The following is a 142,626-nucleotide window of genomic DNA, read 5'->3' on the forward strand; positions in this document are numbered from 1 at the left end:
GTCACGTTAAGTTATCAGAGTCAGACCCAGGCAGCAATAGGAAGCAGAATGGAGGGAATTATGATGAGGTCATTTAGTTAATATCAGACACCCACCGCCTCCCGTGAAGCCGCAGTGTGTGTGTTTGTTTTGCAGTCAGAAGGGTTGCTCACACAGAACGAAAGGCAGGCTGCTGTGAGCGATTCCGGAGCAGAGGCGCGTACCAGGGGACGCATTTGCAGGCAAGGCACAAGGCCCATCAGCGCCGTGTCCGCTGGCCGGGAACGTGTAAGGATGCTCATCCTTCTGGCCAGTCCTGCTCAGCCACACAGGTCTTTCGGAGAGGATATAAACCTCAGCAGACACCGATGGGCATCTGCTCCATGCCATCTGCTCTGCTACAGCCCTCTGGTTGTTAGCTCCGTTTCCCTGGACACCGCTTCGTGCTCTTTGCTTTGTTTTGCTCTGACTGTACGGCTGATGCTTACGAACGCATTCACACTTTTCAGCCCCCAAAAGGACACCACGATCCAAATGCTCTGGCAATGGATGTTTTGCATGGAACAGGGAAAATGCAAAGGCAGGTCTTGTTCTGTGCCACTACGATGTGATCACACGTGATCATCAATTACCCCATTTGGCCAGGCTCAAAACTCTCCCCTTCTCTCAACGTTTTGTGTAGTTAGGCCGTATGAGTTCAGAACAGGGACAGCTCCTCCTGGTCCAGCACCTGCAGAGATTGTCACAGTGCAAATGATCGAATGCATCAATGGAGTTCTGTGCATTAGCATCTCTCCTCCTCTCCTCCACCCCTTGAGCAATGGGTCATCTATTCAGTGTCGGGCTAGATTTGCAATTAATACAAGGCTTTTACTGCAACTTTGTACTATATTTTATTTTTTTGGTGTGACATAAACATAGTCTCAGAAAGGACTGTAAGTTGGATGAGCCCTGGGCTTGATCAAATTTGATAATTCCTATGTGCCTACCGTTAATATTTCACTACTGGAGAACAAGATCTCAGCTGAGAAAGACATCCAGTGTTTAAAGGAGCTCTGTGGGGGCACAGCTCGACAGAATGAGATGCAAGCACATTACAAGTACCAGGAGGTCTCCAGAGAAGGGGCAGGCAGTGAAGAGGGAAGCTCAGATTTCATCCTTGTCTGGGAGTTTGCATGCTATGCGATTTGCTGTGCGTCTGGTGGAGAAAGCTAAGCCTGACTGCCTCTTCCTACGGTGTAAATGTAAATCTAGAGTCATTCCCTAGAAGCTAAATGAGCAGGAGCAAACAGAGTTAGACCCGGTGTATTCAGTACCAAAGTCTCTGAGATGGAGGGGCTGGAGGGGCTGGAGGGGAGGCAGCGTCTCAGGCTGTGTAGTGATCAGGTCAATCCGCAGCTCCATCCCCTGGCAGAGGGGAAGGTGGTTGTGTGGTAGGACAGGCTGAGCTGTGGGCTGTCGAGGAGGAATCTGTCTGAATCTGCCCCTTTCCGTGCCCGTCCTGATATCGACAGGGCTTCAGGCTCTGGTGTTAGTCCACCAGACAATGCTCCGAGGGAAGAAATGAAGGTGACTAGGACTTTTCTCAGGTCCAGGGGTCTATGTATGTCACTGTACTGGGCTGAGCAGTTGCTCAAGATGAGCCCTGAGTGGGGGAGTTCAGAGTAACAAGCAAATAATACAAGAGAAGTCCCACATAGATGCATCCCCTGCCACTGAGACAACAGGCGGTCAAACTTTCACCTTTCATGACTAAGACAGCACATTAAAATTGATTGAATGAGCCCCAGCTCACATGAAAAGGATGCTTTATGGCTGTTTATCTGAATCCTTCCTTTCCTTTAAGATGCCTCAGTGTCATTAATCCAAACTTGCGCTGTATATACTCTTTCTTGTAAGGCACAATGAGACACACAAGACCCAGGATCTGCCACCGTTGGTTATTAAGTTTGCAATATGCAATTGTGGGAATGATTATAATATCATCAGCTGGATTTCATCTGTCCCCGCACATTCAAACATGCAAGCTGAAATGAACAGTGACAGGAAAGTGTTCTTGTTTGCACACAAATACTTTAATAACTAGCAATTTCAGAAAGAGAAAGGTAGGAGGGAAAAAAAGTTGAAGGACAAAGAACTCGCATATTAAATTCTACAGTGAAGTTAACTCTTAAAAACAATATCATTAAGGCTTTCAATGTGCCTTGAATAGTAGTATAAGCAACAAAAGGGGTTAAATCTCCCCATAAATCTCTCATCCAGCGACCACTACTCTGCATGCCTTTTAAGGCATTCAGAAAATTATATTAATTTCTCTAATGTGTGCAACGCCATAAGTTCTTCTTTTTAATTATGATGATCAAAATATTGCTTAAAATTAAAGGCAGCTGCATTTGTTTCTGACGGATATCATAATTGCAATTGTAAATTAGGAAATGTAGTGTTTCCTGGTGCTGCTGTGAGTAATGGTTCTGAAATCATTATAGATAGGTAGATATAAATATACCAAGAGATATGCAAAAATAGAGCAAAAGCAAGCTAAAAGGGTAATGAGCGGAGTGAGCGGGAACAGTGGAGTGCTGTGACCGTACTTGTCGTTTGGGCGAGGGGGTGTGCAAGTCTCCAAAAACCAAAAGAAGCCCCAAACAGAAAAATAATTAATTTGAACTCTGGGTTTACCGTGAGGTTTCTTTGCTGTCGGGAATGCCACAGATTAGATAGAGTCCTCTTCCTTTCAGTTAGTCCTACCCTTGGGCTTGACTCTGAGCAATGCTTACATGTTATGCTGACTGTCCGGATTTGCCCTGGGTATCTGCAGGTGAAAACTGAGCAGACTTGGGGTTAGCGATGAAAAGACAAGTCCAGTCTTCCAAACCGGCACAGAAGAGGATCAGGTGCCTCTTTGCACCTACTGCTCCTGAGGAGGGAATGGAAGCTGGGTTTGGGCTCCTTGCCCTGGGGTTACAGTTAGTCTGGGAGCAGAGGAATGTACCGTACATCGGCTTGAGCCGCAGGGTAGATAACAAACAGAACAGAAATGGTTGTAAAAATTGTAGCTGTATTTGCCCAAGCCAACACCCGTCTATTCAGACTGCAGAGGAAAGAGAGGAAAAGGTCAAACTAATCTTATTTCTAAAGTCTTTGGCTTCCTCCCATCCCCACTCCCCGCTATTTTAAGGAAAAGCAAAATCAAAGTTTTCTAGTACTGAGGCCTTGACAACTGTATAACGGCCAGTTTAACAGCAACATTTATCAGTAGACCCTGAGCTATAACAAGTAATCAAATTTCAGCTGGTTTATCATCAATAAGCAGGGATGGAATATTAGTAACAATTCTGTAGGTTTTAGAAGATGAACACTGAAAAAAGGAGCAATTGCAAATTGGAGACCTCCACCTGGATTTCCTGGTCAGGTAAACTCACTTGTTCGACAGCTCCGGGTGGTGTTGCCATGTAACTACATCACAAGAGCCATACTCAAAATAGCGGACCGAACTGGCGACTCATTGAGTAGATAAAGAGATGGGGATAGGAAAGCAGTCAACAACTGCACAAGGAACATCTGGAACATCACCAGATGGAAAGAAGCTGTCACTGGACCAGCTGACCGCAGAGATACAGAGATTAAACACTGTTTTGAAGATACTTGATAGAATTAAAATCAGAGGCACAGGAAACTGTAAAGAACTGTGGAGCTTTGATGTCCCGGGACAGACCAAACTTGGCTCTTACTGTTATGCCCCCAAAATTTGCAAGCACAAGTAGAGCTGAAATAATTTAACATCTGCAGAAGAAATACATGTTCTTGCATGTTTAAGAAGAGATTTCAACCTTAACTGGAGCAAAACCAAGCCCCAGAATTTGACTAGCCAGGCAAAGTTCCAACAAATGCCAGTCCATCCCATAAAGCTGATTACCAAGGAAAAATTTCCCTCTACTGAGGGCAGAGGGAGAAGCCCAGAGACTTCTCATGGTTCATTAGAGAAATGGGGATAGTTATTTTCTTTCTTCAGCTCATAGAATCCCCATCTGAAAGGATCTTTTGGCAGCCAGAAAGAAGCTTAACAAGGACACTGACCGATTGAAGAGCCTTTGTGGATTCTATAAACAGTATTGATTTTCACATTCACAAAGAAATGAATTAGATGCCAATTGTGTATGGACTCAGCTGTTGTGTTTTTCACACGGTGTGTCCCGCTATCTGTGTGAACAGAAACAGGTCTGCAAAATACGGGGTGCCCTCAAGGGAAAAAAAGGGTGAGGGGGGACACAGTGCAGCTGTGGGATTGAAAAGGGGTTTTCAGTCTAATCCTCTGCTATTGTCCGCAATCACCTTAGGGAAAGCCACTGCTCAACTAACCGGGCATAGGGAAACGTTTAAACTCAATGATCACCATGGTGCTGACATACAGGGTTACAGACCAGCCTCAGGCCTTCCAGCTAAACGAGACCAGAAGAGAAAGTGATGGATACCAGATGAATAATGTGAAACTGAACTCCCGTCTGCTCCACAGGACTTTTCACTTGCACAAACCCAACTGCATATGTCTCGTGCTTGACAAATGATTAAATAGACGTGTAGGTGTCGAGCGTCACTGCCATCTCTGTGCCGGTCACAATGACCTTTCCCTTCCAGAACTTCAGAACTACCATTCAGGGCAGTCATCCACCTCTGGGAGATGGAGGGGTGCAGAGGTCCCTGGGAATGGACAGGGGACCAGTGCTGTGTCCCTTCTAGTGCTGGCCACATCTGACAAGAGCAGACGTGAAAGCCATGACAAATGACATGACCTCCTGTCACAAAAGTCTATCTCCTACTTTAATCTCCATCATCACCATCACCAAGAAAAGCTCAGACACTGAATCCAGGGCTGGTTTAATCTTCTGCAGGGCTGTAATGACTCTGAGCCCTCTGTCTAACATCACTCAGCGTGACTGCTTAATTACAGTAATTAGGGAGCGTGGTAGCAACCCTCGCAGTGCGAAGGAGGCACCACGCTTGGGAAATGGATTCTCTGTCAGTTGGGTCCATTAGGAGGTCAGCCTGCCTGTCACGTCCATCTCCAGCCTGTGCTCCAGTCTGGGAGCCTGGGAATCCTGTCTGAAAGATGTTGGGTTGGACCCTGTGTCCTGGGCAGGACACACACAGCTGCTACTCTTCCTTCCTTCCCTGCCATTCCCAAGACTGCTTTGACACTCCAGCATCAGCCCCAGTCAAAGACCACTCCTGGCTGCTCTTCAGAAGACAAGGACAGTGTTTATTAGTTAGAGAGGTGCTCCTGGGAGAGACGGGGACAGCGAGGGCTCCTCTCTTACCCACCATGAAGTGCATCTAGGTGGGACTCTAGACCTGGTTTAGCCCTCCGCTCAGAGAAAAGGCGTATGGGGAACTGACACAGTGGGGATGCCACTGGGATAATGTTACTCTGATCCCAAATGCATCAGCCAGGGTGGCCTTTCCAGCTCACGGCACGTTGAGTGATTAAACGTTGCCCTCAAAGTAGGTGTGATGTTCTTCTAGAAGAGGATCTCACTCCCAACTATGTCCAGCCACCTAACCATGCTACCTTAGGTCAAGCAGTGTAAATCCTCTTTGTCCTGTGCAATAAGTGGCTTCTGCAGGCTCACAGCAACTCTGTACCAGACTTGAAGCCAGATCTCCTGAGCACTAGCACAAATCTTTCCCCACCAGAGATGTTCTTTTCAGTCCCGACCCACCCAGGCGTGCAGCCTGCCTGCGAATATTCCCACGGCTGCTCTCGCTCTACCTGATCTTCCCTGAACTGTAACAAAACGCATTTCACACTGGGCTTTGCACCAGGGCTGTTGATGTTCCCAGTCCTCCTGTGGTTCAGAAACACCTGCCCTGCCTGGTGCGATGCTCCTGTACAAGCACACGCGACTCTGTTCACACTTCGGTAGGCGATGCTGAGCGTAGCCAAGGGACATGGATTAGAATCTGCCCCCAGCCAGGACAGAAATAATCCTGGCCCCACACCACTTCACTGAGGAAGAACTCTGGCTCTGAGTTTAATGAACCATAAATTCCAGCTTAATGAGTTTTATACTGAGGAGAATAATTAATGTAATTAGTACTGATATGAAAATGATGGTACTCGAGCCTGGATTACAAGGGGGAGGGGAGGATCTGGGGGTGAGAGCAAGCTGGAGAAAGCTCATTCCATCTATGGTGCTGCTCACCCAGAGGAACAGGGCTGGATGTGCTCTTGGCAGCCTTTACAACCTCACCTCCCATCCACCATTAAGAGGAAGAAAACAGAGCACGATAGTATAGCAGAAAAGGGATTATCCATCCCTGTTTGCAGCAGAGACATGGACTCTTTCACGCAGCTCTTTCCTGTGCTGTCCTTTAATTTGCAGCTCCCCCACTCCTCTCCGTACTTGTGGGATGTTCTCTGCCCTCCATGGAGCCTATTTTTCGCTTCTGTATGAAAAGCTCTTTAGAAAGGTGACTAGCTCCAGGATAAAGCAACAGCTCTTTAGCTACATAAGTATTTTAATATGTTTTACATATTTAGTGCAGCCCAAGAGGCAGTAATACAGATGCTTTAGTTTTATATGTATAGATTGTTATGTAAAGTTCTTTATACAGAGCAGGAGGTATTCTGTTCTGAGTGAGGAACTGGAGGAAGAGACTTCAAAAGTCATCTTAAGCCCTGACCCTGATTGCACGTCTGGTAGCAGTAAGGGAATAAAAAGGTAATAATAATTAAAAATAACACAAAACACACACAAAAAACCAAACAAAACCAAAACAAACCAACCAAACAAAACAAAACAAAACCTGGGAATGTCCGTATTTCACAGCACCTCTATTTGAGCAGACATCTTTTCCACTTTATCTGTGCGAAGCGTCTCTGATATTAGCCTGAGTGTTTGTGTGACTTTTCAGCTCTAGCTGGGCATTGGTGAGATCCTCTGTGCAAATGGCACCCGTGCTATAAACCGGCATGCAGGAGGTGAATTTGGATTCTTCTTCTCTGTTCAGAAAGTACATACAGTCCTGGGGGAAGATGCCAGGTTCCAGAAATACAGGATAAACTCGTCTTTGTGGATAGCATTGCCAGCAGTCTGCTTCCACCATCCTGCGCTAGCGCTTGGATCTGCACACTATCCTGTGCCACGCTGTCCCTGAGGATAAGTTTTATCTCTCCTTGAATCACTGTGAGAAACAACCAAGAGCAGCTCTGGAGTTCTCAGCAACGTGTGCTGTGCTCGTGACCGCTTATCTCGTGCAATGCAACAAACACCTACCTGGCAGCTTTGGCTGCTGCTAATGCAGGCTTTATTCAACCCACCAACTGCAACACAGAGACCCTTTTGCCTTCCCTTCATGACCCCCCACCCGCCCCTCTGCCATTTGTGAGCCCAGATCTGTGGGTAAATTGTTCCAAAAGGTCTTTATCCAGATACAGAGGCTCTATCGTTGTGCAGTGGAGCATTTTTATTAAAAAATATCCTGGGGAGTTTTCATTCTCAGAGTTAGTGGCTTGAGCTAGAAATTCTCTAATGGTGTATTGATCAAATCTGACTGATAGGGCACCTCCCAAGTAAGCATGAGGTTCATGTTCAGCTGGACCGGATTGGTGCCCCGTTTCCCCATGATTCCATGTGTCTGTCTGTCTGTCCTCTATCCCCCACAGGATCCATTGCTTCTCTCTTTTTTAAGCAGAGGTTTCTCTTTAAAGATGGGGGTTTATTCTGCTGCCTGTTTGCTGTGTGTATCCAGCTATTGCTAATCCCAGATCAAGCAGGAAGCCCTTCCTGCCAGCTGCTGCAGGGCTCTGTGCCCCTTGACCAAAGTGCACCTGATTGCCATGTGTGAGGCAACATCTGGGACAGCAGCGCTCGCCCCCTCACTGCACCGTGATCCATGGGTGCTAACAGCGTGTAATCAAACAGGAGCAGAGATGGAGTAGTCTCCTTCCCTTGTGTCATGGATGGGGTAGAGGAGGGGTCTCTGAGCTCCCCATCCCTCTCTGACAGATCCCATGCAGCACACAGGAGTGCAGCAGGGGTTGTTGAGCTGTATTTTGCAGCAAAGGCAGGCACAATGCGTTTGTTGTCTTAAAACAACGTTCAGTGCTTACCTACATATGGAACTGGAAGAGTTGCTTGCCTGCAGAAGTAAATCAGGGCACTTGAAATAGTAGTGAGCTAGAGAGGGGACAGCTTCAGGGATTACTTCACCTATACCTTCCCCATATAGCTGCTGGCCCACAGGACCAGCTGTTTGTGGCTTTGAAACTATTCCACCCACTTGCACGGGGAAACTGGGAGGAGACTTCTCAAAAAGATAACAGTTAAAATTAATGAACGGAAGAGATATCTCTCACAGAGAACTTGGGCATTGTAATTATGTCTATATTGCTCTGGCAGCAGAACTATAGCAGTAATGGGCAACAGGAATTGTTGTGCAGGTCCCCTGGATGCTGCTCCTTTATGTCCCATGTCCCCACCAGTGCTGTAGATGGTGAAGGATGCCTGTGCAGGCAGAACTCAGCCAGTAACTTCTGGGGCCCAGTGTAAAGGTAGGAGTGCATGTACATATGTGTACATTTGGGGGTGTGAATGTGCAAGGGGTGATGGACGTAGTGAACAACACAGGAAGAAGCCACAACTGGCAAAAGGGAGAAGATCAAGCACCTCACACAAGTTCCACAGCTACGAGAGAAGTTGCCATAACTTTTCAATTCACTTTTATTTAAGCTTATTATCAGTCTTTTCCATCTCCGAGAACTCTTGTGTCATTGCCACCGACATATGGGACAGAAACGATGACATTTCACTCCAGTAACAGGAAGAACGGCTTCATTTCTCAAACCAGTAACACACAGAAATAAAACCAGTTCCTCTCATAGCCTGCTAGCACACTGTATCGTACTCCACCAGGTTCCTGTTCAACTCGGTCAGCAATCTACCCCAAGCAGTGTTGCTGGATGGCTCTCCTCCTGGAGAAGGGGTCTCTTAAAATCAATTTGCAGCTCTCCTCAGCGTTGCTGCAGCAGGAGCAGGCAGTGTTAAGCCCACACTAACAGCTGCAGCAAAGTTTGGACACGGCAATTAGGCAAACACTGTGCAACTCTATGGAAAGAGAGGGGGGAAGAAGAGCCCTGAATCAGAACCATTTCTAAATGCAGCTTTTCGAATCTGAAACAAGGGACTTGAACATCAGTATCTCTTTCTTCAGGGGTTTCCCGCTTTTTCATAGGGTACAAAGGAATTTGGTGGTATGGAGAGACTCTCATTTGCCGTTTTTGTGAGACTAACCCAGTTTTTAAGGAGAAGAGGGGTTGTTAAGAGGCAAAGAAAACCAAGACATTCCTAAGCTTAATATATGTGCTGGCGTAAGTCAAACTACTGCTTTGAATTTAGGTTTTTCTTGCTTTTTCCCTTTCTCAGGAGGATTGAAATCCTCTTGCTTTGCTGAAAAGCACAGTAAAACCCTTTGTGGAAGGCTTCTGTGGGCAGCTCGGATTCAAAGCTGCACAAGGCAGCTGAGGTTTCTCTGTAATGCTGCAGCCTGTGTCTCTGCTTTCCCCTTCCTCTTCAAAGCATCGTTCCTCCAGCCACCTGGACCCTTTTCTCTGCCTCCTCTGGCAGACAAGCACTTTGTGCAGCTTGTTTCCTCATGTATCTGAAGACCTGACTGTATTCCACTTCTTCTTCAAATCCTTAGATCTGTCTGAAACCGCAGCAGGTGAAGGCTCCTAATCAAATCTTCTCCAATTGCCACTGGGCGGGCAGCATCCTGCTATTACAGGCATGCAAATAGGGAAGTGTATAATGGACTTCTGCTTACTTTTCCTCCATGGTCAGTGGTGCTGGGTTGATCCCAGGATGGTTGATTCCCCTGGGTTTCCCAGCACCTCGTCACCTTTCCGAACAGTGACCAAAGGCAGATTTCTCAGGCTCCAAAACACGGTTCTCTTGCTGGGGTGAATGTGTTGGCTATGGCTTCAGTTCAGAGAATACCAAATTTTCAGCTCTGTGGTAACCAGAAAGTACCCCAAGGTATGTTGAGGAGAGAACCAGAGAGAAAAACACGTTATCTGAGTCCGTTGATGTCAGGAAATGACTGGCTGAATTCTCTGGAAGCTGGCAGAGAAATGTGAATCCAAACGACTCCACAAAGCGTTCCGTCAGTCAAGACCCAAAAGATGGTGTTGGAAAAGCTGTGTTTAATGATCCCCCAGGAATAAGAGCGCTCCATGTAGTAGCACATATGAAAGCCGCTATGCCTGTTAGAGGTACCGCCTCTTTCAGCTTGGCCAAGAAATCAGTGCTGTTTCACCCACACCTCACCCAGCCAAGCACAGCTATGTCACCCTGCACGCGGCGTCATCCTCACGCGATGCTATATTGCCCAACCTTCTGAAGTGTAAACTTCTCTCTTACATACACATCTATTTATTAGCCTGCAGGGAATCCATGAGGTAGTGTGAACACAGATGTGCTTCTCTGTGGAGGAAGATGGGTGAGCAGGGTGAGTGTTGAGGCTACTCCAGGTGATGGGAACACAGGAAGCGCATAGAACAACCATAGCTGTTTAGGTTCAGATACGTGAAAATAAAACGATGCCTCAGCCCGTGTGGCATGGCAGGAGCTGGGCTGGTGTCATCCAATGTGCTCTTCATACCTCCTCTTATGGGGAGGCTTTCATCTTGATGGTAGTTTCACTTGTTATTTGTACAAGTAGCACTGAAACATCGTTCGGTATCCGGGCAGCAGGATAATGGTGTGGTTGGTCCCCCCTCTCCCTCCCACGTGCACTTTGCTCAAACATCCTCATGGTTTCCAGAGTAATGTCAAGTGTGCAATGTCTGCAGAATGCCAGATATGCAACCCAAGACAAAGGAAAGCAAATGCCCAAGGCATATCCCCTTGTTCAGAACTGTCCCGGTCATCATCTCTCGTATGCCATACCTGGGTGAAACACATGAAAGTTATCCTTGAAACCAGGCTCTCACACAGGATTCCTTCTCCTCCTCTTCCTCTTCTTGGCTTTTATATACATTGAAGTATAAATCTATATTTATTTTTCCTCTAATACAAGTGAACACAAATGTGATGTGGAGATAAATTCCCGTCTCTAGAACACTTTGTGGTCACGAGAATGTACATGTTTGGATTCACACACCCACACACATTCCAATATCAAAAAATTTGTGGTCCCAAAACTAAGATGCTTTTTAAAAAGTTAAAAGACCAGATTCCTCTGTTGGCTTTTATCCTTCATTTAGAGCAAAAAGATTACCTGAAATCACGATCTATTCTTTATATTCCGCCTGAGTTAATTTTAAAATTCCAATCAACAGATGCAAGGAAGAGAGGGGGAGAAACTCGTGGGGGGCCACGTTAGGCTTTGAAAAGGAAAATTAGAGAGAACGTTTTCCTTTCTAATTTTTCCCCTTTGAGTTTCAGGTTATAAGGTGGTTATTTAAAGGATGCTTTCTCCAGATGTGTTGGCTTTAAAATACGTCTCCATGCTGTCTGTTTTTAAAAGAGTTGATCTAAGGGACCAGGTGTGGGAGCAGCAGGGAAAAAGAACCGAAACAAACCCCCTAAACCAAGCCCTTTGCTTCTATTCTTGGGCTGGTTTTGAGCATCTTTTATTATAAGCATTTTATTTGTTTCAACAGTCTTGGCTGTTTAGCTCTTCACAACTGGGATTTCCTATTCCCATTGCCAAGGGGGAAACAAATTTCTCCAAAGGAGGAAAAAATATGCGACGGTTTCAGATTTAAGCATTGGCTGTGCTGTAAAGCTTCCCACAAGCTGGAACAAGAGCTGTGAAGAATCCACACCCAGCTACTTTGGTGCAAAGTGCAGAGATCGACAGAAGGAAACCTACAAACATTTAATGGGGTTGGGCACATCCTATCCAACACGGGGCAGCTGCCACTCGCACACACATGCACACACATAGTCAGCTTGGTACAGCATGGCCAGGATGAGAGAAGAACGTTACCCTTCAAAGTTACCCTTGCAAGTACTGAATGTGATGTGGGCAAAGGCAGAGTGTTCCCTTGAGCATTAGCAAGCCAGGCAGATGCTTAAGCTAATCATGTCGATTACAATTGCACCATAATTTAAAAGTCAATAAATAAAACAAGCGCTGGCAAAGGGAGGGTCTAAAAGGCCTTGGCTGTTGAGCAACGGGGTTAAGAGTCGTGAAAAACATGAGCTTCTTCATTTTGTTGTGTTGACGCTTTAAACGTACTGTTCCTTAGGACAGATGTAAGGAGCCCGAGAGCCGGGAGGTGGGCAGCAGAAGGAGATGTCAGAATGGCGAGGATAAAGATCTTGCGGGAGATCTGACAGGGGGGTATAGACATGAGGGATCTTCTCCATATATCGATCTTCATGCGAGTAACAGCGGCTCAGGTAATCACTCGCATTCGATATCTCTGAGTGACACTTTCCAAAGTTCTGCAAGTAGAGACAAAAGCGAACGGGTGAAAACTCTGGGATTGTTGGCTGTAAAACATACAACTCTTCAGTTCCTTGACAGACACACATATAACAAGTAGGGTGGAAAATTAAACAGCTCTCCTTACTGTTTCAGAAAAATGGAAACCAAGGTGATAAATCCTTACATTTCAAAATGTTTGGCTCATTTCCAGAAATATCCATATTGTTGATGAGTATGTATGGATTTTGCATGGTTTGCCCCTCTCTGGATAAAACAGGCAGTCAGCCAAGAAAGGACAGTTTATTTTCAATCTTCCTAACTCTTCTACACCTGAGTTCTTAAAAAGCAGTGCTTGTATGCATTGTTAATCTAATCCAGGCTCATGCTCTTTTATTTAGAGGACACATGTGTCTGACCAGGGACTTTGGAGACAGAATGGTTTATTGTATCTAACGTTTACCTAGGAGATAGGAGTGCGTGTGCTAAGCTTTACCTGTGCGAGCAGTGCCACTGAAAGCCTTGGGGACAGTTTTGTAAGTCAAATCAACTACAGAGAATATAAAGCACTTGCAACATGGAGACTGCTCTATGGTGCATCTTCCTCTGCTGAAGTGCATTCTGATGGATGCTTTGCAAAATCCGATTCCTCCTCTTTAAGTGCCAAATGAAATCAAAGCCCCTCAGAGTCCAAAGTGCTTTAACTTAACAAAGCCCTCCCACAGCCCAGGACCGTGGCTCCCCAGAGGGTGGCAGCACATGGGAAGGATTTCTCCTTGCTCCCTTTGCTCTGGTTTAAAGCCCTGCAAGATGACCCAAGCAGGATGGACATCTAGCGAGGACAGTGCTTTTGGTCTTTAAAATCCACCCACATTCATCGGCTCTTTTCTCTGAGAGAGAGTAAGTGCACTGGCAATCAACTTTTATGCCTGTGATTTGAACTAGGGCTGGTTGAAGCAAGTAGCTTGCCCCTGAGTCCTTCCTTGTTCTCTTTCAAATCACCAGAAACAGTCAGTTTAGTGGAAAGGACGAGGATTTGACCCTAAGGAGAAAACGCCTGAAGGAACAGAACAATCTGCTCATCTACTGCCTGTTCCTAGATAAATATTTCACCAGGATGCTTAAAAAAATCACATGGAAAACAAAGTGTTAACAATAATTTATTGATGGTTCAGGCTGCTAGAAGAAGCAACAAGCGAGTTGGAGAGCTGCACAGGCTGAGGGCAATTCCAGGACCAGCGTCTCTAAGAGCAACGAAGGCTGCTAGAGGATGGAGGGCACCAGCAAAACACCAGCAGTGCTGAGGATAATCTGATTTTCATTCCCCTTTCCTTGGCAAAACTGTAAGCCTCACCACTGAAGCTTTTAAATGTCAGGGTCTTGACCTGGCCAGATAGCGAAGAAGAATAGATTGTAAGCCCCTTCCATTTGGAACTGCTGTGTTAGTATCTGAAATGCGGGTGGGCCAACGCCACAGCTACCTCATGAGGGTTTTGTAATAGCGAAATGAAAAGGTGGAGAGGTGCTGTGAAGCATTATAGGTGTTTAACTGGAGGAACTCAAGTCAGGGGACATGAGGAAACTTCACTAACTCTACAATCTCTCCCTAGCCACTTGGGCAGCCCTGATTCACAGGTCTCACATTCTCAGGTGGGAGCTATATATACACAATAGCATTAGGCCTTTGCAGAATTCAAGGCTCAGATCTGCGCTTCTGTTTGGCCAGGTGAGCACGAACAAGCTCTTCTTTCTGGCCAGTGTTTTGTGCTCACTCTTCACAGGTGGGAGTGGGGCCAAATCAGGGCAGCTGGAGAATGCCAGCATCATTGGGCTCAAAATAAGGGACTTCTCTGTCTCCTTTCACCTTTGTTCAGCATGTGAAGCCAGGAGCCACACTGCTCTGGCTTTGTTCCCTGATCTCATTCCCAAGCAGCAAAAAGGAAGAGAATAAAATCAGCCTGGTGTTTTTTAACATATTTAGCAGCCGGTGCCCTTTGACTTCCTTCCCCAGTCCCACTGTGACTTTTCCTAAATCTAATTTATCTTTAACAAAGTTTGAAATTAAATTAGGGATAATGAACTAATTAAATTGAACCAGCACACAACTCTGCCACCTTCCCCCACCTTCCTTTTCCCACTTGCCTTCGTTTCCAGCATGACTCCATACAATTCTTCATTATCTGGGTTACATCCTCCCCTCTCAGTTTTATTTTCAAGAGCTTGATTAAAGGGGATGTCAGCAATCTGTCTGTTTCAGACAACCTGGCAGATTACCTGTAAACAGTCTTTATTTGATTGAATTAGCTTTCGTTTTTGTCGTGACTTACTCTCAGCCCTTCTCCCTCCTCTATACACCCATCTCCAGCTTTCCTTCTATTTGCAGATAGTATGTCTGATAACACAAGGTGTGCTGCAATGTCTTTCCCTCCAATCTGACCATATGCTGGACTGTTAATCATTCCTAAATAATGAGTTGTTACTGGTCTAAGAGTGAAAACCTTTTCAGGGTCCTAAGGATTCCTCTGCTATAGTCTCCAGAAAAATCTGAAGGCTCTGTTACATGTGCCAGTTGGGCAGATAACATTACAGAGGATTGTGGGGTCTGCTATTGCTCAAGAACCTATTAATAACCCCTCATGATGTTTAAACTTAGTTTTAGTCTTTCAGCGTGGCTCACAAATAGAGGTAGGCTGGTCTTCTCTGCTTGGCCAGCCTCAAGGTAAATGCTGTTGGATGTTCATGTACTTATTGGATGTGTTGGCCAGTTCCCTTGGGACAAATCCCTGCTGTTCAAAGCCATTCATACCTCGGGGTGCTGCTACTCTGACCCTCTCCATCAGTAGGTTTTGATTTTGGGATGCAGCACAGACCGATGCATAGAAAGCAGCAGTTCTGCTGAGTGGCAGCAGCAGAGGGCTGTTATCACAGTATCACAGTATCACAGTATGTTTGGGATTGGAAGGGACCTCAAAAGATCATCTAGTCCAATCCCCCTGCTGGAGCAGGAACTCCTAGGTGAGGTCGCACAGGAAGGTGTCCAGGCGGGTTTGAATGTCTCCAGGGAAGGAGACTCCACAACCTCCCTGGGCAGCCTGTTCCAGTGCTCTGTTACCCTCACTGAGAAGAAGTTCTTTCTCAAATTTAAGTGGAACCTCTTGTGTTCCAGCTTGATCCCATTGCCCCTTGTCCTATCATTGTTTGCCACTGAGAAGAGCCTGACTCCATCCTCATGGCACTCACCCTTTATATATTTATAAACATTAATAAGGTCACCCCTCAGTCTCCTCTTCTCCAAACTAAAGAGCCCCAGCTCCCTCAGCCTTTCTTCATAAGGGAGATGCTCCACTCCCTTAATCATCTTTGTTGCCCTACGCTGGACCCTCTCCAGCAGTTCCCTGTCCTTCTTGAACTGAGGGGCCCAGAACTGGACACAATATTCCAGATGGGGTCTCACCAGGGCGGAGTAGAGGGGAAGGAGGACCTCTCTGACCTACTGACCACCCCCCTTGTAATACACCCAAGGATGCCATTAGCCTTCCTGGCCACAAGGGCACAGTGCTGGCTCATGGTCATCCTGTTGTCCACCAGGACCCCCAGGTCCCTTTCCCCTACACTGCTCTCTAATAGGTCATGCCCCAACCTATACTGGAACTTGGGAAGATAGAAAATATAATGGGAACCAAAAATAAGAACATGGGAGCCTCACACACTGTCCTGCCTGTTCCCAAACTCCCTGCTCAGCGTTTTCAAGCTGTTTTTCAATTTTTAAGTATGGCTGCAAACTAAGGTGTCTCCCAGCATGGTTAAGCTCTCTGTTCAACACCTTTTCTATGAAGAAGCCCCTGGAATAGTCACTGTCCTGAGTAAAGAACAAACCTCAGCGTGTCAGGGACAAGCAGGAGCCAAAATATAGGGTAAGGACCTATGACGAGGGATGCACCCACAGACATGCGCAAGTCTTATTTATGCAGAAAACTTGCACATAAAGCTGTGCTGATAGGAAGGAAAGGTGGCAATCAGGAGCTGAGTCAAGGCTGCTACGTTTGCTGCTTTTCCAGTATCCCCCGCTCAGTCTGCACCAAATCTGTAACCGGTGCAGGCTTAGTGGTTTTACAGGGACATTCCGAAAACTGCGTTGGGAATCTGAACTGAGAGCAGGAGTGTGGGAAGGTGAAGGGGGAGGAAATAAGTTTTAAAACATTTAAAAGAAAAGAATCAATCTGATCTTAGCAGGGAGATTTTGTGGCGGTGAGATTACACCTTCAAAGTACCATATGACTGGCTTTATTTTTACTTCAGAGGAACTGGGAGGATTTCCAAATTTGGATTTGGAGGATTACTGTCCTTTTGCTGACAATAAAATCCCCCACCCCAGGGAGGACAAGGCGAGACCTCCCAAGATGGATTAGGGAGTGCTTGCCTTGTTTATAACAGTGGGGTGGTCCTCCAGTCCAGCCCAAGAAACCATTGGGCATTGGAGGTGAAGGCACAAGGGCAGGTGGCTGTTTCCAACCACATCTTCCTCTGGCCTGGCCATTTCACCCTCTGTGTGTGTGTGCAGGAGGCTGGCAGCGCTGCTGCCCGTTGGTGACAGTGACAAACAGACACCACACCCCAACGGAGAAAAGAAAAACCAAATTGATCCAAAACTTACTGTCCACTCTCGCTCGTTACGTCTACGAAGACCTTGATCCTCATTCTGGGAGCAGGGGTGGGTGAGACACCACAAGAGAGAGAGGTTACCGTTCTGGTCCGCGCTAGGTCTGCTGAGGATGCTTAGCTAGGAAGGGTTTTGCTACAGCAGGGGAACTGCAGGGCTGCTTTCAACATGGGAAAACCAGGGACTACAGGGCTAAAGGCAAACTGAACTAACCCATTCCCTTCCACACAGGCGTTCCTGCTCCTCCTTCAGACGTTCCCAGTCTGCAGGGGGGCACTACATCACCAGAACTGTCCAGTAGCCCTTTTTAAAAACACCATTTTTCTCTTGCTTATGCTCTTGCATGGAGCTATTTCCCTAATTCCCAAGGATCCAATTCCCTTGCCCTCTAATATCTTCTTCTCCAAACTGCCCCTCTCGATCTCCAAGCTACGGCTTCTCTGCTCTGATCTACCCTGGGTGATCTGGGAGGGATGCAGTGAACTGCAAAGTACCTCATCTCTCCCCTTGCTTTCTGCATTGTCACCCCACTCTTCTATGCACCTCCTTTCTCCCATTTAAAAGTCAGCAAAAGGAAGAGGAAGGAGCAAGGCAGAAGCTGCAGTCAGCACAACCTGGGGAATACACTGGAGTGAGGGAGAGTCATAACCAAGGAGTGGTTTCCAATGGCATTTTCTTGGACGACAGCTCTTGGCATCACCATGCGGTGGGAGAGTTGCCTCCCTTTCAGATAGGGACCTGGTGGCTTGAGAAGAGCATAATTATAGGGTAAGGGAATGCTAAAAGAGCTGGAGACAGCACTGGTAGCCAGAGATGGTCCAGAACAATAATTTGTGGGTTTAAATGTAAGCCGAGTCCTAATCAGTGCCTGCCACAAGACCTGAGCTTGAAGGAGCTTGGTGACGCTTAAACAAAGTGGTCAGAAAAACATGAGAACAGGGAAACAGTCAGGTGTGTTCTCTAATTTTGAGGAGAGCACCAGAGAAAACAATCTTTCTCCCTTCTTCTCAAGCGTTCAAACATGTTGTCTGCACCAGCCTCATGCAACACAAGCTCTTTTATTTTTGCATACACTGTCCTCCCCTGACTGTCTCTTATCCACTCACTCTTTCAGATGCAGGAACCTTTACGTGTTCCCACATTCTCGCACTCTCCCACCTTGTTCTTTCACACATGCACATATGCTCCATCTTATCTATAGTTGCTTCCACACACACAAACTCTTTTTTTCTTGCAGTCAGTTCCCTTTCCTTTCCCTCCCCTTCTTGTACTGACTAGCTTAGCAAGGCCCTCTTAACACCTCCATGAGGTTTTTAGCTTCGGCTTCTGCACATCCTAGTAATGCTGCTTTGCTTCACATAGCAATAATTCCCCAAACCAAATCCCTCACTAAGATCTGTACCCTTCAAACCCACCTCATTTCCCCCTATGCCTCCAGCCACACCGACTGCAAACACGGCTGACCCCTGTTCTGAAACAAACTCATCAACCCTGACCCCCCAAAACACACTTTGCCTCACTGTAGAAAGCAAAGGGAAACACTGCAAAGAGCATGCAAAGAAAGCAAGGCAAGACAAAGGCATTTCTGACAGCACCCCCAGAAATAAGGGTAGCGAAGAGAGCAGGCAGCATGCAGGAGATGGATGGAGTGGGGAGGAGGACAGACTGGATGCATGGGGACATTCCGCCGAAAGGGAAGGAGATGCAGGGGGAAGCGCTGATTTCAGAGGGGTGCAGTGAGGAAGGCAGAGTGCGATCATGTACCTTGAGGCCAGAATCTGAGGGGTAAAGGGCCTAGAGTGACATGCGCTAGCGTAAGTTGGGCTGGATGGTTGCATACTCGACTAGGTCTCCGCCAGCATGGATGGAGGTCCGAGGACTGGGTGACGAGGCCAGAGCGGAAGTGTCCAGCTCTGCATAGTGGACATCAGAGTCCTTGTTGCCAGAGTTCTGGAGAGAAGAGAGCAGCAAGGTGGTGGGGAACACAGGAGGGAGGAATTGGGGTTGAAGTGGGGTGGTGGGAGGAGTGAGAACACAGGAACCGTGCAGAAGGTGGGGAGCAAGTGAATGAGAGGGGCGCAGGAGTGTGTGAATGGTGGAGGGAGAAAGAAGAAAAGGGTGGGGGGGGAGAAGAAAAAAGAGTTTAAAAGAGGGAGGTAGGGTGGTAATGAACAATCAGTCAGGTAAAACCCCAAATCAAAGCAAAGGTCCCAATGGCACTGCTCCCCAAATCCACCTTTGAGCCCAGATTGGTGAGCACTCCCAGCAACTGCCCCTTCTGCCCCTTTTATGGGGGCTGCTCCCATCTTGCTCTTCCCATCAACCCCTCTGGGATCAGCGTTTTCCTTAGCCGGGGGTGGTTCAGTGAATTAAAACCTTATCAGATACCTGAGCTGCCAGCTCTGTCCAGGAAATTGGGGTTCATCAGAACACACTGGAGGCAAATGCAGAGTTGGGGGCACGAGTGGAAATCATGGGGAAGGCTTGAAGTTTGGGTGTCAGGAAGGAGATACCTGGAGGGAGCAGCTTCAAAGCCATAGCTCCAAGGGCAGGTTTGCAGCAGACACATTACCATAGGGAAATGACACTGCTTAGCCCATACTGTTTTGCACTAGCCTTATGACTGTAGAGTTCTTACATGCTACATTTTTTACATGAGGCTTGACTGCACAGTATGCTACTGCAGATTAGCTATGCAGCATGATTTTGTCATTGTAATAATGTCTAATAGATGCTAAAAGCATCCTTCATTGGCATGAACATATTTATGGGTATTCCCTTACTAAGCAGGCTTATCAACAAGAACTGTATGAATGGAATATTATCCAATTTGTCTGATCATTCCTACACAGACATCTCTCATGCTTTGCAAATAACCATGGTTAGAGAAGCCTGGAAGGCAGAATGTCCTGGAAACCTCACTGCTCTGTGGGGAAAATGGGTCACCAGGAGCAGCCCTGGTGTCAGTAGGTGGGAAGGGGTGCTCTGGCTACTTGCCCTGTGGATTTTCTTTAATACTCACTCTTGGGCCTGGTTCCTGTGCCAGCACTAGCCAAGCAGAGTCATCTCTTCCAACTGAAAGAGCTTTCCAGTTCCTCTGTGCCTTTTCCGAAATGGCTGCATCATATGGCAGTTATGCAAAAGGTGTTTAATTTGAAAATGTTTCTGCTCTCTTCGTTTGGACGTGTCCTCAGCCGCTTACCAGCTGTGGCAGAGCCATTTTCAGAAGTTTATAGGCTGGTAATGACCTGGTTTAGTGCCTGTTGCTGGAAGGGGTTATTCAGCGAGTGATTATCTCTGAGTGCCGTGCTGTTCCTGGCAGGGTTTGGCTCCCTGCTGTGGTCCCACAGCCACAGGGGTGAGGGAAACACAGCCACAGCGGCATCTCCAGTGTCTGGCTCCCCTGGATGCTGGAGGACCGGGAGACCTGAGGTCACCCTCTGTCCTGCCCTTGGGAAGGTGACCATATGGCAGTGGCAAGTACTGTCCCTCATCCCTCCGCGGCCTCTTTGCTTTGTGTTGGACCCAGACTGAGCGTCTATGGATGTTTCAGAAAATTAGTAATGCCACCTCCAGTCTCAAACCTAAACCTAAGCCCTGCAGGACTCTTTCCCCATGAACCTTTATCTCGGTACTTCCTCCATCCCAGAGGTAGGCAGACTTAAGTATTTACCTCCTCGCTCCTATTCAGTCTGCTTTGCCTCACTCTTCTCCAAAACGGTGTTTCCTTCCCACTGGAGGTGTTTTCTCTGTGAAATTCCCATGCTTTCTGCAGCTCTCGGGCTTGCTTCTGCTCTCTGCTGCTTGTTCGGACCATAATTTATTGCAATATCAATAATGTGGCTTGTATACAAGGTCTAGCACTGCCACATGCAAGTGTTCTGTGTAAATCATCAGCATCGGCACCCTGGTAATTGCCCTGTAAACTGAAAGGAATTATTTTGCTGTCTGCAGCAATGAAACTTTCCCTTCTACCTGTGCAAATGGGCATTGTTGGCACGTACACTCACCATACCTGTGCTCCTATCTGCGCTTGTGCCTCCCCCTCTCTCTTTTGTGCTCCCTCTCACACGCAAACACACAGCATCTATACGATGTGAAGCATGAGCATGGGTCTGTTTTTACCTATACACATGTTGTTCTGCACACTGGCACAGATGGCTACCGAAACTCTCAGACATGCCTCTTTGTATGTGGTATCTGAAACACACACTCACTTTTCCATCCCATTCATTCCTGCTCGGATATCCTCACATAAACCAAAGCTTTTACCCAAGAGCTCAGAGGCAAATGCTGTAGGCAACTCCATCACCATTATGCCCACTTCTCCAGCCTAAATTGTCCCCTACCCTGCCCTTGAATATTCCGGTGCTGTCAGCTTCATGTTATCCTTCCCACAGGTTGCAACAGGTAAACATACATATTCATTTGCAGCCTGACACAGGGCCCACCCTTCCTCCCTTCTGCAGGTATCCTGTCCCTGCAGGTGTGCCCCAGCCCGTCCCCTTCACCAGGTCCCTTGCCAGCATGGATCTGCACACATCTGCCCACCCATACCTGCACACCCTCTGCGTGGGTTCCTCCTCCACCCACCTCTTTTCTCTCCTGCACATCTCCCATTTTCCCCTCCGTAACTCTTTGCCAACTCTAATCACTTTCTGACTCCTGTTCTAGTGCTGTGAAATTGTCAACCCCAGGCAGTGGCTTTCATGCTGCCTTGTGATGAATCTAGCTTATCCCAAATTACTAGGTTTTTCACAACTCATTTGAAGCTGAACGCACCTGCCCCATTCTCCTGCAGAATCCATTTCCTTCAACTCTCATTGTCTTCACCACCCTCCCAAGTCAAATCTTCAGATGAAGTACAAGCAGAACAACAATATCTTGCCTTCCTTTTGCGCCTTCCCCTCTGAGTGGTTCTGCAGGGAGGAGGGCAAGGGCTGGCTCATTTGCAAAGCGTGGCTGGGCAATGCTATGTACACCTGGCCCTGGCTGTGGCAGCACATGCTGCCTGTGTTATCTGGGAAGAAACCAGCAAAACCAGCACTCCTTGGCAGCAAAGTGAACCCTCCTTCCCCTCACAAGTCACAAACTTGAACAGCCTGCTGCCTGCCCAAAGGATACAACAATTTAGCACGAAATAGGATTGAGCCTCATCTCGTTCCAAAAAGCCAAAGCATGGTCCGTGTGAGTGATGGGGGGGCCAGACAGCACTTACAGGGACTTCCAGCCAAACTGACCAGAGGACAGGTCCAGTTCACAGCTGGGCTAGGCTTGTGCCAAGAGTGGCCACAGCTGTAGCAGCAGCAGTTGAGTCATCCTGATACCGCATCCATATTGCAATGGGAGTTTATTCATGGGCCAAATGAAATGAGGGCTCCACAATCCATCACCTTCTGGCTAAAACCACTGGTAAGGAGCAGTGAGTGTGCCAAGCATGGGACATAGAAATGCATCTTCTCAGACCAGGATTGAGAGCAGCAAACTCAGTTGCTATGGTTACAGAGCTGCTACCCATGAGGCTCCATCTCACATCACTAACTCTGCCACTTAATTAACTGACTGCTCGTTATTTCCCAAAATGAGCTCCTCCATCCTCCTGCTTTGCCTGAAATTCGGCTCTCTGGTGCTCTCCACAGAGCAGCCCGTTGGGCTCTAGCATCCTGTGTTTCATTTACCATTCACCTACCACTCAGCAAGGATTAGAAAGAGGTGGAGACAAGCCCCAGGACTGAAGGAGGGCTACAAAGGGAAGTTTTTCTCTAGGGACATTGGCCACATTCAGCTAGGATGAAGTAAAGATGATCACATCAACACAGCTCAGCACAGGACTGTGTCTGTTTTATTTCCAATGCCCTCAGCATCTGTCTCACTGCAGACTTCTGCTGGGCCACGTCCTCCTATTATCTGTGCAGGAATAAGTGTTAGTGGGTAATACCAGGATGAACTGGAAGGAGCGTTATAATTAGTTATGTCCATAAAACATTGTTCTAATGTTGGTTGGTATTTATACAGCTTTCTCAAACAAATGGGTCGACGTTGCTGAGGTCTAGAAGCGCGAGGCTTGGTGTGTAGTGCTCTGAACCACCCCTCATCGAGGAAGACTTCGAGAGAGACCTGCAGCATTTACATGGGGATACAGCATGGGGACACAGCATGGGGACGCTGCATCTCCCATGGAGAATGGGGGGAGCAGCCCCATGCCATGGGGTGAGGGAGGGAAAGGATATTGTCCAAGGCCTGGGTGGAGGAAGGTTTTATGCTTTCTCATCAGGGGAGGAACCTAACATTTCCTCCTTCAGCCTCAGCCCTTGCAAACCAGCCTTTCCTACATGGCTGCTCACATCTCTCCCTGACCCTTCATACTGCTGCTCCTGCCTCACATTAGCATCTCCCTCTCTGAGGCTGAACAAATCCACACAAAAAAGGGGGTTTAGAGAACTTGTTGTCAATTGAGAGCCAAACACTGGCTCACTCTGCCCTGCAGATAATTGCTTTGTGAAGCTCTCGCTGCAGTGTACACCGCTCTTCGAGAGCTGCTTTGTTCAGCTGCAAGCTCTAACAAGGGCTCAGTTGCAGGCAGTGAAGAGTGACCAGGGTGGGATGGCTGGCTTGTCTGCTTCACTGTCATACTAAGGTAAAGATAAGACTACTACAGGTTGTTAGAGTCCTCTGATGAAGATCTGGAGCAAGCAGGGTGCTTTGCTGAGGAGTGACCCATAAAGGCACACCTCTAGGACCTATGGAAACTGAGGGTGAAAGAGGCAAGTGCTGAATTAGAGTCAGTGGTGTGTGTGAGGGGGGCTGAGAGCAGAGCGTGGAGGTTGCCTTGCTCCGGGAGGGATGCTGCTGGACTGGGAAGGCTGCTTGTTCACCCCTGTGGATGGGTAGGGTCTTTTATTTCAAAGGAACCTGTGTGAAAGGTGGTGAGGATGAGGCCAGCACTGTTAACACCCTGAACTCCTTACCAGTTTGTCGGTGTAGGGAGACGGCTCAGTGGCTGCCATGTCATAGTATGGAGTCTGCAAAGGGAGTTTCTGGATTTCTTCCTCGTGTTTCATGTTGTCTAAGTGAACGACCTGTAACAGAGGAGAGAGAAGAGGGTGAGGAGAGCAAGCACTGTCCTTCTGTCACAGCTTGGGGTAACATCTGCCTCAGGTGACACCGCCACAAGATATCACCATGAAGGGCAGTGCATCTTACCTTCGCCCTTGCTCCTGCCACATGGTCTGCCTCCTGTTATCTCTCATTCTCATACCTCTCCTTACAATTCACAACATTCAAAATGGTGGAGGTGCTCAAAAGTCCTCACACCGAAGAGCCCATCTCGACACCATGCCCTTTAGAATTCAATCCCCACAAAAGGCAGTCAGCAGGATCCATGTTAGAGGTTTCAATTAGTGCCAACGTTTGGGAATTTGGGGCAGACAACCCTTGCTTTCTGTCCCTCAGACTGAGGCTATGGGCTGCTTTGCTCTTGCAAACCCAGTTTTCCAAGATCTAGGCTCTGCAGACGCTGCTTGGGATCAGTTTTCCTTGCCAAAGGCAGGAATTGCAGCTGGGCTGGGGAGGTGTACCTGGATGTCTTCTGCAGTCAAGTGGCTTTTTGTCTCCTGCTTCCTCTTCGGTGGAGGGGCTGGTTTGTGGGATGGGGGCAAATCAATCCTGTGGATAAAGAAGTGGCTGCTGGTTAGAGAGCAGGAGAAAGGGGTGTGCTCGTTTTGATGTGCCAGATCCTGCGTGCTCTAAAGATGTCATTATGTTTGTCACCAAACTGTCAATATAATATAGATTATTGTCAGTAACCACCCCGTGCCCTCTTTCTCACCCCAATTAGAATTGTTAATAGAAATAAACTCCCTCCTAGCATTCTGTTCATAATTCTATGCAAATCCCCATGCCGAATTGCAGATCCTGAGAGCGTAGCCGGGATACCTGTCTCCTGGCAGTGTTTTGGAATAGCTCCAAACGGGAGGTGGCACCAGAAAGTGTCTGGCAGCGGTCACTGGTTGAGACGGACAAACGACATCAACAAGTTAATGTCACCCCCAGGTCAGGAGCTTATCTGGAACAGTAGCCCCTGCTGCAGCAGGACTTTGACTTTCCCTCATAGACAAGCTAAGCCACTCAGGGACATTTATCCCTGACCCCGAGTCAGCAGATCAGTTTTTGCCCCAGAGCATAAGGATTTGCAACCATTATAATCCCAGCCTAGAGACTGTCTCTACACATTCTGTTCATATGCAGAGATGTGCCTAATCCCTTTACAAAATTATTAAAACTCTGGTCAGCTAATTAGCTGGCTCTCCCTCCATTATCTCTGTCCAAACTTCACCAGATCTTCTGATAGAGATGTGAGACTTTCCTTGGCAACCCAATGGACTCCAGCACGCAGCCAGAGTGCAGAGGTGAGGGGGAGAGTAAAATAGGTCCCCAAGCACTACAAAACATTGACTTTAAGGCTCGAAAGAAAAGAAATGCTGTTTACTTTCAGAAGCTTTGGAGCAGACTCCACAATAGAAGCAGAAACTCTGCAGACCAGGGCACAACTGTGTTTCTATTCTCAGCTAAAGTGGCTCTTCCCTGTGGCTTCATGGAGGGTGATTGTGGAAGTGGATTGTCTGAACGCATCTCTATCATAGGGCTGATGCTGTTGATGCAATTTCACCTTGTGGTGCTATTTTTTTGTTGGTGTGCATTTTTGTCTCTCCTCTTGCTCTCCCTCTCCCACTATCCTCCAATGCCCTCTCTCAAATGGGATTAAATGGAGCACGAAATGTGGCCAAGATGCAACAACAATGGGGGGATGGGGTGTGGAAGATAAAAGCAACTCCTGGCCTTTGGGCTTTCGGTGCCTCCCCTATGAGGTGGGAAGGAAGGGAGGGGGTGCCATTGTGAATAGGTAGTGACAAGATAGAGCTTTTCAGGAAGAGCCCAGGATAAACACTTCTGAAGAGGGCTCTGCTCATGTAGGCTGAACTCCACACCACCAGGCTCTCCACATTGGGATCTGTGCTGCCCAAAGCAAGCACGCGTCAAGGAGGAGTCCCTGAGCCTCCCTACTCTCATATTTCCAGAGCTCAGCTCTTCAGGCTGGCACCGTATGTACAAAACTGGAATGCCGAGCGGATGCGAATCCTTCCTGGACTCTTTGGGATACATTCAGAGATGCTGAGGGTCTACTAGAGACCCTTCTCTGGTGACAGAATGGTATCCAGTCTAATTCAGGAGCCTGAAGCCGGTGAGAGCATCGCTGAGCGGCTGCACTGTGTTCAAGGATATGCATCTGGGTGAACATCACTGTGCTTCAGTTTACACTTAAGGCTTTTGATAAGAGTTCAAAAATAGGAGAGGGCAGGATGGAAAGGGGCCCAAAGGAAGGGAAGAGAGGCAGAGGATGGCAGACGGGATGAAATGGCAGGAAAAAACAGTTCTCTGTCAGGCTTTTCTTGTGTGCATGTAGCAGAAAGGCCAGTGATGCTTTCCCATCCGATAGCACCTGTACCATCAGCGTGCCGCACTTTCGGGAGCACGGGGCTACTTACAGGTCATTGTCCGTTTCGGAGTGGTTCTTCTGTTGCCGCCTGTAGACAATAATTACGGTGACAGCCACACTGATGATGAGAACCGCTGCAATGACTCCTCCCACGATCCCGATAATGCCTCCCGGGGCACCCTGAGGTAGCGGCTTATCTGTAACACACAGGGAAGCACAGGAGAGAGGGTTAGAGCATCAGTACAACCATAAGGAGCAAAGACTGGTAGAACCAGGGACTCTGAATGCACCCCGAAACTGTCTCAGGTCACCGTGTGCAGGCAGCTTCATGGGGGAGACAGGTCATACTGAAATGTATAGTCAGAGCTTAAGCAGAACAGCTATCTGTGGCTACAATTGCAGTCCACTGTGTCTCCAAGAGCTAACCGCTTCCTTACACTGTTCTTCACTTTCGCCTTAAATCAGGTGGTTATTCCTGGATCTGTTTTTCTGCCTTTGTTCTGTCCTCAAAGAAAGAAGGGTTTGGGGAATAAAGGTGCTTCCAAGCAGCCACTCCATGTGGTGCTGAGGCATTCGTGTAGACTTGCCATTCATATTATTTAACTACATCGAAAGCCTTCTGCAGGGCTTTGTCAGTGTCTTCACCGAATTCCTGGTGCTGTTGTAATGGAGAGATTTACTGTTAATGTAGACCTTAGAAAAGCTAAGGACCAATACTCAGTTTATTGAGGTGGAACAGAGGTATGTGAACCCCAAAACCTTGCAAAAAAAGGTGTCCTGCGTGTAGGATTTAGGGATGAGGGGGAGATATATCCTGTATTTCATCTCCTGTTTGTCCCGTGGCTGGAGAGCTCTGCGACTTGGGCCAGCTCCTCGGTGACTAAAGTGGACCTCATTCAAAAGAAACCCATCCCATGGGCCTGATGGGAAAACACTTTGAAACGTACGATAAAAGGATTTAATTTGCTCTAACTTCCAACCTAATTAAACTTGAAAACCAGCTAATTGGTACTTTGTACTTACAGCTCCGGCACTGATGAAAGAAAGAGATAATTGGAATGGAGGGAGGAGGAGAAGGAAAAGAAGTTCAGGGGAGGGGAGCAAGACAGGGATGAGGGAACAAGGTGCTTTGTAGAACTTGTCTTTCACACCTGTTTTTTTCACTTTTATTAATGCATTGGCTACCGAATGCCCTTAGAGACAAGAAACTGGCCCATATGGTCCTTATTCTGCAACAGTTATGGCTTTGGACATCATAGCAGTAGCCAGTATCCCCACCAAACCACCCATCCCCAAGGCCTCGATAGTATTCTCACCTTATATGTGTGCACGGTTATAAAATGTCTTCACACCTTCCTAAACCACATGGGACAACTTATAGAGGACTTTTCATGGTGAAAATTGGCCACTTTCTCCCACCTCACATCCATGGGTTCAGCACTGGGCTCCCTGGAATCCTGTGCACCAGCTGCAACCGCAGAACTGACTGTGCTGAACTGCTGCCAACAGCCTGTTCCCAGACCTCAGCCTTCTTCACCTTCCAGATCTGCTCCTGTCATCCAGGAGTGAACCAAGGTGCATAAACATTTCCCAGGGAAACCCCCTCTCTGGTCAATACCGACAAATTGTACAGCGGATAGCTGGTGTGTTTGCTGTATCAGTACAAACACTTGAACTCCCAGCACCACGCCGAGACACCGCTACCGATGAAGACTTTGCCCTGGGAATTGCCTTGACACAGATCCCCTTTTCTGAAGACTTGCATGCAAATCTGCTCTTCTTTTGCCTCTCAAGGGAACCCCAGAGCGTCAATCAGTGTCCCACACGCCACCTCCCCCTGTTTCTTAACTAAGAGCTTGGAGCTGTGTGTCTTCCAGTGGCAGGATGCTGTAGCCATCAGAACACAGCGCTTTGTTCCCCACTATCCTTGGATGTGGCTCACTTTTCTTTCTCTTCCCTTCTCCATATGCGACATTATCTTGTAAATAATATTTCTGCCTTGAGACAACTCAAGCTATGCAAACCTCAGAACAGCATTTGAGATTGTGGCAGGGACAGGGAGTGTAAAGAATCTTCCAGTCGCTTTGTTGGGGGCATTTGCATGATGAATTTGCCCCTAATGGCTCTCTGGATGGCAGATATTGAGCGGACACATCAGCCTCCTGCTACCATTGTAAATCAGTAGGTGTGTATATGTGGGGGGTGGAGGGAGCAGAAGGAGTAAGAGGGGAAGGGAAATAGATAAATAAAGGTAAAATGAATCTCCAGGAGCTTAAACAGGGCTGTGTAATAGCAGAAAGGGGCCAGGAAAAACTGAAGAGGGGAAAATGCAGCCATCAGTTTGCAGCAGAGAGGGAAATATAGGGCAACGGATAAAGACAGGAAGGAGGCGAGGAGAGGGAAAGAACAGAGGAGCGCAAGCAGAAATGCAGATGTTTTGGGGTGTCTATCAGAGAACTTCCTTCTTGCCAAGCTCTCAAGAGTATGATATGAACATCTCAGTGTTAGTTACCATCCCAGCTGCCTGAGAGGGGTCTGTGTGGCAATGCAGTGCTTCCATGGAATGGCAGGTACCCAACAATGACAGAATCCTGTGACAACAAGCTCTGCCCCTACACGTGCAGGGACAGCCTGAACCCTCCAGCTAAAGCGTTGGTCACATCTTTGCAGGAGTCCAGCTGGGAAGCTGCGAAAGGCAACAGGGATAATTGCTGGCAGTAATAGGAAACACCAGGAGACAAGATAAATGAAAGATGAAGGTCCTGAGAGAGCAAGAAAGGGCAGAGAAGAGGAAAAGAAAATGGGAAGAGGTAGAGAGAGACCTCCCTTTCTGCTACTTCCTCCTCTATGTACATTGCCTCTTTAACAGGTAAAGTCAGAGGTGCCAACAGGGCTTTTCTGGAAGGGCGGCTGCAAGAAGGGACGTTGTAACTCAAACAGGAGAGCACCGAGAAAGCCTCGGAAGACAATAAGAACTGGCAGATGAAGCTTTGGTTACATTGACAGGGCTTTTGTGCAGCCCTGGGAAGATGTTGGCAAGGCTTGCGAATCAGGATCAGAATAAATTGGCAGGACAGCTCAGGGCCCTCCAGACTGGGGTGGGAAAAGGCTTTGCCAATTAAGAATGCAAAACCCCTCGCTGTATTTCACGCTCGAATAATTTAAGACTCTCCACAAAGTTTGTGTGAAGCAGTTGGCAGTGAGGCAGGTACCAGAGAACCCAAAGGGACTGTGCAAACAGCTCAGCCTTATCTGGATGTTGAAGGGCTGCTGGGAACCGCTTCTTCCTGCTGGAAACTGAATTAATTCACAGTATTACAATTAAGGAGAAAAGAAGGACACTCCAACCCCAGCCTCTTTCAGAGCAATTTCATTCTGTACTTTGTTCTCCCATGGCTCTTCTAGAGATGGAAACAGACTCAGGAAAGGTAGAAAAGCGGTTACCTATCTGTAAAGCATCTTTCCCAGTCAACTGATTGTGTGTGTCTGAGTTTCCAAAAGTAATTGGTAACAGATCTTTCTACCAGCTAGATCAATTAAAACATGTTGTGAGGTCCTGATACTCTAATTCACCAGTCCCAATGCTCAGTTAAATCACACCCAGCAGCCCTGTGCTGTCGGTTGTTCACGTCTCCCAATAAGTGACAAATGCCCACCCTGCAGAGAAGCTTTAGGCACAATCACAGTGCACGACTGACACATAGGAACAGGTATAGCACTGATGACTCTGTATGGACGGAGCCATGGCTCAGATTTACTGCCTTGTCTGTGCAAACAGCCGCGGTAGCATTTCAAAGCACAGACACAAATGGACGGAGCTGTCTGCATTTGCTGTGCCCGCAGTGTGAAATAGTGCAGCTGCAGAGCACAATAGTAAATAATAACAGAGGAACAATGAAGGCTTTGGAGAACCAGCTTGCAGGAGAGCAAGAGAGATGTTCCCAAAGGGAACTTGAAGTGAGGCATAGAAAGATACGCTGGAAAGCTTCCAGTTTATGCCAGAGCAGAGAAAATGACTCACTTGCTCTTGGCGTGGGGAGAGCGACGTGGAGGACTTTGCAAAAGGAAAGACGAGACAGCGTCTGCCACACTTTTGGAAGTAAGGTCTCTTCAAGCTACTTGTGTGCACCATGAAGCAGCCTGGCTGTTCTTGGGATCAAGTCTTGAGAGCAGGATCTGTTACACCCCCATGTGCCTGTCTGGGATTGACTTTTTGTGTAAAGCTGTGATCAGTCAGATAATTCAGTACTTGCTGCAGAAAGTGCACAGTGACATCCAGCCTGAGCAAGCGTGGAGGAGCAGATGGGTGGGATGGGGTCCTGCTTGCATTGCACCGATAGCTGGGAGGTGGGACGAAGGTGCTGGCAGGCAGGGAGGCTGCATTTGGATGAGAGGGCTGTGTCTTGCACTGGTACTCCCTTCTATCTATCCTGCCATGTATTAAATTGACCCAGGGAAAGCCTGAGCCTCATTGTGTCTGTAACCCATTGCAAAGTAGGGTTCCCTTTCCATTTATCATGTCCCCGCACAAAACAAATCCCCATCTATGTAGTGGCTGGCTAGCCAGGGCGCTGGGCAATGTGCTGCCTTCCTCACAGCCACGTTACAAATCAATGGGAAGGAATCATGGTCATTCTCCTTTTTGCTAGCAGCTTTGAAGTCTGCCTGGCTTCCAGCCTTATTAGAGTTAACGATACCTTGGTGCTCAATTGCATGCCTGTTCACAGGCATATACAGCCTGCATGTCTAAAGCAACCTGTCCTGGTCCAGTGCCAACTCACAGTAAGCCTGTCTGTGACCTGGATTGTCACCCTGACCAGCGGAAGAAGCTGGTGCTTGCTGGACTCTTTCTGGCTGCTGAACCATTGAGCAAGACAATGAGATCAGATGATGCATATTTATAATACACCCCACCTGACACATTCCAGGGAGCCTGAGACACGGCAAGTTCACAGAGCTAAATAAAACTGAGTTGAAAAGCTTGGCGGAATGAACACATCTCCAGTTTGGTTTTAAAGACAAGAGCGGGATTGGCTAATTTGAAGCATGCTCCAATAGCACACACAGCCCCAGGCACAAGCTGTTTCAGAGCCTCATGATGCAAAGGGTTAATGAAATGCTGTTCCCAGGAGAGCCAGAGATGTGAGCTGGAGGAGCTGATGAGCCAAAGGGTAGGATAAACAGCAGGGCTTGCAAGTCGCTGGAAATTTCAAAGGGATCTTAAGGAGAGGTGGAATAGGTTTTTCTGGGGGTAGTTCCCTTCACTGTGTATATTGAGTGAATGCCTTGCAGGGACAGCCAAGCATCCAGAGGGTAAAAGGGATTAAGAAGGGAAAGACGCTGCTTGAAAAGCTGGTGCAGTGGTGCTGGACCATTAGTGTGTGAGGCTGAATTGCCATTCTGCCCCTTAGTAGGATTTCCTTCATCCATCAGAGCTGGGTCCAAGTCTTCACGTCCCTTCCTTTTGCACAGGTTTGAAGGAGAGAGGAGAAGGGGAACACATCATCTCCATCTCTTGCCACCTAAGCCCTGCTCAGATATTGCTCCAGCTCAGATTCTTGACCAGAAACACCTGTGAAAGCACTTTGCAGTGAAGAGAATCTATCCCTGTGCGGACACAAATCAATGTTTGATGGTCAATTTGCGGTTTGCAGCGCCTCTTAACACCTGCAGCATCCAGAACCAGCTCTGTTACCAAGTGCTGTTCATCTGGTGACATATGGCGAGAGAAAGAGGCGCAGTTAGACCTCAGCGTGGGGAAGAGGATCAGTTTGGTTAGCAAAGGTGGCTGGCAGGGGTTTTGGGACGAGATTGTCTGGGCTTCATTTGGAGGCAAAAGCATAGCAAGGGCAGAGCTGATCCAGAAGCCCGTTCCTCTAGCTACAGAAAGCACCCAGGACCTCCCTCACTAGCAAGAGAAGGTGCTTGTGGTTTTTTCCTTACCACAGGAGCTGGAGATGCAGCCAGCCAAGCAAAGGTTAAACACAAAAATGAAGGCAGAGCAGCTCTTCTGCCTCTGTGCCCTGATATAAGTCGGAAGGAATTTTAAAAGCCGTCACAGCCTCTCCCCGCCGGGGTATCTGCTGATGTAACTCTCATTTACACAATTAGCTGCTAGTGCCAAGCCATGGCTGCAATGCTGCAGCTGCACAGAGCTTCAGCCTCATCCCCCTGGAAATCCCCGCTCTAATTCCTCTCTGCTGGAGACCAGACAGCCGGGTGTCCCCTGGGTCCTGAGTGCATCTGGAGCATGGGTGTCCCAGTGCCTAGGTACTAATCACAACGTGTTTAAGATCCCTGCCCACTTTGCTTTCCTCTGTAATTTGTACTAGACCAACTGGCACTTAAAGACTTTGCAAACCACTTGTCTGTCTCTGAGGAGGTTTTGGGAGAGCTCGGTGGTGTGGCCTGAAGATCCAGCCCTCCCTGGGGTGCCTGCTTTTAAGAGCATTCCCAACTTCAAGGGAACACATGGATGTGCTTGATGTCAGTGGGGATTTCACACACATTCCAGCAAAGGCAATTGCTTTGCCATTCACCAAGGGTGGAGGCATCTCGGATCTCCCCAGTAATGAGCAGCTTTCTCCCTTTCCTCGCCTGCAAGGGAAGCAGCAGTCATCCCTGGTTAAGTAGCATCTGGTTAAGTAGCTGCTGGCTGCAAAAGCATGTCTGGAATGTGGCTTTAACCCTCAGTGACCTCCCCTTGCAATGTTTCCCAGTGGCCATTAACAAGGATGGGGTTTGGAGAGCAGCAATAGGAGCAGTGTTAACCCCATGGGATCCAGCAGAGATGAGGACTTAGTTCTGCAGAGCAGTTGTTGTAGAGGGAGCTCCCCTGCAGATACCTCTTACCAGCCTGGTTTTAATTCTGCTCCCAGAGCCAAGTGTAGCAGTTGTTAAACACCACCTGGAAACGTGGTTTGATGGCTTAAGAAAGAAGCCTCTCTGTGTGAAGGGACAGAGCTTGGCAAAGTCATTACCATGCAACAGAAAGAGCCAGTTGTTCTCAGGGTCCAACAAGCAAGCAGCTATTTGCAGTAGCGTCCACCCATAGAAACTGAGCCCCTCTGTATGTGCACATGTATGCTACATGCTGTGCTTTCCACTCAGCCAAGAAACGCCTGCATTCAGTCCTGATTCTGGCGTGTCCCTGTCTCTCTGTGCCACTCAGTGGTGCTAGCAAAGAGGGGCCGGACGTGACCCTGTTGTCTCTAACCCATCCATCCAAATCCAGCACAGACCTCACCCTGCCCTCTCTCCATCCCACCTGGCCAGCTACACAGACCCCCCTGCCTTCCCATAGCCAGTGGCTTCACAGCTCACTGCAACAGTATGGAGGGTGCCCCAGCCTATTTTGAGGGAGAAGATGGTCCCTGGAGGTGGGAAATGTTATCTGATGTTTCCTCTGCCTCCCAGCCCTTAATTTCAGTTCTGCTTCATTTCCTTGCAGCTCAGCAGAGTAATGAACAATCAAATCACTTCGGTAATTTATTTCTTCTGCTGTACGGTTTCAAGTAGGTGATGGCACTTGAAATTATCTCTCCTGGAGGGATGAAGGGGCCAGATCCTGAGCCCCATTACACCAGTGCCTGTCTTTCTTGTTCTTAGCAGTCTGCTCGAGCTGCCCAGAGCACAGTGCAGTCCCAAATCCATGTTTAGCCAGAGATACAGCCTTGCTCTCTTGATGAGTCCATTAAGGTCATGCTATTACAAGCAGCCACCAGACGAGTTCTGTCAGATAGAAGGTACAGAGACCACAGCTCCGACTCTTATCGTTTGCATTAATAGAGTTAATTTGCTCGACAATCTTCAGCAGCACTCCTGGGAACATCTCACTCTGCTTGGCCATGTGTCCTGGGCTGTATTTGTCTCCTGCTGCCTGTAGGGTGCTCACAGCACAGGGCAGCTGTATCTGGAATATCCCCAAAGTGCGAGATCAGCTCCCTGTTTGCATATATGAGGAGATTGTTGGGAGCTGGGTGCAGACACAGAGTATGTGCAGCAGGGTGAGGAGGAACTGCTCTGCTTCTCTGCCATCTGACCGAAAGTACATCAGCTGTTGTGCAAATGAAAAGGTGGACAGGGCCACGGTTCTTGTCTTCCCTGGGAGCTGCAGCAGCACGGGGGGCTCTGGAGATCAACAGACGTTTGTTCGTGGCTTCTGAGATGACAAAACTATTTGTGCATGTTTGAGGATGACAAGACTGAAGATCTTGCTGGACACCATTTGCTTGGATACTCCACTTATCATAAGCAAAGAGAGAGGGTGAAAGTCTCAGCTGAGGAGATCACTACCTCACTACTATTAGTTTCTACTATTTGCAAAACTGGACTTTAAAGGATGTTCCTTAACACATCCCTGGTGAGAAAGAAACTGGTGCCAACCTCCAGCAGAGGAACAGGAGAAGAAGCCAGGGCTGGGATTTGAACACAGTCACAGAGGCTGCCAGAGCCGATCAGCCACAAGGTCACGCTGTAACACGGACAAGCCTTCCCCACCTCTAAATCTCCTTCTCCCTCCCTAATTCCATGCTGTGTGTCAGCCTTCCAGGCTCAGCGGTGGGCTGAGTGCTGAGATGTGGGAGGTCACCCCACTCTGGCACAAGGAAGTTTGTAGCCCTTAGGGAAAGAGCATCCTAGGGAGCGGAGAGGGGTCTCAGGGTCTCTGTGCGGGGTGCAGAGCTGCCTGCGCATGCTCTTTGATGCGGGACAGGCTCCGTACACCTTCCTCTTCAGCTTCCCCCATTCTGTTGCTCAGGTAACACTTTCAAGGCAGGTCCTCCAAGCAAATTTTTAGGTCAGTTATAATTGGGAAACCTCGCATAGAGCTATAAAACATCAGTTAATATGCTGGAACTATCTAGTTAAATGCCAATTATAAAACCCCATAAGCTCCTCAACTCGGATGTATTAATAACATAATTAAACATTTATTGCTTATGCAAATTAAAAGTTAAGTTAATCGGACATCAACGAAACCCCAGGAAGTGACCATTTAAGTAACTGATTTCTATTTAATTATGATTCCTTCCTATTATAAATCCCCCATGCCGTTCTTTCTGGACTGCTCTGCAGTGTTTACTCGAGCTGTTCAGACTCAGCATTCCCACCCCCAGTACCCATTCATAATCCCAGACAGCTGCAGCAATCGTATCAACAGCCGTGGACCTCGCACAGCTGGCAGCAGCTGGACTGGGTGCCCCTTGGACTTGTTGCTCCTTCTCCCACCTCCTGCTTGGCTGAGCTGTTAATACTAGAAAGGGCACAAGCAGAATTAAGTCTCCTCCAGATTCTGCAGATTTCGGGTGGGTAGAGGCGGTGTGCACCAGACCCATAGAAAGGCGCCTGCTGGGGGTGGCAACAGCAAGCATGTGTTTGTATTAATAGACAACCCATAGGCAGAAACGTGCTCCAATAAGCAAGATAAGGATTCAGAGCTGCAGAATCCACCCACGAGCCTTTTTGCTGGTTCCCTGCACACCTCTGGGGTAGTCATTTCACTTCTCTGTATCACCCCCCCAGGGAAGGGCACTTTCGCACAGTGGGGAAATGATGGACCTCAGGGGATGAGCGTTTCATGATGGGATCAGTTCCTTGGGCGGGCAAAACTGCGTGCCAGGAGAAAGCTACTGTTCATTACTATGGTAAAGTGGTAATTGAAAGGGCTGGGAGCTACAGCAGGACGATGAGATGAGGCCGGGAGATGGGAAATTAAGCGTTTCATTCCTTGAGGGATGGAGACATTTCCCCCGGCGAGCAGAACCTGTGCAACCGGGGCCATATGGATGGAGTCCCTCCCTCCGAGCGACAGGCGATCAGTTAAACCTGACAGGTGTGAAGTTGGCAATTTTCTTTTCAAAACTGAGATAAACAGGCTGGCAGGAGTGTGAGAGGAACAGAGAGATAAGATAAGGGAGAAATGAAAACATTCAGGTACCCTCTCTCCATGGGGCCCACAGGCAGATGATGGAGGACACTCAGATGCCAGGCTGGAAAAAGACTTGACAAGCAGGCATTAACAAAAAATAGAGACCCTTCCCTGTCACAGCTCCTCAATGGGCGCTCCCTTTGATCTCTTAAGATTTGACCCATATTCATCTCTTTAGCCAGCACTGAACTGCTCCTCCTGAGCTCGCTGGTGAACTACAGGACAGCGTTGGCTGCAAAAGGGCAAAAAGAGCATTTAGTGCCTCTTGGCACGCAGTTTTCTCCTCCAAATTCTACACAGTTCAGACAAAATCCTCTGTGTGTTTCCTACGAGGATCTGGGTTTGGTTTTGCAGTTGTGAAATCTATGGAGGAGGGAGTGTCCCTAACTCACCTTGCGCTGGGCTTAGTCAGATGAGGCCACAACACTCACCTCACCTGCTGAGGCTAAGGGAGCAACTCCAATGGCTGGTATCCATAGATTACTGCCTTTCAATATCTCAGCCCCTTGGGGCGATTCGACATTTTTAACCTGCATTTTAATCATATACGCATTTCTCTTGCTTTGCCTGCACCGCCACGCCTGACTCTGATTTCTGCTTTTGTGTAAAATTTTAGGAGTGCAACACACATCCAGGTTTTTATTTACAGACGGATCCTTGTTCTGCAAATAATATATAAGATAGAGCCTGTATCTAAGTGTGTCTGGGAAGGCTTGAAATGGCTTGCTTGGAGGAGGAGTGAACCAGCCGCCCTCACCTTCTTTCTGCCAAGCAACACTGAGGGCATTTGAGGCTCACAGCACTTCTCAGTGCCACAGGCCCCCCAGCTGGAATATATTTGCATAAAGCAATTTCCTCTAACAAATACGTTCATACAAATCAAACTCGAGTTTGCAAATAATCTGAAACCATGAAATAAAAAAGCAAACATATTTGTTACTACAAGTAATTCACTCAGCACTGCTCTAAACTGTCAAGTTTTTCTCGGCACTTGCTCTAGGAGGCTTAGTGGTAAATGTGACCTTGGGTGCCCTGACTTGAGCTCCAGCATGATTGCCTGTTATCTCACTATGAATTTTGGGTTTAGAGTCACGTATTTCTGGACAGATGCTCCATGATCTGACCCGTCTCCAGTGCTTCACAGACAGCCTGGTTTGACATCTCCCAGTCACAAGGCTTTTTTCTCTGTCTGTTGGAGCCTTTGGCTCTTGCACTTCTGTTTTGGAGCCTGCAATGAATGTGCATCCTTGGGAGATGCATTTGGTTTGTGCAAGGCTTTAATCCCAGCACGGGGGGGCATCTCTTTCCCAAGTGCCTGTACCTAGGGATATGGGCAGGTTGCCTGGTAATTCCATTATTACTCTGGACTATATCTCACTCTCATTTACTTAATATCTTAACTTATGTCACATTCTTTTGTGTTGGTGGAAATAAGCATCGCTCCAATGCAGCCAGAAAAGCTCCCAGTTCCAGGGAGGTAAATCTCATCCATGGTGTTGGCTCTGGTCAAGCCTGGCTCCCTGTGGCTGGCCCATGCTCAGCAGCGGGCACACAGGCTAAGAGTGATCATGAGCCTCTTGCTCATCCCCTCCTGCCCTGATCCAGCTCCTCTGTCAACGTCTTTGCTGATCGTGAGGACGCTGAGGTTGCTTTTGGGACCAGCAGTGCTCGCCTGCAGAGATGTGGCTTTGAGAAGAGATCCAAGCCACGCTGCTATTATTCCATGGGCTGCACACATACATTGCTGGCAGCCCCATCCCAACGTGTTTCTGTTTTGTTCCAGAGAAACACAATACTTAGGGGCACTGCATGGGAGTCAGCCCCTGCTGCGTTCAGCTCTCTGCAACCTGAGCTGCTAAGAAGAGGCCCCATGCAATGGATTTTATCCATCATCGCTTAACTGTGAGACATGAGTTCAGCATTTCCCAGGGGCTCATCCCAGTAGGACCATGGGCAAAGATAGTCCCTCCTATCCTCTTTTCCCTCTTAGACCTCCATCCCAGCTCCCTGGTGATTCTCTTTCTCCTCTCCTCTTCTTTCTCTTCTCTTCTCTTCTCTTCTCTTCTCTTCTCTTCTCTTCTCTTCTCTTCTCTTCTCTTCTCTTCTCTTCTCTTCTCTTCTCTTCTCTTCTCTTCTCTTCTCTTCTCTTCTCTTCTCTTCTCTTCTCTCCTCTCCTCTCCTCTCCTCTCCTCTCCTCTCCTCTCCTCTCCTCTCCTCTCCTCTCCTCTCCTCTCCTCTCCTCTCCTCTCCTCTCCTCTCCTCTCCTCTCCTCTCCTCTCCTCTCCTCTCCTCTCCTCTCCTCTCCTCTCCTCTCCTCTCTCTTCTCTCTTCTCTTTCTCCTTCTTTCTCTTCTCTCTTCTCTTCTCTTCTCTTCTCTTCTCTTCTCTTCTCTTCTCTTCTCTTCTCTTCTCTTCTCTTCTCTTCTCTTCTCTTCTCTTCTCTTCTCTTCTCTTCTCTTCTCTTCTCTTCTCTTCTCTTCTCTTCTCTTCTCTTCTCTTCTCCTTTTTCTTTCTATCTCTCTTCCCACAAACCTGGCTGCTGAGCCAACTGCTGAGGATCCAGTTCTGTTGGATGCTGCCCCTCTGCACCCCTGTCGTGGTCACTCCTCGGGCTACTGACCTGAACAGCTGCAGCTGAAGCGAAGCTACACTTCCAACATCTGTCATTACTAAGAGGAGCTGGCAGAAAGGCGAAAATGAGAGGAGTAAAAGACGTGGACATATAGATGCATCTCTCTGGATGAGGAGTGGCTGGGTTTTGGTTCAGATCTCCAGCAGATCATCCACGTGCTGAAGTTGGGTGCACAAATCCATTCCCAGGGCGTATTCTACTTAGAGAGTGGAACGCCAGAGGCAAGACAAAGAGCCTGTTGATGTCAATGCAAGGACGAGCATGCGCGTTTTCTCTCATCTCTTGCTTGCTTTGTCTCTCCCTCCCTTGCAAAAGTCTGGGTCTTGTGGAGTTGACTGCCTTGATCTTTGGGAACAAGGCTTTCTTTGTAGCACATATTCACACTCAGGAAGCTAAAGGAAAGGTAAACTGCTCTTCTCAATGCAGAGATCAGTAATGGAGTTGCAGGGATGCAGTGTGAATGATCTTGCCTCCCAATGGACCCTTAGCATTAGATACTTTTGATGCACAATCGTCACTATAGGGACATCCTACCATGTTAAATCAAAGCTTGGCATAGCCCGGTATCCTGGCCCTGACTACACCTAATTACACTCACCTAGAGAAAATGTAAGAAGAGCGCAAGTGCGTATTGACATTTTCCCAATAGCCTGTCCCATCTGCTGTGGTTAACGGCAACTTAAGAACATCCTAAGCCAGAGACAGTGTCACAATTTGTAATGGCTTTTGATGGATTTTTCTTCCCTAGGCTTTTCTAGCCACTTTCTCTTTCCTCACCTTAACTCCTGGCACCAGCAGCATCCTTTGACAAGGAATTTCACTGTTCCATCAGTACGGGGAAATGCTCCCACTTCCTTTTGTCTGCCTCGAATATTATCCCAGAATTTCATACAATACCATCTATGCCTGTGGCAAAACACTCATTCCCTGCCCACCTTCTCCAGGCTGTTTTGGAGATCGCTTGACCCTCGGCCTTCAGCAAGCAACCCCTCTACAAAACACATCACGGGAACAGACCCAGGCCGTTGGAAAGCAAACGCCATTTCTGCTGCTGTGCCTCTCCACACAGGCACGGGCTGCGAACGACGCACTCACGGGTGCGCACAAAATAAAGCAGAATGTATCTTTTGTTTTAAAATTCTTTATTTATAAAAAAGTACATTTTTTTTTTCCACAGCTGAGCCACTATTGGTTTTTATACAAGAAAAAGGAAGGGCGATGCAACACCCCACCCACACAAATTAGAGCCATGAAAATGCCCCCCCGACCCCAAACAAACAAATTACAAAGGATGGAAAACAAACCAACAAAAATCATAAAAGTCCGTTACATTATTATTATTTTTACTTTTTTTTTTTTAATTTTTTTTTTTACAAAAGCACTTACAACACAGGTTACCAAAAAAAACCAAAAAAGTGGGGTTGGGGTTGTCTGTCGTGTTTATTCCACAATGATAATTACAGCAGGAGGGAGAAGAAAAAGAGAGAGAAAAATCACTGGAGTTAAGGAATCATGTTTAAAAATGAAAGGCAAATTAAAAGAAAAACCAGATTCTCAGTGAGAGTACCAATACCAGTTTATGCCAGTGTAGGATCTGACTCCATATGCTCGCTACATTCACCCCCAGGTGAATTACGTATGGAAATCGCACTGGTCTGAAGTACAAACTCAACCCCTCTAAGGCTCGGGTTTCCTTCCCTTGCTGGTGGGCTGTGTCCCCCCCTTTGCCCATTGCACAGCCTGGCTGTGCTCTGCTCAGCCATCAGTGCTGGGGACAGGAGGATGAGGAGGCGGCGGTTGGACCCAAGACCTCCCCACCTTGCTCAGAGTTGCTCAAATAGACACCAAACCGCGTGAAGTAGGAAAGAGGGGGGTGAAGCTGCAGGTTAGGGGAGGGTAAAGTGCTACAGTGAGCCCCGCAGAATGAACAACAGGCATCGGTGCAGGGGGTCTGGCAGCATCTCCCACCGCTCACAGCCCAGCAAACAGACCCAAAGACTTGGGTGCTACAACAGGAGTGGTTGTGAACGTGGGAAGCATACAGTGAATTTCTAACCTACAACCTGCTCTGCCGCTTCTACTCTTAGCGTGAAATGGGACGGGGATATCCCCTTCATTCCCAAAGTACAAACCCTCTGAGCTTTGTGCAGCCTGCAGATGTTACGGATTCACCCATCTCCCACCCTGAGGGGGTAACAGGGTTTCCCCTCCACTCTTTGAGCATAATGGCTGGTGTGTGAAACTCCACAAATCTGTGTGTGTGCGTGCACTTGTGTACGGCAAAGAAAAACAGCAAAGGAGAGCAGCAGCCCCCATTCTCATTGCATTCCCTTCTCTAATTGCTTCAAGATCAATCTTTTGAATCTCTCTCTCTCTCTCTAACCCTCAGTGATTTCTGCTGAACGGTTGTGCTGGCTTTTTACTCAACATCAGGAAAATGGCTCCCTTTGTCCCTTACGTCTGTGCAATCAATTCGGTGCTACCAGTTCAGTTTGTTTGAGTTTTTTACTACGAAATCTTCGGCTTTTCTCCCTCCCCCTGGCTGAAAGAAAATGATTTAACAACAGGGGAAAAAGAATCTGGTAATTAAATAAGAGAAAATAGCATCACTAGTGTGAGTTGCAATGAATAATCCTAGAGATAAGCCCCAGTAGGAAAACAGATGGGGTATCTTTGCACATAAACTACAGGCTCGTTTTAGGTTGTGACACAGATGCGTCTGGTTCAGTACGGCTCCCTGAATGCACACGGGCAAGGGGCTCGGCCCAAATTCACCTGGTTTCTGTTTTGCGATGGGGACGTGCCCCAGTGTGACCAGAGGGTTGGCCTGGGGGCTCCCACCCCACCCTCTGCCGCTGGCTGTGGAGCAGGGGTGCTCCATATACAGCTGGGAGCTGTCGCTGGGGATGTTTCACACCTCCTTAGCACCTCTGGTGAAAGGGGGCAGAGAAGCAGGGGATTTTCCATCTGAGCCATGGCCCAGCCTGCGAGCTCGTGTGCACAGCTGTGAGAAGGGTCTCACCACCTAAAACCAGCATCTTGACTCCATGGCCCATGGCGAGAAACTGAACACAAAGGGACAAGCAACTCTGTCTCTCAAAGAAAGAGCAGACTGGCCCTCTGCCTCCCCTCACGGCCCAGGCACCGGGGTACTCTGGGGACCCCCAGACAGACTGTCACCCCCGAGTGACCATGCATGGTCCCCAGCACCTTCATTGCCCTGCAGAACCTCCCAGGGAGCAGGATGCACAGGATCTTCAGTTTGGCACCTCTACTGAGCTCACCTTGGCATTCAGGCAGGCAGGTCCCACCTCCTGATGCTGCTGGAAAACATGATCTAATTACCTTCAAGGGTCCCCTCAGAGCAATTTAACCTAGCGAAGGGAGTGATGCTGTTACTGGATCAAAACAGCTCTCAGGTGAAACATCAATCTGATTTTTTCCCCATACTTCTTTTTTTTCCTACCTTGCTATGGATTAATGGCTAATCACTTGGCTAATTACCACCCCAAGAGTCTCTCGCCCAATTAGCTGACCTTGCAAGGGACAGCAAGAAGCAAATTACTGCACGGAGGTGGCATTTCTCTATGGCTGTGGGGATGATTGCACCAGTGGAGTAATGCTGAAGGGCCCAGGGATGAGAGGAATGCACCAGTGAACCTTGAACCTGCAGGGTACGGCACTGCTATGCCAGGCAATACTGTCTTAAGGATCTTTCGCTCTAGGCTTGCCCAGGTTCTGCATGAAAAATAATCATTTGGCCCTTCTGAGCCACACTGGTGAGCGAATTGGCTGCGCTCTTTCCTAGACTTGTGCACTTTTGGGGAGCAAAACGTGTAATGTAGCAAAAAGGGAATTGCATGTAGGCTCTAGCTTGGAAAAACCATATTGCTCCACTGTCTCCTTTCCTTTCTCTGAGCCCCACTGTTGTTTTTGAGTCCTCAGTCAGCTGTGTGACAGTATGTGAACGGCAATGAATAACCCAAGGAGGCTACATCTTAAGAAAATGACACCTCTGAGTGCCAGGCTAATAACTACCAAAGCGTATTGCTTAGGACTGCTTGTTTATGTTCTCAGCAAGTCGTAGCTTAACTCCGGAACAGTCGTTCTGTCTGTTCTCCCTGTTCTCCCCCAGGCCTGTCCATTTCATTTGCAAGGCTTTGTGGCTCTGGTCTTTAGGACAGAACTGTACTGAGGGCTAATGTGAATTTTCCAGGTCAGCTCTGTGGCCCCTGCCTGTGACTAATGCAGAACATGAAAGAATTGCTGACGGGCTCTGCAGATTCTATAAAAGGTTGTTTTCTTCCCAATCCACCTCCTTGCAGTACGCGTTATATCTGTGCTGGGGGAAATTCGCAGAGGAGGGGCTGCGCCATGGATTTCCACTCCGCACTTGGTCACGGACCACCTGGAGTTTGGTGTTGGGGATGTTGTCACAACCCTTTTTGGAGCCTAGTTGTGAAGTCCAGATCTAAAGGGTTATTCACTCGAGAAATAGACTTTGTTGAGAATTATCTCTGGATCACAAGCTGTGCCGGCTCTGCACCGTACCCCCTGTTACACTTAAGTGAGCTGTGGCTAAGGTGTAACGCTCAGCAATGCTGCTCTGTCCCGATCCAGATTACAGGGTTCAGACTGGGGGGAATTAAAGCCCTGTGTACGCTGTTATCATCCCAAGGCACTGGAGGAAAGTCCTTCTGCGGGTTTACACCAGTCAGCCCCTACTAGTAATCAGAGATATGGAGAGATGTTAGAGACTTAACTTCTTTATGGGGGTTGCTTGGTAGGCGGGTGCTCCTGGTGGCAGTGGACAGCCACAGGGAGGTTTAGCCATATATTCTAAGCTTCAGCCCAGAGATCCCAAGAGAATCTCTGCTGTGTGGACACAAAGCAGCCTTCCTGTGGCATGCGGCTCCTGTGCCAGAGGCCAGGAAGCAGGGAGGTCTGGCAGGAACAGCAGCGAGATTACAGGGTAACAATCGGATTTCTCAGTCCACTACACCGCTAAGGCAATAAAAACCGGGTACAAACTGCGGATGGTTCGGGCTGAGCTTTGCGTTGTCTGCACCAGGGACCGCATGCTAAGGGAAAGCTGCCTGGATCAGAGACCTGACCTTGACTCATCTGCGTGGGTCTGGCTCTGCACCCTCCCTTTTGGAGCAGGATAACCGCTGGATGCTGTGGAACAAAACCCAGCGGGTAAGGCAGGAGGAGAATTAGTCCTGCTATTTTTAGACGTGCATGATAATACAGCTCAGAAAACTGGGGATTTCTTTTCAAACAAAAGATTTATTTATACATCAAATTAAAAAAAAAAAAAGAAAAAAACACCAAAAACACCACACAAGAAGAAAAATGAGCCCCAACCCAATGAATGTAATTTGGATATGGTCAGTGTTAGTCAGAGGGCCCTGAAGTCTGGAATCCCATTTATCCACAGAGCAGAGATAGCAGCAATCCAAGCCTCCCCATCACAATGCGTGGCTCAAGGGAGGGAGGATGAGATAAACACCCCAGGCTCTCTCGCTCCTGCCCTATCTGCCAAGCCTTTGCTTAGAAGTGGGATGTGACTTTTTAAAAGTGGCAATCAATGCAGACTAAGCATGTTATCCAGGGGCTGGGGTTGTTGCTAAGGGACTTAGAGAGAGGCAGCCCTGTGTTCTGATCCGAAAGAGAAAAAAAAGTGTAAACATGTGACAATTAAGTTTTAGTGGTATAATAACACTTAAGGGCCTGATCCTGTACCGCAGCCCTCAAAGACACTGGATGGTACCCTGGAGATCTGCCCTGTCGGGCTCCGCAGAGCAGCGCTGCAGGCAGTTGAGTTTGTGGGGAAAGCAAAGTGGCATCTGCTGTTCCGCTCCCCCAGGGCTGTGGCACCCAGGTGTGTGCAATGACACAGCCAGATGTGTGCAATGACACAGCCAGATGTGTGCCATGGCACAGCCAGATGTGTGCCATGGCACAGCCAGATGTGTGCAATGACACAGCCAGGTGTGTGCAATGACAGCCAGGTGTGCGCAATGGCACAGCCAGGTGTGTGCAATGACACAGCCAGATGTGTGCCATGGCACAGCCAGGTGTGTGCAATGACACAGCCAGGTGTGTGCAATGACAGCCAGGTGTGTGCAATGACACAGCCAGGTGTGTGCAATGACACAGCCAGATGTGTGTGCCATGGCAGCCAGGTGTGTGCAGGATACACCACACACAACTGCTGGGCAGAGTTAACTGCTCTGCTGCTGGTACCAGCAACAACAGCAGCAACGGGGACAAAAAGAGCCAGCGTTTCTCTGAGCCATCATAGGGGAAAAAATGTCAGCAATAAATACTCCTTTTCTGTCTTCCAAAAGAACACTCATACAAAGACAGAAAATGAAAAGCCGGGAAATAATAAATGGTAGGAGGAAAATGGCAGCTCTGTTTCCCTGCCCTGCTATCAGCCCGTGCACCTGGGGTTTGTTCTAGGGCTTTTTCTCTCCCCTCTCTCGTTTTGCTTTTATTGAGTCACTAAAAAGTGGGAGTGGATCTCCCCAGGCATGCAGCGGGCAGTGGGAATGCTACCCACACCTCACTGAAAAGAAAGCGATTAGGAAAAACACCACCAGTTCACCCGATAATGGCACCTCTGCCTCCAGTGCCACAAGCTTTCCTGGCTTCCAGCCTTCTATGGACAACCCACTTGACCCCTCCCAAGGTTAAAAACAAAACAAAACAAAACCAAAGACAACATACAAACAAATTCCAGTGTTTCAGGGGTGTGGAAGTGGGAGGAGGAACCTCGGAGGGGGAAGTGGGGCTGAAGGGCACTCTGAGACATGAAGACACAAACAGAGTGTAATATACAGGCTGGGCAACAGTCGTTAAAGCAAATAGTAACACCTAAGCCACCGACCAATACAAACACCACAGAAGGGGACGAAAGTCATCAAGAGAAATTAAAAAGCAAAACCAAAACGGAGAAAATAATTACCCAACCTCCCACCTCCCATACACCCCAAAAATGATCTGTAAGCAAAGCTGCCCTCCCTCCCCGCTCGCCCCAGCCCGCCCGCGCTGCCAGCGCTGGGAGCGTCCACAGTCTGTGCCCAGGGCGCAGGGCCGGCCGGGCGGGTGTGTGCGGGGGGACGTGCGTGCAGTGAGTGTGCAAGCGGCCGCCGCACACTCGGCTCCGCTCAGCAGGGATGCAGGGGGAGTGGGAGGGCATCACTCGTGTGTACGTGTTTGTGTGTGTGTGTGTGTGTGTGTGTGTGTGTAGCAATGGGGTGCCGGGCTACACGTACCACTCCTTTTTGGAAATAAAAGATCCGTCGTTCTGTGAGACCATGTTCTCCGCTATGTCGAGCTGCTCGGGGTCGTACTGAAAGCCGAGTGTCCTTTCGTCGTAAGGTTCAGGGTGTGCTTCCCCCTCATCTACCGTGAAGTAAGGCCGCTTAGCATCCTCCTCGTACTTGTTGGGGCCGCCCAGCTTGCGCTCTCCTCCTGCATCCTCATCTTCGTCTTCATAGGTGCTGCCGCCCAGCGGGCCCGGCTTCTTCTCGTCATCTGAGTCATCAGGGTACTGGAGGTTTTGGGTCATAGGAGGGTGATGCTGCGGGATGCCAGCCTTGCTGTAGCCATTGCCGTACACGTGCTTCTTTGTGCTGTAGTCACCCTTGAAGGTGTGACGCCGGCGCCGGAGTACCACAAAGAGCACCACGGCCACCACCAGGACCAGCGAGACTCCTCCCACTATGCCCCCAATCACCGGTGTGGGGATGTTCGGCTGCACCATGGATTTGCGATCATCGATTGGAGACGGGGTGTAGGGAAATTCTGGGTAGGAAAAGACAGATGGAAGGGGGAACAGTGTCAAACCATGCGGAAACACACCCTCCCTCCATGCTTTCATTGCCGTTTTTGGGGAGTGCAGGGGTGGGAAGATGAGGGTAAGGAACAGGGAAGGGAAAAACCAGGGAAAGGGGAAAAGGGTGCGTTCTCACAGGGGTCAGCGCACGGGAGCTCTGGCTCAGCAAGGGAACGCAGCGTGCCGTGCCAAGCTCGCCAAGCCTCATGCAGGAGCCCAGCAAGCTGGAAGCGGTGTTTCCCCACCCCACCCCACCTCACTGGTTTCTCCAGACAGGCTCAGATCCCGCAAGCCCAGTGCCTTGAGTCCAGACACTTCCCGTTTAACTGGGTGACATGTTAGGTCCAGTTTATCAGGGCACACTGACAGGCCCAGGGTGCCTCTGCCGGGGAGCAGGACCCAAACCCCATCCAACGGTGGGCACCAAGCTGCCGTGACTACTCCCGTAGATGCCACCCTGGACCTGCCAGCTTTGCATCCCCACTTCTCAGTATCCCAGCCCAGCATGACCCCAACCAGCCCCGGCTGGGCCAGAAAGGAGCAGCAGGTTGTGATCTCCGCTCCCACGAGTGACCTGCAGCTGCACAGTGCTGCTCAGGTCACAGCTGGGTCCTGAACCCCCTTGCTGCCCTGGCTGTGCTCTGCAGCACAGGGACACCGACCTCCCACTGCTCCTTTTTCTTCTGCTTTTTCTGTGGCCAGCATAGTGCTACTGCTCATGCTAATCTTGTTCCTACAGCTACCCTGACCTATTTAAAAAATAAATAACTCAAAAGAGGAAAAGAAAAGAGATGAGAAAGAAGCTTTCTTCTCTTTCAGGCAGTTCAGCACCCAGACTTAGGCACAGATAAAGTTTGATCCAGGACTTAAATAAACCTTCCTAATACTCCCTGGGCACAGCTACAGCCCCTGGCCAAACTCAGCTTTCACAAACTGCCTTTTGACCATTCATGTCCATGAGGCATTAAGCATCACATGGCTATCTCAGTCTTTCTCCTGCCTCTGAATTTAGACAGCGGGCACCTGGTTAATGCCCCTGGCAGCTTTGCCTTTGCACACCATGCTCAGACACCTCGCACTGCTTTTTCCACCCCCAAGGCCTGTCTGCCAGCTCTGCTCGTAGCTGCAAGCTGTTATTGCTGCTCCAGAGCCTCCTGGCCCTCGTATTTTACCAAACCAAGGAGAGGCACAGACCAACCAGCAATCCCAGCACGCTCTCCCAGATCAGACAGAGTGGGGTGATGGGGAAGAGGAGGCTCAAAGGCAGCAAAATCAAAAGGGATGGGAGGTAATTCTGATTCCTGTCCCCTCTCCACATACCTGTGGGACTGCCTGCTGCTGGCAGACACATTTCTGCATTAGAGCAAGAAGCCCTGTACAAGGACAAGACGAGCAGGGTGCGCGTTTCCCTGCAGCACAGCTTAGCCCCGCCACTAAGGAAGAGGGGAGAAAGAAGCTTCCCCCGGGTAGAGGCAGCTCCTAAAACAGCTGCACATTTTGGACACGGGTACTGAATCTGAGCAATTGCTGGGCTGATCTTTGCAGCATAAACGTTTTGCTTATGCCCAAGAGCTTTTTCACTCCTTCCTTCCCTGAAACATCATCCCAACAACAGCAGCTTGGTTTCTGCAGTGCTGGCTTGCCCTGTGCAAAGCCTCACGAGCCTGAAACCGCACACAGCACAGCACACCGGGCAGAGCGGGCTGGCGTACAGGCAGTGGAGGGGCTCCCTGCTGCAGCCACAATGAGAAGCAAGACATTGTGCAGGCAGGAACCAGCATCTCTTTCCAAAGACAGCCTCCAAGAGCAGGAGCAAGGGCATGTATTTCAGCACAGGGAGGTGCGACTGGGTTCTGGAAAGCCAAAACCACACGTTGCATCCACAGAAGGCTTGTCATAGCCAGCTGGTTAATGCAAAACTTCTCTGCAGAGACAGCAAGAAATGTCACGTCCATCCCCTGGTAGTCTTGGCTGCTGAGGGCTCAATTTAATCAACCCAAGCATCTGTGCAGCCCTTGCACTTGCTCCCCCTGCCCATGCCACATTCCCAGGCCTGCCCCTTGCCATCACATCTGCAACCCCATGGAGCTCAATTTCCAAAACTGTGCACAAAGCAGGGGTTCACCTAGAGCTTAAGTAAGTGTACGGAAAGGCCAATGAGCTGGCTCAGACCCCAGGGGCTGTAACTTTGATTTTCCCTCACCCACAACTCCAATCTGAAGCCTCCTTCTACCTCACTTTTCCCCACAGCCAGGCTGATTCTGTGCATGGGACTGCAGGTCCCAACGTCCCACCCTGAAAAGACCCAGACGCAGCGTGCATGCTGGGCACAGGCTCCCTACAGCCGCACTGAGCCCCCTGCCTCCCAGCTCTGGAAAACAGGCAGATCTGAGACAAGTCTGTGCACAAAACCAAAAGGAGCTTGGCCCACTTTTCTATTAAAAGCCTCATTAACAGCCCAGGTTGGACACACGAAGTGAAAGGGGGGGATGTTTTTCTACCTTTCTTATATATATATGTATATATATATTTTTTTTTTCCTGTCCTTCGTGCTGTTCACCTTCATGCCAGCCCCCCCATCACTGCCAGTGCCGTGGACACAACCAACACGCAGCCGTGCTGGATTTCACATGTTCAGGGAAGGAACTATTTTCTGCTCAGAACCCATCCCCGTCCCCCCCGCGGTGGCCCAGTTCCCATGCCAGAGAAAACAAAACCGAACTGTGGGAAGAGCGGGAGAAGAGAGATGTGAAGATCGCAAGCCAGCAGCCGAAATCATCCCCTCCCTACCCACACGCTCGTCCGCCCACCACTCCCCCCGCAGCCTGGAAAGGCGAGCGGCGCTGCGGATGCGGCCGGGGGCCGTGGCGGAGCCCCTGGTCGGGGGGGGGGCGGTGGGACCAGGCGGGAATGAGCGGCCGGGGGGCAGCGGGAGCGGGCGGGCTCGGCCCGGCACCGCCGCTGGAGGGCGGCACAGACCGCGCTGCGAGCCCGCTGGGGGGTCCCCGGGCCGGGCTCCGCCACAAGGTCCCCTTGGCGAGGGCAGGGGGGGGACAGCGTGCCACCCCCCGCCCCTCCCCTGCTCCCCCGCAGCTGGCTCCCTTTGATTTGTCCCTCCAGCCCTGTCCCCGCACTGCCGGGCACAGCCTGGCACATCTGCAGCCTTTGCCACAGCGCCCCGGTGTCCAACAGGCAGGTTAACGAACGGCTCGGGACAGCTGCGGCTCTCCGCGGGTGTTGCTCCGCACGCATCCATTGTTGTCAGTCCCACAAAGGGGGATTTACCCCCCTGCCCACGGGGTTCCGTGCCTGGGGTGCAAAAGAGAGCGCAAGAGCAGCCTGGAGAGGGAAGGGGAAGTGTGGGAAAAGGATCCCCTTTTTGTGTTCGAGGGGTGCGTGAAATTTCTGGAAACTGGTGCGATGCCTGAGTGTGCTGGGGGCCCCATGTGAAAAATCCATTAGGAAGAGTCTGGAGAGAATTAAAGCCGCTGTGAGAAGTGGACTGGAGAAACAGGAGACAGCAGAGTCAGAGGGAGGGGGAACAAGCTAGGCTTTAATTCCAGCATAAAAAACCAAACATTTCCCACCCCCTCCTGCTGTATGAATAGGAATTAAAGCAGCAACACTATCTGCCCACTGCCCGGCTCTGCCAGCTGTTGCATTCAGCCCGGCTTCCTGTCCCCATACCAGGAGCTGGACCTCTGGGGCGGCAGCTGGGAGCGCAGAGAGATGGGGGTTGCCCTGGGCTTCGCTCTGGCACCCGGCCCAGCCCACAGGTTCTCTTTGATCCCTGTGTTCAAGGCGGGAGGGCTGCAGCATCTCCCTGCCCCAGCTCCTGCAGCACCCAGAGGCACAGCACTGCTGCACCGCAGACGAATCAGGCCCTCCCCATCACAAGAGTGCCTTCAAAAATACACATTTTAAAAACCACATCTTTCCTCTAATGACTGGTTTCCAAAAAAAAAAAGAGTATGCAAATCATCCTGCCGCTCCATTAGTCCTTTATCTAATGTTTTCTGAACACGCTGGCCAGTTTCAGGGCTATCTGACAAGACAAGGAGCCAAAATTATCCCTATCATCAAGTTCTTGGAGAGACCTAGAGTGGAATCCCTGGGAGAGGTGGGAGCTAAACCTCATTAGACATCAGAGAACCCACAGGGACAAGAAGCTGTTCCCAAGGGCAGGAAGGGCCCGGATCAGAAAAAGCGCATTTTCAGGCACCAAGTAATTCTATGAAACGCAGATCCACAGGAAACCAGCTTTCAGAAGCCCTTGTGCTCATCACACTGCTTAGATATTTTAAAAGATACCACTTCCTGCGGACACATTTTTTCTTGAAGTCACATTTCCATTCTTTTCCCTTCAATCATGAGGGTCAAGGAAAAACCCAGCACCAGCTGAGATTCTCGCTGTAGCCATGGGCATGTAGGAAAATGTCAAACTCCATGAGAAATTACCTTTTGGACATGTGTCAGCCCAAGCTGCTCCTCGCATGAAGCTCCTCCAGAGCCTTGCAAAGTCAAGCACCCACTGCAGTGGGAAGCTGGGGCGACTTGGGCTGGCTCCAGCCAGGGTGAGCAGCAGGAACCTTGAAGTCAATGGGCTCATGGAGCTCCCCAGATGGCCTCAGCAAATACAGTGGTGGTTTTTTTATATGGCAGATTGCTGGTGGCAAACTCTCCCTGCCAGTGCAGTCCACGGCAAATTATCCCAGGACTTTGACCCGCTGTGTTAGACTTGTGCATAAATGAAGATAGGGAGGTACCTCTGGACCCGCCTTAGCCCAGACTGAGCTGCAGTTTGAGAAGCCTGTAGCACTGCTGTCCTTTTTCCTTCACAACAGCCCTTGCACCTATGCATGCCCACCTCTGGCTTCAAGGGATCCTGCCGTTCCTCTCCCTACCCGGGGTCTCTACTCTCCTCGTGTGGAGCAGGATGGGGGGGGGGAGGCAGTGAGGGTGGAAAAACCACTGGCAACTAATCCAGAAGTTTAGCAGCTGCCACTGGCATTTCAGACTGTGACAGCTCTTAGGCCAGATGCCAAACGTCTCTTAGGTTTTAATCTCTCTGTCAGGTCACCTATCGCTTGTCAATCAAGCGCTGCTCCCGCGGGGGCCGTTGGCACAGGTGCCATCAGACAGGATGCAGCGGACACTCCTACCCACCCTCCAGAAGATCAGCATCAGATGGGACCCCCCAGGCTTGTTCCTTTTGAGCCCTCGGGCCCTATGTCCTCCCACCTACAGAAGCCACCAGCACTTGTTGGTGCAGCGTGGCACGGCCCTGGCCGGCAGCTGGGCTTTGGGGGCGCTTGCTCTATGCTCAGGATTTAACGCTATCTCTCACGCCCTGAGCCGTACCGAAGGCCAGCTGCCGCATGGCAGAGGGCTCCAGTGAGCCCCGCAGGCTGTTTGCACTGACCTTGCTGGGACGAGACCGCTGGTGGTGTGTAAATAACTCCCTGGTGCAAGCCAAGCAAATGTGGGGGGGACATCAACCCCTGCTGGCCTCTCCTCCCCCCAGCAGCCTGTCACACATCCAAGGCCAGGGCTGCAAAGTCACACAGAGTGTCCCAATCCCACAGACCCTCCCCAGGGCACCTGCACATCCTATCCTGTCTCCTGGAAATGCAGGGGGTGCAGCGGCAGGGCTGCACCAAGCAAGCAGAGCAGCCTGCAGAATCCTGAGCAAAAGAGCCCTTCCTGGCCATGGCAATCAGGCGGGAGCCCTGCAGCAGAGAAGGTGACAGCAGTCACGCTTCTGCACAGGCTCTGCTCCCCCAGCTCCAGCACTGTGACCCTCCTTCGGTTTTGATGTTTGCCTGGTGCTTGAAGGCCCACGGGGAGAAGAGATGTTTTACATCTTTCTCCTTGTGCTTCCTCTGGCTGAAGCCGGTACACAAGTGCACAAATGTCCCCCGCACACACACGCAAACGTGTATGTACACACACGTGCACAAGGGCCAAGGTATGTATATGCACTGCCGCCCACAGCCTACACAGCCAAGCACATCTTCACGAACACGCATATTCACACATGCCAATGCACTGATGCTCCTGCGTCCTGCATGCACAGGTGACCGTGCAGCAGGGCATCCCTGTGCAGGCACGCAGGTCTGGGAGCTCCGTTTGTGTGCCAGGATGCAGATCAGGGTCACACATATGTGCATATGTACAAGAGCAGCTCTCTGTGCAGGCCCAGAGGGACATGCATGCAGTCTATAACCACAGCCTTTCATTATGTCACCCAACCACCTGTAATAAATAGTTACATATCACACTACATGGCTTGGCTGCAACTGACAAAGGTCCTGCAAGGCAGGAGAAGCTATTACAGGAACAGATTGCTGGGATAAAATATTAAATTTCCACTTATCAATCTCTTTAATGTGCTATAACTCTAATAGAAGCATTCAGCCTTCTCCCCCTGAACAAATCACCCTCCCCCTGAACTGTCCCCGCACTCCTCCTCTCTGGGGCTGGGAGGAAGAATCACAGAACCACAGAATGCTGGGTGCAGGAGGGGGAGGTTTGTACCCAGCAGATGGGGGGGGAAAGCCGCTGCAGGGTTTTCTCTGCGTCAGCCTCCTGTTTTTTTTCTCCCAAGGCTGGCTGCTCACTAGATTGAACTCCATTTATTGCATGCAGCTCTTGAAAGAGGTTTTGTGGTCCACTGACAATCCCTAAATTGCCTGCAAGACCCAAACAAATGTACCTGTAATAGCTGAGTGAGGACAGCCGAGCCCTCCCCAGCACTGGCCTAATCCGTCCTTAGGGAGAGCTGGATAAACATATTCAGGTCCCATGAATTATTAAAAGCGTTTTTTTAACGTGGCGGAGCCCTGGCCTAACGGGTTGGCTGCTAATCCCTCCTAGCAGGGAAGCGGCTGGTGCACCCCTCCTTCCTTCTCATTTAACCTCAACCCCACAATTCAGAACCTTGGGAATAAACTGAGATTACAGGCAGGCAGACATCAACCCAAAGTCATTCCCCAGAAATCCTGCCGGTCCCCACTTCCCTTGCCAGCCCTGCACTAACAGAGCATAAGAACGATGCTCTATAGGTCCCCCAAAAACCAACAGGACAGGAGACCTTAACTGAAGCCCCCAGACCCTCGTCCCTAGGAGAGCCCAGGCTTGCTGCTATTGCCATGCTGAGACAGGTAAAACACTGGCAGGTGGCAGCGGGAAATATAAAGAGGGGCTGTACCTGGTGTTCAGGAACATGTGCATTGACAGCACAAAAGACACAGGGTGGCTGAATAGACAAGAATGATAGCAAGAAATGGATGTACAGGCTACGCAGGGATGGAAAACGAGAAATGGTGAAGAGAGCCTGTTTCTAAGTCTTCTGCAACACTTATCCCACCTCCTTCTCTGCAGCTGGGGACTAAGCTTGGAGGCTTTTTCCCTCTGATCACTGTTTCAAATGTGAAGCAAGGTGCTAGGGAGGGTGCTACCACAAAGGATGGTTTTCTGTTGCTGATGGGACGCAGGTCTGCTCAGTTTGCATCAGGCAGCTGCCTGCACTGCCCCAGAAACACGGTGCCTTTGGTGGCAACTCCCATGAAACAGCCAGCCAAAAGGACTTTGACCACGACCTTCACCCGGTTTTGGGTGGCTGGGCAGGGCAGGGTGGCTGCTGCTCCACGTCTGTCCTGAACAAAGAGCTTTGTTATTCTGGTGCCTTTCGCTGGCAAATGAAAGATCCCCCGGAGAAAAGCATATACCAGGAACAACTCAGCAGGCAGGGATCCAGCACAAGAGGTGTGAATTAAAGGCCTGCTACAGTGATAATGATCATAAATAAATACTTGGTAATTAGCATCTAATTAGCAAATCACATCCATTGACCTCCAAGCACTTGGATAGAGGCAGATTAGCCTGTTTTATCCATGTTACCGAAGAGGGGAACTGAGGTGGTGAGGGTGCCAAATACAGTGTTATTGCTGATTTCAGGAGGTCAGCTGCCTGGGCTTCATCTTTATGCTTGCTCAGCACTTACCCCTGTAGAGAGCGTGTGGGGGGAGCTGGAGGTGGGCGCCTCTGAGAAGCCCATTTCATCACTCGGGTTACACACCTGAAATGGCTGGGGTGGGTCGCTTGCTATCAGAACAGTGACTTGCCTCAGGCTGGAAGGGCTATGAACCCTAGGAACCTGCCCTGCATTTCCCATGGCTCGGGGAGATGCCAGCACGCCTCACTCCCCATCCAGCTCGCGGGCACCGCTCCTGTCTGTGGCATTTGCAGGACGCAGGCAGCCGGCTGCCCTCTATCTTGCGCCGGTGCTCTCCCCAGAGAGAGCAGGTCTGTCCCATAAGACATCACATAGCATCACTTCCCATGGTCTGCATCCTGTGATGCTCCTTTCCGGAGCCCAAAGCTACTCAAGGGTTCACAGCCTGTCACTAATGTGGCAGCCGGGTGAGCAAGTGCACAAACCAACACGGCACTGGAAGGAGCACAAGCGAAAAAATGTGAATATTGCTTAACATGAGAAACGCCAAACAACATCCTGAACAAATGACTCATCCATCTCATGGTTTGGTGCCTCAGTGGCAGTCTATATCCTTATGCTATTCCTTCTAAGAAATATCTCCCTGGCATGTCTTCCCTTCTAACATGTCCAATGATCTCTCTGAATCCAATCCAGAAGACAAGAGGGAGACAAACCGAATGTATCTTTGTGTAAGAAGGGAAAAGAAAGTAGGAGGAAAGGAGAAAAAATCCGAGGCAAACCAGTGCAAAACAAAGAACTTCACTGCTCCCTTTGCATTGCGAAACTCCCCACCCCTAGAAGCAGACGCTGGTGGTTGAGACAGACATTATGGTGTCAGCCGCTCACACTCTCCTCTTCCCACCCCTTCCTCCTCTCTTTCAGAGCACACCGAGTGTTTTCCTACCTGTGACATTGACTTCCACCAAGCCCGACCGGGTACCGATGGCGTTGGAGGCCTCACAGATGTAAGTGCCCGCCACGCTGTAGGACACAGGCCCTTTAAAGTAGATGGTGTTGTTCTGGATTTCCACGCTCCCGGGCAGAGTCCCGTTTGGCCTAGGGGAAACAAGACCATGGTTGACCCCAGAGATGACACTCAGCAGGGTCGAGCCGTATTGTAGATGTGACCCTGACATGCTGGTTCTGTTCTTGCCCTTGGGCAGGTCCAGAACGTGGTGGTGCTGGGTGGAAAATATCCATTCATGTAGTAAGCCTGAAACCAAGCCCTCAGACAGGGCATTATGGCAGTCAGTAGTCTCCAGAGTGAACCCACTGCATGATGAGAATCAGGTTCTTTACACAGACTGGTTATATTTTTTTCCCTTCTCTGTGACTACAAGGGAGATTGGACATATTTAGAGCCCTGTCATCTATCATCTATCATCTATTATGCCCATGGCAGAACAGTCAGGTGAGTGTGAAACCAGAATAATGTAAAACTAAGTCTAGAGATACACAGAATAAATGAGCAAAGGCAGATAAAAATTTTAAAAACCCCGTGTGTTAGGAAGGCACACATGGCCTGGTTATTCTTAATTACTGAAGCAAAGTAAAGTAATTACTTCTCATAGGCAATTAAAAATTACTCAAGTAATTCTATCCCCTCCTCCCAACAAAAATGTGCACATATTGTCAGCAATTTGTAAAAAACGAAAGGAGATAATGGGAGTATAATTAGGTTTGTAAATAAGTGTCTAAATGCACATGTACATGTTTTTCATGTCTACCCATACACATAGGCACACACGTATAGCAAACACGTCTATCTCAGCTACATCAAGGCAATGACCTCAAAGCTGATGGAAGAACAGAATAGCCTGACACTGGTCCTCTGCCTGCAGGGCCCTGAATCTGCAAAGACACATCCGAAAATTGTGGTGTGGGGTGCTAAAGAGGCTCTTGCTTCCTCTGACATCTCCCCTGACCGTTGCTCATCGCAATGTAAATGAGAGGAGAGGAAAGCACAGCTCAGTTCAGGAAAGCACAGCTCAATTCAGGAAAGCACAGCTCAATTCAGGAAAGCACAGCTCAACTCGCCAGCCCTGCTACACAGAGACAGCCTGGATGCCTTGAGTGCCACAAGGGGCATCTTTGCCTCTAACACTTTCCTGGCAACGTTCTGAGGAACCAACAGAACCCCCTTGGAGTTGAAGTCAAACTGGCAGGGACAACAGAGGGAGAGAGCTGGGGATGATACCTAGAAAAAAGGCAAGAAAAACAATCCTCTTCAGACCTTTCACTGTGAACAGTTTGATCTGGGAAGGGAAATGTGAGACAATATGCCTAGCTTCTTGCAAAGCCATTTTGAGAGGCTCTTTCTTGATGACAAATGCCAGCTGAAAAGAAGAAAGGATCCATTTGATCTTTTTTTTTTTTAAAGCTACATGAGTGCTTATAGGAAAGAAAAAAAGAGAAGAGAGAACCACATCAGGTTGCATCAATTCCCATCTGACTCCCCAGACACCCTTCGCTCACTTTTCAGTCCCTTTAGTGTGCTCAGCCAAAAGCTGAAACCCTGGAGGACAAGGAATTGCTTCTGTTTCATGTCAGTGGTGTGGGATGAGTGTTCCAAAGGGGGCTCCTGCTTACAGCGGGGGCTGAGTCCAGGGAAAGGTTTTTAAACACACAAATTATGTACTATTTGTGCCCCTTTAAAGAAGGGAAATCCTGCGTCCTTCTCCAGCTACTGAAGCACTTTGTGGTGCTGGGCAAATTATTCACCTTGTCACATCTCAGCTGCTTCACATCACTAGGGCAGAATATTACCCCAGTGAAGTGAGAATGGGAAGTTATCCTGGGTGTTGGGGGTGTCTGGGCCCTGATTGACCAGGGGGTGACCGAGGTTTCTAGAGAGGCTTCGTGTCCCTGTTTGTATGAGAGCAGAAGCGTTGTAGGCACTTACAGCTTCCATTCATAGGTGTGAGCTGGGGGGTTGGCATCAGATTTGCAGATCAGCTTCACATCCTTCCGGTTGAGAAACCAGTTGCCATCAAAGCCCTCGATAGTGACTTCTGGCTCATCTGTAGGGGGACAAAAAAAGGTCAAAAAGCAGGGTGGAAAAGGAGAGCAAAGAGTTATGGAAAAGGAAGGGGGACAAAATGAAACAGGAAGAGATGAGGGGGCAGGGGTGGGAGAGAGAGAGATTGCAAAGTGGGAAAGATGATGGGACAAGGAATGTGAAGGAAGGAGAGAGAGGAACAAAGGGAGATGGCAGAGGCAGAGAGAAAGAAGGTGTGAAAAAGAGAAAGCATGTGATTATTCCAAGGGATCACTTCATTTTTACTCTCCAGAAAAAGAAAGCAGCCCCCTATTTCTTCCTTTCAGAAAAACCCCCTTTTGCCAGACCTTATCGCCCACCCCAGGGGCTGCTCTGCAGTCCTGCATCCCTCACTTACACTGCACGTTGAGGGTGATGCTGTCGGTGAAGCGGTCCAGCTGGTAATTCACCACGCACATGAGCTGCTGCCGGTGGGCTTCCCGGCTCGGCACCAGCCGGTACCGGCTGATCACCGTGATCGTGCCGTTGCTGTTCCGGATCTCCTGAAACTCCGCTTCCCCTTTGAGCTTGGTGTCCCAGGTGACGGTGCTGGGGGGTTTCCCGTTAGAGGAGGTGCAGGTAGCTACCAAGATCTTTTCTGTCCTGCCAGACTTAGCTATAAGTGGCCGCTTGGTGCCCTCCATCCGATTTGTAGGCTTGGCTGCAGGGAAGTGCAAAAAGGAGAAGGAGAAAAGGGTACAGAGGGATGGTTAGAAAAGCAATGCTACCCTCTCTACTACAACTAGCACGACTGAGCCTGTGACAGACCTTGTGGCGAATCCAGAGCTGCTGCAAATTGCCAGCAACCTACTCTGGGGAAAGAACGGTGGAGGTGCCCTAGATTCACGGATACATGATGCCAATCCTTTCCAGGCACTGGTTTTCAGCCCTATGTTAGGATGTGAACAGTTTGAATCATGTAGCACATGAATCACGTAGACCTCGGGTGGCATCTATTCACTCACAACCCCAAGCTCCATGGACAACCTCTACTTGTGCTCAGGATCTCTCTGTTGTCTTTCTCTCTGTTCACTTGGCAGCCACCAGCTCCTTACAACTCATCACTCCCTTAGGGAACAGGTCACTGTTATTGCACCTGCATTAAGAGAAGGGGGAACTGAGGCCTGGAAAGAGGAAAAGGCGCTCCTGTGATAGCTCAGTAAACCACCTACCCCAGGTTCCCTGCTCTTCACTTCTTTACAGTCAACTTGAAAGATCATCATAGGTAAAATTTACACCCAAATTTCACCTTTGCCCTGAGGCCCCAGGACATGAGTCTCAGGTTTCTCCAGATCTGTTTAACAAGAGGCAATGGTTCACAGTACAGAGCTTGTCCAGGATCTTACCCAGCACAGTGAGGTTCAGTTGACTTTCCCGGTTGCCAGTTGGGAAGGTAGCAAACTCACAGATGTAAACTCCCTCATCCTCCAGCTCTAGCCGAGAGAGCTGAATGGTGCCGTCTTTGAAGGAAGGATTCCGAAAAGTCACCCGCTCTTTGTATGGAGAGAGGATGGAGACCCCCATGGCGGGGTTGTAGATGGCCACATTCTGCTTGGAGCCGTTGGTGGCTTTTTGCCACGTGACCTGCGTGATCTTGACATTCGGGAGCGGGTTGGTGAAGCTGCAGTGCAGGACCACATCTGTCCCGATAAACCCCGAGACCGTGTCGTTGACTAAGACAGTCTGAGCTTGCAGCCCTGCAATAAAATAGAAAGACATAAATATATGTGTAACTCTCAGAGAAAAAGAAGGGTTCTTGGATACTGGGCGCGTGAACCCCTTCATTTATTCTATTTCCTTCTTCCTGGTGTGGCTGATACAAGAACGGTCTATGGCTACAGGCACTCAGTACTTTCTGCATCCACCTGCAGCTGCATTCCTGTTCATAAACACCTTCCTTCCCACCATTATTAATAGTTTTCACACTTCGCTACAACCAGCCCTAACGCTCTGCATCCAACCTAGGGCTCATGATCACCAAAAGGCACAAAGCTGGATCAATACTACCTTCCTTCCCTTTGTCTTCAACTTTGGATGACATTAAATCGGTTATTGTAAATGGACAGAGCATGTGGCTCTGCAGGCATATGAAAGCCCTGATATTTATCAGCATAGCATATCCTAACGTGCTAACACACACTCAGACATCCATTTAATGCGGTTGGAAATGTGTCAGTAATTAAATGAGCTGCAAAGACTCAGCCCTGATTTCAGAGTAGCAATAGTTCCCATGTAAGAACAGATTTACAGCGGAGCCTATCCACCTTGCACAATCTGCCTGCGTGATCGAGATCATTTTTGTGGCCTTTTTTTTAACCCCAGAAGTGGCTGCATTTAGGAGCCTTCCATCTTGATTTTGTGGAGTAAAGATGAAAGGAGCTTTGGAAAAGTGCTATTCGGTCTCAGTTATTCCCCTCCTGACAGCTGGACAGACGGACCCTGAAATTCATCCTTGGCTGCCACTGTGTCTTTCCCTAATCTGTCTGTTTAGAGATAATGCTCTGGCAATTATATAGCTGGTATTTATATGATAAATACAATAGAGAAGCAAGGTGGTAAGAACAAGAAAAGCGGGTTTTGCTCACTGCTTCTGGGTGAATCTGAAACTGGATGTATTCTGGGAGACTGAGAGTAAAGGAAAGAAAAGGGTAATAAAAAAAGATGTACAAAGAGTGAGGAACATCAAATGTAATGAAACAGAAAGAGGCTGGAGAAAGAGGAAAATGCATAGCACAAGAAACAGGACAGCATCTTCTAACCAAGAGGGACATCTAAACCTCTTCTTCCTCCCTTTCTCCTTCCCTCCACGCCAAGCCCGTGACCCGCGGACAAGCCTCGACCAGCCTGGCCATGAGACGCCATCAGTTGACCACAGTCATCAGCAGTTCAGACCGAAACTCAGTCTCTAGAGCTTTGTGTGAACTTGCCCCATTCCCTGAGCCAAGCACTGTTTGCCCCACACCCCAGCATTGTGGCTGGAGTGTTTTTCAGCGCTTACAGCCACAGCAAAGCACCGGTGCCCTCAAGTGCCTGCATGCACGAAGCCATCGAGTCCTTAGAAAACCAGGGGGATGTTCCTGCTCTGGTAAAGTCACAGCTGGACCGTGTTTCTCCACACCAACCAGAGGTACTGGCGTGCTGGAGATGGATGTCCAGGGAGTAAGACACGTTGAAACACTTCTCTGACACCAATGGGACCGCATGGCCCACAATGGCTTTCCTGACGAAATGAGGGCACTGAGTGCAAAACAAGGCTGGGTTTAGATAACGCTATGCTGGGACCTGAAGAAAGAACAGGTGGACGGGGAGGGGGAGACGTCTCCAACATGCTTTGCAGCATATGCTGCTCCTTGTACCCCGGAGGTGAGAGAGCCTCTTGCAGAATTGCCCACACCTGCGGAGGTGAGCAACAGCTTTGCCAAGCAGTCTGGCTCTGAAGTCTTCAAGCATGTGGGAGCTTGCCGGAGAGCAAAAGCAATCACGTAGCAGAGGCCCTGGGAACAACCCGCCGCCCATCTCACGGCTGCCTGGCTGTAGCTGTGCTCAGCACTCCCTCTCCCTCCCGAGGCTGAAGGGAGAGCGGATTCTTCAGCACCGGTCCCCACCTCTTCACGAAGGGCCGGTGCCCCCGAGCAGGGCTGCCCGGGGCTGGGGCGCTGGCTCTGCTCCCACACAGCTCCCTGACCCCCACAGCCCTCGGCGGTTCCTTTTGAACCAGGCTTTCGACATCCCAATAAAAGAGGCCCCGTTTGCAACCGTAGGAAGTCGTGGCTCAGCACCTTCTCGCAGTGCCAGGAAAGCGAGAGATGAGCCGAAAGCCCAGGGAGGAGAGGACGGAAAGCCACGGGCTTCTGCTCGGAGTTGCCCTTGCTGGGAGAACAGCCTGGTCCTCTCCATAGAGAAGCATGAAGATGAGGAACACGGCACGCCAGGCTGAAGGCCACCACTGCCCAAGGATTGGCACCTAAGATGTGACCCATAAATAAAGATATTGGCAGCCAACCTGGCAGAGAATGTGGTATATATCACAAGAGAGAGATCAATCCAACATTTCACTCCATCATTACTATGTCCTTTCTTTATGGTATGATTTCTCTGCAAATTAATGAGTGGCCCTTTTAAAAATCAGGTAACTTCTCTTGACCTTGAGTGTTGTGACAATTCTCACCTCCACCCTCCCGCCCCTGCCATGGGCTCCATGCACCAGTGCAGACTGTACCTGGACACAAACTGGAGACAAAGCAGACTTTGGTGCTGATGAACCTGACCCTGAGCCAGGCTCCAGCATGGACCTGCAGAACCCTCCTCTACCGGCTGCAGGGTCAGACTTTCAGCTTAGGAAGAAGCTGGTGCCAGTTGGGGACTGCTTGCCAACACCTAAATGCTGCCAGTGCTAGGATTCAGGTCCCTACATGCAGCAGCTTTAACAAAAACACATTCCAAACTTTCTAGAGGCTTCAGGGCAAATGGGAAAAAAAAACACAAAAAAACCAAATAAAATAAAAAACAACCAACCCACAGCAGAAGAAATAACAAAACAAACCAAACAAAAAATACCCCCCCAAAAAAACCCCAAACACTGTGCGGAAACCATGTTTCCTTTCCAGGTGACTGAGTAACTCGTGGCTCTTTTGCAAGACAGGGTAAACTCTTTGTGTTCCACTCCCCCAAGCCTCTCATCGGGGCAGCAGCGCACGTTGCTCTGCTCCGTACCGCAGCAATAGCACCCACGCTGTAACAGGAACGCCGTGGAAGGGGAACATTGTAAAGGGGTGTCTGAAGGTTGCTGGAGCAGCTTCCCATGCTCCCCATCCTAAATCAGAAGCCAGAGGATAAACTAGCTGCCGTCATGCTCTGGGGAGCATTTGTTTGCAAAGTGACTGAGCTGGGATGGCGGGTCTTCCCTCGCCCCGTTACACACTCAATAATTCATCAGGGCAAATGCATAGATAATTGATGGCAATAAGCGTGCAAGGCCAGGAGAGGAGGAGAAAATAAAATCACTAATCAGCCTCTGGAGAGGCTTGATCATATTAAGCAGGATGTGTGTGTGCATGTGCAGTGCTGAGTGATGTGTGTGGTCGGTATGGCAGAGAAGAGGCTTGGGATACATCCTGCCATTCGTAGTTCCTATGCCAGATCTCCCAGTGCCACCAATCCACTCTGCCACCTCCCAGGGGACAGCCGGCACACCAGGAAAGATGCACTGTATAGGCTGAAGCTTGCTGAGTTGCATTTTACTCATTAGTTTTCTGGTGTTATTTTTTTTTGTTGAGGACCAAAAGCAATAAAAAAGGCCCAGCCGAGTGCCAAAGATGTGTTGGTGCCAAGACCTCATTAGTGGAGACCTCTGAGATCCTGCTCCTCCACCTTGGCCTCTGAAGTGGTTTGCGTTGATGCCTTTCCCCACGATCCCAAACGCAGATATTCACTAGGTCATGCCAGGCCTTGGGGGCACCGTGCGGAACTCGGGGTGCCCTGCGGCACAGGCAGCAGGCTGGGAAGGGAGATCGGGACTCTCTGGGTGTGAGGAGCGCTGGGGAGGGGGCAGACTAAGTGGCAGCTGGTGGTTCTTGAACCTGGAAACTCTTTCTCCTCAAATCTCAGGAGGCGGTGTTACACTGAGGCTCCCACACTTGCAAATCCGGTTCTTGCTCCCCCATATAGAAAGCTCTGGACATGATCTCCAGGTTCTAGAGAGGTCTGTCACAACAGCCAGCCTCCAGTCAATGCCTCTTTGTTAAGAACCATGTGAACTCCACACTGCTTTGCACAACCTTGCCTCTGCTGAGCCTCTCACCAGTTTCCCTCCCTCCTGTTCCTTGATACCCATCTCACCCCAAGGGCACTGAAACAGCCCTTGGCAGAACCGCGATGAGCCACCCTTTGGTGTGGCAATATGAGGGCTGATGCAGATGTCAGAGCAATCACTCCTAATAGTCTTTGCATCACTTAGAACTACTCTGAAGTTTGACAGTAGCCAGAGCTTACAAAAGGACAAAACAATGCATCATCCTTCAACCTACAAAAGACTCAGCACAAAGCACCTGATTTTGCACCCTTGCACTGCACCTGGACTGTGGGCAACGATGTCCTGTACCTGGTCCCATGTGCTCACAGACAATTCAAACAGAACTTTCCGTGAGGGGAAAAATGGGATGGAACGGGAGCTCAAAACTTTCTAGCTGGTGGCACTTACTAATTTTTCTTCTGATATTTCTGAATTCATCTTTCAAGCCTTTCCTATTTTTAAGTGCAAATCAAGGTCTGAAATACAACCCTTGTGAGGCAGAACGCAACCATCCTCCAAAAGCCCAAAGGAGCACCACAGGTGTGTCAGGCACGGTGGGAAATGGGAGAACAGATCCTAAATCCCAGCAGGGTAATTTCAGGTGGCAAGAACCAAAGGCTTGAGCTGGCACTTGGCCAAGACAGTGGGGTTAATACCTTCCTTCTTGCCAAACAGACTTTGCATTGATTGCCAGGCATTCAAATGAGTACTCAGCTGCTCCTCCGAGGAGCACAGCGCCTGCCTCACCCCGCTTAGTCAATGGCTTGCAGCCGACTGCAATGCAGGAGTGGTCTCCTGTGAGTCTCCAGTGACTCACGGACATGCACTTCCCGACTTTCACTGGAGCTCTGTGTGTCATGCACTCTTCCAGTTCTGCCCCACTGAAGTGTGGAGCTTGAACACCAAAGGGATTAGAAGAGGAAGACTGAGTTTCCAGCACAAGGGGAGAGAGCCTTACAAAGAAAGATGAGAGAGTAAAAGATGTGGCAAGGTTATAGCTCCAGGTGGCACGGCTGCACATGAAGCAAAAGGCCAAAGATAACACTGTGATGGGGGGGGGGCACACCAAGAGAAACTGCCAGCCCAAGCGTCCCCTCAGCTGAGAGCTGGGAGCTTTATGGGAGCTGATGGGGAAATGGCAGCACGTACAACGGGAGCTGATGGGGAAATGGCAGCACGTACAACGGGAGCTGATGGGGAAATGGCAGCATGTACAACGGCCCACCTGGCTCTCATCCAGATCCCTCTCAGAAAAGAAAGAAGGGGCTTGGCTTTGGCTTGCACATGGAAAACACACGGCCTTTGGGTCACTGGTTCATATCCAGAACCGGCACACAGTAGCAACAGCAGAGTTGTTATTATCTGAGGACCAGTCGATGGCTTATATTGAGTGAAGCCTCTAGCCAGCCCTTGACTGGCTGTCTGCTGGGACAGGACAGTGGAGACGCCATTGGGATAAAGCAGGGTTGTCTTCTCCTGCCTACACAGTATTTCCTCTTCGGACAAATAGAGCCTCAGGATCCACTTGAATGAAAGACCTTTCCCAAAGGGCCTGATCCATTGATGCCCTGCTTGTTCTCTCTTAATATTTGGGAAGTCTGTTCATTGAGCCACCACTGGGATTCACGCAAAGGCCCTAGCCAAGACCAAGGCCATGTTTGTCTTAGGTGTTCTTCATAGAAATTAGGTGAAATAAAAGCAGACGCCAGGTGAGATCAGCCACAGATCAAACAGACGGGGACAAGCAGAGATGAACACCAGACTAGACAACTAGTTCTTGCTGTCTGTGCTTCAGCCTTGCAAATAGCCCCAGCTGAGGACAACCTTCCAGCTCTATGGGAAGAGGGCTGCAAACCAGAGGAGTGGGAAGGGAATGACCACGTCTGCCTTTGCTCCCGGCTTTCACTCTTTGCTGCGCCTCTCCTGGCTTTCACACAGCCTCTTTGCTTCACCCCCCAAGTCAAGGGGAGGGGAACATGCCCCATGGCAAAAGCAGCAAGGCTGGCAGAGCAGGGCTCCTGCTGAAAGAGCTGACGCAGCACTGGGAAAGGCCTTCCTGCTATAAAGCTATGAAACCCCATGCTCAGCAACAAAGCACAAAGGCTCCTCAGTCACCACGGAGGAGCCAGCTCCTGCTGCCCGCCTTGCCCCGCAAGCATGTCAGCTAATCCTTCAGCAAGAGCCGCCAGTTCCCACACACCTGAGCACAGACCCAGACTGCCCTCTGCCTCCATCCGACGTGCGGCAGCTCCGTGCTTGGCCCACTTTCCCGGCAGCGCAGCCTGGCCCTCCAGGTCTTTTGGACTGGACTTTACTCCCACTGTGCGCTCTCACTCGTACCTGTCCAGTGCCCGCTTTCAGAAGACTCTCACCTCCTTTCCCCCGTGGCCTCATGCAATTTATTACAGCTAAGTCACTTCTGCCCCTGCCACCTCCCTCCCTAAGCTGGGAGAGGACTGCCCCTCTACCTGGTCTACAATGCTTGTTTCTTTGACTTGCTCTTCCTCCATTTTAGCCTCCGTTTTTCCATCCTTCTTGTGTCTCTCCGACACCATCACCACGCTCCAGGCCGCTCACTCGCCTCCTCTCATCCCTAGCTCTTGTGAAGGGGCACCAGTGGGTATGTCCAGGATCTCAAGTCTACACTAGGAAAAGCAGGCAGCTGGCCAGGGTCAACAAAGAAATAGAGATCAAAGCGCCTTCTCTGAAGAATCATCCCTTTGGCTGACGGCAAGGAAAAAGCCAGGGTCACTCACTTACCAACTCTGCCCTGTAAACAAGAGGGAAGGCTGAGAAAGGGGATCACATGCAGAGCCAATGCTTATTTGGTGGTTGGGTGGGGAAGCAAGGGCAGAAAAGAACAGTACAGCTGGAAGAACAAGTGTGGAGGAGGGGAAAGCTGAAGAATTGAGCAGAGGGAAGCTAATTAAGCTGAGACTGTCCTGAGACCTTATCTTGATGGGCTTAGTCCCCAAATGTATATGAGCATTTTCTCTGCCTTTGCTTCTTTCTTGGGCTTCTGCATTGCCTTGGATGTTGTTCAAGGAGCCCTGGTCCAGAGCTAAATATTCTCACTATTCGAGCTCTCCAGGTGCTAAGGAGGAGGGATTTAATGAAGAGCTGTGAAGAGAGGATCAAGATAGTAACCCATAGAGAGTCTCATTTCCGAAATGAACTCGAGACTGAAGAGACTCAACAAAAATACCAAAAATAAACTTGACGGCACAGAAAGAGCGAACATCAGATCCTTCTTTCCCTCCCCGGGCTGACAGCTCAGAGTGGGAGCAGGAAACGGGAGCTCTCAGGGCTCGGCCGGGATGACTCACTCGCCTCCACAATGGGAACGGGACAAAGCCGAAACTCTGCTGATTCAGGCGTGACTTCAGCGCCGGGTTAATGGCTGCCGGCCCTAATGTGCCCTCACCAGCTCCAATTTTCCCTGCCCTCAATAAAATCTGTTATCAAAGGGGTAGATACCAGGTCACAGGAAATTACCAAAGGATACAAACTCTCTGGTCTTCTGTCCAAGATACGGTGAAAATGCTCCCTTGCCAAACCATGCTGGTATTGGCCAGGCCTGTAATTTTTCAGAACTCCTACTTTCCTATAGTTTAAATGCATGCTAACCAATCACAGTTTCTTACTGTGGTCTTGCTTTCCTCTTGTCTTTGCTCCCATTATCCTTTGGGTATATAAAACATTCCTGATATTTCACTATCTCCTTGAGTTAAAGAGAAACATTTTCTACAGTCGCAAGCAGGAATGCCGTGCTCTGTTCTACTGTAATTCCTTTGAAGATAGAAAGAATACATTCTTTTTTGTGACCAGAATAAGTGATACATGTTCTGGTGGCTCATGAGCCATCAGTCGACAACCAGGAAAAACCCTTTGCAAACAATCTGAATGCAAACACGGCACCCAAGAGATGCGATGGACAGACACCCTTTGCTGCCTGACTGCCTCTGATTTCCCTCTTAATGTGTTTTGCCTTGCCCTAGAGATATTTCTTCAGGAAAGTGGAAGAGACCCAGACCTCCTAATTTCGCCTGGGTTGTTTAAGGATTCCTGCCCATAAACTGTAAAGAACAGCGTGTACATATAAACAAAAACTCAGTGCCCTGCCTGATTTCCAGGCTGCTTCTGCTCACCCTTCTTATCACCAAGTCCCAGTTCAGGGAACTAATTTTACAAATTACTCCTCTTCCCAGATTAATGACCTCCACGGTGCAGTGACAGACACCAGGCTTCAGCCCTACCTGGGTTCCATCTGTAGGAATAAGTCTCCATATTTATAGAAAGCTTTGCATCTTCAAAAGGCTTTTCAAACAGTAACTAATTAATCCTCCAACACCCTGAGAGGCAGGGAAGTATTATTACCCCTACTTTGAGGGATGGGAAAATCAGAGGTGCTGAATGACAAAGAGATGTGCCCAAGGCCACCGAGGCAATCACACCTGAATGGCTTGGTTTAGATGTGGGTATGTGCATATTATGGTGACAATTCTCACCTATGGAAGCGTTTGTGGTGAGGCCTCATGGCCTCACCCAGCACTCATGCAAATAGAAAAGGTCACCCTCATTTTTATGGCTGCGGAAACTGAGGCACAGGGAGATGAAGTGGAAAATTTATTCTATTGTCAGAGCCTGGAAGCAAACTCAAACTTCATCCACACCAACGGCCAGACTAAAGGTTCTCAACATGTGGCTCACGTTCTTCTCAACAACGAGCAAACTGGCCGTGACCATATCTATGACATTTTGTGTTAAGAACATGCCAGAAATGATGAGGAACACTGAGGCTGACGGTGAGCGTCCTGTTCAACCGCCGAGCAAAGCCAGCTCCACAGTTCCACTCCCCACCGCCCCGAGGAACCGACGTGCACTCCAGGTTTGCTTCACCTCTCTTGATTGCCAGATCGGCGGCTGCTGTGATGCTCCCAGCCTGGGTTTGGAACTAACATGGCCCGCTACAGCTCAGCGGCAATGCCACCTCAGCCAGGAGAGAGAGCTCAGAGCGCAGATTTGGGTGCATGGGAGCCCCTTTGACTGCAGACCTCACAGCAGCTGGTGGGGTTGAGCAGAGGGCAGCTGGCAGAGAGATCAGCTCCACGCTGGATGGATGCAGCTCTCTTATCTATTAAGGTTACAGCCTCCACCCAGGCTGTCACAGGAGTGATTGCTGAGCTTCCAAACGGCCGCACAGGTGGGGGCTTGGAGGAGCCTGCTGAGCTTGCAAGATCCAGGACTGTAAACAAGTGACAAGACCACCCACTACAGGCAGCCTGTGCTGGCCCCAGTCATGAAGGAGGCAATGAGTGAGGGGCAGAGCTTGGCGGGGAGGCCTCCCACGGGGGGTCACGCTCCTTGCCGCGTCCTTGGTACACAGCTCTGGGATGCACAGATGCTTTGCTTTTCTGGAGATGGCAAGAGAGATCAACGGAGTTATATCCCCTTTAACCTGCCCAGAAAGGTGAGGGCAGTCAGCGAGGGCTCAGACAGCGTTTAGCCCAGAGCAGAGGGCAAGTCAGGAGGAGCAGGAGTTGAAAGGGATTTCTGCAGAAAGAAGATGGTTTGTCCTGCAGAGAGGAGTTTACAAAATAGGGACCATGTTGCATTTCCCTTTGGACATCCCTCAATGGGAGCAAGGCTTGCTCTTTCTGCTGGGGCACACAGGGGTAACTGGGGTCTTAGACTTATGACTTTTGTATATTTAGTGACCGTAGCACAATGGGGGGGCAAGCAAACTCCCAAGAAGAGAAACCAAGGCTTTCTCCAAGCCTTATTTTCCCCTCGTCAAACAAGGCGGTTTTGTGCTTCCAGGTAGCCCCAGGGAGGAGCCGAGTTATGATCTAACACTCGGGGGAATTTGCTGACAAATGTCACTCGGGAGGTGGAATGACATGCTGTGCTGAGTGACTCCTCGGGCATCCTATGCCCAGGTACAAAGATGTCCCTCTATACCCATCCCAGGAGGCGTTCCAGCCATGCATCACCTAGAGCCTGACGGATGCAGCGGCGAGCATCTACACTGGGTTGCTGCTATTTGAGCTGTTTTCTGGGACCTCTCTCAGCGTGTTTCACTTTTTTTCCAAGAATCTGGGGATGCCTGAGCAGAAAGACTGGGATTATCAACTGTGCCAGCAGCTGCGGGTGGCCACAATGCCTGAATCCGTATGGCAAGCTTGAATCACGTATTTGCTCTAAATCTAACTGTTCCTGAAGCCTAGATTCATGACGACAAGCCAGAACCAAAAAGCAATCAGTTCCCCATAAAGATCTATTAACAGTCAACAGGATGGAGCAAGCCAAGAGTCAGCATCCCATTCCCAGCCTCTTGCTGAAGAAACTATGTCCAAAGACTGAGGGTTAAATAGCTCAGAGAGCATTAATTGACAATTTTCATTGACTTTTGTTGAAACTGCACCAGCACTAGGCTCCCTTCTTCCTTCTTACGTAACAACGAGCCGCGTTCAAAAGGCTGGGGATGTGGAGGGAGCAGCGGGCTGCTCAGCGGGGCAGATGTGCAACCTCTGTGCAACCGGGGAGAGCTCCGTGAGTCACGCTGGCCTGCGAAGACCAGAAGGTCAACGGGTCTCTCGGGAATCCTGTGTGCTTCATCCTGGCTGAGACTGGGGGCTGACGCAGCGGCCACAAAAATGGAAAGCATGTGGCAAATAAAAAACTACAGCTAGTGGAAAATCTTCCAACACGGCATGTTTTTCTGATGGGAAGTGCCATTTAGTCCAAGCCAAAACTATCCGCTGGAACGTGCTGATTTTGACAAAATACAATTTAAAAGCCTTTTGATAAGGTTGAAATGGTCTGTGCTAACCTTGGAACTCAATGTTTCCTTTTTTTTTGTGGTTTTAGTTTTTCCCACTTAAAAAAAAGGGGCATCTCAATTTAAGACTTATCATTTTTTTTTGTAGAACAACTTCTCCTGGACTCCCATTTCTTTTAAATGGTACATTGTAAAACACTGACCAGAACTGCAACCAGAATGAAATGCTTCGGTTGTAATGCAATAGGACATTGTGGATTAAGCCAGGCCAAGGTTTCCTTCTGAAATTTCATTTCTGTGGAAACGTTCAAATGGCAGCTTGTTTCAAAGCAGAAGGAAAACTCATTCTGCAACGCCCAGCATCCCCACTTGTGAGCCCATTCTGTGCTTTAGCCATCTCTACAGCCGACCTTCCCAACAGCAAAGACACAGCACCTCCCACCCACCTCTGAATCTCCCACCTTCGCTTTCCCAGCCCACTCGGAGCTCCAGTCCATCCGGATTCATCCTGCAAGGGTCTCATCCCACCCGTCCCCGCGTCAGGAGGTCTCTGGGGCTCAAGCCACCCTGCACAGCCCTGTGCTGTATCCCGGGACAGGACCGCGCCAGCGCCGCATCCTCTGGACTCCCTGCCTCTTCCTCCTTCCCGACAGACGGATTCGCTCCCACCCTCCACCTGCCCGCTGTGCCCACCTCCTCCTCCGTCTGCTGTTTGCTCTTCCCACTCGCTAACAACTACATGGGAGGCTATTTAAGAGAACGCGTGTTCTTTTCAGATCGGGGGGAAAAGATAAAAGGGAGAGAGAACGCAAAACAGACTATTGCATTTTTTTAGCAGCCGCAACAATATTGCAGAACGTCGTACGTCTTTGAAGACCCCAAAAAAGTCGGTTGGCTCCCCCGGAGGGAGAAAAAACAAAGAAAGGGTCCTTCGGTTTACCAGCAGAACTTTTATATTTTCCCCTTGGAAAGCTGAAAACAACTGGGCAAGAGATCTCAGCACTTGGCTGTACAGTCCGGAGGACAAGTGTTTGGCCACTGCACGCAGCAGCTGCTCTGTAACACAACGGGGAGCGACGCTCCCTCGCATGGCAGCGCCTCCACCTTCCTCGCAACACTGCCCCACCACTTCACACAGCAGGGACGGGTGCTCCCCAATACCACAGCACCCCGGCCCCTGTCAGGGAAGCGCCTGAGGATGGGGAAAATGGCTCTGGAGCCAAAACATGGGAGGCAGAAGCAGGGAGATGCCAGGTCCCACGGCAGCTGACGACCATCACACAAGTGAGGGAGCTGTGCAGAGTGAATCCATAGGAGACAAGAACACCTCCTCTGGCTCCCGATGCTCCACAGGAGGACAGGACAAGCCTGGCCAGGGCTCCCCTTGGTGCTCCACCACCCGTGGGCATGGCGGCTGGGTTTGAGTTGCTCACAAGCCACACAGCAGCTCGAGCATAACCCCTGCTCCAGAGCAGGCATTGCTCCAGCCAACAGCTGTTAAGAAACATCTTTGCTGGTTGCTTAGGTACCAAGGTGACAGATATAACACAGCTGGATGCTTGACTACCTAAGAAGATGGATGGAAGGATATAAATAGCGAACAGAAAGGGAGAAGAGGACAAGAAGTCCCATCTCCGATTTTGTAAAAAATGACCAGAATAGCAGTGGAGAAAGACTTCCAGAAATAAAATAACCAGATGGGTATTGAATGAATGTAAATGAAGGGGAAAAAAAAAAGAAATCAGGAAGAATATTAAAGGGAGCTTCTTAATTTGACTGAACTGTAATTTTCCCATCTTGGAAAAGGAAATAATGTCATCTGGATGCCACCAGTGGCTACTACCAGTAAGGTACACAGATATTTCAGTGTGGCGAGTAAAAGGGTAGGCAGTGGAAAAGATAAGTATATAGATAGATGTCATTAACTCCCATTAGTGTGGAGGTCAGAGGGTTCAAAGGGTCGAACTCCAGCTAAGGGTACAGGTCTCAGGGGCTGTGTCTGGTAACAGGCTTGTATATAAAACCTCCGAGAGGAGGCAAAGGCATGTTGTCACCCCGTGTGAACACAGAGCAGAGCAGGACATGTCTTCTGTCCGAGCACAGCGCCATGCAGAAATAGATTCATTTGCTCATTAAAAGTAAACTTGAGCTCTAGAAAATGGTATAGCCAATCTGGTAAAGGACTCTACTTAAGCTAAGCAGCCTGGCTGATGTAAGCAAGGGCAGTATACCCAAGAGTTGGATGAAATGAAAGAATCATTCATTAAACCAAGAGCTTAGTTTCTTTCTAGCTCTGAAAAGGCACCAGGCTTGAGAATCTCCGGTTTCTGATGCTCTCACAGCACCAAATCTGTGACAGCCATAGGGAACAGATCTTTGGGCTTGAACCCTCAACAGATCAATAGTGTGGCAAGCAGATCAGTCCAATCACCCATTCAAGAATACAAAGGTGATGGGTTCTGCATCTGAAATCACCCTCTGCTCAGACCCAACAAAACACACGGGCGGTGAGACAGAGGAAACAGCACACAAGAGGACAAGAATGATGTGCCCCAAAGGGAAATGAAGAGACTTCATTTAAGGGAGAGACACACTTTCCTCAGGACAGATCCCATCAGAAAGAAATAACACCCCTGAAATGGAAAACAACTACCTCTTTGCAGGGCTGAAAGTAACCTGAAAGGACAGCCCAATCTCATCCCCAGGGCTGTTCCAACCCTGTAGGCTACACAAGCTCAACAAGCACTAAGGAAATGACTGGGGTTTTTGGCTGCGGATCTCCTCAAGCGAAGACTCAGACAGGGAAGCACCGGGAAGCCCAAGAGGAAGTTTACAGTTGTCTTCAGAAAAGTGAACGTGGCCCTTTCTCTCAGAGCTTCCGTATCCCTCAGGAAAGCTTAACAGCTTATACGCAAGTCTGAACAGGACCCTTTGGGAGGCTGAACCTCAAACCTGACAACTCGCTGGCACAGTGTGAGTCTAAAGTAATTGCATTGTTTGCTCTGGGAATACTCCAGATACACTTGGCACAACTGAGAAATAGTCTCCAAATTCTCCCATTGTTGGATTGGATCTACAAACCCTCTGCTCTTTCACATCCCTAGGATCTGGTTTTTCTCTTCTTTCGTGCCCTTTCTCTTTCCATTGTCTTGATCCCAGAAAAAAAAGTGTTTGAGTTTCTGCCCTCTCTGGCTGTGTAATGAAATCCTTGTATCCTTCAAACATGCCTTGCAGTTAAGGGGTTCTCTGGAGCAGACAATGAGGTAGGGGTCCCTTGGGCATACAGACCAGTTATCTGCAAGCAGCTGTTAGGGCTGCCAGGTTAAGCCATTTTAATTACCTGGAAGCAGAGCACCAGCCAAAGAATGGTGAGTGTGTAAAGCAAGCCCTGCTGTCCCAGTGGGGCTGGGATGTCTCAGGAAGGCTGCCTGCTGATCTTCTGCTAGATTAAATTCTTCTGTGAGAGCTGGCCTACAGTTTTATGGCAATGGGGATCATGTCTTTCCCGCACCCTGGAGTCCGTTGTCTGGTTTGGGGCAGCGCCTGTGATCCCCGAGCAGCGCAGCTGCAAACCTCCCATCTGGATCACAACACTCCCTGCGAAATCCCTGGAGCCGTTACTTCGGCAGGGTCTGGAGTTACTGCTTTTCCATTCCTATCACTGCAGGGAGGCAGATCCCACTCTATCAGAGCCCTGGAGTTTCAGAAGATCAGCATGTCTTCCAGGATGTGTCATCCCCAGAAGCAGCCATTGCTGGGCCAGAGACGGTAGACTTAGGGTTTAGCACAACAACCCCACAAAACTGATACGCAGCTTGATAAGAGTGGGATTTTTGCCTTTCCAAAGGACAAATTAATCAGAGGGGAAAAAAAAGGCACATCCTGATCTTCCCAACCTGTTTTCTATTTGTTGTTTTCTTGCAGTTCAAAGCATTCTGATCACCTTTCTGCCTCCTGGCTGCCTCCGCAGTCTCAGTCCAGGTTGGCACCCGCTGTGGAAGGTTTTTAACAGCTGTTCTCACACACACTGTCCTCAAGTAAACCGCTGCCAGGCCAAACACCCTCACCAAGGCTCACCCAAGGACTACATGGGAATGTGGGGCTGAGCTGTGCAAGGGGCCTCGCTCTGTTGTGATCCCATCTCGCCCACTCAGCAGGTCGCTTGCATCCCTGCGTTCCATCTGCCTATCTGAGTCCGTCTGTCCCCAATCCACCTAACCCTACCCAGCTCCCAGTAGTGCCCCATTGCTTCTGCTCCCCTCATATCCCTGCCATCTTCCTCACATGCCCGCAGCAGCCCCACGTGAAAGAAAATGGTGTTTGGGTGTGTTTATATGTGGGCAGAGGGAAGGGAAGGAACAGATCTTTCCCAAGAGACTAAGATGGGAGCCGCTTGCGAACAGGAGCTCTTCCCAACGCCAGAATGGCCATTTGCCCACCAGCTGGGTTGCCCTGGCCCTGTGTGAAGTCACCTGAGGCTATGGCAGTATTTCCCATCAGAAGCTCAAACAGCCTGTACGTGGCATACCGCTTGGCAAGCTGTGCTGCGCCTCCATCGGAACTCCTGCAAACGCCTTGTCTTCTCTCTCTGCTTTCCCCTGCCCCCTTCCCAAGCACTCTGCAGGGCAGTTCAAGCCCTGCCGATCCAGGGATTTCAGCAATGTCCCCCGGGGTAAACCTGTCCCCCCCAGCGGGCAATGGCTCTGCAGCACAGACCCCGCATGGAGCTGCTCTGCTGAGAGGAGCGTGCTGCCTTGGCTCCCTGCCTCCTTCCCTTCTCTCCCCATGTTTGCAGGCACTAGGAGAGCCACAGCTTGGTCCCACGGGACTCGAGATCTCCAGCATGCTCCTGCTTCCCTTGCCCTGCCATGTGGGAAGCCGCACCCTGACCCCTTCGAGCTCCGACTTGCCTTTCCAAATTCGACAGGTTATGGGTAGGACATGCTGGGGCCTGCCGCCTCCTCCCCATCCCTTTGAACACAGACACGTAGGCAGCGAGGCACGCTGAATGCAGCTGCACACCACAGGATACAGCCCTCAGCCTTTCGTGTGGAAAAACCACAAATCCATGAGTCACCTGGATTCAGCAGAGCCAGAGCCAGCAAACGTTCCTGTTCTCTCCCCTCTCTCAGTGGGACAGACATGCTCCAAAGACACCCTGCCTCCCTGCTCCCACCCCAGTAACTGGCGTAAGCTCCTGATGGGGACACACCTGCCAGGCTGTGCCAGGCTTTGGGAGCACGATCTCAGCTCCAGAGCTCAGGATGGGCAAAGGGGAGGCCTTCATGCAACCTGGTGTCCCTCCTGTGACAAAAGGGAAGCAGAGTAAGGACAGGGATATGTGGTGCCACAGCAGATAACCAAAGCAGGCGGCTCCCTGCAGAGCAAGCTGCAAGCCACAGAGGGCTGGTGTGTGCCAGCCCCGGCTCTGAGCCTCCGCTGAACGACTCCCTGCGCTTCTGCTTTCCCAGAGACCCCCTCTCCTCCTCATCTCCATTATCATCCCATTCAGGCACCCTTCTCCTTCTACCAGCTCTGCCGCTGCCTCTCCAAGAATAAGGGATGAGGGTGCACTGGGTGTGGGGAGGTTTCTTTGTCCCATCTGACAAGCGGGGTACGGAGCAGGGAGCATGTAGGAAGGACATTTTGAGGAAGAGGAAATACATGCCGTACTACACGCACACGTCGTCTTTCAGGGCTTGGCACAAATGCTTCTCGACTTCCGCAGCCCAGCTAGAAATCCCCCACAAAGGCCATTGTCTCAGCCAAAGAGACAATAGAGATCTACCATAAACAACCCAGTACAGTTAGCACACTGGTAACCAGCCTGCCCCCACCGCTGCCTCTCTACCCCTCAGTGGAGCTGAGGCTAGCGTGACACAATGTGTAATTAGGTTAATGAATTAAGCACGGATTTTAATTGGGATTCCCCGATTTACTGGTCTATCTCCTCCTTTTGTTTTACTGTTGGTGAAGGTTCCTAAAAGCTGCTCTTGCTAAAAGCTCTGGTATCAGAAAGGTCTTACGGATCTGTAATTGTATTTAATCATCAAGGTAATTAATGATCCTTCAGCAAAATGGAGATTGCATCTAGAGTAGCTCCAGTCTTGCCCTTCAGCATCTGTTGTGTCTGGGCAGAGGCATCCTGCAGACATGCAGGAAGGAGTTGAAACACAGAAAGACAAACGGATAGTAAAGAGAGGAGAGGGATGGAAAGAGAGATGGTTGGGAAAACAAAACAAAACAACCCCACGTTTAAAACTGAGAAGGAGCTGAATAGAAGAGAGGGAAGCAGGAAAAGTGGAGCGATCATTCCTTGTAAGACACAAGCACTGCCATGTCTTATGTGTGATTCGTATGATAGAGGGAAACCACGTCCCTCACCCACATGCTGAAGGTGACCCATGGTGCTCCTCTGCCTTGCAAGCTACCCATCGAATGTCCAGCTATCTATGAAATACCTGGAAGCCGCACAGAGCTGTCGGTGGGCACAGCAACAAGGCAAGGGGGAGGCCGGCTTCCACCACTGAATCCCAGACCCCAAGGGCAGAGACCCAGCTGTATGGGGGCCCCGGGAGCTCAGTGGACCTTCCTGGATTGACACGGCTCTGCCTGAGTCACCAGAGCGGTGTGTCACCGGGTGGCATCCCCAGGAGGACAGGGGCTACAAGCCATCTAAGGCCAAAGCCTGGAGCACCAGCTCATGCGGGTGGCTGCTCTTCCCCGTGCCTCCAGACTGTACAGCCTCAACAGTGCTCAGACTCCAGCAGGTTTACTCCTGCAAGACAGAATCACCTTTTTCTGCTGTTCCTTCTTTGCTCTGGTGCCATTTCACACCCCTTTTTTGCAGTAAGACGCTTCCAAAGTTCAAAACCCTGAGAGGGAACTGAGGAGAGGAGGAGCAGCGGGCAGCAAGTCGCAACACATCCCCTCTCCCAGGCCACAACCATGCAACTCCCATCCCAGCTGAGGTCTGCAGCCAACCCCTCCACTGCTCCCAGAGCACAAACAGAGCCTGTCCGACCAGAAACCGGGCTACCTGCTCCGACTTGCCCCAGAAAGGCAGCTCTAGAAATGTCAGCAGGAAAGCAGAAAGGCCACGGAATCAGTTCCCATTGCTTGGGTCCTGCCAGACAAAAGCCATCATGAACACAGGGAGGTGCAAAGCAGGGAGAGGTGTCCATGCTGGAAAGGGGGTCTGCACTGGCTTGTTGACGAATGTACTCTGGCTCCCAGCCCTAATGACAAGGGATGGTTTAGTGCAGAAACACCATTGCCCTCCCTTTCTCCAGTCTCAGCAGGCATGGACAGGATAAATGCAGTCGCCTTGGTACAAAAATTGAGGACACATGCAAATATTGCATATGAACCAGGGGAAGGACCGGTGCAGCCTGGGGGTGGGGTGTTATTTGGGACTGCATGAGTCTTCTGTAGGGGAAAGATCCAGCTGTCACAGCACGATCCACCAAAAAGGTTTCCTTTCTCATTCCTATTCTGGTGGGCTCTCCGTGGTTGAGCGCAAGTGAAAGGTCCTGGCATGGTGCTACAATGAGCCTACTTTTACGCTGTCATTGTAAATTAGCCCCAGCGTGGCTTCAGATGGGACCCAGATATGCTCTGGGAGTTGTGACCCGCAGAGAGAAACTGTTGGGTTGGCCCTGCATATCAAACTGGGCATAAACCGGGATCACAGGCTGCCTCAGGCTGGGAGCTGCCTGCAGTGGCAGCTACAGGGTGGTGGCAGAGCTCCCCTCCAGATATTGAAACCTAGGGCTCCATTACCTTGAGAAAGGGACTGTGCAGAGCCGGTCCTGACTGTGAATCTGCTCCTTCCCATTCTGCAACAAGCCTCCTCACCAGGCAGGTTTCAGCTTGCTTGGGCCGTCAGCTCGGTGGCTCCCATTTCTAGTGTTTTTTTCTCCTTTATTGCCTACCTATCTGCCCTGGGGCTTGAGAAAAGGCTGCCTCCTTCTTTACAGCATTAGCAAACACGCCAATTTTCCCCACTTGGAATATTTCCTGCACAGGCACTTTTCTCCCACGCTCGCTCCCTGCCCGCCTGCTCCGTCCCATTCCAGCTATGGCCATCGTGGCAGCTCGTCGGGCGTGCTCGTCCGGGTGCCGGCAGGTGCAGGTGGGAAGGCAGTGTGCCTGTTCCCTCCTCTTTACCCCTCCAACCATAGCACAACTGAGCAAACAGGAACATTAGATAGGAGATATGGGGAGAGGCAGAGCGCCGGGAGCTGCATAGGAAGGGGTGTCACCCAGAAACATGGGACAAGGAGCAAGCCAGCACAAATGCACAGACAATACGATGGGAGGAAGCTACAGGCTGGCTTGTGCCTGGCCACGGCAATGGGCGCTGAAAGCACAGCACTGCCATGGGGGAAAGGAGCGGGCTGGGAACCTGGGGAAGCAATCTGACTACAGCAGCAGCATGGCAGTCGTGCTCCCCAAACACTCTCCTCCCTGCACGCAGAGCAGTCTCAGTCTCCCTACCAAGGCTGATCTCTGCAGACTCCAACCCTGGGAACAGCTAAGCCGATTGCAGCAGCAATGAAGATCTGGATCAACCCTCTCCACCCTTCCGACACATAAGACAGGCTGCCTGATTGTGTCACTTACTCCCCTGTAAACTAAGCAGCCAAAAGAGAAACCCAGCCCATAAATGAGAAACCCTTCTAGAGACACAGCACCAAGCAGCTGAGCAGAGCAGGGCAGAGCAGAGCAGGGCAGGGCAGAGCAGAGCAGAGCCGAGCCGAGCCGAGCCGCTGCTCTGGCCTGACCTCATTTGTGCAGGAGCTGCCTAGGGCTGGAGCACAGCGAGAAGCTCAGCACCTTCATCTGTACCAGCTGCCCTGGTGGCAAAGCCCCCGGCGTGCCTGGTGCGTCTGTCTTGCCCCACAGGACTCACATCCCGGTGCAGACCACATGTGGATGGGTGCTTCAGGGCAAGAGCTGGTCAGGGTTGCCACGCCAGGGAGGAACTGTCCCTTCAAGGCATGCTACTTACTGCCCATTCTTTCCTACTGCTCATACCAACCACTTTCTCTTGGCCAAAAGACAGGACTGAGATCCACAGCCAGCATCTGCAGAAATGGGGCTCAAATCCTGCAACCTGCTAGCAACTGGGTTATTTTATACCCCATGGAGAGACTTCAAACGGCTCCTACAGCTCACACCATCCTGCAGGGATGCAGACTGCTATGCAGGGTGACATGGTGAGCCCCCACTGACAACCATAGCTGTGATCACAAACGAGCATTTAAAACTGTCCCGCTGTCACCAGACCACTGCCTTCTGCAAACAGATTTAGGCAATGAAGGAAGGAGATGCTGCATAATATCTGCATCCACAGAACTGGGAGACCCTGACACAACAGGAGGAGGTGCTGGGCACCTCTGTTCGCTGACTCCAACCTGATGTACCAAGAAGCAAAGCTCCAGGCCCCCTCCAGCTGTTTCTGGCAGCCAGGGCCGGCCTTCCAGCAGCAGGGTCCTGAGCTCCAGCGCACGCTCAGCCAGGGCTGTACCGCACCGAGGAAAGCCCCGGGCTCTCTGTGGAGCTGCTCGGCATAGCCGTGGTGCCAGGGCCTGCTGGCAGCATCCCTGCCTTCTCCTGGGGATGGCGTGTGGGGGAGGCAAGCTGTGCTGGAACTGCTTGCCTTGGGGTCCCTGCCAGCACGGTGCTTTCCCTCTCGCGTGTCAAGGGCAGCCAGCAAAGAGCTGGCGCGGAGCTTCCCCTCTGTCTCTCAACTCTGCGCTCCCAGGAGGAAGGGGAAGCAGAGCGGCAGGCTCCGAAACGCACAAACGCACCTGACTTACACTTTCTGCCTTTATTTTGGTCTCTTTTTTCTCTCCCACCCTCCACACCGTCTTTCGCTCTGCCCTCCTGGCACCTCTGCACACAACAGCGCTGTCCTTCTCAGCGACAGAGAGCAACCTGCAGATTTAGAGCAGCAAAACTCAGCATACGCGGGGAGAGCTGAGGACGCTCACTTGACCTCGTCTCACTGCAGAAACGCTTCCCTGCCCACCCCGCCTTGAAACATCTGCACTTAATAAACACGAATGCAAAGACAGCCAGAAACTGGAAGCACCGCGATGGCAGCTTGTAGCCGCTACTAAGCAAAGAGCCTACACTGCCCTTTTGTTGCTACTGCCTGCTGAGGACCAGGCCCAAGGGTCCTTGCAGTATGCAGAAAGCTTGCTTGAAAACTGATCTTGATCGGCTGCCTTTGTTTTTTTTACAAAGAGGTAGAAACAGAGCAAAAGATCTTGAGGGATGCAGAGAAGTCACCGACTGAATACACAGCCCACGAAACCTTGCCAAGACATTGTGAAACCTTTGAACTGTTGTCCAAATAGATTTTAAATAGAGTCCCAGGCCTTGATACTCTGAAGGTGATGAAGAACAAAATGAAACAAGAATTTTTCAATGCACACATTGAGGACAAATGGCTTTTTCATTGATAACGCCAGGGACTGAAGCCAGAGGTTTCATCAGCATGTTTTGGCATCCCACGGGACTGCAGGATTCTGCCCGTGCTAGTGTTAAATAACACGTTAACAGGAGCAGGAGTGCAAGCAGGAGTGCAAGGCCTCCCAGCAGCTGAAAGCACCACATAAGCTGTTGCCAGACGCACTCAGGAGGCTTCAGCTTCCAGAGTCAACCTCGCCTTTGGATGAATGGAAAGGAACTCCTGCAGTTTGCAGCCAGAACGCTTGGGTTGTCCTCTGCAAAGCGACTGCTTCTGTCCCAGAGGAAGCACCGTACTGGGAGTCACCCCAGCGAGCACAGGCAGAGGGAAGGGAGGCAATGGCTTAGCGTCCATCCAGTCACTCCTGCTCAGTATTACCTCAGCTTGCTGTGCACCCCCAGCCCGAGCACTGGGATGCCACCATGCCCTGCCTGCCCTGGCTGTGTGTTTTGCTCTTCATTCCCCTCAGGAATGCTCTTCTCAGCCTCGCCACCGCAGTAATGTGACTCTTGGGACCGAGTCACTGGTGTGTGGGAACCCAGGCAAGGAGACGAAGCTTGGAGAGACAGTAATTAGTTCTGGCATATTAATAAATTATTAAACCTCTCATTTATTCTCCAGATTTAATTTCCCATCCCTGTGTTTTCCTATCACACAAAGACACTGCTAAAAATGTTGGAAGGCACAAGGAGTGGCTGAAAGCAGCAGGGAAGAGGAGAAGGAGGCTCCAAGAAAGGGGCCATCTTCACTCTGCACAGCTGCTTAGCATCCCAGAAAATGATGCCATGATACTGAAATGGCTCCTAAAGTTGCAGTGGCAGAAAGGTGAGAGGAGCAGAAACTGTGCCTGCACAACAAGCAGACCCTCTCATGGAAAAACACAGCTCAGGCCGTGCATTGCTGGCATCTCCATCTCAGCTTGGTGTCTGCACTGACTGCGGAGTCAATGAAGAGCTATTTCTACCGCATAATTCACCCAGTGTGCATAAGAAATCCACTTTGGGTTGGATGAGTCGTAGCCTGAAAGTGCCTGTTTATTTCCTGGGACATGAAGGAGTCTGGATAATTAGTTCCATATTCCCATTTGATGTCAAAGCAGGAGCCTTTCCCCAGTGAGATCAAGCTTTTCTGATCTGGACTAGAGAGGAGGCTCTGCGCATTCAGTGACTTACCCAACACTCGATCAGGAAAACTTGGTCTAGGTTTTTGAAATGGGCTGCCTAGCTGGAGCCCCCTTTCCATGAGTGTCTGTTCTTTTCAGGAATTACATATGAAGTGTTGGCCTCCTTAATGGGTCTTAACCTGGACAGCCCAAACGGCAAGCCACAAACTGGAACATCAGCTGAACCTATCTCCTCCCCCAGAGCCTCCTTGGCAGTACTTGCCCAAATTTCTAAGCAGAGCACTTGCCTTTTTTCTCCTTTCTTTGCAAACTACCCCTCTGTGAAAACTGACACTGCCCGCGGATCAGATTTCTGACTCATCACTTAAAGATGATGCATTTTGGCCCAACGCTCAATCTAGCCTTTGCAGAACGATGCTGGGACTCTCCTCTCTCCCATCCCCTCCTGCCCTGCTCAACTGTGAGTCTTGGAGACAGAGGCAGTGGTAACCCCGACACATTCATTGCAGAGGAGGAGTCACTGGCATCCTGATGCTGCAAGGACCTGTCCGTGTTTCCCATCTCAGCAAAGAGAGGGGCTCAAGGGGAGCATTCATTCAGCACTAATAGGAAGAGAAGGAAGCTGAAAATTCTACCGCAGCCCATCAGTTCTTTCCCAAAAGGAAGGTACATCCTTTCTTGCATCCCCTAAATGACCCTGCACTTCCCTACCTTGCTGCAATTTATTGCTGGCAAAAACACAGGCAGGAGTCCTATCTATAATCAAACTCTCCTGCTCTAAGCGCTCCTCTCCCATGCACCCGAGAGGCAGCAGGATGCTGTGCAGGTGCAGGGCTAACCCAAAGTCTTAGTCCTAGTTTCTCTGGGGAAGCAAAAGGGGGAAATAAACCCTACGGATGGCCGCAACCTATGGCCATATTCTGGCGACAGAAGGTATAAAACAGACAACAAAAGCCAGCAGCCCTTCCCTGCCCCCTCCCCGCGGATGTCTGCTGTCTAATCCCCCGGGCAGCCCGGCTCCGAGGCCTCCTCCTGCCCGGCTCGGCACTGTCGCACCGCGGGAGGCGACAGCCCCGGCGGCCCCGGCCCGGCCCCTCGCCCAGGGACCAGCAGGACAAGGGGAGGGGGCCGGGAAAAGCAAGAAGGGAGCGCGGAAGGGGAGCGGCCGGCCCCGCAGTCCCCGGCCCCGGGCGCGCAGGGGGAGGGGACGGGCGGACCGGGAGGCGGCTTTATCGCCATGAGCAGGAACAAAGCGATGGGGCCAGGAATTCAGAGCAACCAACAGCATTTCTATGCTAATGAGAGCTCCGAGTTCGATCCTGCCGCCTGTGGCAAATTGGAGTGAAAAATCCAGGCTTGAAAGGACGCAACTTTATGTCCGACGAGCGTCGCTGGGCTCCGACACCAATCCTTTTCCCTCGGTTTATTTTTAATTGACTCCTACTAAGCCGGAGTACACGTTCATCCGTTCCAAACGGAGCAGCTGTTGAAACTGAAAATCAGCATCGTAAAGTGCGGACGTATATATTTTGTGGTGCTCACTTCTTAGCGCTCCATTTCCGAACCTCAGCAGCCTGCCCAGAACAAAGGATGCCGTAGCAAAGTCATGCTGGATGCCAGTCATTTCGGATGCTTTGGCATTTATTAGGGTGGTTTGCTGGGAGCTGAGTTACTTAGAAAATCTGTCACTGACCAGTGTGCTAAAATCTTAAAATAATTGGTTAATTAAAAGCTGACCCTGAGCTTTTTTTTGAATGTCTGGCCATATCTGCCTAGCTCTAAAAACAGAAAAAGCAATTTTTATGTTTGCCAGCCAAACAAATCCAGCTTCAGACCTCTGATTAAATATTAACCACTTTGCACAGACCACAAGCAAGATCCACAGCTATTTATTGCTCTGAAGGCAGCTGCAGCAAGAAACAAAACAAAACAAACAAAGCCAGCCAGGAATGAACGGTGTCATCCACATCAACAAGTTTCCCATGTGTGCTTGAGTCAGCTTGAAGCCAGGAGGCATTTCAGAGCGTGTTTCGCTGGGCTCGGCGCTCGGGGACCAGGTGCTGTCGGTGCATTTCTCTCCCAGCGCCTACCGCTCCTGCAGCACCGCAGGAGTGAGCCGGATACGGCCCGATCCACCCGCTACTGACGTCAATGACCTTCACTTTGGATCTTGCTACAAAACCTCTGTGATGCCCGCCAAGCTAATATCACTTTGGGAGGGTAAACTGGAGACTGCTTGATTTATCCCCCTTTCAAAGCGTGGTTTGGGACCAGCAGAGCCCGACAATGACATTTAGAGACACAGAAGCGTGCGCAAGAGGCACAGACCCCATGGCGGGGCTGCTGCTCTGAGCGGTGCTTGGCCAGCGCCGCCAGCCCGCAGCGGCAGAGGTCGATGGGGCTGCCCTTGCTGCGATGTCTGGCCCTGCGCGGGGACAGCGAGGGTCTAAGTGCCTAGGTAGCGTTAACACCCCTTGTATGCCCCATGCACGTCTTTGAAGGCTTTTTCCCGGGCTTCCTAGTATCAATGGATGCCCTGGAGCAACGGGACAAAAGGTGATTGTTCCCTATCTTATTTCTAATTATTATTGGAGATAAAAAAGCAGCTGTGCTCCTATTTGGGCCCTGAGCCAGCCCGGGTATCCCCCCTCCCAGTTTCACAGGCATATGCTCAGGTTTCTGATGCACAGAGATCAAATAACCCATCACTCGAAGTAAGATATTATCCCCTATTACCAATTCAATGCAAACAGCTCTCCTCTTCCCCAGATTAAAAGCCAATTAAAGAACCTTGCTTTTCAAGGGGAGAGGAAACGGAGAGGAGTTTTTTGTGGGGTTTTTGTTGGTCTCTGCCAATCAATGTGATTTGAAAAGAACTCATCGATATCACATCGATACTGCCTCAATATCCCCCATATGTGTTATCGATGAGTTCTTTTCAAATCACATTGATTTTTGTCAGAACTGTTTGGTACTCCTGCCTCCAGAGAAAAAGAGAAATACAGGGAGGACAACAACAAAATCTCAACAATTCACGTCCTAAAAAGGAAAAAGAAGGAAATTTTCCTTGCTGGAGGATCAATGGTGTTTGCTTAAGTCAGCAATTGGTGTTTGGGATTTCAAAGCTTTCTCAGGGCGAGGGAACCTCACTCTCAAGGTGAAGAGCAAGCTCATAAATCTGGGAGAAGCTTCAAGCCCAGAATATGCTGATTCCCCACTGCAGGGAGGGCAGAGCCAACAGGAAAAGGGCATTTGCTCTGCAAACAAGAAGCAGGATGAGCGCTTGTAAATCGCTAGTCACAAGGGAACAGGTGACATTCAGTGCTGCTGCACTCCGAGCTGGAATACAAGGGGAAGAGAAAGGTGAGTTGAAGCCAGCTCTGCACTCACAAGGGCCACATGAGTCTCTGGTTTCTCCTCGAACAGGTCGGCAAAGCCTGAGGTCTGATGCTCCACTTCCCACAGCTCTCGCTGCTAAACCAAGATTTACCTTCAAGGCGGCAGACTCAGCCCTGGCCTAAACGCCTCCTGTTGCCTATTGCCCCGGGAAAAGACACATCAAGAGACATGTCCAGTGCAGGGGTAAAGCCAGACCCTGGAAAATCTCCCAGCTGGGACTGCAGCCAGCACAGTGGGACTCCAACACAAAGGTATACAGTGATAACTCACTTCATTGATCCCATTTCCCTAGATTTAGTAGAAACAAACAAAAAGCCACATGATCAAAAACCCCAGACTGCCTCTCCAGCAAGTGTCTTACCCCAAAGGATCTCTGTGTTCAGGCTTCCCCCAGCTTGCTACTGTTGTGCTTGCTGCCTGTTGACCCCCCGCCTCTCTCAGGCCACATTGCTTGTAGCCCCATTACCACCAGTTTGCAATCAGCATGCAGAACACCCCCAGGCCCAGCCCCGCAGCTCCTGCCCGCCATGGCCCAGCTACAAGAGCAGCCATATGGCCCTGCAAAGCCCAGCTACAAGAGCAGCCATGGCCCTGCAAAGCCCAGCTACAAGAGCAGCCATGGCCCTGCAAAGCCCAGCTACAAGAGCAGCCATATGGCCCTGCAAAGCCCAGCTACAAGAGCAGCCATGGCCCTGCAAAGCCCAGCTACAAGAGCAGCCATGGCCCTGCAAAGCCCAGCTACAAGAGCAGCCATGGCCCTGCAAAGCCCAGCTACAAGAGCAGCCATGGCCCTGTAAAGCCCAGCTACAAGAGCAGCTATGGCCCTGCAAAGCCCAGCTACAAGAGCAGCCATATGGCCCTGCAAAGCCCAGCTACAAGAGCAGCCATGGCCCTGCAAAGCCCAGCTACAAGAGCAGCCATGGTCCTGCTAAGCCCAGCTACAAGAGCAGCCATGGCCCTGCAAAGCCCAGCTACAAGAGCAGCCATATGGCCCTGCAAAGCCCAGCTACAAGAGCAGCCATGGCCCTGCAAAGCCCAGCTACAAGAGCAGCCATGGCCCTGTAAAGCCCAGCTACAAGAGCAGCTATGGCCCTGCAAAGCCCAGCTACAAGAGCAGCTATATGGCCCTGCAAAGCCCAGCTACAAGAGCAGCCATGGCCCTGCAAAGCCCAGCTACAAGAGCAGCCATGGTCCTGCTAAGCCCAGCTACAAGAGCAGCCATGGCCCTGCAAAGCCCAGCTACAAGAGCAGCCATGGTCCTGCTAAGCCCAGCTACAAGAGCAGCCATGGCCCTGCAAAGCCCAGCTACAAGAGCAGCCATGGTCCTGCAAAGCCCAGCCACAAGAGCAGCCTTCTAGTGTGTCTGCTGCAATGGGAAGGAAAATTGAGCTCTTGACAGAGAGCGTTTAGCACACACATCCGCTTCAGTAGGTAGGCAGATGACCTCCTGAGGTCCTTTACAACCTGAATTATCTTCTGTTTCTATCAGGATGCTAAACTAGCACAAAAACATGTCTGTCTTTCTGTCAATCTGTCACTTTGCATTCATTTTCATCTGTCATGCACTAGCCCAGACCTCACTGTTTACAAGCAGATAGTTATTTGTTGTTTCCTCCTTTGTTTTCTTTTTTGAAGTCACTTCCTCTTGAAAAATACCGACACACAGGCAGACGCATGCATACCCACACAAACAGCAATGCACCATTTTCACCAGGCTTACTCTCTATTCCAGGCTTATTTAGTGACAAAGACTGGAAGTAACTTGGTCTGACAAGTGACTCTCTGCATTAAAACCAACAGCCACACTGCCACAGCCTCCCCTTGTTTGCACAGGCGGGCAGGGCGAGGGGTTCTGCCCGGCGTCCCTGTGCGCCGGGGCTCAGCTGGTGCAGAGGCAGCGCGGGAGGCCAGGTCATGTCTGCACCGCCAGGAGCAGCTCTCAGCCCGCTTGCCAGTCCACACTTGCCCATCAGCCAACGTGTTCCCATGCAACCACAAGTTTTGCATGGGGAAAGGAGGGGCCCGGCCACAGCGCAGCGAGCAGGAGCCCAAAATCTTGCTCCCACTGTCTGGGCTGAGCGTGAGCGCAAAGCAAGCCACCCACCAGCACGCATCCTGAACTGCCTTGTGCTCAGCACCACATGGGTGAATTCACCCTGAGCTACTGCCGCACTGAGAGCCACCAGCCCAGGCAGAAAGTGGGGAAGTGGTGGGACTCAGCCACAGCTTGAGTGGGACTGCAGGGTCAGTAAGTGTGGTCCAGAGCAACGGGTGCTCCACGGGACAGCACCAGGGCTGGGGCAGAGGCAGAGGTGCTGCGGCCCCCCTGGCAGCACCCCGTGGGCTCGCTGCCTGCCGCCATGCCTGGGGGGGCAGGACACCTCCCTGCACACACCTGCACAGCACCGGCCCATCTCGCTGCTGCTGCAGGCATGCGCAGGAGACCCAAACAGCAGGGAAAAGGGAGAGACGGGAAGGGAAAGGGGGCGAGCAGGAGGAGCCGGGGACAGGACAGCCGGGGACGGGGCTCGGGGAGGAAGGAAGGGAAGCAGCCTCCGCCGGCAGGATCCCTCTCCCCTTCATTTCCGCCCAGGAAAAAAAGGAAGGCTTTTCCCTGCCTGCATTTTTTCGCTGGCCGCCGCTGGTGAAATCCCATCTCAAGCCACCCCGTCACCATGGCAACGGGCCGAAAGGAACAGATGGTCCTGGCGAGCCAAATCCCACTTGGAGGGGGAGAGGCACAGGGGTGCGGGGCAGGGCGGGAGCGGGCCCTGGCCTCACGCCCCCCTGGGGCTCCTCTCCCTCATCCTCCAGCCCTGGTGAGACCTTCACAGGCTTGGTGACGTTCGCAGGCTTGGTGACATCCGCAGGCTTGGTGACATCCGCAGGCTTGCTGCCGCCTCGGGGTGGCCTCGCGGGAGGGGAGGACATGCATGTCCCCCTCTGGAGGGGCATGAACCCTCTGAGACCCACCATCCCATGAGCTGCACGTTTCCAGCCGCGGGAAAAGCCGTGTTTTCTCAGACATCTGCAGCATCTCCCTTCACCAAACCTCACCTCTTAGGACAGGGGGACTGCACAGAGGGCGAGCGCGGGGACCAGACCTTTTCATGTGTGAAGCAATCGGGCGCAGGGCTCAGCTGGCACAGCCGTACTGGATCTCCCAGACGGATTCATCTGAGCAGATGGGGGTGAGGACCAGGGTGGGTGAAGATAAAACTCAGCCACTAATCTCCCTGTGGATTAACTCTCAAGCCTGCCCACGTGGGGCCGCGGTGTGGGGCTCTGGAGCAGACAAACAATGTCTAAGCCCTCCTGGAGATACCCATGACTCCTCTGGAGTATTCGAGAGAGGCACCTGGAGAGATGAGGGTGTTTCTCAGGGGCACAGACTTCATTGGGTTTGCAGAGTGAGCTGCAAACCCAATACAGCTTGGTGTGGCCAGCCCCATAGCTGGTTGCGTTTTGGGGGAAAAGCAGCAGGTGTGAAATGACACATCAAAGCCTACAAAGCTGCCTGGACCTGCAGAGGGGAAGGACACTCGCTATGGTGAAACATAGGCTGAAGAGGGCAAGGAACATTGTCGCAAGAAAGAAAAAAGGAGCAGCTCTTCTTTTAGCAATCGTAGCTCCTAGCACAGCCTGTCTGAACTGCTCAGGCCCATTTGCTTCTGAAAAACCCCAAAGCAACACTTGCTCTCCAGAGCCAGTCTTGGAGCTGTTACCACCATTATCACAACTTCCTCAGCTCCAGACAAGTTCAGTCTCTGGGGATCATGGCCGAGTTTTGCAGCCCTGTCCCTAGATCCATGGGGGGGCAGACGGCTGCTTTTGGTGCCCATGGAGTCCCAGGAGCTTTCATCCCACCTGGGAAGCAGTGTTTCTCAGGGCTTGAGGGCCAGACGAGGCTGGGGATGGAAAGCAGGCGGTCCCAGGGCGAGAGATGTGTGTGTTGGGATGCTGCACGGAGCGCAGCGGGGAGCCGAACCCCCTCCTGCCTAACGGCAATCGCTTCGCCCTGCGCCGAGCGTTCCCGCGCCAAGCTGCTCCCTTTCCCGTGGCCCTGGCACGCTCACAGAGATACTGGCCTGGGGGGCCCAGCCCTACCCAACCGGCTCCCAGCCCACACCCGTGAGAAGAGAGGAGAGGGAGGAGAGAGCCCGTCCTGCCTCTCAGGTGTGGCCCTTCGCCTCTGGGCTCCCGCCCGGCGAGGACGCTGGTGCCAGCTTGGATGCGGCCACTTTTGCTGGTGAGGGATGGGGAGCAGGAGCCTGCCAGGGAGAGCTCCTGCTTTGCAGCCTCCCAGTGTGAACAATGCAACATCCCTTGTTTTGCTTCCTCTCCTCCAGAGCAGGTTCCCAGATTTTTTTCTCGTCTGGGTTCAGCCCTTCCTTCCCCAGCCCGACAAGCCCTGGAAACCCACATCTTTTCTCTGCAGAACAGGTTGGGTGCAGGAGCAGCTTCCCACGCGCCAGCACAGCCCAGCCTGGCCCACACCCTCCCCCTGCCCCAATAGCCCATCTTATTCTTCCCTGTGCTCCCTTTCCCGGATCAAAGCTGCCTCCCCTCCCTGTATAGCAAACATTATTCAGCTGCGAGATAAGAAGCTCTCCAGCAGCTCTTTATTAATCCCACTGGAGGCAGAAAGAAGGCAGAGAGAAAGAACTCAGCATGGCCAGGACAGAGACTAATGTTCCACAAAACACCTTTGCAAAAGAGAGGCATGTCTTTTTCCCAGAAAGTCTCATGGGAAGCTTGGGTAATAATTAACAATTATTGAACTTTAAACCCTCCATTTCTCTCTCTCTGTCCTGACCAGGATTTTGTAATAACTCATCCAGTCTGAAACACTCCCAGACTGGTTTGCTGGGGCACGCTGGGGTAGGAGGGCTAAGGAGGGGGGGGATGCAGGGACTTGCTGTGCCTTCCTTGCTTTTACATTGAGCTACAGTGTCCCAGCTCCAAGCTTCGAGGGAGCTTGCATATGAACCCCCTTTCCCTCTTTCAATTCATCCTGCAGCTCCTGTGGCCACAAAAAGAAATGGCAAGTTGTGGCACAAATATTCCATAGACTCTTGCGTATGGCTAAAATTGTAATCTACCGAGGAGATAGACTAGAAAGCTTTTATAGCATAAAGACACTTGTTTAAATCCATCTGCTGTCTGAGGCAATTATAATCAGTATCATGTGATGGCTCGCACGTGAAACAAGTTGAATGGCTCATAGGGCCTGGGTTTGCACTGCTACCTGCCCCCTCTTACGGAAGGACCACAGAGTTTTTGAAGCACTTGTTCATGCAAAGTTGGGATATTTCTGTTACCTGCACTGCAGCAGCTCAGGTGTTATGAAACTTGCTCACAGCCACCTAGGAAATCAGTGGCAAAAGCAACACACCTTGCAGATAACAGATGATTTACAACACTGTAAATGCCTCAACATTGACTGCAAATCCAGCCAGGCCAGGGCACAGCGTGAACCCCCATCACCTGTCCTGCTCGGTGCGTTGTCGGGGGGACCTGCCCTGGGACGGGAGGGCAGCAGGGGTGTGCAGGGCACTCCAGATGGGGACTGGAAACCAGAAGGAACCCAAATGCAAACCACCGGAGCGAGAAATCAAGAGGCCTTTGACTTAAACCAAGCAGAGGAGCCAATGGACCACAATCTCCCACTTCCGTGATTTCAACCCACACGTCACACAGTAAGAAACTGCATCCAGTGTTTGTGCTGACGGAATATTTGTACATTATGCAAAACTATTTCTTGTCTACTAAAATCCCTGGGTAAGGAGCTGTCGGTTCCTGGCTGCTACAAAAAATGACAAAATAAAGGGGAGTCACCTTGCCCTGTGCTTTGCAAATGGTCTCCTGCCTGTATAAAGACACACGGCAATGTGAGCAAAGAAGAGCGGGACAGCCCTGCAGACACACGGCAATGTGAGCAAAGAAGAGCAGGACAGCCCTGCAGACACACGGCAATGTGAGCAAAGAAGAGCGGGACAGCCCTGCAGACACACGGCAATGTGAGCAAAGAAGAGCGGGACAGTCACCGGCAGCTTTTGACAAGGAAAGGCGCATAGAGGTGAAGCGAGCCAGCCAAGGGTATTCCAGGGAGCTTATGGCAAAGCCAGGAAATGATGCCAGCGCTTCTGAGCTCAGCCTGCCTTTGCCATCACGTCCAGGACATTCTTTCCCTTTAAGTAAAAGCTGATTCACGGCCTGGTAGCAGTCAGTGTGAGGCAGCAAATACTCTCATTCCCAGTGAGGTACGGTGAGGTATTCCACGGGCATGGCAGCAGTTGGGACGTCAAGAACAACAACAAAATTAAATATACCTAAAAATAATTATTTTAGGCTTTTATTTCCAAAGTGAGTTTAGAGCCACTGAAAGGTCTCGGATCGATACCAGCAAAACTGCAGATTGGAGTGCTCCCCTTAGCCACAGAAAGGGTACAGCTGAGACAGCATCTGCACACACAGCCTCTGCCAGCCCGGCTCAGCGCTGACCTTGAGGAGACACCTTCAAGCGCAAGAGGAAAACTCCCCTTGCTTCTTTCCTCCCCTTTCCCCTGCAGCCCTGTGTTTCGTACCCCAGCAGGGACATCAGCGCTGGGTTATTTCACTTGGGTACATTCTGTCTGGAGAAGAAACTGAGTCTTGACAAACTCATTCCACACGCACACCAAGAAGACCTGATTATCATGCAGGTAGAAAGAAGTCCTAAATGGTTCAAGGGGGGTTTGCAGCACGGACTTGGAGGCCAGTCCAGCCCTAGAGAGAGCTCAGATACCAGGCTGGCTCTGGCATTTCAGATGGTGAAATGCAGCTGCCTGTTCATGTGCTCCATTATAAACAGACCTTTCTTCCCCTCTCCTGCCCCACAGCTGCACATGAACTCAGCCCCATGCCCCAGGGACCTTTGAAAACTGCATTACAGCTTCTCCCCATACAAAGTTTGGATCAATACTGTCAGGCTTTGGCCACGTTAGCCCTGCTAACTGGAATTACAATAGGTAGGAGTGCAGCTTTCACTCCCATCTCTCTGCTGCTTGTCATAATGTGATCAAAATCTCTCTCTCTCTTTATCATGGAGCGTGATGAGAACAGAGGCGCTGGGATCCACGTGGCGTCCGGAGACCACGGATTCCCCTGGAGCAGGCGGGGTTGGGGGGCTCTCCATGCACAGCAGCCCTGCCGGGGAGAGGCCACGCACGCTGTGCTCACACCAGCTGCAAAGGCTCAGCCAATTTACGGAGCCAGGGTGATACAGAGAGGGCAACAGATACAGCATCTGTGATTTGTTGGTCATTATCAAACGGCAGTAATGCAGGGCTGAATTACCCAGGCGAGGGAAGGATCAGCAGCCTGGACCTACTCAGCTCCCCAGAGAGCGGCCATAAACAAAACTTAAATAATTAGAGTGCTTGGGCGGAGATGCAGCCTCTAAGTATTCTTAGGCTCACGCAAATAAAGGAAATAAATTCTTGGAAGGTGCCAGGCTGGATGGGGCAGAGGGAGGCTCATTTTCCACATCACTTGAGAGCAACCATTATAAATCTCACTGAAAGATGCACCTCCCCAGGCTAGCGATATTTTTAAACTCCGGGAGAGAAGAGAGAGAAAAAACACATTTTAGTATTTACACCACAGGCGAAAAGGGTATTTAAAAATCAGGGTACATTTTTGAAAGTCTGTTCCTGCCACACCAAGAAAGAAAGAAACAATTTTATTTATATAGTGTGATAGCTGGGAATACTAGCCCCAGAAAATTCATTCCTACCACCACCCTTCTGTTGTAGGCTGAGAAATCAAACTCCCAGAAGGATTGGGGGCTGGAGAGAGGCAGGGGATAAGGGTTCTTTCGCTGGCAAATTGCTCGTTCAGTTCCCAGCTGAATCACACACACATCAGCTCCTCCGAATGCTGCAGGGTGACTCCTGCACTGTCCCTGCTTACTTGGTGTCTGGGATAATGTCCCATAGGAGATGACTTGTCTCTACGGAGCGGCACCCTCATGGGAACAGAAGCCTGGTTTGCTGGGCCAAGAGCTGGAGCATGTTAACCAAACACAGCGGGGAAGGAACACCAAGGCACAGGGACCTGCTGGTGGATGTCAGCTGAAGGACGTGGCCCTGGAGTCAGAGCCAGGCAGAGCCTCACGTGGTGCTTTGCTTGCTGGAGCAGCGTGTTCCAGCCGTTCTGCACGGCAAGGCCACCATTGCTTTGGGGCTGGGAAACCCATGCATCGGCCTCTGCAGGATGGCCAGCCCGGTTTTCCTTTCTCCAGTTGGTTGGTGCTTCCTTCCCTGCGCGGGGTGGGGAAATCTTGTCAACGGCTGACTGATCACAGGTCGACTGATCACAGGTCGACTGATCACAGGTCGACTGATCCCGGGTTGAACGATGCTGCGTGGCAGCAGGAGGTGTGATGATGTGAGAGTTCTCAGGACCCAAAGATAAACTGCCAGAGCACTGCCTTCCCCTGCAAACACCGCAGCTTTTCCTCTGCCAAACTCAGTCCTGCTCCTAATTCCCTCCCGGGTCTGTAGGCACTGAGAACATTCCCCCTTTTACAAGCTGTGCTCTGTACAAGCCTCTCTCCCTCCCATCCCTTCCCAGGACTGTTGTCATCATCCCAAAAGGATCTTATTCAGCTCCTATCAAAGGGATGCATGAGCACACCCATTAGGCAGCAGAGCATCAAGCAAATCGCCAAATAAGCCGCCTCTAAAGATCAGAGCACACTGTAATCACTCCCTCTGCAAGGAGATCCCAGTAAGCCCTCCCCCACTTTCTCTGGGTTCTTGCTGAACCCAAGCACATGAGATATGCTTGGCGAGATCAGCCTCATCACCAGCAAAAGCCTCTTTATAAAACTTGCACACACACAGCTCCTGGCCTCTCCCTGCTCCCCTGCAAGCCCTCTCCGCTGTTGTGGTGCCCAGCGGACGTTCAGGGGCTGCCCCAGCCCTTGGGCCCTGCAGTAAGGAGAACGTTGCTGCTGCCCTGTAGACCTGGGTCTCGCGTCCCCAGCAGCAGGTGGGCAGCACGACCTGCAAGAGGGGCTGCCACAGGTGGCACAAGGGACAGCAGCAGGTCCCCTTGCCACCCTCCTCTCCCTGCTTCCCCCAGGGAGACAGCAGAAAAGCAATGCGAGCTCAGGGAAAGGGGAGCGCTGGCAGCGGGGTGGACGTGCCTGCACAGGGGCAAACTCCAGGACAGAGGTGGCACTTCACAACACAGGTGTTGATTCATGTGTTGGAGCACAAGTGTCTTTCATAACCATGGCCTCAAAGAGAAAAGCAAGGAGCCTTTTCTAAAGCCTTTCATAAGATGCCATGTGCTTTACCAACACGACACAACAAGCACAGCACTTGGCTTTGAAGTTGTCACGATAGGTGCCTTGTAGATTTGGATGCTGGGCTGGTCTGAGGCTGCTCTTGCTTCAGCACCTACCACCTGCGTCTCAGCCTCTCGGTACACAAAATGAACTCATCCTTCTCAAGTAAAATACACAGAGCTCCAGCATGTTCAGCTGCGGGGTGCCATGCACGGACTAACAGCACCCAGCAGCACTGCCTGTAGAGCCAAGAGGGGTCCCGTATCCAATGGAAACTGTGGCAGCTGATATAAATTACAGCATGGCAAGGATGCTGCTGTGCAACACATCCCTGATCCTGAATGACCATAAATGGGCACAGCCTTGGTTCTCCCCGCACCCAGAAAATACCCCTTCCCGCAGCCTGGTCCTCGGCCACTGCGCTGCTGCAGCTGACAAGGGGAAGAGCATGAACGGGTCCAGTAATGTACAGCTTGCAGAGTTGTCTCTGCTCTGCGCCACCAAACCACTAGCTGCTGCCTTCTGTTCCCAACTGCAGGCTTCATATGGTCAATGCCTTTATTTCCAGTCCTGTCCCAGTGGGAGGGTGAGATGTCTCAAGGCAGGAGGAACCTCCTTCACGGCCCCGTGTTTGGGTGGGGGGTGAGGTAGGACTCCAGTGTGCTGATAGCTCACCCAGCCCTGGTCGCTGGGCTCGGCCAGCTCATTTGTTTGGGCTGTTCAAGGATGGGGCAGGGTTCATTCGTCCCTTGCTGCCCTGAGTGACACAGCCCTTCGCACCGGCCATCATGTATCAAGCTGCTCTGCACAGAAACCTGGAGAAGACAGTGACAGAAACCCTGACCTTTCTCCCAAACTATCCAGCTCTCTGTAAGTGCCTCCCAGTAAACCCTGTTCATCATAATAAACTCTCCCCTAAGTCTACGACTTTTGCCCATGATGGACTGCTCGTAACCCCTGGCTTTGCTAGGACAGTCAGCACAACAACCTCTAATTATAGGTCTCTGCTTGAGCTCTTGAGTCCCAACAACCTCTTCTGCCCATTACCATCAGACCCTGAGTCCACAGCCAGAATCTGCCCGCAGCCTCCCCCTCGGGCTGTCCTTCCTAGGGAGAGTGAAAAGCTTCTCAAGCAGCATCCCTCTTGGTCCAGAGGGTATCTTGCCAGGGCATAAGAAGCGAAACGTGGTTTTGCCAAGTGTGGGATCCTCAGTACAAGAAAAATAGATACCTTATAGGCTGGGTGAAATCCAGTGTCCCCCCTGGATCCACATGATGTGGCTACAGACCGTCCGCTGCAGTGGCCTATATTGGTACCATGTCTTTAGCCTCACACAGAGAACAAGGCCGGTTTTGCTCTCAGGTGGCCGCGCAGTGCTCTGCGCCACCCTGTGCCCCGCACAGACAGCCCTTTGTGCTGGGAACCGCGTTCGCCTGCCACCAGAGCAGAACCGCTGGATGTCAGCCGCTGGCTCTGAGCTGCAGGGACCCTCTGCAACCTCCGGGTGCCTCAGCACAGGGGGGAAACGGATCTCCCACGGGAAAGGGAAAACAGACTCCTGATCGGTCTGATTAAGGCGTTTCCCCAGGTAGACAGAGAATTGCTGAGAAGAGAGATGGAGGCAGAGTCCTCTTGACTAACCAGGCTTGGGAGCACCTGCTGTCTCATAGCCAGGTGGTCCATCTGGTACCTGCCGCTGCTTCAAGGCAATGATGTGATTTGCAGGTCCTTCTGTAGCATCCCTGCATGATCGGGAGCAGATGGAGGCACTTTGCTATTTCCAGAAAGGCAAACAGGCTGGAATGGGGAACAGAAAACCCCATCCGTGCCACACAGATCTTGCCTTTCCTTAAGCTCTTCCCTGCCCACCTGTAGGTTGAATAAGGATGGAAAGCAGTGCTGTGCACCAGTATCCAACAGGACTGGCTCACAGCCAAGGAGGGCAGGTGAGGGAGAGAGGCAGAGTTGGGTGGAGAGTGCTTAGAAAGGCTTTCTTCCTGCATCGCACCAAATAATGTCAAAGTAGGATTATAAACCTCCTGCAGGGACAGCTTTATCATGGGGGAATGGAGAAGTGATGGTTCATCAAGTTGGGTCAGTTCCTCCCATCCATCCCCAGTGCGCCACAAAGATGCTGAAGGGACAAGAAACCGCTGGCCAGACTCCACCTGGCCTCGGTTGCTGCAGGGCACGAGCAGCCTCCCCAGCCTGGGACCCCTGTCCTCCTGGCTGGGCAAACAGCACGGGACTGAAGCTCGCTCTCTCCCCCTCTCATGCCCAGTAGCTGCTGTTCATCTGCCTTGGGATTGCTGCAGAGCCGAGAGCTGCCGCAGCTTTACGATGCCAGCCTGTGTGAATGGCTGCATCAGCCCCAGAGACGGGGAGAGGCAGTGAATGAACAGCAAGGTGCTAAACTCCCTATGCGTCCTGGGGTGCCCATCAGGCAGGGTCACACGGAAATGACAGCATGGGGCATATAAAATAACGCAGTGCTGGGAAGGGCAGCCCTTGCATCTGCAACTTTTGCTTCCCATTTCTGTGTGTGATGGAGACAAGATTGTACATGCAGGACTTCAAACCTTGCATGGTGGCACAGTGGAAGGATAGGGAGGTGCCTGTCTGTCTGCTAGGGGCTTCTGCTCACAGAGCGAGGTGAAACTGTCCTTCCTCTCATGGACAACACTTCTGCCTTTGAGCAGTTTGGTCAGGAATTTCTCTTTTGCTATGGGGCTGGGTATTTCCCTTGAAAACCAAGCTGGGAGGGTATGTGCATCAACCAAAACCTTCACTGGAGAAGCAAAGAAAACTGTAAGGCCAGGAGAATATCTGCAGCTCACCAGCAGCCAGGAGAAAAGCAAGGGGATGTATCATGAGAGGTTTCCCTCCTTAGTTAAACAAATTTTCACCTGAAACAATAATCTGGGTTAGGGAGAGCTCTGAATTCTCTGCGCTGGGATGGCTGGGCTCTGGTAATTAACACAACAGGTGTCTCAAATGCAAACTGGGTCCCAGCTCCCGTGGCTGGCGGCACCAACTCACCGATTCAATCTGACACCTTTGAAAAAGCAAGAAGATCTCTAGGGTCACTCAGATTGGAGTAGCTTTGTCCCTCATTCGTTTCTGATTTTGCACCAGTGTGCCTTGCTGGCATGTGAAAAGGACTGAGCAAGAGTCATCGCGACCTCAAGCAATGATGTCGCAAGACGTGAACCTTTTCTCAGCGGCCCTGGGGATGGTGGCCATCCATCTGAGGACACGGCAACTCAGCCCTGCAGCATTCACAGCCTGACTTCCCCTGGCACTGCTCCACCACCTTCCCACATTCCTGTCCGCAGGTGATGCTGTGTAACTCCCCTGGGCGCCGGAGGTGGGAAAGAGCCCTTCCCTGGCTAGTGGTGGCCACTCGCCGCTCTCCCCGCGCCTTATGACGGGCTGGCCTCCTTGTCCCCAGCCTTAGCGGCACTAGCAGAGGGCAAGGGGTGCAAGTGGAAATGTAGGCTTGGAAAGCAGGTCACGACAACCAGCTCTTCTGGTTCCCTCCGTGATTCAGCTGAGGAGGGAGCGGTGCCCACAGGATCCTTCTGGTGCCTCCCTGTACACTTGGCTTTGTGGCTGGCACAGCAGCCCAGAGGAGGGGCGATGCGAGGAGAGATGTGCCGGGCTGCGCCAGCATCGGCATCTCGGCAGCCACCAGTTAATTGCAGGCATTTGCCTTGCGCTGAATGTGTTGCTGGATGCGATAATGCCCCTGCTTCTGTACTTCTCTTTGCAAATGGATCCATGTGCACTGGGCTGGGAACTCTTGTTTGATTAATGCTGCTGGTTCAGAGAGCAAATAGCATTAACCGTGGCCATCCCCCGGCTCTGGCCATGGGGCAAACACCCTCCTGCTTGTGGGCTGAGCTCGCTCTCATACGCCTCAACCACACTGACACATACATGAGCTCATCAGCTCATGCCAGGTTAAAACTCTAATGGGTCGGTTCCACTGCAACAGCGAGGTTTAATGAGAAAATATCAGCAAAAGACGTACTTTTCCTTCCTGAAATAGCCTGATGATGTTGTTTCTGAGCTTTGGGAGGAAACAGGTGCAGGGAAGAAAAAGGAACCACTAAGAATTCAAACCAAAGGCTGAAAAAAGCTCTGGCAACTTTTTGCCTCTTGGAAGGTCCTTTGGGATATTAAAGCATCTCCATAAGAGCACAAGATGGACCAGATCCTGCAGCGACACACTTTGACTGTTCCTAACACTCAGGAGAGCTGTCGTACCTCCCCAAAAAGGAGCCCTGCCTCCGGCTGCAGCCAAGTTTGACCCAAGGCCTCCGGGTCACTACAGCTTAGCCAATGCTTCTTTCAAGTACCACGACAGAAAAACCCCATGTCAAAGCTTCGAACACCTCTCCAGATATCCCCTGCTGAGGATCTCAAAGCGCTTTGCAAAGAAAGACTCACAGGCCCCTCTCAGAGCCCCAGAGGTAGCCCAGTGATAGCAGACAGGAATTCGTGCCCAGACGGAGGGGAGCGTTGGGAAATAGAGGCCCGGATCTGCAGATGCAGGACCAAGCACAAGATGAATGCCTCTGCTCTGCATGGTTGCACCTCAAGCTGTACCGAGTTTCATGGCGGGGATAAACAGACAGATTGTTAAGCCTTGTAAAGCGTAAATGTAACCACGAGTGTTCCTAACCTCTGAGGATCAGCCACCTAGGATCTCTCCTCCCCGGTACCCCACAGCTTTTCAATAACCCCTGTTCATATTAATGTCCTGAAGCCCTAATGCCGAAGCCTGAGTTGATACCTAGTTAAGGGTTCCAAACGGACAGGCAGGCAGATCTGCATGGAAGGCTGCAGGAATCCTGAATTGAATCCGTTCTGGACAATTGAGCCGATCACATTAAAGACAATTAGTACCGCAGATTTTTGTAGGCGATGCCGTACAGCTTTTACAGCAGGGAACTTTGATTTCCTTATCAGAAAAAAAGCTAACATTGTCACAAGGGGTGGTAGTATACGTGGACAGGAACAAAATGAAATGGCATTTATCAGATGAGCATGAAAGGTTTTCCAGAAAGCAGGTGGTGTCTCCTGCCCTCCTCCAATCCCTCTTGGGTACTAGGTACCAAACTGCATTTTCCAACAAAGTCCACAGCTACTAATTCTCTTATAATATAGGATCCTAAGTTCCCCTCACCCCTTGTCCTTGATAAGCAAGCCTGTCTGTGTCCAAAGCTTACATATGTATATATATATAAACATGCTCAGCTGATTCTGACACAATGGATTGTGAACTTGAGGAACTCCCCGCCTCAGTATTGCATTCAGACCTGTGGTTTAGTAAGGACTGTCAGTCTGCTGAGCCTTTGTGCAGCATCTCGCACAGCATTGTGCTGGTCTTTCCCTGCAGCCCTGGGACTCATCCACAGCACAGGCAGGTGCGCAGATGAATGAAACGAACAAATGAATAAATGCATAATATCAGATCAATCATTCCTGCCAATGTGGAGCATTCACCACTAAACTGGTCCAGCCAGAGTCTCGCCCACACAGGCTCCAGGGTACTTGGTGATAACGGACAGTGGTCGGGAAGGATTGCGTTCGCGGAGCATTGCAGGGCTGGCTGTACCCCTTCCTTGGCAAGGCACCACGAGATGCACCACTGGCTTGTGCTGGCAGAGCTGCCAGCGGGACAGTGCAAGACAAACTACGGGGCTGCTGCGGAGTGGCAGGAGACGAGACTGCCTGGCTGCTGGCAGCAAAGCCTCGAGAACAGCCAGAAATAGAATAAGCGGGGGGAAAAAAATGTCTCTTTCGACAAGGTGAGATGCCAGGCTGCCCCAGGGTCGCTAGCTGTGTGTCTCCTTGGTGAAAGCAATTCCTAGAGGGACTAGAGGAGCATAAACCTCTTTTCATGTACTCAGGACAGTCACCACAGCAGTATAGCACCTCCAGTGCCCTTCCCACGGGTTGTGGGGAGGGCGTCCTGCATGGGGCTGCCCCGGTAGAGGGGTGAGGAGGGAACACCAGGGGAAGAATGACAGGGAAAGTTCCAAGCCTCCTTGTGAGGAGCCAGAGCTCAGCCAGGCAGGCACCTGCCTGGAAGCACAGAGCAGTGCAGGGAGCCCAAGGCTGTCCCTTCCATCACCTCTTTTTGCGATGCACAGCAGACCTTTTTGTTCTGGGAATACACAGGTATGCCCGTACCTTGTTTCTCATCACTCTGTTAACCTTTTCCCTCTCAAAGTCTTGCTGGTTTCTTGACCACTACTCCCTCCCGTTTCACCTCTGTCCTCATCCATATTAGCTGGACCATCCAGTGTGCTCTGCTGATTTCTCCTCATGCTGTGGATGTTATAATCTCCATCTTTGCTAGCACCAGGGAACCCTGGGCCCTGGCATTGGCTTGGATGGTCAGTCTTTTGGCCCAGACCTCATCTCAGAGTCACAGCCCAGCCAGCCTGGCTGCTCTTCCAGGATGCTGCCCCAGCCCAGTGAGAGGAGCAGAGGCAATTCCACCCTGCCTTCCCTGCAACCTCTCCTCTCCAGCTGCAGACCCCCTCCTTCTGCAGGCACAGGCTGTCTCTGACCCCTGCAGAAGGCTGGACGATGGCCTGGGGGTGGCACACGTGCCCGCTGCCATGCACTCCGGAGGCAGCCACCAAGAGCCCAGCCTCAGAAAGGCAAAAACCATTTCTATTTGCGTTTCTCAGTTCATTCACAAGCTCTGTAAACCCAAACACTGGTCCCCCTTCCATGTCTCCAACAGAAAGCCCTCCAGCATGGCATTAACCCGTTCTGCACTGGAGCAGAATAAGAGTCTCCCCCAGGGCACTGGATAAAGTGGGTCACTCTCCCGTTCCCAAGAGCTGTGCTAGAGCCCAGGGCAGGACCAAGCCCTGGGGTGGGGACACACGGGCTGTTCTGCAGCCACCAGGGCAGTTCGAATGAGCTGCGGAGAAGTCAACCCAAATCTTTGCCCATCTCCTCCTTTCCAGGGATGGATCAAAACCAAAGGGATGGATCAGATGCCATCAGGCATCCAAGTGTAAAAGCATTGAAAGGAAGGTCTGAAAACTGCAAGCAATCCAATCTCTCTGCAAAAGAGCCCGTAGGAAGTGTTTGTGTTGAGGAGAGTGGGGGTTTTAGGGATGCTGGACAGCTGAAACCTTCCATCTCTCCTTCCGAAACATCTGTGCTCATTACCCAGCCCTGTGGCTCCCTTTCCCGGGAAGCCTGGCTGCTATGCCTCGCTAGACGCTGCTCGATCCAAAAAGCAAACAAACCGCCTCAGCTCCCAGGACTCCGGAGCCCACTGCCTGCAGCTGCTTCCAAAACAAACAATCGTGTGTTGTTCCTCTCCAAGCCAAGGATGAAATCGTCCCCGATTTTCTCCCACCCTCACGCAGATGCTTCCACACCTGCTCCAGACCTGGACGGGCACCCCAAAAAGCCGATCCCATCCTTCCCCGCCTCTCCACAGCCCTTCCCGCACCCCTTCCCCCCGTCGGCACCCCTCAGGGGCTGCCCCGACCCCCGCAGCGCTCCGGCAGAGCCCACCGCCCCCGGGGGGACCGACTGGCAGCGGCTCACCTGGTAGGAGCGCGGCCGCCAGGATGCAAACTCCGATAGTCCACCAAGATGCACAGCAACTTGTCTGCAGCTGTGAAGCCATGAGAGTTCCTTAGAAGAAATGGGCAGGGGTCGGTCTGGTAGCGTCCCTGGGCCCCCCCACCCTTCCCGCCTTCAGTGATTTTTCAGGTCTGCTTTAAAAAAAAAGGTTTAAAAAATGTAGGTGCAGGAGGACAAAGAGGTGGCGCGCCCAGCAGGCGAGCCGGCGGGAGGACGGGCGGCCGGAGGTACGCTCCGCACATCCGATGGGGCCCTGGGGCTCGGCGGGGCGCGGAGCCCCTCTCCGCGGGCGCGGGGCGCTCCGGCCGGCTGCGGGCGGCGCGGCAGCGCGGTGCCTCCCTCCCGGAGCGAGCTCGTCCGCAGAGCTGGGCGAGTGAGAAAGGGAGGGGGGAAATGTAATTTGGAAAAAAAAAAAAAGGAAGACTGGGGGGAGGAAGAACAAATAAAGAAAAGCGAGGGAGAGCCCTCCGCGGGCTGATGCCGCCGCTCGCAGCGCGGCGGTCCCGTGGCTCCGGCGGCGGGGCTCGGCAGCCCCCGCCCGCTGCCTGCCCTCCGCTTCGCGGGCCGCCGGCGGCGCTCAGGCGGCGGAGGTGGCGGCGGCAGCGGGCCGGCTGCGGTGCTCCATGGCCGGGCGGGGGGCGGCGGCAGCGGGCCGGCCGCGGGGCGGGGGACGCGGGCTGCCCGGGCTGCGCGGCACGGTCGCTCGCACACGCACACAGTCCCGGGCGGGGCGGCGCTCCCCCTCTCCTGCGTGATGTCAGTGCACAGCGGAAGGAGGGCGCAGCGTTAACCCCTTGCCTGCCGCGCAGCCCGGGCTGCCGCCACCGCGGGCCGCGCTCCGGCGCCGCGGGGATCGCCGCTTCGCGGGGCCGCGCCCGGCTGCGGGGTGCGCCCGGCTGCGGGGTCTGCCCGCCGCGGCCCCGCGGGAGGGGAGAGGGCAGGGTGCCCCCGCCTCGCCCCTCGCCTCCTCTCCCCTCCAGCCGGCTGCTGTTGGCAGCTGTCTTTTGTTCGGCGGGTGTCCGGCGTGCGTGCGGGGGACAATCTCGGAACCCAGGGCACCTCTCTGTCGGTTTCCTAAGGTGCTTTTCGGCTGTTTTTCTGCACCCAGGTTTTGTGGACTCGAGAGACTTGTTTTCGGAATTCCCTTACGGATGGTGGAATGCCTGGGCCATGGCTGCTGGCAGTGGCAGCAGCCTACCTATCTGGCCATTGATATGCCATATAAAAATACCTCGCAGAAACTGTGTGCGAAATAGACATAGCTATCATATGGAATCTAGATTTACACTCATAAATGCTTTGGATGTAGATATTATGTAATATACAGCGTTTTCATGGGACCTACTGAAAGAAGGAGCTTGTTCTGGACACATTCTGTGTGCACTGAGAAGCGAGGGGATTCAGAATCAGCACTGAAGGAGGGAGGCACTGCTTTGCTGTGCTTTGTGACAGCCCTTATTATGTGGACACAGACACAGCCTTTGTGGATCTTTTGCTAAGGAGGTATTTAGCCTACTAATGCCAGCTCCTGAGCTGGCCTGGCCTCCACAAGGATGCTGAACCCCAAACAAAGATGTGAACAACAATGACAACAACCAACAACAAAGTCATGTTGATTTCAAGCTCCATTAGAACAACACAGGAACAAATCAATGCCTGGCAAGCAGAAAAGGCCAGAATCAGTGGGGAAGGATACCACACAGGAGAAGGGAAGGGGGGGGCAGCCAGCAGCTATAAACAGATACCTCTAAGGACCCCTCCAGCAGTCTCCTCCTCCTTTTAATTCCTTTAGAAGTTAATTCCTGTTCAAGGGAAGGATGGGCAGCTCTGTAACAAAGCGGATTAGCCACATACAAGGTTTGTTCCAAAATAACAAAAGTTATTACGTAGTAATGAGGTTTAGTGAATAGATTCGCAGACTTCAAGACCACTGGGATTCATTCCTCTGGATATCCTGCTTGCGGAGCAGGGGCTGCTGAACTTGCCTCCATGATTCTGCATCCTGGACCACAAACCCCTGACCTTGTGAACACGCAAGCTATGGAGATCTTCAAGAATCCTTGCAATGGTTGTTTCAATGCTTGGTTTTTCTGTCCTTGCGGTGTTTATCTGGCTTCAACTTGAATCCATAAAATCTCATAATCTCCTTTTTCGCCTCCATTGAAGAGATACCTCCGGTGAGATATTACTCCCCTGGGCAGGTCTCTCGAAGTTGCAGTCAAGTGCCTCACATTACACAGTGTTCCAACTTATATTTTGCCCAGTGTGGTACTCTCCTGTCTACCTTTTAGTGGATTGCCACTGGCACCTGAGCGAGCCTCTGCTGAGATGCATGGGCCAGACCTCAGCACTAGTGTATTAAGCTTTCTGCAGACCCAGGCAAAGACATCTTGGGTTGGTTACCCTCACTTCACAGACTCAGGGCTTCCTTCACAGGCCCAGCAAATGGGGATTCTCCTCCGTGAAAGGAAAGAGAATAGCCAAAGCTGTGATTATGCAGTGCACCGGGCAGGTCTGTTCTCCCCCCTGGCAGCCCTTTAGTGCACTGCATGGCGTGGGGAGCAGCGATGGTTTGGCAAACACTGAAATTGCCCGAGATGTTCACTATGAGGGGATTGCTCTTCCTGGGGGCTTGTGGGTGACACGGAGCAGACATGGCAAATACGTTGAATTTCCCCCCTGGTTTGTTGCAAACTCATATATGAAATCAATTGCAGAAAGAAAAAGGATTGATCATAGCTCGGTCTGAGCAAGGTGGTATTGCAGTGCGACATCTGGGGTGTGATTAAGGTTTTCCTTCAAGAGTATGGGGAGACCTGATAAAGCCTTGGGCCTTGGCCTCCCAAATCACAGACCTCAAGTATAGGAGGCAAAAATGTAAATCCATTAGCAGCAGCAGCAGACCATTAGCCCTGGTCTAACTTATTGAGCCAGAATGTATTATTTTCATGATCCTGCACAAAGCAAAACCCATCACATTTGGCACAGTTCTGGCTGTTAACTTCTAAGATTTATTACACAGTGCCATGGGGCCCCTGTTCTGCAGCTTTTTATGAGTCCAAAATTTCCGTGAAGCCCAAGGGGACTTCTGCATAAGGAGGAAAGACAGGAGTAGAATACTCGGGTTTGGCAGTTTTTGTTATTTCTGGGGGAGGAAGATCATAATATGTAACATATTTAATTGCATCATACTGATTTGTTCTGATTTGGGGAGGTCTCTGTGTGCATGTCCTCTGAGGAGCTGGTGGAGCTGCCTCATGCTTTGCTGTATCAGCTGGCTCAGCCAATTGTTCCCTTGTTTCTAACCCTCGCAGCAGGTTTCTAAAGCACATCTGTGACCCCAGAGATGCGGGAGCAGGATCCCCAGCTACTTCATATACCATGGTGCCTGCAGTAATAGGGCAGGGGGTTCAAAGGTTGCCCATCCTTTCCCCTCCCAGTACAGGAACACATGAACTACTCTGAGGCTCAGAAATCCCTTTCCTAAATGTATGAACACATTGCACTAGAAACAAAGAGAGGGAAAAACAGCCTACCTGGTGCTTCAAATATTCCAAAGGACTGAGCTCCCTTCCACAAGGAAAACAATTTCTAATACTATACAGGAGTGATATTTACTCCTTCTTGATTTTTAGGGATGGTAGAAGTCTCATTTTAGATGGCAACTAGCCAGCAGAACAGAGATCCAAAGTTATACAAACCCCTTCCTCTGCACTCCTGTGAAATCTGTTTTAGGCACAGATACTAGAAATGGTGTAGTGACTTGGCCGACGCTTACATAAGTTGTCATGCTAATATAGTTCTTGAAAATTGCAATTAAAGCATGAAACAACATTTGGCTGGGGAAAAAAAAACAAAACAAAACAAAACAAAACCAGGCTTGCTTGTAGTCAAGCGCTGTTTTGTCCACCCAGCGTTTTGGCTGTTCAGCCAGCACAAGAGTTTTCTGCTGATGCTGACGTGAGGTAACGTCTATGCAGCAACCTGCTGTAATAGGATGTTTCATGCGCACCTCCCAAAATCCTTCCCGCTGGCTAACGCGGCTGAGCGCAGTCTTTTGGCAGCACGCAGGTGGGTTTGGTAAGGGTTCTGCAATGACACAACTCCTTTGGATGGGGTCTTCCCTGGCAAGCTGACACACATTCTTCTCCAGGGCTGAACAGTTGCTGGGCTGGAGTGAGGGCAAAATAGCTCATCCAAGTTTTCTAACGCAACTCCTATTTGCCCTGGGATGAGTGCAGCGGATCTCCCGAACAATGGGGCTGGGCTGATGGATGGCCACCAGGGGACCGCTGCATTTCCATCCCCGGCGCTGCTGCTTGCCACGGAGGAGGAAATTCACCCAGGAATCCCCCACGCTGGTGAACTCCAGCTCCTGCACTGGTGTCTGGGGCTGCGCCTCCGCTCCCATGCCGAGCAGCGGCTGCTCTCCCAGGGCTCCCTGTGCAAGGCCCTGCGACTTGGCAGGCTCAGTGGGAATTGATACCTTATATTATTTTTTACAGTTATGATTACCAGAGGGGACTGGAAGGAGGGAAGAAGCGGGGGATGAATTGCTCTTTAAAACATTCCTCAGTGGGTTTTTTCAGCTGCTTTTGTTGATGAAGAGCCCACAGCAGAGGGCTGTCATTCTGAGCTGGCAGCGCGTTTGACACTCCTGTCTCCGCTGTGTACCTGGTGTGTATTTGCTGCAATGCTGATTACATTAACTTCTGTGTTTATAAACATTTTGAAGCAGTGCAGAAGGCTGTGCTGAACAGAATTTGAAAGCCAACGTCAGTTTTGTTTTTGCTTTTTCATCTGTAAACACACATAATGTGTCTGCAGCGCAGTCAGCAGCGAGGGATCAGAAGTGCAAAGGGCTTCCTGAGCCGATTCTCTGCTTGGCTTCACTTCTGAGCTCTCCAGATACAACCTCCTACATGCTACATGAACACACATACATGCACACATGTATGCACTGTACAGACAGCAGACACTCCTTCAGATCTGAAAGCATCATCCTTTTAAAAGGCAATTCGGTGCTGATAGTCGCTCCTGTCCTGCTGTTCTCTGGATAGGAGAAGAAATTAAATCTGAACTGGTGAGAAAATTGCCTCCCAGTTAGTGGAAGCTGATGCAAGTTGTAAGCAGTCTGCAAAGAGCAGTGGGTTTTTTCTGTCCCCCTCTGTTGAGGGGTTTGTAATAGCCTTGCTGCAATGCTATCTGAGTGCCTTAACCCTCTCAATCCCCACAGCACCCCCTTGTGAAGCAGGAATTAAACCATAATCCTCATTATATATGGAGAAAAGAAGCCCAGGGAGATTAGGAATCCCAGTCTTGCAGAAAGCAGTATGAATTCTGCTGTGGGCTTTCAGTGGAAAGCAGCTGGAAGTGCAAGGCAGGCGGGCTCAGGAGGACCCACATTTTGGAAAGGCACAACGACGACTGATCTGAGTGCCTTTCAAGCCAACCAGCCACAAATGGGGTGAACTTGGGTTGGAGTGTTCTTGCATGGGTGAGACTGCTGCAAGAAGCATCCATGTCTAGCTTAAGCCACTCCACCATGCTCTTTAGTCCATTCTTTTCCTCTTGGCTCTCTGTGCCAACACCTCCCGCTCCAGCCATCAACAGTAAAGTGACTGCAGGGAGATGTTTTTGAGCCCTCTCTGAGCAAGGCAGAGGAAGGAATGGAGGCTTCATTTGTTCATAGGTTAGGAAAAGGGTGCCAAACTTGTCGAGGTGTCTCCTGGCTTTGCAGTTGCAGCACAGAGGTCACATCCCCCTGTGGAGAGGGTGCTGCTGATCCCACCCTTTCCGGGACAGGGGCCATTGGAACAGATGCGAGCCCGCTGCACGGAGGGAGAGCGTTGCTGGTGGAGCAAGGGGCCCGAACACCTTGCAAAAACACAGAGGCAAAAGCGGCTGATGCCTCTGTGCAGCTCCCCACGGGAGCCAAGCGCCGGCCCCGAGCACCGCTGCAGCAAGCACAACTGCCGAGCACCATCTAGTGTCGGCAGGAGCAGCCCCGGCCCGGGCGGGGGTGCTGGCCCGGCGGGACCAGCCCCCAGCGCCCCGGGGGCGGTGGCACGGCCACAAACAGCTGCTGCCGTCCACCCGCCCCGGCTCCGGCCCCGAGCCGGAGCCATCCCCGCTCCGTCGGAGCCATCCCAGCCCCGACGGAGCCATCTCCCAGCCCCGACGGAGCCATCTCCGAGCCCCGACGGAGCCATCCCAGCCCCGACGGAGCCATCTCCGAGCCCCGACGGAGCCATCCCAGCCCCGACGGAGCCATCTCCGAGCCCCGACGGAGCCATCCCCGCTCCGACGGAGCCATCCCAGCCCCGACGGAGCCATCTCCGAGCCCCGACGGAGCCATCCCCGCCCGGGCAGGGGAACGCGGCTCCCGGACGCCGGGTATCTGCTTGGCGGGGCGGGGGCAGGTGTGTGTGAGCGTGTTCCACGTCAACGGAGAACAATTGCTTTCAGCAAAGCTGCTTAAATGCTTGGTAGAAGGAACGAGCGTCTTTCTTGACGGAGCTGACATCTAAGAAGGAATTAAAAGGTCTGTCTTACGTGCACACAAACACGCGGGCTTGCACTTGGGATTGTGTGTGTGCGTACGTACGCATGCATAGAGGGGCAGTGCTAAGCAGAAGATTAACCATAGCATTCACAGAGAAAAGACAGCATAGAGAAAGAAAACGTAGAGGAGAAATGTGAAATTAAATCAACAGAAATATTCCAAAGAGCATGTGTTCCTGGCGTTGCTAATGAGATCCAGCAAGGGGAATTCTCTCCCTTCTCTTCAGGACTTGTCTCTCAGCTCCAACATCTGAACTGGTGTGTTCTCTCGCACTGGCACAGCTTGTTCAGAGCGTGCACAAGCCTCAGTGGTTATTGTATTAGAAAATGGCATGCATTATTGAACAGCACCATAGCCACTCCTTCCCAAGTGCCTTGGCAGTGCCCGTGCATGGCAGGGAAGGCAGGACACAGAATCCCAAACCAGTACTCAGAATAGCCTTCTGACTGAGGGTTTTAGAAGCTGCTGTGCAGTCATCCATGAGGGAAAAGCCACAGAGAGTATTTCTTCTGAACTGGAAATTCACTGACATGCTCTGCTTTGGATTTGAATCAGAATCAGAACTTGCTGTAAATTTACAAGCGGAAATAAGCCCTTTGCTTTTAGTAGCTGGACAAATAGGCTTCTTTTTTGGCATGAACTCTTCTGGGACCTGATCTCTGGATCGCAGGGCGGGAAGTCAAGAGGCCTTTCTCATTTGCAGGCTGTCAAGTCAATAGCACGAGAGCGTAAATTTGATGCTGTGGTGGTAGAGCTGCTGCTGTGACCGTGGAGCAGACCCACGTGTGGGCAGCGCTGCAGCCCGGTCCCTGGCACCTCCTGCGCAGGTGCGAGCTTTGTTAAAATCCAAGTGGGGAACCATTCCTGCTGCACAAGCAGCATCCCTATGCAATCCTTGCCATTTCCTTCTGAGGCACATGCAGCAAAGACTGTCCTCTCTGTCTCTCCCCTTCTTCCACCCAGGCCATTAATTTCTGGCTGTCACAAACGAGCTGTTTCTTGGTGAGCAGGGCCCTGTGCTCCCCTGCGCCAGGTGAGGCAGGCATCAGCCTTAGCGTCAGAGTTGGCCACAGGAACCAACACATCCCCGTGATGCTGATTTATCGCCCTCTAGGTTGTCAGCATAAATACTTGATAAATACAGATATGAATAATACAGCCTGAGTTTACCTTGTCAGCATTAATGAGTCTCCCGCCGGTGAGCAGGGGACTCTGCTGCCGGGCTGTGTGTGCAGTGCAGGTCTCCTGCACATGCTCCTCCACCAGCCCAGGGGAGGCAAGGGGTTTTACTCCAAGCAGCGCTGTTGTGAGCCTGGAGGAATACCCCTTGCAGACTGGTTCATCCATGCCAGCCGAGCCTGCCTGATGTCTATTCTGAGGAATTTTGCTGCAGTCCGAAGAGCCAGCGAAGTGAATTTGGAGGGGCTCCAAGGGTAATGTTTCTGCCAGCCTGGAGTAACTGCGGGGTGGGGGGGCAGTGAAATTACATTACTGTTCTCTCTCAGAGGACAAAGCTCCCCTCGTGGGCCAGTTCTCTCCTCCTGTCTAATTTGGGAGCAGTTGTTCTTCTCCATCCACGAGCTTCTGCTTTCTTCTGCAGATGCTGGAGGGAGGAGGTCACCTTCCTTACGCTGAGCTCCTGGGGATCATGAGACCTTTCCATTGCCCATCTCCCCGGGAGAGCTGCTGGCCTGGCACTGAGGACGAACGTTTGTCCCCATGGCAAACGTACCCAGACTTCCAATCAGCCAGGCAAAGAGCCAGTCTCTACCTGCTAATTCCTACTGGCTGTTTGGTGGGGGGTTTTGTTGTTGTTTGGTTGAGGTTTGTTTTTCGGTTTGGTTTGGTTTGGTTTGGTTTGGTTTGGTTTGGTTTGGTTTGGTTTGGTTTGGTTTGGTGGGGGTGTGTGTGTGTGTGTGATGGAAAAAGTTGGTAGATCTATGGTACTTTACAGCCTTCCCACGAGGAGAAAGGATTCACACAGACCTGGGACTTGGGAGAGCCAGGTCTATTTCCCTCTCCTCCTAGAGTTTGGGGATAATGTGACTGTACTTGAAAGTGCTGTGAGACCCTGTCATCCTGGGCACCCAGTAAGAGCCGTAGACTGAGTTAATGAGTCATCTCTTTCCAACTGGGGAGAAAAATGTCACATTAAATTCTTGCTTGCACATTTTTCGAATGCATAGTTTGAGTTCTTGACATAAATGAGCTTACAATGCAAACTGTCTGCAGGGCTGGATTTTCTGTGGCCGTGTTTTTGGTGGAGATTTGATGGTGTTTGTGGGTTTCAAACCCTGTCTCGAGGAGTGACAGCCAGGCCAGCAGCTACGTGGAGTTTCATGGGATTAAAATCCAGTGTGTTTTAGATCTGTAGCAGCAGAGGTAGACTCCTGAGTTCAGTATTTCTGGACTGAAATATGTATTTCGGACACATATTTTCCCACGTAATCTTCTATGTGGTGTTCAAGGCCAGATAGGGCTCAGTTATGAGCTGTTTGCCCTTATAGAAACAATTGGGATGGGAATTCATTTTGCAGCAGAGCAAGCCTTGCCTGCCTGTGGTATCTGTTCTGCTAGAGCATCCAGCTCTGGGTCTGAGGCTTCATCACTTGGTGCCTCAGTTTACCAGCACAACGTGCCACAGCTAACAGGAAAGTTTAGAGGCCAAAAGCCCTTAGTAGCTGGAGCTTGCTCAGCAAGAGCTTGGGTAAATGAATAAATGGTTTCCATCTGGAGCATTATGGGAAATTAGACCTCTCTATAGGTGACGTGTTGTGAGATGGATAATAGCAGGCACAAGCTGTTAAGGGCTTTCTGTTCTTCTGTGGGCAGCAAAGGTTTTCTTTTATCTTTTAAGATAACCTGAGAGGAGTATGACTATGGGCTTACTCCGTTTGTCAAGTGATTTGTTTTAATGTATTTAAATACTTTTACAGTGTCTGTTAATGAAACTTTGGTGACCCTGGGGCTCCTGAGGGAATCTATCTGCATCTAAGTGATGGAAAATGAACTCGTTAATGGCTGGGGCCTGCTCAGTCAATATAGGAAATCGATCCCCAGTGATGAAGGGCTGTATGGGAAGGGGCTTGGCTAAGTGAGTTTCACCCTGAGGATGAGCAGGGATGGGTGGGTGGGCAGCGCAGAGCAGCGCCTGATGAAGAGGAAGGATGAAGAGGTGCCTGGGAACATGCCTCATTGTTACTGCTAACCGCAGAGATTTAGAAGGGCTTGTGCCCGAAGAATACGTGAAAAGCCTGAGTGAGACCTGTTGCAATCTCTCTGCTTCTCTTTTCTGTGCTTGCACACCACCCAGCACCATGGGGCGGGGGTCTTCATGCCCTTCTGCCCCCGTTTCCCTCTGGGAAGGTGAGATGTCTCTCCAAACCACTCATCCCTGCTCCTGTTGAGCCTGATTTCCTCCTGTCACAAGCGATTCAGCATGGGGAGGGACTGCTGGCTGGCACTGACAGGAAGCCATTGGAGAGGCACACACCAGCTCCTCTGGGAAGTGCTCTGGAGCAGTTTGGAACATCTGTCCCGCATCCAACAGGAGTTATTTCGGGAAAGGGCTTGCAGACCCCCATGAATCCATTTCCAGTGACACTGGGACACTTTGCTCTCCCTGTGCTAAGCCTCTTCACCTCCAGCTCGTTCCTTTCCCCTATGGCCTTTCTGCATTGGGCACAGGTTCCTCTGCTGAGCTCGTATATAATCAGGGACTCACAACACCAAGGGTGCTTGGAGCATAGAGTTATGTCATTGAGGGAAAGACATAAAGGGCAGAAGCAGATACCTATTTGCTATTTGGCACTCTGCTGCAGGAAATGGGAATCATCTGTGTGACTGTGGACACCCACTGAGGGGAAAGGTATGAAGGTGGGGAGGAGGATAACAAAGAAGGGGACATATTTTTCTGCATTTGGGGATGTTGTGTGTGCAATCCTCCTGTACATCTGTGCGCTGGTAAAACTGTGCTGGGTTTTTGAGAGCACCAATCTGCCCTTTCATCTCTCACGCAGGGCAAAACATGCACCACAGAGCCTCAGACAGAGTAAATCGGTCATGTTCTGCTGGTATCCACAGGGCGATGCTGATTTTCATTACAGAGGCGGATGGCCCAGTGAGATCAGAGCAGCGGGGCTGACTGTGCTTTTACTCATGGTCCCTTTACACCCCCGTCCTCTGCTTTGGGGGGATCATCCAGATTTCGAGCAGCTGAACCTTCAGGCAGCGTATGAAAAGGGCAAGTTTGGAAATGCGAGCAAAACCTTTATGGCTCTGAAGCAGCTTTGGATGCCTGCAAAATGCTTTGAGATCTGCTGGTTGCCAAAGATGAGCAGTTTTATGATGATGTGATTGGTGCTGTGCCCTTCAATGGTTCGCACACCCCTTGGGTCAGATCCTCAGCTGATAAAAGCTGGGGGAACTGAACTGATTTATGCCCGCCGAAGATCAACTGCAGCAAGCCCGCATTATAGCATTTGATGAAGCGTGTGCTCTCTCTCTTCTCTCTCCGCTTGCCTTTAGTCACTAAAATCTGCTTCATTAACAAACTCCCTAATTACTGCTCCCGAGCAGTGGAGCATTTTGCCCAATGAGGCTCTGCATGAAGCTTCTGCCCAAGGGTTGTTCTAGTGGGTATATCGCACACTTTAACGACTTTGCTTCTCCTTAGCCAGTTGTTGTTCTGCAAAGCTTGCTGTGCTGGCCGTGAAGCCGCTCACGTCCCAATCAGTGAAACAGGGGACAGTCTTATAGCTGAAAGCGTTTTTGCAGAGTCAGAAAGTGAAGGGCAGGAGGGTGCTGGAGGCGATACTTCAGGTTTTAGATATATCATGGAAAGAGTTTGGGGGTCTTTAGGGATTTTATTCTTGTGCCATGATTTGGTTGGAGATCTTTTTGGGGGGGAGGGTGGGAAGGTGCTTCCAGGAAATACAGTTTCCTGATCTGGAAGCGATTAGATTTTGGCTATACCACACGGGAAGGGAAGATGGGTGTTGGAAAGAGCAGGTTCAGACCTGGAGGTGTGGTCAGGATATGTGCTCAGCATCCGCTGCTGGTGCTCTCCATCCTGCGGACTGTGCTTGCAGTCCTGCTCTGATGGAGACCCGCACCCAGCCCCGTGATGCAACACAAAGAGTATAATTGAAGCTGTTCTATTCCGATCCTGGCGTGGAGCCATTTGTTGGAGATGTCAGAGTCTCCCCCACACAACCCCTTGCAGCAGGGTTTTCGCTGTGGGGAGCCAGGCTCTCCGCTGGGGTGCTGGGGGAGCAGCGAAGCTGTGAGCAGCAGCCCAGCCAGCGTTATCCTGTGGGCGGCTTGTTTCTCATCCTTCCCACCCTCTCAGTGATGATGAGGCCTATTTTTCTCCCCTTCCATGTGCAGAAATAGCTTGCACTTGTCGTAAATCACCTCGGCTGCAGATGGTGAGTCACCGGTTGATCAAAGGCAAGACCCTTTTCTAGGTCGGAGGGGTAGACTGGATGCTTCAATAAATCATTAGGAATCAGCAGTAAAGTGTCTCCCTTGGGTTTAATGAGAAAACCTCACCACCCCCCTCCTTTGTTCCCCAAGCTTATGTGGTGTAAATTGTAAATTGCAAATTGCAAATTTTAGTGATGTGAATGGGGATACATGGTTTAGGATCCCTGTTGTAGCTACTCCTGGGCAATGGGCAGTAGTTTTCTGCCCTAACCAACGAGTCTGGACAGCAGCAAGGGAACACGGCAGTGGGAGAGGAGGAGACGGAGCCCAAGGATGGGTCTGCCAGTGTCACGATTCAGTGTTGGGCTCGGGAGAGAGCACTGGGTTACAGGGGAGCAGAGGATGGTGTGGGAGCTGTCAAGGCAAAAGGAGAAGACCTGGGATTGTTGCTGGACACTACGCTCTGCTTTCCTCCCCGGTCCAAGCCAGCGTCTCTGAGAAGGAAGAGATCAATGGCTCTTGAGTCAGAGACTCCGCTGAAAGCCGAGCAGATGAAGGGTTTGCCATCTGTGAACAAGTTGTTCTGATTGAATTAAGGAACATTTAACATTTACAGATAATTAGAAACAGCCACCCATTACAAAGGGAGTGAGCGGCAGCTCAGAGAAGAGAAGCTTTTGAAAGGCGATTTGAAGCCTCTTGACACATCAACCGGGGGAGCTTTTCAGATACAACTTCTGAGCCTTTCCAATTGCTTTGTGCTCCTTACCTCCCCGCATCTGGGGAGCCAAGTACCTATCTCTGGCTCTCTCTTCTGTCCTCTCCATTATTTTTAACTGCCTTTTGCCTTTTTCTCCCAGCCAGCTGCTTTTCTGGAGCTTTTACCAGGGTGTCCCCGTTGGGTCCCATGCTGCGCTGTCACTGTGAAGCAAAAGGGAAGGCAATGTGCTTGTTTCCTCCATGGCTGTCACAGTCTCCTTGGCCACGCAGCCATGGGAAGGACAGCTCTGAATGCAGAGGCTCCTGTGTTTTCCCAACCTCTACTGGATAGACTTGGATGTAAAGCTGATTAATATTTTTATCCGACTAACTGTATTGCATAGAAATATAAATACCCTTGGAATAGGAAAAGAGCCAAAATTTAGGTTAGTGATTTCAAAAACAAAGTAAAATATGTGAAATGCTCTCTTTTCCACTCAAAAATAGCTTCCCTCTTACAAATTTCTCTTTTTTTCCTTGTGTTTCCTTAATATGTTTTCACATCAACAGTATTAAGAAAAGCATGTTTCTCATACTTTCCTTTTGAGAGAATAAGCAGCTAGTGGAAATGTAAAATTCCCCACAACACAAAGAGAGATGATGGTCTCCTTTCCAAATTTCTTTCGGAAGATAACTGGCGTTGCTCAAGCATCTTGAGCAGTAATTGCGCTTACAGCAGTGACAGTAATTGCATTGCATCTGCTGCAGAGAGTTACCCACGAGGTGGAATCGTGAAGCTGCAGCTGCTGTCCCTGCAGCTCCCAGTCCCAGCCTGGCTGGAACAGCATCTCTTTTTGCCCATGTCCCCATGGTAGAGGTGATGGTCACGTCCTGAGGGGCAACTGCAAAACTCGTCTGAAAACAGCTGCAATATAACCAGAGAACAGCTTATGGTGCACAGAGATAGTGCTCGGTGTCCCTGCGTTTCTTAGAAGCAAATAAATGGAAAACTGAGATTTTTGCGCAGGTCAAAAAATATCAGAAATCCTGGCTGGGATAATGAAGTGAGAAATAGACGCAGCTTTCTGCACAGGTTGTGCCCCAGCCTTGTCTCCCTTGTTTATCAGGGCTATCCCTAGCAGGAGATGTGTAGAACCCTGACAGACATCTAGTGGAATTTTACTACAACTACAAGGATATACGGCTGAGAAGGGCGTGCCCTGAGGATTGGTGGGGCATGGTGGTAAGGGTATGGTTCTGCTCTCCAAACAAGTAGCAGACTTTGGTCACAGGGAAATCCAAGCCCCCGTCCCTTGCGCTGGCGTCCATCCTGCAGAAGGAGGAAGGGAGAGATCCGTGACCTAGCAGCGTTATTTCTGGGAGTCAGACCGAGCACAAAGCGCTGCAGACGGCTCACCCTACGCAACCCCGTCCCACTGCCATTCATATCCGCGCCGCTGTTGGTGGGGAAGGAGAGGGTATGGAGGGCAGCCCCCTGCCATCAGAGACACTGCGGGGATCCGCACGTGCCCACATCTTGGCTGGGAGCATGAGAAAATGCCTCCAAGGGGGTGTCAGACGCAGTTACAGTGAAACATGATATTTATAACAAAGTGTGGGGGAAGGTGTCACATCACATTACGCTGATGCTCCAGCACCAGAGACACAGGGACAGTGCTGCGGAGTGGGACGTGCTGAGGGCCAGCAGGCGCGTAGATGAGCTTGCTCTGCTAACGTTGGTTCTTCGCTGGGGTCCTGGCGCCATGGTACACTGAAGGAACATTTCCTGGGGACACGGGGTGGGTCAAGCCTCTCCTGGGTGCTGGCACCAGCAGGTGGTGTCACCTGGCTCTTGCATTCCTGTGCTTGGCCCTGCTCTGCTTCCCAAGGCACAGCAGAGACAGGGTGTATGGTGGTAAAAGTGGGGAAGTAAAATCTCTGTGTCTCTGATGACCTCAAACACTGGTCTAATTTTATGGGTATATCCCACTTGTTTTTGCATTAATGTAAAACATTGGACGAGGGGCATAACCTTGCTGATAGACCTTCCCTTACCAAGCTAACATCAGGTGCTGCAATCCTTTGAATAAACAGCTCTTCATAGAAAGCTAGGCTGGGGGGCTGCGAGCATCTGGGATCGCACAACTCCCTCCATAAAGAATGGGTCTCTGACAGTACCAAACTCTCGCCAGTTGTTGGAACAGATGGGCCAACGTGCAGAAAGCTGAAGCCAAGGGCCAGGTCTCAGAGCTATAGTTTCCCTGTGCAATAAGAGGAGGCCTGGGTGCCCATGTGGAAATACCCTCATGCGTTGTAACAAGAGCAGCGGGCACTCCTGCACATATATGAGCATATTGCTGTGCATTCGGCTCTTGCTCCTTCACCCTGCCTTAGCAACGATACAGTAAAACATGAATGCAATGTAGCACAGCAATTGCATCCTTCACCTTCCTCTTGGGGCTAATTGCCTGGGAATAGCTGTTGTCAGCTGCCGTTTCTCCCCCACTGCAAACACGCGAGCATCTCTTGAGAGAGCAGCCGGCACATGGGCAGGCAGCGCTGGACCTGCTGCTTCTGCCCCTCTCCGGTGAAGGTATTCGGTGTGGTTCTGGTGGCAGGTAAACCTTCTCCCCATGGTGGGGAATGGCGCCTGGTCCCCACACGTCCAGGCTCAGGGGAGCACGCAGGTGGGCTCTGCACAGCCTGCAGTGGGCTGGGAGCCCCTCTTTGCCATGCCCTGTAGTCCTCCATGACTTGTTTAACAGAGGATTCAACTACGCTGCCCTCCAGTCCTTTGTGGGTCAGCTCAGCCTCTTTCTACTCCACACCAGCCCTGCTTTTCTCCCTGCTTCTTCCCCCATGCAGACAGCCCTGCTGTTTCCTCTTTGGGGATTCAGCTGCTCAGTGCCTGCAGGGATTGCTGTTCTTTCCCAGGGTGGTTTGAGGCCAGTTTGAGCATTGCAGCTCCATTGAGAAGTGGAGACCTCATCAGTACTGGCGTGTCAGTGCCAGCTTTTATTCTCATGGGAGCGCCACGCTGGCTGCTCTCACCGAGCGCAAGCGTGGGTGCGGGTGACCTTGGCCCCTTTGCCTGCCCTTACGAGACGGCTTCCAAGCTCCGGCGGCGCTGAAGCGGCAGCGGCTGAGCGGGAATGGCAGCGGCTGCAGGCGGGAGGCAGGGAGCGTTCCCGGGAAAGGCACCGGCTCCTGCTGCTGTGCAAAGCCAGCTTGCACATATCTGCGATGGGAGAAAGCAACTATTCGTTTTCCGAGGGAAATGAACACTGTTGAGCTCAGCCCTAGACCAAGCCGGCCCTGAATTGCAGTGGGCTCTGCTTGCCAACCACTGTGTTTGGTGATAATGAGCGGGTGGATGTGAGATGCCCTCATTAATTAGGCTATTGCTCAGGCTCATTCACTTAAGGCATGAAAACCTCCACATGAGGAAAGAGCCAGGAGAAAGGAGGAGCAAGAGCACAGGCTTGCATGTAACCCCAGGACAGTAAAGGGCTGGAGCACCTGAACAGGTATGGTCCTTTGCGAACATTGCTGTCAGGGCTGCTGGTAGGTCTCAGCTGCTTTGGGGAGGAAAAGGACCAGTGGAGGTGCTGGAAACACACAGATTGCTAAGTGAGGGTCATTAAGGAGGTTGTAGGTGATGGTTGTGGGATAGTCGTGTGCTGGATGCACATTTATTGTACTATATGTATCTGTATGGTCTGTACAAAACACACCTGTCATTTTCTTGCATGCAGCTGTGTTCCATACCTACTTTGACACAGGTCAACACACATATTGTGATTGATGCTCAAGTGTGGCTATACAGGGAAATACACAGAGTGCACCTTTTACGTTTGCCATGGGATCAGAATGGGATACAGTGGCTGCACGAATACGGAAAATGGCGGGGTCCCTGCACACAACCTCCATGCGTGGGCGATACGTGCAAGCATTCTGCCTCGGACATATTTATGCTGATGTCTGAATGCAGACGTCACATCCACGTGGCGCAGCGGGCTGAGGCGAGGTGCCATGTGTGTGGCTGTAAGGCATTACATCTCTGCGCACCCTTGTCGGCAGACGCGTTGCTCTGCACATCCCTAATATGTCACGTGCGAGTCAGTGTTTGCACGAAAACTGAGCATTTGGTTAGGATGTCCCTGGCTGTGCGTGGGGGTGACCCTGCTGTACGTGCCTGGCACGTGTTTGTTCTGTACGGCACGTTCCGCGGTGCGTGTGTTCACACGTGTGTGCGGCCAGCCCGGCGCTGCCCGCTCTCTGTGTCCCCACGGCACAGTGCCCCGCGCAGCCAGCCCTCTGACGGCGCTGCTCTTCCACAGGCGGTTTAAAGGAGGTCATCTTGTGATTAAGGCAGCCTGGCATTTACCCAGGGTTTATTTGGACATTCTAGAGCCAGCTGCACACTTTTTGTTTGCTTTTTGTCTGACTTCATGCCCTTTCGGGGATTGCATATAACCCCAGTGCTCCCCAGAAGGGACCCATCCTCTCTGCTTTCAGGGGAAGGTGGATCGTGCAGCATCCACCAGACGCAGACAGACCAAAAGAGAAGCAAATAATAAAAAATCAGTGCCTCATGCATTATCTGTGCTGGAAACAGCATGTTCTTTGTACAATTCCCTCGACTTTATAGGGAAATATTCTCTGCTTCCTCATGACAGCAGAGTTTGCAGCGTTCCTGTAAGTTTGGACCAGCCTAAATGAACTGTGCATCCTCAGCGTCTGATTAGCTCTATTTGCTGTGTTTTTATTGACCTATGCAAGAGGAAAACTAGGTCAAGCCAGGCTGATGAGGCTAGATCTGGCTCTGTAATATAAATCAGTACAAACGAGGCCATCCATTTGCTGAGACTTCAAATCACGCTCCGGGGTGGGTTGCCTCCAAAGTGTCCAGGGGACATAATTAGGAACCTTTCCAAGCTGTCAGTCAGAAGCAAAGCGTGGCCAGGGTGTAGAGGGTGGGGAGTTATTTTAGAAGCTGCACTTTGTTTCTATGGAGAGGGGGGGGTTTATCAGCAAGTGGATGAAGCACAGGCATCGAATAGAAACGGTCCCTGCCTGTCTGTGACTCCTGTGCAAACCTCTCCACAGAGAAGGGATGGAGGCAGCTAAAAAGAAGCTTGCATGGCTGAGTTTTTTCTATGCAGGCGGGAGGGGAGGAGGGCAACTTTTACCCGGTTTATTTGCTCACAGACTTTATTGATGGGTTTTGCCATGCACAGCCAAGGGCAATACAGCCGGCCTCTAGCATGGAGAAGCCGTTGAGACTTGTCTGCTCGGGGCTGTCCTGAGTCTCCTCTGATGCTGGATCCATGTAGGAATCAGCCTGCGACCCAATCTGCTGCTGCTGAGTTAGTCACCCTGGTCTGGGGAGAAAGGAGGCAGAAAAGCCTGTGACAGGCTGATTTCAGATGCATTAAAAAACCCTTCCGTCACCCTGGAAAAGCTCTTTGCAGGGACACTTAGGTGCCTGGTGCTGGAAGTTTCCAGCACGGGGAGCAGCCTCAGCTGGTCTCGTCTTTGGCAAGTGATGTGCTGGGAGTGAGGTGTCACCCAGCATTAGCTTCACTGTCGGTGGGGTGGAGGTGGCAGACAGCCGTGGTGCGACAGCCCTGGGGCTCACAAAGCCACCCTGCAATGGGGGGCAAGGGAGCAACACGGCAGAGCAGGGGGGGCAATCCCAAATAGGTTGCAGTGCTGTAGCAGGGACTCAGAAAGGGGGCGGTGGGAATGGGCAGAGGATGCTGGAGTGCTGCATGCAGAGGGCATGGCAGGCTCTCCCTGCTCAGCATCGTTGCCCGTGGGGCAGTCAGCAAGCCACTGCTGGCTTGGCCTCTGCTTTGCGGAGCAGCAGCCTGTGCGGGAGGGAAGCTCAGGTCACGTTGGGCTGCCCAGAGCCACACGTGATGGCCAGGCTGCGGAGCGGTGAGGGTAAAGCGCCCTGGAGAAGGTCGCCTGGATGTGGGAGCCAGCTGGGCTCTGCTTTTGGAGAAACAAGTGGTTTGGGGAGAGCCGTGCAGGGTGGCATCAGCCATGGCAATGGATCAGGATGTTATTGGTCCACGGGGGAGGCAGAGGTCTCAGCATCTTTCAGGTGTCCAGCCACAAACGCCCCATTCCTCACCCATAAGAATACCTGCAGTGCCTTCCTACTCAGTGGAATCTGCAGTGGTTTTCTTGTTTTGCAGTCTATGGGGCAGAAACACCTTCAGTGGGGTGTCAAGATGCTGCTGGAGGCAGAAGCTCACCTGTTATGACAGGAACAACCCACCATCTTTTGTACAGCTGTGCACCCAGCTCTGTAGAGCAAGTGTCAAATGTGCATTAAATTATTTTGCTCTGGGGAAAATTTGGTCAGTAAAACAAGAGGAGTATCAGCTCTTGTGGAGAGAGACAGAGCTGATGAGACCTGGCTGTTAAAAGCCTGCTGGAAACACAAGGTATCCTCCACTGAACCCAGCATCCATTCAGCTGAGTCAGCTTCCAAGGGGATGCTTCCCATCTTCTGCAGGATGCTGCCCTTGCTGGATGAAGCCAGCAGCTGGTGGGAATTTGGAGCCGGCACGGGCACCTCTGCCTGCGCAGCTTCCAGACCCGCCTGTCGCAGCCGATCTCAGCCGCTCGCTGTGAGTGATGGCCCCGGCTTCTCGGATGCATTTACATTCCCTTTGCATGCTGCTGTTGCCTCCCCTTCTTTATGGCTGCGATTTACTGATGTCACAGATGCAGCATCACGGAATTAAATTTACGGGACGCTGAATTTATGATTAAAGAAATGAACCCTTCGCCACTTCATGCTGCCCCCCACCTCCTCCTGTACACACGTGCCTGCCCGTGCGTGCACCTCGCTCTGCTCCGCAGTACGGTGACGAGGGGGGAAGAGAGGTCCTGGATGCCCCTGGTTCTTGGAGGGTATCTGCTCTCCTGGCTACAGACAGAAGGGAAGGCATCAGGGAAAGGTCTCAACAGGGCCTGGACATCCAAAGTCCCTGGGCTCTGCCCACAGATCTGCAAGCTGGCACTAAACTGCTGTTGCAAGCTCCTGGGTTTTGCCTGCATGTCTGAGAGGAGGAGTGGGTCACAGCCCGTGACACAGGGCTCCTGGCTGCTTCGTTTCATATTAACAGCCCTCTTAACAATGACGGGTTCCTACTTTTGGGTGATTTCCAAAGCATTCCCAGCAAGCATTCCTCAGCCTCGCCATCTCCGGTCCCTCCCCTGCGATTTTTGCCCTCTCTCCAGCCGAACTTCTGAATAAACCGAACGATCAGTAAGCCAAACGGAGAAGGAATGGGATCAGAAATGAGAGAGCTTACAGGTTGCGAGTCAAACCCACACCAGGACGCAGCTCTGTGCAGTTTGAGGCATGGCTTAGCTTGTGTCTGGGTGTGCTGGAGTAACGCCATCCTCGGAGCTAATTTAGGACGTCCTCTGCTCTTCCCGGGAGGAAATGGCTTCTGTACAGACGGCACTTGTCTGCGACAGATCTCTGGTAAACAGCGTGATAGCTGGATGTCAGGCACGCTGAAGACATCTTTATCAGGTGCTTTGCCAGAGCCCCAAGGGGGAAGCTGTAGGACAGACCTTGGTCAGCAGAGATTTCTCAGGCACGGACTGGCTGAGATTCAGGATGGAAGCCCTTGCTAACCCAAAGGCTCGGGTAGAGAGCTAGCTAGTAATAAAAAAGGCCTGTGGTGCACCACGCTGTCTCTCTGCAGAGCAGCTCTGCTGAGATATTCTAGACAGAGGCACTAAAGAAAAGATTATATCAAAAATGGAGCAGGTTAGACGAGCAGGATGGATCGGGGATTTCTTGCTCTGGGGGAAGGTCAAAGCCTTTTTTTTAGCCCAAAGGAAAATCCTTGTGGTTTTCATCAATCATCGAAACCCATTTTTGTCCAGCTTTAATCACAATGATTCAGTTAATGTAAGCCCTTTTATATTTTTTTTCCCCCACTACTTCAGGATGTGTATTTACTACCTTTCCAGTGAAACGTCCCTTCAAACCAACACTCCCCAAAATCTTGGTTTAAAAAACGGGAAGAAAAAAAAACCCTCGCCGTGTTTCTTTTTCTCTGGGATCCTTATTAAGCGAGGGCAGTCAGTCTTGCTTTCTCATTAATGATTCTGGATTTTGTTGTTTGCAGGGAGCTGAAAGCAGAACGGTTTTAGTGGGCATCAGTTTTCCTCTGGTGATGCGCTCGTTTCTTCCCAGCCTCTGAAAACAGACGCCCCCGTGCCTGCCAATAGCCCGGCCATTCATTCCTCCATCTACCCATTCCCATCTCTCCCCACATACCAAAGTACCCTCTGGCTACTCTGGAACTGCAGAAATTGTGCTGGAGGGGGAGAAATTGCAGAAGCAGAAGGAGCCTTTACAGCAAACAGTCCATTTATTGATATTTTATTATGCTGTTTAGCAGGACCCTGGTGCCTGTAATAAAGCATTAAGGAAGTGTAGCAGCGCATTCTCATTGATCCCGCTCAGTACTGTGATATTAGTGTGAGGGCCAAGTGACAAAGAAGAGAAATAATTTTGTTCCCCTCCCCTGTGCTAAATTGCTGGTGGCAAAATGCCCCGTAGGCCTGAAGATTAGTTAGTGGTGCTGTGACCCCCAGCTGAACGATCACAAACCACATGCAAAAGGGGCAAGGCAAGCTTTTCTTTTGATCTACAGAACTACACAGCGAGGGATTTGGAGCAATCCGTGATGACTCAGGAGAGCTCAGATGTATCAAGCCTGGTATTTCATGGCTGAAGATGGAAATGGTCTGGGCTGGTCCCAAAGTGCAGCCAGGGAGTGAAATGAGATGAAACATCCTCCGTGCGACAGAAATACTTGCAGTTTTGCTTGGTCTGGGCTTTCCAGTTGCAGGACACAGCAGCCAGTCTGGATTTTGCAGCACGGGGAATAAAACACTTCAGTTCTCAGGTCTGTAATCTGGTGCGTTTTCCTCTGCCCTTTGAGTGACTCCCCAGCCAGAGCTGTGTGCAATTTCAGGTGCCATTACACCACCCCTCAGCAGAGGAATGACCCCCGAGATCTCCGTCCTAACCCTGCTCCTCTACCCAAGTCCTACATGGGCTCTTTATTTTCTGATGCTCCTTTCTCTCTTCCCTGTGAAAATTAGGGTAATAACAGTAGCCCTTAGGATCACTGGAAAGGGATGAATCATTAGCTCCATAGTATTCCCAAGGGCCTAAACCTTTCATTTTGTGCATGGTGGGGTTCACATCAGCGTGAACGTGCTTCCTCCCGTCTTAGCAATCTCCGCACTTCCCTACTGTGACTATGGGGACAATTAGCAGCTGTGATCTGAGCACTGCGTAAGGGGGGGAAGAATCTGGTAATACCTGGCTAGGATTTTGCATGGATTAATTAGCCATCGTTTACACAGCTCTTTGAAGCTTCAAACCTATTCAAGTGCTAAGTATTAGTATTATTAAATAGTGATCCATTAGTTCTAATCATTGGTTACAGCCTCTCCATAGCCCCTCCGGTGTCATTTTCCCTCTAAATGCATCCTGCCTCACATGTGAGACATGTCCAGCTGGTTGCCGTGTTTCGGATGGGCTGTGGTAACTCCTGAAGCCATGGGGATTTGAGTCCTGCTCTGAATCCCTTTTCAGTGCCTGCAGAGCCACGGCTGTTGCTGCACAGCACCAGAGCAACATCTGTGGGCTCAGGACCGACTCGTGCTGCAAAAATATTGCTTCTGTGCCATCCTACTCCTCCTGGGACGTGTTGTGGGAGAGACCTTACTCCCAGCTGAGCTCCAAAGGGCAGGTTTAGTGGTAGTGGTCATCTTCCAGCTTGCATCCCTCCTGGGGCTGCTGGCTTGCGTGCTTCCAGCACCGTCCCCTCCATGTGGGGTGGGCTGGGCTGTCCCCTGTCCCACTGGCTATGCTGGGCACCAGCGTCACAGAGCAGGGGACAGGCAGCTGTGTGACGCTAGCTGAGCATCACCTCGTAGGACCCTTCTTTCAAGGAGCGCTGTGACGAGTGGCACACGCCAGCTGTTGCCTCCCAGGCGTGTGACCCCTGTGTGCCCGTGACTTGACAGATCCCTTGGGGAAGCAGGAGCCTCCCCCTTCTCACAGAGGTCTCACACAATATTACTGTGCTGGGTGAGCCACACAGGGACAGGGCTGTGAGCACCCTGTGAGCGCCTTGTGAGCCTAAAAAAGGTGAGGATTATGCACATCTCCGAGTTCACTCCTGGTACTTAGCAACAGGAAGAGATCAGAGCCTCTGGCGCTAACATATATATGCAAGTGCATATTGTTACCTGGAATTGAGGTTTTATTCTTGCAAACATTGTATTTATGATTTAAAAAAAAAAGCAGGGTGGCGAATTCCTATTGCACAAAAAAGTCATAAACCTCCCACTAAAGAGCCAGAAAAACGCTCCGAGGAGAACAAAGCAGTCGTATATCACTGTACTGGGCCAATCTTAAACCCAGTCACAGCATTACAGATAAAATACACAGTGCTCCTTTCACCACAAATGTATTCTCAATCAGGAAAAATATATATATATATATAATTTGAGATCTGATACACTCTAAATCAAGATGCGACTTATGTTCAGGAATCAAAAAGACAAAAAAATCTGGGCAATTGCTAAATCATTCCGGTCTTCAAATGCTAATTCTCTAACTGATGTTTAAGGGAGAAGCTTTGGGAGCAAGCAAAGACTGTTAAGTGGGATAAGTGATTTGCAATGCCTGGAACTGAGACTGAGTGCCAGCTTTCTTAAATTCCAGTGTGACACCAGTGAAGGTATTCAGTGTTGCTTATCGCTTTTAAACAGTTTTAACCTGTTGCTGAAACATAAAATTTGATCTTTATGGGATGATTTAACTCTTGCTCTGCCTGATGCAGGCTGAAAAGTTCAAGGATGGGTGTAAGCCAAGAATTTCATGCCTAAAGTCCTGACTTGGTCCTTTTAGCCTTTATTCCCAGGTAGTATTAATATATGGATTGGGCTGCTGTTTCCAATGTGGAGCAGAGAAGATGTTTCACGACAAAATGACCATTTCCCAAGACAAGGTTTATTCTAAACATCAAAACTTCAATGTATCTGATACAGTTTCAGAGCTATTTCAATCTACCTTAACTCCATCTTCATCCCTTAATTGTACCACCTGGATCACTTCCAAATCAGTTCTCTACATTCTCTGACTCCTGAGTCTGAAGAGATCTGTTATCCAGCTTCTGATGTGTTTTCCTGATAAGGCTTACGAGATGGGTTTTAGTGTGACACTGCTTTCTCTTGATGCCTAAGAGACCAGATTTACAATCAAGAGAGCCCATGATGAGCACTTCAGATCGCATTCTCATGTTGGTCAGTGGTGAGCGTTGTGAACACTACACTGCTATTTTGATGGCTCTACCAGTGTGGTGGATCTAACTCAGAACGTGGCTGCTCTGTATAATATTGGGGTTTTTTGCCAAAACCTCAACCCCATCCTCACTGTGCAGGGTGCTGCGTGGGCACCCGGGGGTGCTTTGGGGAACCTCAGAGAAGGAGGGAGGCCAAAGATGTGCAGAGATGTTATTCCCACCGTGTGCAGCTGGGGGCTCTGAGGCACACAGCAGGATAGGTGCTCTGCCCACGGTCCTGCTGGCCAGTGCTTCACTCCTTTTCCAGCCCGGGGGCCCTGAGGCTTTTCCTTGTCCCAGTCAGATAAGGGATCAGGTCTTCAGCAGGCACAAACCTGCACAGCACCAGCGGGCACTGCTTGGTTGCACCCACTTCTCTGTGCTCCTTTGGCCTTTCTTTCTGAGCATGGAGTAGTAGTCACCTGTTAATGTGTATGGGAACTTCTCCTTCACAGGTTCATCTGTGCTTCTGGTTGCAGGGTCATTTATTAAACACGCAGCTGGAAATGAGGTGGCATTTTCTCTCCTTCGGCTTGGAGACCCTGCCTGCACAGGTGCGGTTTCAATATCAATAGAGTGCAGAGAAGCTTTCTTCTTATTTGAGGAGGTGTAAACCTTTGCAGGATAAACATACCTCCATCAATAAGGGAGAAAGGCTTCACTTCTGGCCCACAGTCTTTGCTTATGTGAGCTTTAATCATTCTGCTCTTTGTACTAAGCGAAGCCCTTCAGATCAATCAGATCTTTGAAGTTCCATTATGAAAATGTAAATGAAATGCATTTCTAAATGAAGCTCTTCTGCATCGCGTGCCTCTCCATTCTTGCACACACACTCACAGAAAGCACAGCGGTACTGATAACAGCTCGATCGCTTCGCTGGGACATTTCAGCACCGAGGTGCACGTTTCCCTCCTTCCTCCCACTCTCTTCACTGCTTCCACTCCTCCACTTATAAAAGAAGAAAAGTAAAGAAGAGCAGAGCTGCCCCCTGTACATTTCCAGAGATTCTGATCCAACTGAGAGACAAAATGTTCTGCTTGTAGCTCTAAAAATAAAGATGGAACTTGTAGGGGAAAATATTGTGTGCTGGTTACTCCTTTTTAAAAAGTTCAGCCTAACTCCCGAGGAAGCAAGGTGTGTGCAACCTGCTGCCTGTCTGCGTGTCTGCTACGCTCCACTAACACCTTCTGCTGTCAGTGCCCTCTCTCCTCTGACGCTCACAGAAGGAGAGATGTCTCTGAGCTATGAAATTCCCGTAAGTTTCAGAAAATCCCGTCTGTCCAAACATGCTGGGTTTGTTCCAGTACCTGCGAGATAAATCAGCACCTCAAACTAGGTCTTGATAATCCTGGCCCTGGTGATATGCATCCATCCACCATCTGGCCACAGTCCTGGGAGAAGCGCCCGCTGGAGGTTTTGGCCGGGATCTGATCGAAGAAAGCAGCAGTGCTGGTGGATCTGCAATGGCTGGGTGGAAGGGGCAGAAGAGAAGTCTAGTGATTAATTTTGAGCTGTTCCATCAAATTCCGCTTTCAGTGCCACTCTTAGCAACTTCTTGGGAAGCAGAGCCAGCCAAGTCTGGCAGACGTCTAGGAAAAAGACAGCTCTGTCATGCCCTAAATGCTTGTTCTGTGCATGTGGGTGGATTTTTTTTGTTTCCAGTATTTTTTCGCACACAGGGTTTTGCTGGTGATTTGGTGAAACCTCTCAGTGTCCATAACCCCTGCTTCTCTAGAGATTGCTGCAAAACCTGTGCTTGGGGCATCAGTGTGCTACCGTTCACCCTGTGGAGCAAGGGAGAGCTTGCTGGGACACCTGCGAGGCTGTGGCAAGGCCAGTCCTGGGAGCACGGGTCACACAGCTGGGGTATGCCCAGCTGGTGTTGGATCCAAGTCTCTTTTCCAAGTCTCCTTTCTTAAAGCATCTGGATGAGGGCTCTGCTTGAATGCCCCGTGGACTCCCCAGGCCACAGACATGCTGTGCTCAACCGGGAAACTCAGCCGAGGAAGAACACGGTCCTGTGGGAGGCTGAGAATCAGAGCTGCTGGCCTGGGGGACATGAGCATCTGTAACAGCTGCAGCCAGCGCCCCAGCACACAGCCCCGACCGCCTCCTCGTGGTGTGCATGGACAGGAGACCTGCAGACCCTGGGGACTCAGGGAGTGGGAGCAGATGGGAGGAAATGGTACTGAAATGGTACTCAGCAGCTGGAGGAATCCTCCTGATACCTGCTGTTGTGGAGCAGCGCGAACACACTCGTGCAGGTCTAAAGAGCTGTCTCCATCTGTTTGCACCTGCAAGCCACCCCAGTGCGCAGGTGCTCATGGACACTGTCACACAGCGGGGATGAGAGCCCATCGGTTCCTTTTCGCCATTCCCTTTCCCATCGCCCTCTCTCGAGCCAAGCCAAGGCGCTTTCAAAGAGCCAAGAGTGATTGCAGCCATTGCGGGAACGCGGAGGCAAGGAGAAGAGCAATGGCAATTTCTTCTCTCCAGTTTTCCCTTGCTGTAGCAGTTTTTTCCAAGGAGCTAATGTGATTTTGAGCAGCCACGTGGCTCCGTGAATGGCTGGAGCCCAGAGCAAGGTCCGGCCTTTTCGTAATGCACACAGCATCCCTCTCCCATCACCGGGAGCGGCAGACGGCCTCACCTATCTGCTGCACTCCTAGGGAAACTAATTGCACACGTGAAAGTGCTGACAGGGCAAACCTCTGTCCCTTCTCTTGTAATTGGTATTGATGTGGTTCTCCCCAGCCGTGGGTGCTCCAGATCCAAACACAGGTTAGAGCTTCAGTGTGGGAAGTTCACTTAGTAAAGACTTTCTTGAGTAAAAGGGGATAACACTTTTTAAAATGGAAATGCATATGAATATTTGTTACCTGTTCTGTTTGTTCTTTACTACAATCAAACTCAGCCTTTTTCAGCCCAGCTCCCTCTGCCTGTCTGCCAGTCCTGTTCTTAATCAGTTTGAACTATTTCAGCAGATCCCTGGTAAAGTTGTGATGGGTTTTGCTGACTGCGAGAATGAGGCCAAAATTACTTCCCCAGCTGAAGGAATATGCAGTGTGAGCACAGCAGTAATAGACACCAGAGAATCCAAACAGCCTAGGAACACGCTGATTGCTTAGTGCTGGGAAAACCTTCCGTCAGTAGTTGCGACTCATTTGTTACAGGAAATCTGAGCCTCAGAAAGCAACCAAAGCTTTGTTAGCTCTACAGCTCACAGGAGCACTTCTCTTTTGCCTACTGGATATCTTAAATCTGGAATCATGCTTCTAAGCCTTTAGAGGTCTCAGCACCACCATTTTGAAGATGGTATTTAGACACTGGCCACTTGGAAGAAAACTCTGGTTCGATCCTATATTGCGGACCATTGGTCTGTTTTGAGCAGCGGACACACCAGGAGGTGTTTCACCGTGTCCCACATCAGTTTAGGTCCATGTTGACTTTCAAGCTGCAGTCAGTGGATTCCAGGCAACCCACTGACTATTTCTGGTTGTTTGGTGGAAACAAACGCATTGACAGTGAACTTAAATTTGCCGTGCGAGGATTTGCAATTCCAGGAGAAAATTCCAGTGCCCTTCCAGGCTGATCCATTGTGTTACTTAGGTCAGACATTAAGTTTTAGAGTGGGTTGTGATTTTAGTTCGGATCCAGTGTAGATCTGCTGATTCTAATGTTGACAGACAATAAACTCCAGGCTGGAGAGAAAGCCTCCAGATGCTGGTTGGTAGACTGTACAAATTGATAGCACAACATCCTTTCTCTGAAAGAGTATTTTATTGAGTATTAGATTTATGCCATTTACTACTTTGTAGATAAAACAGTCACTATGTTCTAAACCAGTGGTGTACTTAGAATGGGCAATGGATTGGTTTAGTGGTTTCTGAATTTGATTGCTTAGAGGCTCCTTTACTTCTAGAATGGAGAGATTGTGTTCTAAATTACAGAGCCAGTGCGTTTATGAATGCAGCAGGTATGGATTCAGCGGGCGAGGGCTGGCTCTGTTCACTGGTGGCTTCACGTCTTCCAGGATGAGCAGCTGAGCTCAATTCAAGTTCATTACTCTGCAAGGAGTTTATGATTTCTTTGTTATGGAGGTTCGATATGAATTGATTTTAAAATAAACTTTTTCGAGCAATTAAATAAATTCACTTTATTGCTCAGGCTTTGATGCTATTTTCCGTGTGATCAGCATAAAGCATTTCCCTTGCTACCCCTACCACTCTGAATGTTTAGATCTTGCAGCCCTTCTTTCCTTCTCTCCAAAGCTTGATCAAAAGCTGGGCTTGAACCAGCGTTCATTTGAGGCTTGGGTCTAGATGGCAGTTTTGTAGCTGTAGTTGGGGAATGCAGCCGGTACAACACGGTGTAGGAATGACACTTGGTGCTCAAATAGATATTTTCCCAGGCATTTTTGTTGGAATTAAAGAATTTCAAGTCTTTTAAATGAGTATCAATAGAAAATTTCAAATGCACAATCAGCATGTGCACCACGGTGCGGTGTTGATAATAGCTGCAGCTATTCCCTAGGGACATCCGACCATCAGCTTGGCACAGGGGGGTCTTTTCCATTCCTACAAGCAAGGAACAAGAGCAAGGAAACTTTATCCGCTTTGCAAACCTAAATGCCTTTTCAAACCGGTCCTTGCACCGTGGAACCTATGGACCCCCAGTTCCACGGGCTGGTTGTTTGCATGGCTTCTCCAGTGTCCAATGGACTCACGCTCCACAAACACAAACAGCATGATTGTTTCGTGAGGAATCAGCTGAAAGAGATCTGAGCCATCCTAAGCCTCACTTGGGCACGCAGCTGGTTCAGTTAATTGGGATTACGAAGTTTATTTCTCAGACTTCTCATTGGGAAACTATTTTCTCCCATATCCGCACACCAGTTTATTCAGCCTGTTAAAAACTACCTGAAGGTGCTACCCTCCATCTGAGGTCTCTGTATGGCCTTGGACTGAGCTGTTATGATTGCAGACAAGCCATGATTCAGGTGCTCTTCCCAGCTGTTTCTGTTAAGGCCTTGATGCCTCAATGAGCAGCAGCACCTGGGGGCACCGCCTTGGCAGGAAAAGTATTTATTGAGCAGCACAGCCCCTTTTTAGGCTTTTGTATTGCAAGTGTGCTGCTGCTGCTGCTTGGTTTGTGTCCCACTTGGGGCTAGGGCTGTTTTTCTGTTTTGCAGTTGGGTGTTACTGGGGCTGTAGGTGCAGGTGATGTTCCTGCTTGCTCTGCTCTGCCTCCCTCGAACTCGGAGCTGCATTGATAAGGTAGGAAAACAACTTCTTACTCCTGTTTTTGGGTGTTTTTGAAGTGCCGGGGAGGTAGCGGAGAACTGCAGCAGATCTGTCGGGGAGATAAGTGTGTTCTAAAGAGCAACGATATCTGTCAATGAGGCAGCAGCTGCACAGCAATTCATTTCCATCTCTGCCTCCTCAGGAATGTCGACACAGCACTTTTCTCGTGTTGGGTTGTTTCTTGAGTTCTGGTACTGTGATTGGTTGGTTTGTTTGTTTCTTCTTCTCTTCTGTGTTCAGTGTATGTAGGGGCTGTATTGAGGAAACGACAGAGAAAACTAGAGAGAGCTCTGCTGGCTCTGTACCCAGCCCCAAACTGCTCCTGGACTTCTCTCTGCAGTGTTGAATGGGTGGAAGTTTACCAAGGTTGTGCATTGCTGTAAAGAGCATCAAGGGGAACTGCTGGAAATTAATCCAAAAATGGCCATCTGTTGGCTTTGCGTTTGCAGTCTGCCCCTCTCTGCCCCTCAGGAAGGTCGGCAGGATGGTAGGGCAGAGTGTGCCCCACTGATTGCCTCGGGATCCCCTTGCTAGGGGGCACATGGGGGTGTTGCAAGCTACAGGCAGCAGCCAGGCTGCACGCAGGGCTGCGTGAGGTGGGGAACAAGTTGGTGGCTTTCGCTGGATGCAAAAGATGCAAGGAGACTTCTGGTAGTCGATGAGAGCACCAAATATGTCTTCGTGCCACTTGATGGACATCTATAGCATTCCTAATGCTTTGCCAAAATCTCAGGGTTTTTTGCACTTGTTGGCCTCTAAGTTTGCCAGTGCCAGAGATCTTCCCTAGTGCCTCGTGCTCCCCAGCTTCTACCATGTTTGCGTGGGGCAGTGGCCACAGTAGTCCCTGGTGAAAACCTGCATCCCGCTCTGAACTCAGGATGGTTTTACTGAAAACAGGATCTTTGTCTTCATGTGAGGTGACTTGTGATCCCTTCCTGCAAAGGGACCCCTGGCTTTGGTAGGCAGATGTGAGTTGGCAAGTAGCCGCTTGTGTCCCTGGGTACCCGCGTTTGAGTGCATACAGATGCTTCGCTTGCCTTCTGCACGGCTCTGGATGCACTGGGTGTTATGCTGATTGCCAAGAGGTTGGTAAAAGTTAGTTAGAAACTGTCCTCACAAAGCAAGCAGGAGGAACTGCAGCACATTTACTAATGCAGGCAACCATGGTATAAAGCAGCAGGCTGCACACCTACCCTGCTTTTCTGAGTTACCTACCCTTTTCTGCTTGTTGCCAAGATTGAAGGTTCATTGTTCCACATATTTGCTAAAGATGATTTTTAAAGTGTTTTCTTTATTGGCCCAGCTGGGTTGTGGGGGGAAATAACTTCTGGATATATCTGTGTTTTGGAAATTCACGTGGCGTTCCTGCTCTCATTTCCAAGTCCTTTCTTCAAGCACCTGTCCCTTAGTCTGTGCTGCCGTGTGCAGTCAATCATTGTGGTGCCGCTCTCTGCAATGCAAACAACATCTATCATGTGCCAGTGGAAGTTACGGGAACACTTTGTTACCTGTTTCCAATCATTTGCAATGCGCGGTAATAGCTCGGTGGTGCTGATGAATATGCTTAAGGGTTTAAGTGTAAGCAGTGCAGGTTTACCCAGCTGTTCTGCTGGGATGATTAAAAATATGTTCGTTGCTTTGTTTGAATTAGGAATGTGTCACTTGTAATGGTTTCTATTGTTTCTATGTGGAGGGGGATATTAGAGGTACCTGGTGTAGGTTGGGACAGCTTCTCTGGAGCTGCATTATGCACACTTGGGCTTCTAAGCCTATTGTTTCAGCGGAACCAGGCTGATTTATGCCAGCTGAAGATCTGTTTCTAAAACTCTTTAAAGCTTAGCATTCCTCTCTGCATCCATGTGAGCTGAGGATTTACTGCAGCTGTTGGAAAATGCAGATTTTTTTCTTTCAGGAAATATGTTTGTTCATAAAAATGCTGCTTCAGTGAGTGAAAATATTTCATGAGCATCTCTAAGGTTTTGATGGGAGATGGAATATCCCAGAAAGCAAAACATTTTGAGGTTTGTTTTTAGAACACTTCCTTTGCTCTTGGTCTCAATTATTTACATTTTCTTCATGATAAAAACCATGATAAATTAAACCAGGGCAGCTTCTCATGCACACAGGGAGTGATATTTTAGGGGAGCCTCTTTTCAGTGGAAGGATTGTGTTTTATTATAGCGTTCCAGCCAGCCCTGTGATTGACAAACTTAAGCTTAAACTAAGAAAATCCTGGGTTCAGTTTTTATTTGGCTGGTTTCTTTATTTCTTTTATCATCTGCAAAGCAGCCCGTGCTTCCCCTCCATGTTAAACAGCAGAATCGATACCCAGGAAGGGTCAACCAGTTTACAATTCATTACCTCGTATGCATTTCTAACTGACAACGCGATTCTTGCTTCTCATTTTTCACGTCAACTGTTTCTCGGAAAAACAATAAAAGAAAGAAATAAAAGCAGAAAAAAGACAAAGAGAGATTTACCCAAGTCATCAAGCAGAATGAGAGCTGACAGGTTCTCTAATGTTACATGCCCAGAACAAAAAGGATTCCTCACTCTGCTTCTCTGCATGTCTGAGATCCTTTGTGTGTAACTGCGCTATTCACTGGGAAACCCAGCTCCAGATCCTCCAGTAATTCCTTTACAAGTGTGCCCAAGATGCTGCTTGGCCTTGAGAGAATTATTCAGCAGATCAAAGGCAAGCGGCAATGAATTGTTTGCATCTTTTCCCATCTTTGTCGCTGAAGGTACCCAAGTTTTCCCCAGGCACATCATTTTGGTTTGTTTTTAATTTAACCTCAGTTTCTCTCCTTTAATTTAACCTCAGTTTCTTACTCCTCTGCTGGTTCCAGAAGGCTAAGTACCCACCACCCTAATGAAGTTTTAATCTAATTCAAGATTTTCCCAAGTTCATATATGCTTGTGAGTGCATTTGAAGGTCACAACCATCTCCACTTATTGTATAGTTAGGAGCTGTAGATGCAGGGGCAAAATGTTGGTTTGTGCTTCACACGTCAGCAGATGGAGAGTGATGAGGTTGCAGAGACTGTCAGGCCGGTGGGGATGTCACTTCAGCCCTAGGACAACGTGTTTAAAGGTAAATTGCAGAGCAAGGTCAAAGTGTAGCTGGAGAGCTCTGGAGGTCCTGGGTTGCCTGTAGTGGCAGCACCGCTTTCATTGACAAAGCTTCCACAGATAGGTGAGCTGGAGTCCCTCCAGGAAAAGCCCACTGATTGCAGATAGAGATGGGTCTGGGTCTGTTCCAGAGGTGGTTTTGGAGCTGCTTGATCAGAGCAAGTAATCTGGGAAGGCTCGGTCACAAAACCTTCAAGCCTTGTGACAGGCAGGCAGGGATGTTCTGCACTGTATCACCCAGAGGCTGTGCTGAGCCAAACCTCATTTGTTTGCAGATGCCAGAGGAAAAAACCTTGCATTTGCTTCTGCCTCATCTACCCCAGTTGACTTACACTGGGGAGCTCCAGCAGCCGGGGATTGAGATGGGCACAGCGACTGACAAACACCTTCCTTAGTCTGTTGTCCCCCTCCCACTTGAGACACGGTGTATACCGCCAGCCTAGATACACTCCAGCACTTCCCTGTTCCTGTGGGGCAAATCCATCACTCCCAGAACACATCCGACTTTTTGCAAGAAAGCAAATGGAAACCTCTTTTTCCCCCCCTGTATTTCCATTGGTTTCCTCTCCATCTCCTGTGTGACAATATTCCCTCCAGTCCCTCCATGCTGCAATGCAGCTGGAGAGTCACACTGCAAGCCAGCGCTGTCTGGGGCTCAGAGCCCACCTGTCATGGGGAAAGGAGGCGAGAAATGAGTCTGGGTCCCCCGTGGTGGCTTCCTGGGGTTCGGTGGGAAACTGATGACTCTTGGTTTCTGCCCTGAAAGTAAGCGCTCATTCAAAGAAAATCCTCCTTATCTCTTGTAACCCAATTGCAAAGTAGAATTGCTGGGCTGAGCTGGTTTTAAAGCAATGCTGAACTGGGGTATTGTCAGCTGCTTTGAGAATGGGGAGATGTTTTGCACTGAATTTTGGTGGAGGGGGCTGTGCATCTTCTAGGTTGGGGAGGGAAAACTAAGAGTGAATTGATTTAGTTGTTTCTTTCACTACGAAATGAATCCCCTCTTCAGGGCTTCTGGTAGCGGTCTGCATGGATAGGGAGAATCCGTGCCATCAGTCTTTATACTTTTCTCCCATCTTAAGCTTCTATATTGCTGCTTTTTGCCTTTTTTGGAGTGTCAGAGATTGGGACCAGCTAGAAACAGGGTTACCAGGTGAGATGTACATGTTTTCCCAGGGACACTGATAAGCTCCTCCAACGTCTGGTGACTCTTGCTCACATGCTCAAGGACTGATTGACCACTGGCAATGGGGTCAGAATGGAATTTACCCCACTCTGAACAGGAACTAGTAGAGGTTTTTCATCTATAACACAAGGCACAGCCCTGCCCTAGGATTATATACTGGGTTTCATGTAATGTGTTTCTTAGGACATGGACAAAACCCTCCATTTCCACTAGGTTTGCTCTTTGTAGCACATGCAACTCTTAGCACATCTGCATATGCAAAAGAGAAGAATAGGCATGGAAATATGGGGCTCGTGGGATTCAGGCCATCTAATCCATCCCCATATCCTTTATACAACTGACTGTATCACACCAACCCTGACAGATGTCCGTAAAATCCTCCTCTGAAGATTCAGTGCACTGAGAAGCTTGTTCTGTGCTTGTTTATTCTCATCATTAAATGTTTATCCTAACAAGAAACCTAAACCTACCTTTTTCTCCCCTGTGGATTCCCTGCGTTTTCCCTTGTCCTGCCTCCAGTGGCCTGAAAGATAATTACTCACTTACCTTTTTAGAACAACCTTTTATGTATCAGAAGTCTGTTATATCCCCACTTCTGAAAACTCTTATCTGGGCTGAGCAAGTCTATTTAATTTGACCTTTCTTTGGGGCTCATATTTTCTAAGACTCCCATCAGTCTTCTGGGTGAGCTCGATGTGAGTTGTTGATATGGAGCCCGGTGTGAGCTTTTGCCTAAGGGATTTGCATCCTCCAGAGCAGGATGCTAACAATTGTATGTAGAACCCTGTGCTAAAAGTCGGCATAGCCCATTCCTGTGTCACTGAGCCACAAAACAAGCTGTTTCACGGCACTGCAGAGCATCTCTTTGGCAGGGGCATGGACCAGCCAGTGCAGCCTTTTCCCCTTCTGGCTTTTGACACAAAACGTGGTTCCCGGTTTGACTCAAGCTGTGAGGCTGGGATCTGATCATGTCCATCTGTGCTGGAGCTGGCATCTGCAGGACCAGTGCAATTCAGTCTCCGTGCCAGTCAGAGCTTGACTGGAGGCTGTAGAAATGGGTGGTATCCCTTGTTCCAAGAAGGTCTGGATCAGGTCCTCTGCCTCGATCTTTCCCCGGCTGGATATAATCCTAGATATAATCCTTATCACTGCTGACAGCTACAGCTTTCCATATTAGCTGAAAAAATATGCAGAAATAAACTGCTCATGCATCTCCTTCTCTTAGACTAGCATGACTTTCCTGTCATGTTTTCTCCTAGTACTTGATGTTTGCAAGTCTCTTTGCTTTAAGGCACATCAGCTACAGGCCCAGAACACGTAATACCTACAATTTTCTTTCACTTTCTCTCCGCGGCTTGAGTGTTTAATTTGCTCCAGACTCTGCTTGAGCAATTTTTGGAAAGCACGGTTTATATTTGCGTATGCAAATAAGCTGAGCAAATATGCAAAGGAAGTCCAAAGATAGATCGGTGCACTTGAAGTACGTGCCAGCCCACGGTGAAACCATCCCAGGCCATTCTGGTCTCAGTTAACCCTTCTGCCTCCCTCAGTTCAGTCTGGTGAGTGGATAGTACTGGGTAATACTCTCCCACCTCCCTGCAAACAGATGAACATCAGTGGCACCCGTGGTGCTGTGCTGCACCAGGGCACGGTGGGTTACACATAGTTATGTACTCAAATATTAGTTGTCTTTCATGTCCTTTTTATTATTGAACAAGCAGTTCAGGAGCTGTAAAAGTAACACAGCCAGCTTTCCTTCAGACTTCTGATTTATGTTGGAGTCCCTGGTGTCTAATAATATGTGTGCTTCTGGAGCTTTGTGCATGGTTGGGGAGTTCATAAAAATGCTCTTCCCTGTGGATGCTCTGGTAGCTGATAACATAGTCGAGCTTAGCTGTTGCCTTTTCTTTAGGGGCAGGGAAATAATTTGACCTTTCCCCCCCTAATCATCTACCAGTGGTTATAATACTTGCTTAAAATTAATCTCCCTTAAACTGGTGGCTCTGTCAAATGGGTTGGAATGGGTTCAAACATCTGCTGAAGAACACTAGCTTTCCTAATCTGGTTTCCCTTGCTGTGGGAGGGGAAGTGAGAGATCATTGACATTCCCTACATTGACGGATTGAGTGGAATAGTTGGTGCAGAATAAACTGCTCAGCCGGAAGCCTTCCAGAGTAACTGCCTGCACGGACACACTCTTTGGGAACATAAGTGGCTGTACTGTAGTGTAATTACTTCACTTTGGAAGGATGCTAATTACTTTGGAGTGTTGTTTCATTCTGGAATAAAAACCTGCTGTCATAATGTCCTTTGGGAGGCGTGATGGAATAGTTTCTCCAGCAGTCACTACTCCAGACATTTTCCCCTTGTAGATGACTGAAATAGCCTGAAAGGAAAGTTGACTATTCTGGTGCTGAACGTGCAAGAGATTTGAGGAAAAAGGATCTAAGCAGATTTGTGTGATGCTTATAATGCAGGACTTCTTTAACCTTAGAATATGTGGAAGATGAGCTAGCTTTTCATTACTGTTTTTTAGCTTGATTTCTTAAAGAAATGAGGCTTGCATAATCAGTGTCTGTATAGATGCTTCCCATAACTTCTGCACCATTAGCTCATTTCAGCCACATTTAGCAGAGGATGGGGGGTTTCAGCTGCTAGATTCCTACAGCTTTTGGGGCTCAGCAAGACAGACCCTATGGGCTCTGCCCTGTGGGAGAGGATATGGCATGCAACTGTCCTGACAAAATATCAAAGCACCTGCATATGGGAATGGCCAAACCTTTTCCCCATCAGAAGAAAAGCTGTCCGCTGGTGGCCAACACCTTCCCAAATGGCAAAGCCCATCAACACCTGATTTCTTGTGGTCATGAAGACTTCTCTTCTTGGTGTTAAGTGGTTTAGATCTTCAGGTGTGCCCTAAGCTTCACAAACTGTTCTGTAATAGTGAAATATAGCCAGCTCTGGGGAGGAAGAGGTGGTTGTCCATGTTTTCTATTCTGCTGTCCAAGCCTGAGTCACAGCCCTGGCTCACTCGTGAAAGCCAGAACATTTTCCTTATGGTCCTCCCACTTTGGATTGTTTTCTCATATATTTGCAAAAGGGGAACTCTGCAGCAAAGCTCCCTAAATGGAGTCAGATGGCATCTCGGGGTGGTGTAGCGGGTTTGCAAATGTATTGCTGTGTTTGCAGCCAAAAGCAATCTCATTAGAAGGCCTTGCTAAACAGTGTAATTTAAATTCTTCCCCCTCAGGTCTGCACAGCTGCAGAATAGAATGAAAGGCGGGGGAAGTCCTTGTTTGCAGGGCCCTGCTTCCCATCGCCAAAACAAACGTTTGGGTGGAGATTAATTTTGCTTACACACTGCACTGAGAAAGGCAGCACCTACAACTACATCTGATCTGTTCATCTGTATTATCTTAATCAATGAAGAGAGAGAGCAACGTATGAGGTAGGTTCTGCTGATATCAGGAGTCACTTTGGGACATGGATGGGACGCATCGCTGTTTAGGAGCAGCTGCTTCTCTTGGTTAACCATTTCAGGAGTCTGTCCATATTATGTGCTCAAATGAAGACTTTCTCCTTGTCAGTGTCCATGGGCAGACAAACAGATCCCTCTTTGCAGCCTGTTGAACCACAGTAGGTCCCCAGAGCGAGATTATTTAAACAGTGAGTAACAACCACCAAAATGCAAGGTATCTGGGGTAGGTGGAGCTGGTAATTAACTGAAAAAGGTGGAGTGCCCCAGGGAAACCCAGAGAAGTTTCAGAACATTAAAAAGAAAGTGAGGGCAGCTCAAAATGACTCCTCTAGGTAGGTACCTGTATCTGCTGAAGGGGAAGGTGGTCTCTGGATGGGAGCCCTCAAATGGCACAGACCGGAGGCAGGTGCAGGGTGTTCAAAATCCAGCAGTGTGTCTTTGTAGTGAGTTATGTCAAGCATAATATGCATGTTTATACAGTGACTTTGCAGAATAACATAATGGGCTGAAGGAGCACTCGATTACCTGGGAAATGGACAAATGGTCTCTGCCAGGAGGGTGCTGCAGCCATCTAAGTGATACAGCAGCCAGGATGCAATCTGGAAAGCTGCAGAGAACTGGCCCCTGTGCCCTAGCACCATGTGGACCCAGAGCAGAGTAGTTTTAGGAAAGGGACCTGCTTTTTGTGTCCCATTGTGCTCCTTTTGATTACCTGAGCAGCGAGGGGCGATCAGCACAGTGCAGCGCAGGCAGTGCTGGGAGAGGTTGTGGATGGGGGCAGTGATGGGGCCGGGCAGGTCTGCTGTAGAGGTGCCTGTCTTCCCGGTGAGATCCGCTCCGCTCTTCAGCTGTGTTACAGCAGAGCCACTCTGCAGGGGACCTGTGTCCCCAAGGCTCCAGCTGGGTAGCCCTGACTCCAAGAGCAGGTGACCCCCTTGGCCCATGCCAGCCCCTGTTTCGGTGTTCGAAGTGAAGCTGCGTGTGACCCTGTGGGTCCCACCGCCTCGTCCCTGCCGTGTGCCCTGGCTTGTGCTGCCGAGTGACAGGCAGTGCCTGCTGGAAGGGCTGGCACCTTCTGCGGGCTCTGGGCTGCGTTCCCAGCTCTGGGCACAGCAGGGCTTTTTCGCATGTGTCAACATTAGAAAGCAAAAGCCAGACATAGGAAAACATTGAGGAATCTCTTCCCCACCCCAGCTCTTGTGTTTTGTTTGTCAACACTTACTTTTGTTTCCTTACCAAGTAGAAACACTTGGTCAGTGGTTTGGCTGGTTCTGTGTGCAGAGCTCTAGATCTATTCCTTAATTGTTTTGTTAATGAGCTCCAATTTACTAGTCTCTTTGTATCAGTATGGAGACCATCGCAAAAATTCAGCCAAAACACTGTTTATTTCTTATTGTAGGTAAGGTCTGTGTTTTTTCTCCTCTACCATAACCTACCTTCTCAGAAGCAGGAAACTCATCCTACATGTGTTGCCTATAGCAAATCTCACTGTGGAAGGCTAGAACCAGATCTGGCCTTGAAGCCAAAATGAGGAGGTGAAGCCTTTCTCAGGCCCATGGTCAATGGCTGGAACATTACTGAAGCAGCAGAATATGTGCTTATGTTTGAACATGTGTTTAAAGGATTGATTTCTTCTGGCAGACTCTTGTGGGAAGCAGGCAGCACGTGTGAGCTGATGCTGTCAGGGGAAATTGGAAGCTGGCTGTTGTTTGACAGGTGTTATCCCAGCTGACCTCAACTTATTTACAAAACAAGGAGCTAAGATCCCTGACGTGTTGCAAGTCAGCACTCTGGAGCTGCAAGAGGGCTGGTTTTTTAGCCCTTCAGAGCTGTCCTCAATTTGCTTGACATTTGAAATGGATGGAAGAGGAGGAAGAAAAAAGAAATCTTTGCTTCCCAGCCTGTTCTCTCAAAGAGGCTTTAAATTTAAAGTGCTGCGAGTGAAAGAACTGAGGTTTGTTCTTCCTGGCCGTGGCAGCAGGGTGGTTGGGGCTGTGATGATCTCTTGCATCTTCCACACCTCCACGCTCCTCCATCCAAGTGTGCAGTGGCACTGATGCACTCGTACGGGTGCTCTGGGGGGGTGTGTGACAGGGACAGCCTTGCTCCTTGTCCCTGGCTCCCTGGTGGCGGCTGTGACCCCACCAAGGGCAGCACAGCCGCAGGCACTCGTGTCCTGCTGTGCCCTGCGCCCCGGCTGCACAGCTGGCAAATCCTTGGGTGGGAGCCTGGATTTATGAATTCAGCCTCGTTCTTGACAGGCTCAAGGACGTTCATTTCCCTTTTTCAAGCTTTCCAATTTCAGTTCCCAGTCTCCATTATTTGCTTTATATCTTTTATTTCTGGTCCTTCACCCATCTAACAGGTTTTGTAAATCACACTTGGGTAGTTTCTCTTCCCTAAACACCAATGAGGGAGGCTAGAACCATTAGTCTGCGGTGTCTCTGATTAGGTGTATTTGCTCCTGCTTCATAGCTGCTATTTTGTGCTTGTTTTCAAACAGTTGAGGCTTAAGGAAATGGTTTTGAGCAGTGGCTTGGAGCCTGCCTGCTTGAGGGGACTTCGCTGTACCCTTGAAGTAATACCCAACGTAGTGAGATACGGTTGTTGGGTTACCTGAGTGTTTCTTCCTTGCACTTCCTGAGCTGAATTGCTGATTTCTATTTATGTTTGACATGAAAGCTGTTCAAGGCTGGTGAGACTTGAAATTTTTCAGGGCAACATAACACTAAATTGTCTCTGTAGAGCTGGACATCTTCCAACCTCGACCTCTTTGCTGCCCTCCTCATGTGAATCCAAGATGTTCAACAAAGTCCTCCTGAGGATTCAAGGATTCACTGGCATCTCAGCAAACTGAAAATACAGGTCATTCCCCGGGTGGGAAG

The 142,626-nt window shown here is 50.4% G+C and overlaps 1 protein-coding gene across 4 annotated transcripts; it reads right to left on the reverse strand.

Annotated features, from left to right (window-relative positions):
- Nucleotides 1-8,675: 8,675 nt before the first annotated feature.
- NECTIN1 (nectin cell adhesion molecule 1) lies at nucleotides 8,676-103,175 on the reverse strand. 4 transcript variants are annotated; one of them, XM_071798903.1, is made up of 10 exons: nucleotides 102,508-103,175; nucleotides 59,355-59,705; nucleotides 58,367-58,669; nucleotides 57,874-57,991; nucleotides 55,876-56,027; nucleotides 26,617-26,764; nucleotides 24,649-24,736; nucleotides 24,040-24,150; nucleotides 17,066-17,110; nucleotides 8,676-12,431 (listed from the first exon to the last, which is right to left on the reverse strand). In XM_071798903.1, the coding sequence occupies exons 1-10, from the start codon at nucleotides 102,587-102,589 to the stop codon at nucleotides 12,213-12,215; spliced, it is 1,617 nt and encodes a 538-aa protein (XP_071655004.1). In that variant the 5' UTR covers nucleotides 102,590-103,175; the 3' UTR covers nucleotides 8,676-12,212. The 4 variants fall into 4 exon arrangements, with proteins under 4 accessions (XP_071655004.1, XP_065711878.1, XP_071655005.1 ...); XM_065855806.2 differs by lacking the exon at nucleotides 17,066-17,110 and having other exon boundaries at nucleotides 102,508-103,172; XM_071798904.1 differs by lacking the exons at nucleotides 8,676-12,431; nucleotides 17,066-17,110 and adding an exon at nucleotides 18,866-19,021 and having other exon boundaries at nucleotides 102,508-103,169.
- Nucleotides 103,176-142,626: the final 39,451 nt, after the last annotated feature.

This window comes from Patagioenas fasciata, chromosome 24 (genome assembly GCF_037038585.1).
Source record: "Patagioenas fasciata isolate bPatFas1 chromosome 24, bPatFas1.hap1, whole genome shotgun sequence".
Taxonomy (NCBI): domain Eukaryota; kingdom Metazoa; phylum Chordata; class Aves; order Columbiformes; family Columbidae; genus Patagioenas; species Patagioenas fasciata.

Coding starts and splice junctions, on each gene's coding strand:
- NECTIN1 (XM_071798903.1), bottom strand. CDS start 102,589: ATGGCTTCACAGCTGCAGACAAGTTGCTGTGCATCTTGGTGGACTATC. Junction 26,765..55,875: donor GGTGGAAGTCAATGTCACAG/GTAGGAAAACAC, acceptor TGTGTGTTACAG/ATAAGCCGCTACCTCAGGGT. Junction 24,737..26,616: donor TCCGAAACGGACAATGACCT/GTAAGTAGCCCC, acceptor CTTTATCCACAG/GATTGATTTGCCCCCATCCC.